At 38.1% G+C, this 144,179-nt stretch overlaps 1 long non-coding RNA gene and 1 pseudogene across 1 annotated transcript; both read right to left on the reverse strand.

Annotated features, from left to right (window-relative positions):
* Positions 1-57,564: 57,564 nt before the first annotated feature.
* LOC140531506 (uncharacterized) lies at positions 57,565-89,159 on the reverse strand. The gene is made up of 3 exons (XR_011976347.1): positions 88,895-89,159; positions 80,805-80,912; positions 57,565-60,220 (listed from the first exon to the last, which is right to left on the reverse strand). It is a non-coding gene; the product is annotated as an uncharacterized lncRNA (long non-coding RNA).
* Positions 89,160-99,273: 10,114 nt separating this feature from the next.
* Positions 99,274-99,748, reverse strand: LOC140531507 (small ribosomal subunit protein eS10-like; annotated as a pseudogene).
* Positions 99,749-144,179: the final 44,431 nt, after the last annotated feature.

The raw sequence follows: 144,179 nt of genomic DNA on the forward strand, positions 1-144,179 counted from the left end.
GACCCAGGATGAGGCAACTGGGGTTAAGTGACTTGCCCAAGGTCACACAGTTAGTGAGTGTCAAGTGTCTGAGGTGAGAATTGAACTCAGGTCCTTCTGACTCCTGCACTGGTGCTCTATCCACTGCACCACCTAATAATTGTTGATTAGATTGAATTGAATTGGATAGTGTGCTCCACCTTTGTCTCCCAGAATGCCTAGCACAATATATTGCACACAGTAGGCTCCTAGTCTTTGCTGAATTGTTCATTGTTCCTGATCTGTCTCATTGGGAATATTCGCAGCCCTCTCTATGGGGATGGTTCCACCTGATTTGTTGTTGTGTCCTACTCATGCAAATGAATAAAATTCACTTTGGCACCGGAGACCCATGTAGGCCTGAGGCATTCCTCAATCAGTAATGAATACCTTGGTCCTACAGAAATCGCAGCCATGAACACCTATTGCTGAACCCCAAACATGGAATAATTGGCCTTGTATAGACCCAGAAATGCTGGGTCTAACGCTTGCTCTAATTAAGAAGTATCTCTTAAATACTAATGGTGAGAGTGGTGACGGTAACAGTAATAATTGTAATAACTGGCATTTTTATCACATTTTACAGTAGACAAAGAGCTTTACATAAACTGCCTCATCTTAGCCTCGTAGCAGGCTGTGAGGTAGAAAGCACAGGCCCCAAGATGCCCATTTTACAGATGAAGAAACTGAAGTTCAACATGATGAAATAATATTGCTAGTCAGTTGAACAAAGCATGATTTTTCTACAGTCAGTTCCCTAGGAAGGATATGTTAAATGAAAAATCAGCAGGGTCACATGGCAATAAGATTTCATTAGACAACTAGCCTTAGTGAAGCATCTGGTGGTGTTGTGCCTAAGAAATAGCATTCAAACTGTGAAGCTTCGGAAAATATCATCATTGCATAAATTCACTAAGCAGAAGTTTCTGAAGGGAGGAGCAGGGATGCCCTGAGGTCCTTGGAGAAATAGATTAACAGTAGGAGGTAACTAGTAGCTCACACATCAGGTGGCTGTGCTAACAATCCATGGGGATACAAAGAAAGGTAAAGACTTAAAGAAAGGTAAAGTCAAGGACACTTAAATATGAATAATGCCTCTGATGCTTCCTAGCTGTATAATCCTGGGCAAATCATTTAATTTCTGTCTGCCATAGTTTTTTTGTTGTTGTTGTTGTTGTTGTTCGGTTATTTGCCAGTTGTGTCTGACTTCATGATCCGATTTGGGATTTTCTTGGCAAAGATACTGGAGTGGTTTGCCTTTTCTTTATGAGGAAACGGAGGCAAACAGACTTAAGTGACTTGCCCAGAGTTATGAATCTAGTAAGTGTCTGAGGCTGAATTTTAACTCAGGAAGATGAGTGTTCTTGACTCAAGGCTTGGCACTATATCCACTGTGTCACTGATGGGTATGGGATCTGAACCCCCCATCCCTTGAACTTTCCAAAGAATTTCAGGAATCCAACCCCTGAATCCAGATTCCTGGCATTTTCCTGAGGCATCAACTCATCCCAGTAAAATCCTATTAACTGTCCTTTCATTGTGGCTCCAACTCAGCCCAACTCTCAATTCTCTGTTACCTCTAACCCAATATAAACCTTCATTCTCTGTTACCTCCAGGCCATAACTGGCTACTTCCCATTCCTTAATCCCATCCAAATCTTCCCATGATCTTTTTCCCTATAAAAACATGAACCTTGTTCCTGTCAAATGTGTAGACTCACTAGGAATTTTGCCCATAGTGTTTTAATAAACTACTTGGACTGAAAGAAGGCTCAAGTGATCAAATTCTTTCTAGGCTGACCTTTGCCCTTGCATTTCAGAGTTTCTAAGACCCCTAGACTGCAATATCACCTAACTGTCCTTTTTTGTTAATTTAGCAGTAGAGATTTGGAGAGTGGTGTAAATGGAGTTTAGCATATCCTAAATCATGACTTGTTCATAAGCTGTAACATGTAAAACATCATCAGAGATTTTTATGATCAAGAAATTAGTTGGACTATTCATTTAGTGAGAATGTGAAACAATAGAAGATAACCCAAGTGTTACATTGGTACTGTTGAGAGACTAAAAGAACCAGAGGACATTGAATAGATCTTCTCTAGACAAGAATTTCATGGAATGAAATTCTCAGCTTCCTCATCTGTAAAATGAGCTGGAGAAGGAAATGGCAAGCCATTCCAGTATCCCTGCCAAGAAAACCCCAAAAGGAGTCACAAGAGTTGGATATGAGTGAAAATGATTCAACAACAACCACAGCACAAGGCAAGGCCATCCAGTGGCCTTCTCTGGCTTCTGACATTACCCAGAATGTTAAGAAAAGTTTTCAGGTCAAAGAGCCCTAAAAAGTCAAATCTAGCAGAAATGTGTTGTTGGTGGTTTTTGTTTTTTTTTTCAGGCTCATGCAATTCAACAACCATTAGATTTAAATATAGTCTGGGCTTAGCATCCAGGCAGGTCAGCTTATTGGTGGAAGAAAGCCAGTTCGGACCTTTTTTTTGCTCACTGAATACCTATAATTTATTGCATGTGTTAAATGTTCAATTTTTGGCATTTTCAACTCCACAATTATTGGAGGGGAAGAAAAGACCATTATCCATTGATTTTTGTCCATGAATATCATGACCTTTGGTTGTCAAGATCTTTTCTTGGTCTTTAGAGCTTTATCTTCCTTATTTCAAAGGTCAAGTGCTTCATTTAGTCCCCAAAACAGCAAGCCCAATGGGTTGCTAGTTACCTCTTCTTTCCATCAGTTCATTTCTCCAAGGATCTCAGGTTATCCCTACCTCTTCCCTCAGAAATTTCTGCTGAGTGAATTTATACTCCAATGATCTTTTCAGAAATTTTCCAACCTGAATGTTACTTATTAGGCATAATACACATATGCTGTCCTAGGTCAGGATTGTACATTTCTTCCAGTCCAGTGGCACTTATCCACAAAATTTCACTAAATGGGACCAAGGAGGAAGAAAATTGCATAGAAAGCCAAACTAGTATAATTTGTGTAAGGATTTAAAGTCTACCATGCACTATTCTCATGACAACCCTGAGAGCATTATTTCCTTATTTGATTGAGCCAGCATAGCATAATGGAGAGAGTTCTGTAGGATCAAATCCTATCTGTGACACTTACTAGTTATGTGACCGTGGGCAGGTCATATAACCTCTATGTACCTTAGTCAACTCTCCCACTTAACACAATGCCTGATACCTTCTTGTTTAGTTGTTTCAGTCATATGTACTCTTCATGACTCCTTAGTAGAAAGGAAGGAAAGAAGAAAGGAAGGAGGGAGGGAAAGAATAAAGGAAAGAAAGAAAGAAAGAAAGAAAGAAGGAGAGAAAGAGAAAGAAAGAGAGAAAGAAAGAAAACCAAAAGTGTGTAACTCACCTAGTTTTTAATATGCAAATGATGTCTCAATTATTGTATGAATTAGGTTGGTAATATAGAAATGGACTGCCATATTGCAAAATACAATAATTAGTTGGCTTCAGGACAATTTCTCCTGAATAGAGAGGTGTCTCTGCCTGACCAGTAAACAATAATGAAGTTCTAATGTTTGTTTTTACCTGGGATCAAACCAGCCAATCCTTTTTTTTTTTAATGCCAGTCAATGTGGTATCTTTGAGAAATCGGATCATATTTAAATAGAATGAAATATAATGGCCATATTTCATGTGACTTTTGTTCAATCTTGAAATCCTAGGATTTCTATTGTTTCTCCTTTCATTTCCACTTTCTCTGAATCCCACCTCCATGTTCTCTTTCAATTAACTGCCTCTCCCAAAGCAATCTCAAATTTATGTGTGCAATTTAATGCCACACATGTATTGGAGGATGAAACAGCATAGCATAGTACACAGAGAGCCAGGAAATCTCAATTCAAATCCTGCCTATTATTCACACTTGCTGTGAGACCCTGGGCAAGTCACATAAGGACTTCCAGTGCCTGGCACATAGTAGATGTTTAATAAATGTTTACTGACCCACTGACTGAACCTATTAGCGCCTTGGACAGAAACAGAGAAGCCTAGAAAAGAGGTAAGAAATAATTGCAGGGGAGCATTTATACAGGAAAATGTATGGCTATGAAATAAAACCTAATGAAAAATGAAATATGTATTTAGAGTGGCTTCCAAGTTATAACTCTTGAGTTGACATGGTTTTTATGTTTTAGTTCTCTAAACCTGATTCTATTCAGGCAGTGGGCATTTGGGGACCAGTTTTCATCAGGACGATTCTTCTAGTGTGTCCCATAGGCACCTCAAATTCAACATCTTACCCACTAAACCTATCTTTTTCAGCCTTCTTTGTTTCTGCCAAAGATGCTATATTCCTTCCAGTCATGCCATTGTGAAATCATCCTCCACTCTTTACTCTCCCTCAACACCCACATCCAATCAAGTCCTGTCAAATTTTACACACACACCAATGCATGCATGTTTACACATATGCATATGCATGTATGTCTACATGTATTTTTATATATTGCTGTTGTTTGTTCTTTCTTCTAGAAGGGGACATGACTTGCAAATGAATTGGATTTAACTGAGGGAGGTCTGTGCAAAGTCACCACCTTCACTTTCTCCTCCAGAGCCATTTGGGTCCAGCAGCAAGATATAGATCATGGTGATTGGAGATGGCCTTCATATTTATGTAAGCATGCACATAGTGACAAGGTTGAGGGGTGATGGGGGACCCCAAAATACCAACAGTCTGGGTCATGCTCGAATGAATTCGACTCAAGCCTTCTTCAAGCCAAAGAAAACAAAGTTTATTAAAGACTTGCCAAATTGGGTTGCCTCTTAAGGAACCTAAGCATTTGTGGCCAGATAGAATCTCAGCTAGACAGAGTCTGAGCTGGATTGAATCTGAGTGCCTTCATAGAGGCAAGATGGAACTTAAATACAGAAAAGGGTATAGGAGGGATGGGGGGGGGGGTGTCTGTTAGTTCAGGGTGATGGGAGGAGGGGTTTAGGAAGGGTCTTGAGGAGAATCAACAAACATCAGGCTAGGGGGCGCCTAGGTGGGAAGCAGATGGGGCAATCAAGAGATAACAGACAATGGTCAAAGATTTGAGTATGAAAGGCCAGATTCTGTGAGGAGATACAATGAGAGCTCAATTTGAGTATGAAAAGCCAGGTTAAGTGAGGAGATTCCAGGGGAGCTCAAGGAAGTTCCCAGAGTCTGAACCCCATCAATAGATGTATGTGTATATAGAGATACTGGCTTGACAGTGATTTAAATACACAAGTAATTAAAAAAAAAAAACTCCTAAGGTGAAACAGTGTAGTATTCTAAGAATAAATGAATAAATAAAGAAATTACCTCAAGTCCAGGAAGATCTGGATTCAAATCTCTTCTCTGACATATTCACTTTCCACCCAGTTATTATCCTGGACTTCATGATCTCCAGAAACTCATCATCCTGAAAGAGGAAATCAACTGTGAAATTCATCCCTCCTCAGTGCCCTTTGCTCCCAAGGACCTTCTTCCATCTTATTGGAAATGGTGGATATTGGAGAGCCTCTCTCAGATGCTCCACCATCAAAGGAAGGTGCACAGACTAGTCACCTCATCATTTCCCATCCTGGCCACATGGCTTCTTCATGTACCTCTCTACCCTTGTCAGTTTCTTTTTGCCTTCCCCCATTATATCAAGAGCTCTTTGAGGGCAGGGACTGGCTTATTTCTTTCTTTGTATCCCCAATGCTTAGCACACAATAGGCACTTAATAAATGTTTATTGGCTCTGGCTTTACTTCTGATTGTGTGACCCTGGATGAGTCACTTGTCCATTCAGGGATCTAGGCAACACTCTGAGATTATAAATTGCTAAAAGAAAAAAAAAAAGTGCTAACCTGCATAGGCTGAAGGCGTTTCATCACTTGGGAGTTCCCTATACCCACAAAAATATAGGTCCAGTCCTGATCCCTAAGGTGAAGTCAGGTTACAATTTGGGGGGGTTGGTATACCCACAAAAACAAAGCCACTAGTCTATTGATCTCAACAGATGGAAATAAAGATTTTCTCAAATTTCAAGAGGGTTTCTGTTTATTTAATCTTCCTTTATTCCATTTATATGAGCAGCCAGGTGGCACAATGGGTAGAACAGTGGGCTTAGAGTCAGGAAGGCATGAGTTCAAATCTAGCCTCAGACACTTACTAGCTGTGTGACCCTGGCAAGTCACTTAACCTTGTTTGCCTCAGTTCCCTCACTGGAAATGGGCTGGAGAAGGAAATGGCAAACCACTTGTGATAGCAGTCAAATTAGGATCTTTTGTTGTTTTTGTTTTACTAAAAATACCTCTGATTGAATAATGTGGATTAAAGGAGATCTTCCCCATCCATTGATGGGCCTGCCCATTGTGGGAAGCTTGATTAGGGGAATTGTTTTGTAAGAGTGTCCCAAGCACCTTTGGTTTTTTCTATTGAGGCACTGGGTCAGAGGGTTATGTCCTCTGGCTCTAAAAAGTGTATAAATACTCTGGTTTTACTTTGGGGCTTAGTTTTTGTAAGAAGGAGTGCCAGAGGACTCTGGGAAGCTGATAAAGGAGCCCCCCAGCTTTGAAAACTCAGATGTTGGTGCTTCCGTCTCTGGTAACTACAGTCAGACAGTTGGAGTCCAATTGTCTGTTGAATTCAGGCAGAGGAAGTCATGTCTATTGATCTTTGATTTCTCTGTATTTTCTTTGAAGTTTGGGATGCTGATTCCCTTGAGCTAGGTGAATGATATATGTGCTTGGCTAAAAGAATGATACATGTGCTTGATTAAAGTGATTGTTAGCTCCTTGAAAGTTGCTTTCCTTTTATGAATGCAGATCTAAGAAGCTGTGACAGCAGTCCCAGTGTATGTTGGGGTGCTTATTGTTATACCACTCCAGTATCTTTGCCAAGAAAACCCCAAATGAGGTCACAGCAAGTCAGATACAACTGAAAAACCACTGACAACATTCCATTTCTACATGGTAGCAAATAGAATAATGCTGCAGGGTCTGATGTTAAAGAGAGAAAAGAAATCTCAAAACATTAATGGAATGGATATTATCTAAAATTTATTTTTGAGTTCATTGTTTTAAGGATAAATAAATGTGAACTGGCCATCATTTATATAAGTTAAGGTTTTTAAAATCTGATAGGCCTTCAAGTTAATGAGGTCTGGCATATTTCCAAGATGAAGGGTTTTTATGTATAAATCCCTATGCAGACACACACTTGTATTTATAGGCCACTTATTTCTCACAGGGGTTCATAACTGGGATGCTTTTAGGAAGTGAATTTCTAAGCAGCCAAATTGATGTATCTTTTGATTTTACTTTCAATCAAAGATCACACATCAATAACCAAGATCTAAAGGCAATTAAGATTTAGGGTTGGACAAATTGTCCCTCTATTTCATAATGACTAGTGACAACACCTAATCATTTTGTTGGTTCTTCAAAGACAAGCCTTGTATGGTTAACACTATAATGTATCAAACAGTCTCAAAAACATTTTTTCATGATTCACTGAATTAACATTAAGCTTTGCATTTTTAAGAGCTCACAAGCCAGACATTCTCACCCCATAACTAGTAACCATGTCTACAGGAAAAGTAGGTTTTATTCATATTAATACCAATGGTTAACAACCTCTTTAAAAGTTGATTGACACCATGATGGCAGAGTTGGTAATAATTTTACATTCCTCATCCAAATCCTAATTGACTGTCTTGCCACTCTCTAATATATTCTATTACTTCTTCATCTTTATCACTCCCTCCTTTGGCTCAGAGGTACATTCTGTCTTCCACCTTTGGCCAGGCAGTCAACAAGCATTTATTAAATGTTTCCTATGAGCCAGTCACTGTGCTAAGTGCTAAAGAGGACAAAGTCTCAGCTTTCAAGAAGCTCACATTCTAACAAGGGAGAGAAAACATGTAAATAATGCAAGATATGTTGTTGTTATTTGTCCTTCACTTTTGAAGAGGACCAATGACATCACAGGGACGTGTCTTTATTTGTGCATGAAGTGGATTTGAGTAAGGCAGAGTGGCAAGAGTCATCAGCCTCACTCTCTCTTCCAGACTCATCAAAGTCCAGTGGCAAGACAAAAGTCAGGACAACTGGAGATGGCCTGGGTTGTAGTGGATGGCCTTGGCATCTTTGATGTTTGGCCAAGGTCTAAGCACTCCACAATGCTTACTTCACTTCATGGCTATTTGAACAAATTGTTCTCATCTGCCCATTTACCAGGACTCATATAGATAGATTAGATAGGAAGAAAGCAAGGAAGGAAGGAAGGAAAGAAGGTAGACCAATGGACAGATAGATAGGTAGATGGAAAGGCAGATGATAGAGACAGATATATGATAGATATAAATGGGGAAATAGAAGATAGATATAGATAGACAGATAGATAGAATTAGATAGGCAAATACAGATAGATGAAAGAGATCAATAATCAATACCTTGAGCACTTTCTTTTTTATTACCTTGTTAATCTTTTATCAGCTATAATCATTAGGATAAGAAATAACTGTGTAATTTATCATAAGAACATAGTTCTAGGAGAAAAACCTGCATGTGACCAAACTATGATGTAGTCCCAGGAAAATTCCTGTATTTCTTGACTTAAGAAGTATAACTATAATTATTATAAGTTGTGTAATAGTATAATTTTAATCATTATAATAGATTGTGACTATTAATCATTTGGACTATGTTAATCATCTTTATATATTTTAAAATATAATAGTTTACCCTGAGCTTCTTATGAGAAAGGATATTCTTTTTAAGGTTTAAGTCAAAGAGAACAACTTTGTGTAACACCAGCCTTCCCTTCCTTTTCTTCCCACTATACATTAATCCAGAAACCTATAAATAATTGTGAATTTTGTATCTTAGGGTCTCAGATTGTGCCAGGTCAACTGTAGACCCCTTGGTTTCTCTTAATAAAGATTTGCTTTGGTCAGAAAAGGCTTTCTGTTTCTTTTTATTTTTTTGGTTACAGATGCAAGACATATAAAAAGTAGTTGAAAGATAGTCTCAGAGGGAACACACTAGAGATCATGATGTTGAAGATTTGAATTGAGTCTTTTAGGAAGCCAGGGACACTAAGATTCAGAGGTCAGGGGGCAGCATATTCCAGGCATGGGAGAGACACTGCAAAGGCACAGATGAAAGATAGAAGTGTGGATTTCCAGAAGGAAGCAAGTAGAACAGAGGAGCTGTCTTGGCTCATGATTTCTGGCCACATGCTTACCATTTTGTGATGTATTTATCAAGTAATGACAATCAATCATAGGATTATAGAAACAGAGCTGGAAGGCCATCTATTCCAATTCCCTCATTCTACAGATGAAGAAACTGAGGGCCAAAATAGTGAAGTAATTTACCAAAGGACATACAGATAGTGAAGTAAGTGCCATAGGCAAGATTCAAACCTAGGTCTTCTATCTCCAGATTCAGCATTCAGATAGATAACAAAAGCCTGGTATAATAGAGAGCCAGACTTTGAATCAGGAAGACCAGGGTTCACATCTTACATCTGAAGCATTCTCACTGTGTGACCAGGGTCACACACTTTAACTTCCTGGGGTTTGATAATATTTAATATAAATTTTAGACTTTAATAAGGACCAAAGTTTGAAACAAGAAGAGCCTTTGTTAAACTCAGAGAATGCCTTTTGATGTCAAGTAAGCAAATGGGACTTCCTTACCAGACCCTTCTTCTGGCATCTTAGTGATAAGACCTAGGTTGTAACTTCAGCTTTGTCAACTCTGGTAAGAAACCACAACTTCAAAGGCCTGTTTAGGACAGGGTATCTGTCATCACAGTGGTGAGACTTTCTCCTTATCTTAAGTCACAGAGACATGCTACAGAAAGAAGATTCTCACACTTGGGATCATAAAACCCAGTTGCCACTACTTTGTTAATTGTCTTACCAAATTTACAATGTGTTTATCTAAGAGAGCTCCTTTCTCATGGTAAAGGGTACTTAAGACAGTCAACTTCTGTACTGAGGAAGCCAGTTCTGATCCTGGCTTCATAGTGTTATGCAACCGTGATCTTTATAGGGAATTTGTTTAATTAATTAAATCATAAAATGTGTGTATTTAGCCTGCTGCCTTTTCTCTAACCAAGTTTTCAGGTCAACAGATTTCAGGAAAACTCTATAGTGTTCTAAAGCAATTGCCAAATCTATGCTGGTTTGTCCACTGAGAATCCCCCTACAAGTTGTGGATCCAACACACACACACACACACACACACACACACACACACACACACACACACACATTCAATTAACCTCCATCTCAAAGGGGCTTAAGTTGCATTGTCTATGTGTTAATGAAGGATCAGTATAGAAAGAAGGATTACTACTATAGGCACTAGGGAGCAACCTGGTTCCGGAGTCTCAAACTTTTTTTTAAATAACTATTAAAGTTTAGTTAGTTTCCTTTGTAATCCTGATGTATTTTATTTTATTCACCTAAAGACATTATTTTGAGAAGGGATCCATAGGCTTCCGCAGACAAAGGAAGGGCATGACACAAAAAATGGTTAAAAACCCTTGGAGATTTAGCCTTGGAAACAAAGAAACTGAGTTAGTAGTACTTTCTCCAAGAGGTCACTCTTTGGTATTAATTAATGCTACCAACTTTAAGAGGCAGTAGCTTAATACATAAAATATTGGGCTTGGAGTCACAAAGACCTGAATTCAATTCTTGCTTCATCTAATTATTTCCTTTTTATCCATTATAGAATATAGAATATAATACAATTGAATAATTATATAAAATAGTAATTACACATTGTCATATATGTGTGTGTATATATATATATATATATATGATATATATGATATGTATTTAGCTTGTTTGTACATATTTGCTCCCATTAGACTATGAGCTCCTTAAGGGAATACACTATCTTTTGCTTCTTTTTGTATCCTTAGTTCTTAGCACAGTGCCTGGAACCCTGTAAGTGTTTAATAAATGTTGGTTGATTGATTAATGCTATGCAAATCACAGAACTTCTATGAGCTTTAGGCAATTCTCTCAAACTCATCTACTAAATTATAGGCAGGTTGTGATCTACATTGCTGAGTAGAGAAATCACTGAAGAAATCATACTGATGAAATCACAGATCCTTCTCATATTCAGTCTTAGTATAAATCAGCCTTAAACTGAATGCCCACCTTTGTATTTGATATAAATTGGAGGGATACAGCAAGTTTCTTTTAACCAACAAATGTTTCTGCCATTTGCCTGTCCCACTGTCTAGAATTACCACCATTATTCCCCTTTGGGTTAAAACACTGAAGGTCCCTGCTAAAATGTAACTGCACTATCTGGAAGAGGTAACACATCAAATCATTATAAGCCAGTGAGAACATACAGAAAATCAGTTTGGATAAGAAGCTAAGTTTGACTTCTCTTGAATAAGAGAAATTAGAAAAGTCTCAAGTATTGGGAGTGTCAGTAATGGTGACATATCAGATCATTATCAGCCAACAGGATTAAGAACAAGGCACTTTGAGTAAGAAGCTAAGGTTGACTAGCATAAGAGCTATCAAAAAATTTCCAAATGTTGGGGAGGCCAGGAATGGTTCCCAAGAGTGATGTCACTATGAGGTCCCTGAGTTAACCAGGTTAAAACCAAACACACATGAGGTTGAAGGGGAAGTTCTTAAAGGGAAAAACAATGAAGAAGGAATGAAGAGACAGTAAAAATGAGCTTTGTCTCTTTCAGAATTTTGCTGAGAGCTGACCCTATATGGTATCAGTAATCCACAAGGGAAATGAGATTTAACAAACATGAAGCAGCTCTGATAAACAATGAAGGGCTTAGAGTCTCCTGATGCATGTCTCCTAATGGCTGGCCAATTAATTTCCTGGAAATACACAAATTGGCTTCAGGCATCCTTCACCATTACCTCCCAATTCATTCTCTACACCCCATGAGACTCAGCTGGTTGATATTTTTAGACCTTCAAGTCAAATTCTTGTTTCCATGACTAATTGAGAACTTTTAAGTGGAATCAAAGGATCATCATAAATTTAAAACTGGGATGTTCAAAGCACCCAACCCCCTCATTTACTCAATCCAACAAATGGTTTAGAGCAAAGGAAAATTCCCAGTTTTCAGTAAACAATATAGCTCATCATAATCTGGATTCAGGATTTCACTGATATGAAACTTTGGGATTCCTGTCATTCTATAACTGATAGCATCGCCCAGTGGTAATGGTCTCTCTCCACCACCATAATCACACAACTACACCCATATGGGCTAGGTACCTGCCTGCCCATAGGTGCATGGGCAGGAACCCAAGCTCTCTTGCTTCACTATTTTTTTCTTCATCCAAGGGCCAGCAGCCAGCATCATGGCCAACCAGTCCTGTTTTTCACTGAAGTCTTTTCACCACTCTGAGGGCATCTGGCAAAGATAAGTATCAAGTTGATAAATGGACCAAAACAACAACAAATATCTATCAAGCATCTAATGTGTGTAAAATATTGTATTAGGTGCTCAGAGATACAAAGATTAAATAAGTCAGAGACATAGTCCCTGACCTCAAAGAGCTTTCAGTCTTGGGTGGGGTTGGGGAGAGGGCTTAGAAACAGCTATAATTCAGAATGAGAAGCAAAAGAAGCACATTTTTCTTTGATTGCTGGAGAAGGGTTTTGTTTTATTTTGTTTTTATTAGTGGGATAGCACTTATTATGTATGAGGCACTATACTAAGCACTTAAAAAATAATGCCTCATTTGGTTCTCACCACAACCCATTATAATCTTTGTTTTACAGTTGAGGAAACTAAGGTAGACAGAATTTAGGTGGTTAGCTGAGCATCACACAGCTAGCGTCTGAGGCTGGGTTTGAATTTAGGTCTTCCTGATTCTACTCCCAGCACTGTAGCCACTATGCTATGAAGTTGTCATATTCCTGTACCAATGAAAATTATAGCTCGAGTCTCTATTCTTTACTTGGGGAATATAGTTTTCTTTATATGTTTTAGAGGAATGTTTTGGTTTTTTCATTAGGAGGATATGAGAATAGGGATTATTTTTACATTATTTATGAGATGTTTATTAGCAAGATGGAAAGATCATTAAAGATAGGAAGTTTACTCATTCATTTTTCTATCTATCCATCACCATCTGTAACAGCATCAACAGATCCTCAAGTGGGATGAGGAGGCCTATCTAACCATCTTTGCAGGGCCAGAAGGCTAAATAAATGAAGCATAGTGCCCAAAGACCTACCCTTTGACCTGGTACTCTGCATATATCCTTGTTCTTGACCCGTTACTTCCACCTAGACCCTGACTGTCTTTCATACCTCCCAGGAAGTTGCTTGTCTTGAAGATGGGCTTCTGGCTACTGGTGGTATGCCCATTAGAAAACTATTTCTTACTCATCAGGACACGGGCAGCTTATTTCATCTTTCCTCCTCTTACTTTCAATAGTATCCAACCCCATCCTTCATATTCTAAGACTGACTCTACCAGGTAGGACATCTAGTAAGCTCTACTTTTGGCCCAGATCGGGTAGAATGAAAGAATATTTTCCCCTTGAGTCTAGCACAGTGCTTGAATATTATGAGCAGTCATAAATGTTTATTTAATTTAATCTAAATGACCCAGAAAAGATAATATTAAATTAGGAAGACCTGGTTTCTTGTGGTCCCTTTCCTCTATTTACCCACTCAAAACCTCTGTTCTCTCTTTTCATTTCCATTTCCCCAGAATATTGGTTTAGGACTCACTCTTCATCCACCTGCTAAGCTTGTTACCTTTATCAAAACACATGAGAAGCTTGTTCTAGTCTACTTGAGAACTGTATCCATGTTAAAAATGATCTCAGTAAATGATGAGGTGAGGTGGTCAAAGATAGGATAAAATTCAGTAGAGTAATGCTTGATCAAGGAATCCATTAAAGAGTTCTTTTTCTGATTCACAGCTTCACAGTCAATTAGAAGTGATCTGTAGACTAGGTTGGAAAACACCATTAGTGAACATAGCAAACAAAACAAAATCAATTTCACTTTTCGATTCTACCTAAAGAAATCTTATCATTTGTTTTTATGGAGGATAGAATGGGGGAAGTAAGAAATTAAAAGAACATACTCTGAAAGATGTCCCTTGTTTGATGAAATTATGAAGTTTAGGTGCCATTTATACCACAGAACCATTCATTCAGCTATCAACTAATTCTTTTTTTCCCCCATTTAATAGTATTTTATTTTTTCCCCAATCAGATATAAAGATTGCTTTCAATATTCACTTTTATAAGATTTTGAATTCCAAATTTTTTTCTCCCTCACTCTGTCCCCTCTCTCCTCTCCAAGACTACAAGAATTCTGATATAGGTTATACACGTACAATCATATTAAACATATTTTCACGTTAGTTGTGTTGTGAAAGAAGAATCAGAATAAAAGGGAAAAAGCATGAGAGAGAGAGAGAGAGAGAGAGAGAGAGAGAGAGAGAGAGATCTGCATTCAGACTCCATAGATTTTTCCTCTGGAAATGGATAGTACTTTTCATTGTGTGTCTTTTGGAATTGTCTTAAATCATTGGATTGCTCAGAAAAGCTGTCTATCAATTCTGATTGATAAATGTTGCTATTACTGTGTACAGTGTTTCCTTGGTTCTCCTCACTTCATTCAGCATCAGTTCCTACAACTCTTTCCAAGTTTTTCTGAAATCCACCTGCTTGCCATTTCTTATAGAACAATAGTATTCCATTATGTTCATTTACTACAACTTGTTCAGCCACTCCTCTAACTGATGGGCATTCCCTCAATTTCCAGTTCTTTGCCACCACAAAAATAGGTGCTATAAATGTTTTCGTGGATGCTTTTCCATTTTTTAAGATCTCTTTGGAATACAGATCTAATAGTGGTACTGCTGGATTAAAGGGCATGCATAGCTTTACAGCCCTTTGGGCATAGTTCCAAATTGTTCTCCAGAATAAATGGATCATTTCACAACTCCACCAACAATGCATTAGTGTTCCGATTTTCCCACATCTTCTCCAACATTTATTATTTTCCCTTTTTTGTCATATTGGTCAATCAGATAGATGTGAAGTGGTACCTCAGAGTTGTTTTAATTTGCTTTTCTCTAATCAATGTGATTTAGAGCATTTTTGTATGACTATAGATAGCTTTAATTTCTTCATCTGAAAACTGCCTATTCATGTCCTTTGATCATTTATCAATTAGGGAATGACTTCTATTATTATAAATTTGACTCAGCTCTCTATATATTTTAGAAATGAAACCTCTATCAGAGATACTGGCAGTAAAAAATGCTCCCCAGCTTTTTGCTTTCCTTCTAATCTTGGTTACATTGATTTTGTTTGTGCAAAAACTTTTTAATTTAATGTAATCAAAATTAACCATTTTGCATTTCGTAATGTTCTCTATCTCTTCTTTGGTCATAAATTCTTCCCTTCTCCATAGATCTGACAGGTAAATTATTCTTTGCTTTCCTGATTTGCTTAGGGTATCACTCTTTATAGCTAAATAATGTACCTACTTTGATCTTATCTTGGTAAAGCCTGTAAGATGTTGGTCTGTGCCCAATTTCTGACATACTATTTTCCCGTTTGCACAGCAATTTTTGTCAAATAGTGAGTTCTTATCCCAGAAGCTGGAGTCCTTGGGTTTATTGAACAGAAGATTACTATAGTCATTGACTACTGTTTCTCATGTACCTAATCTATTCCACCGATCCACCACTTTATTTCTTAGCTAGGACAAAATATTTTCAATAATTGCCGCTCTACGGTATAGTTTTAGTTCTGGTATTACTATGTCACCTTCCTTTGCATTTTTTTCATGACTTCCCTTGCTATTCTTGACCTTTTTTCTTCCAGATGAACTTTGTTATTATTCTAGTTCTATAAAATAATTTTTGGTAGTTTGATTGGCATGACACTGAATAAATAAATTAAACTGGGTAGAATTGTCATTTTTATTGTATTGGCTTGGCTTACCCCAAGCAACTCATATTTTTCCATGTATTTAGATCTGACTTTATTTGTATATTTCAACTAATTCTTACTAAAGCATTAGTAGACAGTACCTTAGGGTGGAAGTTTTTCCAAGATCATTTGCATTTTCAGAGGGAATTTTTGAAGACTGAAAACTTTTGAGACCCAACATTAGGGGAGAAAGAAATCTTAGAGGCCATTTAATCCTACCCATAATTTTACAAGTGAGGAAACTGAGACCCAGTGACTTGTTGAGGATCACACAGGTAATAAGCATCAGAGACAAGTTTGAACTGAGATCCTTTAGTTCCTGAGCTAGTGATCTTTCCACTATAGCAAACTGCCACCCATAAGGAATAAGACTTGTACTCCTTATCCTCTACCCCACAAAGAGATAACTTTTAATACAGCTTTTAAGTTGCAGGGCAAACTAAGATTCAAAGAGGTTAAAAGTTAAAAATGAGTCTCATCTCTGATGAATAATACAATGCATTCCCAAATGAACTCTAGTATCTTTTCTGTGGGTGGAGGAAAATGGCTGAGTGACATGCCTACCTGAAGGCAGGAACCTAACCTATATTGCTTCATTATCAATTGCTATATCCATTTTCTTTACCACCAGCCCTGCTACACTCTGCAACAGGTCCAACCAACCTTGTTCTTTATTCAGTTGGCACAGGGATCTTTTGACATCACTGAGTGCCCATGTGCGTGGATTCAGAGATAGCACTCATTCCCCACTCCTGCCTCAGCTTGTTTGCCTTAAATGAGTGGTAGAAATATGCAAACACAGGTGCTGTCCATATTGGCAACAAACAGGCTTCATGAGAATCAGGCTTTCATGGGATAGCACCAGGTGGTAACCACAGCAGGAAGATAAAATCAATGGCTACTGGCCCACTGCCCATCATTAACTGGTTTGACCATGTTCCCCTATTGTCAGTGCTATTTCTTATGGAGAACAAACCTAGCATTTGTTATATACTCTCCCACTTGTTCCTTCTTGTAGTCCACAAGGGAAAAATAACAGAATGAGAGAGAAGATACTTGGGTCTGGGCCTGGTTCTGCTACTCAGCATGTATGAAAGCCCTGTCCTTGCTGTACCTCAGTCGCTTCCTCTGTCAAGTATGAGTTGCTATGAGGATAAAATGAGGCTTAGATGAAATTGTTTTTGAATGATAAAACACAATATGCAAATGCATGAATGCTGTAGCAAGAGCTTTCAACTTTTTTATATCGTGGACATTCTAGCGCAGTCTGGTGAAAGCTACAGACTGCTTTTCAGTATATTAATTACCTATATTCATAAATGAAGCAAATGCTAAATTTTTAGATTAAAAATTTAATAATATAATGTATGTTATACAATAATAAATAAATAACAAATAATGCATTTTAGATAAAAATTAGTCATTTTTCCCATTCACGAGGACAGAACCCCCTGAAATCTATTCATGGACCCCACACTAAGAACTCATACTATAATGTACTAAGTTCATAAGCTCAGTCATCCTTGTCTCTTCCCTTTCCTTTATTACTTACCCTTTATCCTTTCAGTTGCTAATTCTTCTTGACATTATATACCTTTTCATCTACTCTTGGATCTTGTCCCCTTCTCTATTCACACAGTCAGGGGCAGCTAGGTGGTGCAGCAGATAGAGCACCAGTGCAGGAATCAGAAGGACCTGAGTTCAAATCTCCCCTCAGACACTTGACACTCACTAGCTATGTGACCTTGGGCAAGTCACTTAACCCCAATTGCCTCATCCTGGGTCATCTCCAGTCATCCTGATGAATACCTGGTCACTGAATTCGGATGGCTCTGGAAGAGAAGTGAGGCTGGCGACCTGCACAGCTCTCCCTCACTCACAACAAAGTCAAGTGCAAGTCATGTCATCATTTCTCTGATGGCTTAGTCTTCTTCAGCAACAAAGTATGAACACACATTCACACAGCCACCATCCTAACTTAAGACTATACCAGTCCTCACCTGCACTAATGCAACCACCTTCCAAGCTGTTTCCTTGCACCAAAGTTTTTTCCCTCTCCAATTCATCCTCCAAATAATCACACAGTTTTGACAATGACACTTCCTTCTCAAAAATGAGCTATGTCTTCCTAATGTCTCTAGGATAAAATATAAACTCTTTGGTCTCTCACTTAAAGTCTTCCAGTTTGGCTCCTACCTGCTTTTCCAGGCAGGTAATATTAATATTATCCTCAAACTGAAGTTCATTAGCTGTTGATGGAATTTGACATTTCATTTACTATATTCCTTTTTCCAGCCTATGCTTTCATGTCTTTCACTTCTATTTCTTAGAATCCCTAGCTTCCCTTAGCATTTAGCTTAAGGGCACCTCTCCCTTTACACCTGAAGCCTTTCCTGATCCTCAAAACTATTTATACTTTTTTTCTGAATTATCTGTGTACCTGCTGTATTTACCAAGTAAAATATAAGGTAAGAACTACTTTGCTTGTTTCTTTTTACTCCCCATGTTTAGCATGATGCCTGGCACGTAACAGCTGCTCAATAAATATGTGTGAAGTGATTGAATGAATAACACTTTGACAGAAGGGAAAAACTTCAAGTTGACCTTAAAAATTGCACGAATGATCCATTAATATCAGGATAATATGAAATGGGACAAGTGAAAAGTAGAGTCCAAAACTCTTATCTCTTAACACTATAAGGACCTAGGTTCTTGAAGAGTCACATATGAAAATATTCCTGACTCTGGAATCAAGAGCAGCCCAACTGGAAACCACCTACTTTAGAAAGGAGAAGGAAAGAGATGAATCCACCATTTTGAAAAAGTTCCCAGGAATTCCAAGAAGACTTCATATCATTTTATTTAATTTCTTTTAAAATATAAGAGGCATATGGGTAAAGTGGATAGAAAGCTGGCAACAGAACAAGGACAACCTAGGTTCAAAACTGATTTCTGAGACACATATTGGTTGTATGATCCTAGGTAAGTCACCTGACTTCTGAGTACAACTTCTGAGTGCAACTTTCAGAGTAAACTAAGCCTCAAAGAAGTTAAACTACTTGGATGTTTGGATTTCAGCAGTCAGAGAAAGGTTGAGGAGATGTTAACCTGCAGTGGTAAGGGGATATTTCTTCATTTGGAGTTCTCTATAATGTGAAATCACAGATTCAGTTCTCATCTTTAGTTTCCAAAATACTCTTAGGGGCAAACTATGAAGAACCATACAGTCCATTGTTCTTCCTCTGTGGGATAGATTTTAATTTACTAAGCCAAGATTTAAATTGATTTAAGCCATGTCTTTTAAATGATTCATAATGGCTGTCATTATCACTGATGTACCAGGGAGTAGGATGATAAGAATCTCTCTTGGCTTGATTTTGTTATAACATGGTACAGTATTGCCCCAAGCCTCATCATTCACATAATTCTTCCTAACTGCGGGTGTTCCAGAAAGCTATGTCTCTCCTCTCCTCTCCTCTCCTCTGCTCTCCTCTCCTCTCATCTCCTCCCTTCTCCTCTCTAATTCTCTCCTTTCTGTTCCACTCTTCTTCTGTTTTTACACACACACACACACACACACACACACACACACACACACACACACACACACACTCTTTATAACCTTATCTGATCCCACAAGTCTAATCATGATCTCCATGCAGATGACTCATAGATCCCCCAGTTCCTCTAATCTTTAGACCAGGGGTGGGGAACCAGCAGCCTTGAAACTTTCTAGGTTTGAGACCTTCTAGGTCCTCAGGTGGAGCCCTTTGAATTCAAACTTCACAGAACAAATCTCCTTAATAAAAGAGGAACTTAATCAAACTTAAAAGAACTTAATAAAAGTTTCATAAAACTTGCACTCAGTCAAAAGGTCACACCCAAAGGGCAGCACTTGAGGGTCTAGAAAGCCACATGTAGCCTCAAGGTTGCAGGATTCATACTGTTGTTTTAGACCTTCATCACCAACTACCTATTGGACATTTCCAACTGGATATCCCCTAAGGATATAAAATCAACATACTGAAAACAGAACTCATTATCTTTCCTCCCAACTACCCCTCTCCTAAACATCCCCATTTCCATCCTTCTAGTAACTCCAGTTTGTGACCTGTGGGTCATCACTCTCTTTCATACCACCTATTCAATCATTTGCTAAATCTTGCTGTTTCTATCTCCACACCTCTTGGCATTCATCCCCTTCTTTCCACTCACATAGTTAATATCCTAGTTCAGTCCCTCATTACCTCTAACATGGAATACTGTAATAGCCACCTAATTAGTCTCCCTGCCTTAAGCTCTCCCCTCCACTCAACTGCCAAAGAGATTTTCCTAAACGGCAAGTCTAATCTACTCACTCTTCTGCTCAGTAACAGCAGTGACTCAGAGGATAGGGACTGTTAACTTTTTCTCTTTGTAATCCTAATGCCTGGAATACAGTAAGAATTTAATAAATACTTGTTGATTGATATATTGAACTCTCCATTGCAAAGTTCCAGTAACATCAGCAATCATTAATTGATTATTTATTAAATGCCCACTCTGTACCAAGGACTGTGCTAGGCACTGGGAGATACACAAAGAAAAGTGAGGAATGACTTGTGCCCTCCAGAAACTTAAAGGCAGCGGGATTTATAAGATCCATACCCAACACAGCTACCAAAGTAATATCCCAGACCTGGGTTTGTTATTGCCCTCCTCAAAATATCCTAACATTTCCATTACCCCCAGGAGTTTCTCTTTTGGGCACATAAAGGTCTTTCAATAGGGCTCCAGTCTGCCTTTCCAGGCTTATTACAAATAATTCACTTTCAAGAAATATGTGTTCTGGAGTGGAACCAAGATGGCTGAGAGAAGGTAGGGCCTCAACTGAGCTTTCTCCCAAATCTCTCCAAAGATCTTCAAATAATGCCCTAAAACAAATTCTGGAGTGATAGAACCCATAAAGAACAAGGTGAAACAATTTTCCAGCACAAAACAACTTAGAGGGTCAGCAGGAAAGGATAAGAGTGGATATAGTCCAGTGCAGCCTATGCCAGCACAGACCAAGCTGCAGCAGACTTGGAGTGGTCCTGGGAGCCACTGAATCAACAGTGGAAGCAGTTGTTTTCAGAGTTCTCATCCCACAGATAGTAAAGGGGTTGAACAAGTGGTCAGAAGGAGATTATAAGGGTCTCTGTGCTGACACTAGGGGCAAGACTTTGTTGCTCTGTCCATACTTGGATCTACGTGATATTCCTGGAGAGCAGTCCCAAGACAAGGAGTGGTAGCACATTATAGCTTGTGGCTGCAATGAAGTAGGGACACTCAACACAGTTCCAGGGCAGAAAAGAGTACTTTTGGTCTCTCACAGATTAGAGAAAACAGCTGCACAAAACCCCTGAAGCTTGGGACAGTGTGCCCTCCACCCTGGAAGCAGAGTCCCACTTAAGCAAAGAGTTAAAAGTCAAAAAATAGGCTGAAAAAAATAGCAAACAACAGAAAAAATTCTGACTACAGGAAGTTGCTATGGTGACAAGGAAGATCAAAGCATACACTCAGAAGAAGACAGCAAAGTCAAAAGTCCTACACCCAAAGCTTCTAAGAAAAATATGAATTGGTCTCAAGCCATGGAAGATATCTCAAAAGGGATTTTGAAAATCAAGTAAGAGAAGTAGAAGAAAAATTGGAAAGAGAAATGAGAGTGATGCAAGGAAACCATGAAAAAAGAGTCAACAGCTTGATAAAAGAGGTATAAAAATCTAATGAGGAGAAGAATGCATTAAAAAGCAGAATTGGCCAAATGGAAAAGTATATATGAAAGTGACTGAGGAGAAGAACTCTTTAGAAATAAAATTGGTAAAATTTAAAAGGGAGTACAAAAGCTCACTGAAAAAAATAATTCCTTAAAAATTAGAATTGAGCAGGTAGAAGCTAACGACACTGACACATCAATAAACAATCAAACAAAACCAAAAAAATAGGAGAAAAAAAAAAGAATGTGAAATAACTCATTAGAAAAATAACTGACCTGGAAAATAGATCTAGAAGAGAGAATTTAAAATTATTAGACTTCCTGAAAGCCATGTTTGAAAGAACAGAGCCTATATATTATCCAGAATACTATCCTGATATTCTAGAACCAGAGGGTAAAGTAGAAATTGAAAGAATCCACCAATAACCTCCTGAAAGAGGTCCCAAAATGAAAACTCCCAGAAATATTATAGACAAATTCCAGAGCTCCCAGGTCAAGGAAAAAATACTATGCAGCCAGAAAGAAACAATTTAAGTTATCATGGAGCCGTAGTCAGGACAACACAAGATTTAGATGCTTCTACATTAGAGGATTGGAGTGGTTGGAATATGATATTCCAGAAGGCAAAGAAGCTAGGATTACAAGCAAGAACTGACTACCCAGCAAAACTGAGTATAATCCTTCAGGAAAAAAAAAATGGATATTCAATGAAATAAGGGACTTTCAAGCATTCCTAATGAAAAGACCAAATCTGAATAGAATATTTGTCTTTCAAATACAAGACACAAGAGAAGTATAAAAAGGTAAATAGGAAAGGAAAATCAAAAGGAGTTAATAAGGTTAAACTGTTCATATTCCTACATAAGAAGATGGTACTTGTCACTCCTAAGAACTTTCTCATTATTAGGGCAGTTAGTAGGAGAATACATAGACAGAGGCATAGGTGTGAATTGGATGTGATGGTGTGATATCTAAAAAATTAAAATTAAAACTTGAGAAAAAGAAATGCACTTGGAGAAAGGCAAAGGGAAAAGTAGAATGGGGGTAAATTATCTCACATAAAAGAGGCAAGAAAGAGCTTTTACAGTGGAGGGGAAGATGGGGGAGCAAAGGGGGAGTGAGTGAACCTTACTCTCATTGGAATTGGCTCAAAGAGGGAGAAACACACACCCTCAATTGGATATAGAAACCTATCTTACCCTACAGGAAAGTAGGAGGGGAAAGAGATAAAAAAAGAGAAAGTAGGGGTGAGTATGGAAGGTAGAATGGACTGAGAGAGTCAGTAGCCAGAAGCAAAACATTTTTGAGGAGGAACAGGGTGAAAGGAGAGAGAGAATAGAATAAATAGAGGGGTAATAGGATGGAGGGAAAAACAGTAAGAAATCTTAAGTGTGAAAAAAAATTGAAACAAATTTCTTAGATAAAGGCCTCATCTCTCAAATATGTAGAGAAATGAGTCAAATTAAAAGAAAAGTAAAAGCCATTTCCCAACTGAAAAATGATCAAAATATATCAACAGTCAGTTTTCGGATGAAGTAATCAAAGCTATCTCTAGTCATATGAAAAGTACTCTAAATCACTATTGATCAGAGAAACACAAATTATAACAGTTCTAACGTACTATCTCACATCTACTCAGCTGGCTATTGTACAGAAAAGTAAAATGACAAATTTTGAGAGGAATGTGGAAAAATTGAGACACTAATGCAATGTTGGTGGAATTGTGAGCTGATTCAATCACTACATAGAGCAATTTGGAGCCATCCCCACATACTTATCACAGCTCTTTTCTGATGCTAAAGAATTGAAGGGATGCCCATGAATTGAGGAGTGGATGAACAAATTGTGGCATATGATTTTCATGGAATACTATTATACTGTAAGAAATGATGATGCTTTTAGATGCTTTTAGAAAAACCTGGATTTACATGAACTGATGCAGAGTGAAGTGAATGGAGCCAGGAGAACATTGTACACACTAGCAACAATATTTTAAGAGGATCAAATGTGAATGCTTTAGCTATTCTCAGCAATACAATTATCCAAGACAACTCTGAAGGACTTATCATGAAAAAATGCTATCCATCCCCAGAGAAAGAACTGACGAAGTCTAAATACAGATCAAAACATAATTATTTTAAACTTTACTTTTCTTAGGGTTTTATTTTGGTCTATGTTTTCTTTTACAACATGAGTAATATGGAAACACGTTTTGTATGGCTACACATGTATAACCTATATAAAATTACTTGCCTTGTCAATGAGGGGCTGGGGAAGCAGGGAGAGAATTTGGAGTTCTATTTTATTTTATTTTTTAAATTTTATTTTTTTTTAGTTTTCAACATTCACTTTTATAAGATTTTGATTTCTAAAATTTCTCTCCTCTCTGCACTCCCCCTCTTCAAGATGGCATGCAATCTGATATAGGCCATACATGTACAGTCATATTTTCATGTTAGTCATGTTGTGAAAGAGAACTCAGAACAAAAGGGAAAAACCAAGAGAAAGAAAAAAACAAAAAAAAGCAAAAGCAAGAGAAAACAGTCTGCTTCAACCTGCATTCAGACTCTCTAATTCTTTCTCTGGTTGTGGATAGCATTTCCCATCATGAGTCTTTGGGATTGTCTTAGATCATTGGATAGCTCAGAAAAGCTAAGTCTAACAAAATCAGTCATTGCACAATGTTGCTGTTACTGTGTACAGTGTTCCCTTGATTCTGCTCACTTCACTCAGCATCAGTTCATGCAACTCTTTCCAGGTTTTTCTGAAGTTCGTCATTTCTTATGGAACAATACTATTCCACTAGATTCACACACCACAACTTGTTCAGTCATTCCCCAATTGATGGGCATCCCCTCAATTTCCAGTTTTAGGCCACTGCTAAAAGAGCTGCTATAAATATTTCCTTCTTTTAGTGATCTTTTTGGGGATACAGATGTAGTATATATATATATATATATATATATATATATATATATATATATATATATATATATATATATATATTATGGCTGGAACTCAATTTTTAAAATCCAAGTTGAAAATTGTTTTTACATTTAATTGGGGGAAATTAAATACTAATTTTCTTGAAAAGCATGTCTTCCAAATTTCTCTTCTTGGGCTATGGAATGATAGGTACACTAATGCACTGTTGGCAGAGCATATTCCCTGGCACATAATTAGTGCTCAACAAATGTTCAGTTAAAAAAAAGAACTCTGTGTTCTAGCCAAACTGGCCCCCTTGCCATTCCTCATACGCAACATTCTGCTCCTATTTCTGTTTTTTTTTTTGTTCACGCTGTCTCACATCCCTCCTTACCTCTGCCTCTTAGAAAATACTAGCTCCCATCACACTTCAAGTCAGATCCTTGGGTCTTTCCTTGTCCCCCAAAGTAAGTGCTCCCTCTCCTGAAATTACCTCCTATTGATGAATTGTATGTAGTATTTGCCTAAATGCATATGTGTTGTTTTTCTTTTTTTAAAAAATGTAAGTTCATTGAGATCAGGATACAAGTCTTTGTATTCTCAGTGCTTAATGCCATGCCTAGTACACAGCAGTCACTTAATACATGCTTATTGCTATATTATTGATTAAGAATAGAAATCATAATTTAAGTGCATAAGTTAAGTTCAGAGACTCATGCGTTCAGATGATAGGGAGATTCACCAATTCAATTCTGTCTGGGGAAATCAAGGAAAGGCCAAGAACAGAAGGTTGTGGTTAAGATCAGCCTTGAAGGATAATTAGGAGTTTCTTTTAGTGTTCCACTGTTCCACATCCAAACTATTCATGGTCTAGAAGAGGAGATAAGGCAGATTCTCTACCAAGTAGCATTTAGATGCAGAATATTCAAGTTGAGTCCAAAATTCATGAGCAGGCACACTTAGAGAGTGAGCAAGAAGCAAGCAAGCAATCTTTCCTTTCATGAAGCAGCACTTAGAAGGAAGTAGGTTCCATGAGGCATTGAGTTTCAGTTTAAAGGATCATAGACTTTGAACTGGAAGGGACCTCAGAGGTCATTGTGTCCAAGCTCCCAATTTTTACAGATGAGGAGATTGATGGCCAAAGACATTAAGAGAATTTAAGGCAAAATAACAATTGATGATGCCCTCAAGCCAAAAGCTCATCTAAGTAGGTCAAAGGGAAAGAAATGACTACCCATGAAGGGTCTGTCAGCTAATAAGTATCTGAGGTAGGATTTGAACCCAGGTCTTTCTGACTCAAAGTCTGGCACTTTACTACACCAAGGGTATCAAACTCAAATAGAAATAAACTATATAAAGGATATATACACGTATAATGGCAATGTAAGTTTAATGGGGGGGGAGGGAAGAGCTAAAGATCTTCCCCACCCATTAGTGGACCTCAATACCTTTTGCTAATTTCTATTGAGGCACTGGGTCAGAGGGGCCTGCCCTCCAGCTCTGAAAAGTATATAAATACTTTGATGTGAGGTTTTTCTTTGGGGCTTAGTTTTTGAAAGGTTTGTGTGCCAGAGGAGACTCTGAGAAGCCACTAAGGAGCCCCCTGGCTTTGAAAACCCAGATTTTGCTGCTTCTCTCTCTCTGGTAACTATATATGTATGGTCAGACAGTTGGAAGCTCTATCTATTGGTCTTAATTTCTCTGTTTGTATTTTCTCTGAAGTTCAGGGTGCTGAACTTTCCCCAAAATTAAGTGAATGATATAGGTGCTTGATTACAGTAGATTGTTGACCCCTCAAAAGTTGCTTTCCTTTTAGAAAAGCAGATCTAAGAAACTGTACAGTAGACCCTCCTGTGTATTCTGGGATCCTTGCTGTTACAGCATGCCTCATATTAAACAACTACACATTTATATATTTCTCTTTTTATTAATATATCAACACTTTAAAATCATAAAGGAACTATGGTTTAATCTGGTTCAGAAAGTAATTGGGAATGCTGTGGGACACCTGAAGCCCACAGACCACAAGTTGGCATTTGTACTCTAAGCAACTCTCTAAGATGATAGTTACAGAAAAGGTAGTAACATTCATTGGTGGAAGGAATTTCCTCACCTAGAAATTTCCTAAATGACTAAAATATAGTTCCTGTGCTTCTCCCCTATCATTGAGTATAAGAGAATAGACAAAAGTACAATTATCATATCCTCAGGCTCACCAAGCACTCTGAAGAGAGCAGATATCAGTTCCAAAGAGCAACTATTGAATCTTCTTCTGGTGACTCATCTTGAAATGAGGCTATTCCTGAGTTCTCAAAGACTGTGACAGAACATAGACTTTGACAGACTCCACCTACCTGGAAAGGTTTTGAGTATGGACCTATTGACAAAAGTGAATGTGAACTGCTTTGGCTACTGTCAAAGTGAATTGTATGACTACTGTTTGAGGCTTAACTTAGTGTAGAAACTTCTGATCCTCTTGAGATGCGACATTTTCCTCTCCCCATCCTATCTCTTCCAGCTGAAATCCTGCTCATTTTAGTCATCTAACCTGACTAAGCCTCAATTTAAGAGGCAGATAGGTGGCTCAATGGATAGAGCACTCAGCCTGGAGTCAAGATAGATCTGAATTCAAATGTGGACTCAAACACTTACTAGCTGTGTGAGCCTGGGTAAGTCACTTAAACTCTGTTTACCTCAATCCACTAGAATAAAAAAGGCAAACTACTCTAGTATCTTTGAAAGAAAACCCAATGGACTGTATGGTCCATAGGGTCACAAAGAGTCAGACATGACAACAACAACAAGCTCTCAATTTACTTATCTATAAATATAGAGATAAGACTTTCACTACTTGACTCACAGAGGAAGACTTACAGGAAGGAAGGAAGGAAAGAAGGAAGGAAGGAAGGAAGGAAGGAAGGAAGGAAGGAAGGAAGGAAGGAAGGAAGGAAGGAAGGGAGGAAGGAAGGGAGGAAGGAAGGAAGGAAGGAAGGAAAGACTAAATATCTGTTGTGTGTCAGGCACTGTGCTAATTGGTTTAATCATTATAATAACCATGAGATGTAGTTGCTATTATCCCCTTTTATAGTTGAAGAGACTGAGTCATTACAGAGATGCAGTGACTTTCCCAGGGTTGCACAGATAGTAAGTATCTGAGATTGAAGGAATTCAGGTATTCCTATTTCCAGGCCTAGAGCTCTACCTAACTGCCTCATAACCCGGTTGTTTGTAGAGTGATGAATTTTTCATCATGGGAGGTCCAATTACTTTTAAAGATCACCACCCAAATCCTAAAGAGGTTACAATCTGTGCCAGGGAAGGAAATATCTGCAAAGATGAAAGCCAAGATCTCTGGAATATCAAAGTCTAAGTTTTTGATTAAAAGTTGAATAATGTTCATGTGCATAACTATTAATTTGCACCTGGCTTATAGACTTTGCCCATTTGAGAAACATTAAGTCATCCAGATTCTGTGAAATATCCATACTTTCAGGCAATGTCCTCCTACACAAAGCAATTTGAGTACACCTGGGGATGGATCATGAGGGAACACCCCCATGAATTTTGTCAGGCTCAGTTGGGTGCATTTTATCAATTTGACCCTCAATGACTGACCGAGTTTGCAGAGAAACAACCAATGTATTATAATCGTAGAACTCCTAAGATTTCTGAAACAAGAAAGATCTCTCATTTGCCACATCCTGCCCCAGGATGCCAAGCATCCTTCTTTTCTTGACAAGTGATACGTTAGAGTCATACCTTCAAGAAGAAACCCCATGACACTGGAAAATGATGACTCTTGCCTTTGAAACCATATGTGTAAGGAGGCACTCATTCCTATAGCCTCAAGGGACTGTTTTACAGTAATTTGAAAATATGAAGGAGTTTTGACAGTTGCCTGCCAACTCCTCTCCATTCTCCTGGGTAGTCATTTCCTTCACTTTGAACTACTTAGATGAGCTTTTGGCTTGAGGGCATCATCAATTGTTACTTTGCCCTAATTTCATACTAACAATGAATTCAACTCTCAGCTTGCACACTGGTTTCCAAGTGTCATTAAATTGTTGTTGCAATGGACTTTCCTGAATACTTCTGCCAGTTATTGATACAATAGAAGTCATTTTAGGCATCAATAATTCAAATGCATCCAATGAAGAGATTCTAGGTTAAGTTAAAGATGAGAGGAAGTGAGAGGAGGTAAGAGGAGATGAGAGGAAGGGAGAGGAGGGGAGGGGAGAAAAAACCAAGATGAAACAAAATTAAACTATATAAGACATGCCCATTGGTAAAATTAGTATAGAATTTCATAACTTTATAAGAAGAGAAGACAATAGTCTCAATAGAACCCAATGAATACCATGCCTTATAGTTTGGATCTGAGTGTTGTATTAAATATAATTTACTTTCAGAACAATTTATCTGACATCAACAACTCTTCCTGCAGTTTAAGACTTTTCTTCTATGTTCTGACTGGATTAATAAAGAAAAGTACTAGGGATCCTTTGATACACACCTACTCTTTGGTCATTTGTATGTGATATTCAGGGTCCTCTGAGTTTTTTTTCCTTTTCCTGGAATGAAGTCAAGGCCTGCGGGTTCAAGGATCTCAAGGAAGAAAACCAGCTTTATTGAAAAGTCAATGGGTCTGAAATCAGAGGAACTGAAGTTGAATCTCATATCTTTCTCTATATCCCATTTCATAGATACTGTGTATTCATAAGGAATTTAGAGGTCATCCAGTTTCATCCCTCTCATTTGACAGATGAGAAAACTGGGGGTCAAAGATGTGAAGAGACTTGTAAAATGACAAGGCTGGAATGACATGACCCCTAAATGCCTTATACCTAGATTTTGGAGGTGTGATACAGGAAATAAAGGACTGAACTTAGAATTAGGAAGACCTGTATTCACATCCTGACTCATACATATACTAGCTGTGTGACTGTGGGTGAGTCATTTAACCTTTGTAAGCCTCCCTTTCCTTATTTGTAGAATGGAGATTATAGCAACATTCATCTTTTTTCCCTAGTTATTCAGGTATTTTTGTTTAATCATAGGGATAGCAACAAATCACTTAGGCTATTCATCAATTTCCTCACATTTTCACTATGTGACCAGTCCAACTTTTTTTTCCAATGACAGGTAATTCTCATGTTACTTACTCTTCAAAGATCATCTTTGGTAATAACAATCAGTCAATTTATGACCAACATGAGTCTTTCCAAGGCCTTTTGGGTTATTTATAATTTTCAAAGCTCTTTTTTTTTATAACTGCGTTCGCTTTGCAAGGAACAGATGTAGACTTTAAGGATGTTCTTGTTTTCAGTATCATTATAATAGTAACACTCTTTAAATTCTCTCATAACATTTAGATTTCCCAAGTGCTTTTCCTGACTGTCTCACCACCTTCGAAAAAAAAATATTTGTTATAACCTGCATTTCTTTCATGAAACAGCAATATCTGCCTTCCTTTATACAAATGAAGAAAAATGCTGCAATCTCTGTGACTTGTTCAGTCACCAAAGATAAGGAAAAAGTAGGTCCTCCCATCACAAACACACACACACATAAACACTCACATACACAAACACACACACACACACAAACACTCACATACACAAACACACACACACACACATACACACACTGCAAGTGCCATGACTGCTGAGCTTGAGTATACATGGGTATGAAAAAGCAGCCATTTCCCAGATGAAGCATTTTCTAAACCAAAGTCTAGAAATGATAGAGGTGAGAACTTCAGAGAGTTCAGAAGGAGCAACATCTCAGCAACTGATAGATGTTTACACATGTAGACATGTAAATTTTTTAGTCAAAATGTGGAATATTTGTGTAGGGAGATCAGCAAGTATTATTCTAGCTAGAATGCAGCATGTAAGACCAGTGCTTTTGTTGTTGACAGATAATGCATAATAAATGTAAATGCAAAACAGGGATAGAGGGCAAAGTCCTAACCTCCTCATCTAGGAGCTCTTTTGTTTGTTTTTCTTTTTTTTTCTTGCATATAGCTTTACATGAAAGTCATTTAAAATGGATCTTGGAAGCAAAGGAAGTCTTGCTTCTGGGGTGGTCTTAGGACTAATAGTAATGGATTTTTTTTTCTAATCCTAAATCAGATAGTTGTCAGAGAGCAAGGACTTTGAATCAGCACCAGGTAAAATAGGGTAAAAAAGAATTCATTTAATCCTAGGCTAATTAGGATTATAAGGTCACAGATTTAGAACTAGAAGGGATTTCATTCTCCTGGTTTGTGTTGGCTGCCTGATTGGGTGTGGTCCTCAACCATGCCCTAAAACAGATGTCCTCTCTCTGCTAGAGAGGCATTTTCTAGATACTGCAGATGACTCTGAATAGACTAGAGAGTGTACTGGCAGATAGGGGGCATAGTCAATAGAGCAAGAAATTCAGAGTCAGGAAAGTTCTGAATTTGAAAGTTGATTCCAACAACACTCGAGTGTTCCTGGGAAATTACTTGACATGTCTAAGATTCCATTTCACCACTTGTAAAGTGGGGATAATAAGAGCACAAACATCATTGTGATGATCAGATAAAATTCTCTCTCTCTCTCTCTCTCTCTCTCTCTCTCTCTCTCTCTCTCTTTCTTTCTCTCTCTCTCTGTATCTCTCCCCTGTCTCTCTGTCTCTGTTTCTGTCTCTTTCTTTCTCTGCCTCTAAAAAGAGAGTGAAGAGAAAAAGAAATCTGATCAATTATAATCAATAGAATTCCTCTACCCCTCCTCTCTTCACTAAGCCCAGACCCTGATCTCTGTTTCTTATAATTTTTTTCTCTTTTTAATCACCCACTATGATCAGTCCTTTGAAGGTGAAGCTTATTTTGCTAGTAACCATTTCCTTCACTACACTACTGTCATTTGAACAACCCACATCCCCTTTCCTTGTTCCTGTTTGTATCCTTGATGAGATTATTCATACATCTATACTACTCTATGTGTGTATCCATGTATCAGTGTGTTCAACTCTTTTTGATCATTCAGGTATGAGTATTTTTTATGAGACTTTTTTCCCTTTTGACATATCATATTCTAAGATTTTTCTCTGATTTATCTTAGTTGCAGAAGTCTTAAGTAATTTTTTCTGGCTTCTTGAAATATATTTACTTTGACCTGGAAATTCTATTTTGTCCGTGAAATTGCTGGGTGTTTTCTTGCTGTGGTTCCTTTCAGGAGGTGATCCATGAATTCTCTTTTCACTCTCTGGCCCTAAAAGATCTGAATAATTTTTTAAAAAATTTCTTGAAATATGATAACCAAGGTTTTTATTTGGCATATTTTTCAAGGTGTTTAATGGTTCTTAAATTACCCTTCCTTGTCCCTGTTCTAAGTCAGTTTTTTTTTAATAGTAGAGAATGTTATTTTATTTTTAAAAATAATTTGAATTTATTCTAATATCCCAGCATCTCATGGAGTTATTCATTTTTCATAGTTCTATTTTTAAAGTAGTCAATTACTTGGGTAATTTTTTCTACCTTCCATTCTATGCTTCATTTCTAATTTCATTTTTTATCTGTTCCCATAGTCTTTTGTGGCCAATCCATTTTTTTTCCACTGAAATTGTTCTAGTACTTGTGTGATTTTTTTTAGTTTTACCTTTTGGGATTTTCTTTGTTCTTCATCATTTTACACACATGTCAAATTCTTCATAACCCCATTTAGGGTTTTTCTGACAAAGATACTGGAGTGGTTTGCCATTTATGTCTCCATTCCTTCTCCAATTCTGTCATTTTACAGGTGAGGAATTGAGGCAAATAGGATTAAGTGACTGGCCCAAGGTCACATAGTAAGTGACTGAGGCTAACATGCCTAACACTCAATGTACTCCACCACCTAGCTACCACTAGGCTTCTCTTTACCTATAGTATTTTTTCATTGTGATTGCTTCTTCTGCTTACTCATATTTTTAGTCTCATTTCTTAAATTTGGATTTGTGATTAGGCCAGTCCCATTCAGCCCTTTTGAATGGGTTGGGTAGGTTTATTTGTTCCTATCTCCTCTATATTCTCAGTGCTATTTCCACTCCCACCCCAGATGGAGGTGGGGCATGAAATTAGGACCCATCAATTGCATCTAACCTTGATTTCTGTCTAGTTTTTCTGGTATGTTGACTATGAGTTGTGACTTCAAGCAGACTCTTTTTCTCTTTGCACAATCCCCAGTCAAGAGTTGGTTTCATCTCTTGAGGTGGGTCTAACTAGCTTAAGTGGTGTACTGGCCCCAGTTCCCTTCACACCCACTCTGGAGCTGGCAGCCAGATGCTATTTAGAACCTATCTTTTGCTGCAGTTTTGTGTGTTCAAAGGAGTGTCCTCGTTCTCCTTTAACACAGTTCTGCCTTTGCTTTTGTTCTGATACACCAAGGTGGGATTTAACTTGAGATCTCCCCAATTTCTAGAGCTTGTCTTGACTCACAACCTCTCCTCTAGGCTCTCTACTCAAGAGTATTGGTTGACTTGCTTTGCGCAAGTCATATTGCAAGCTTACTTCTATTTCTATTTTGTCAGGGTTTCTTTTCAATCAGTAATCTCTCTGGAATCATTTTTGGATATATACTAGAATTTATGTGGGAGACCTGGGTTTCTCTGAGACCTTTCACATTGCTCTCTTGACCAGAACTTCTATAGGTAGCTTTTCAATATGTACACAAACATATAAACACAGAGTAATTTTTGACAAAAGAGACACTCTAGCATGGGGAGCTTAGGAAAATCCAAGTGTAGTAGGTAGCATTTGTCTTAGACTTATTTTTTAAAAATTATTTTATTTTCAGTTCACAGAAAAAACAAGCATTTCCATAACACAGTGCAGTAGAAAAGGTTATTGCACACAAAATTACAAGTCTACCATGTACAACTTCCTATTCCCTCCAAATCTACAACAAAGTTTTCATGTAAATTTCTTCCCCCCGCCCACCTGTCTTGGAGATGACTGCCACAAGACAGAAATAAGTATACGTATGTAAAATTATTCTATATATACTTAATTTATCAGTTCTTTCTCTGCATGCAGATAGTGTCTCTCTTTGTACTATTTTATTTTTAATCTGTGTATTTCTAATAGTTCAAATGACTTAGTCACTCAAAATCATTCTTAAAACTATATTACTGTTACTATATTGAAAGTTATCTTGCTTCTGCTCACTTCATCATTTTGTGCAAGTCTTTCATGCCTTTCTAAGATCACTGAACGTACATTGAGCATCACAACCATACAGCACTTGTTCAGCCATTCCACAATTGATGGTAATCTCTGACATATCCAGTTCTTTACCACCACATAGAGAGACACTGTAAACATCCCATTCACATTCAAAGTTATGATTACTATTTGCAAATTTCCCTCCATCTTATTTTTACTATTTTCTTCCTCAGCCTCTCATTTTATCCTATCCCTGTTATCTTATCTCCCCCCCTCCAACCTCCCCTCTTTCTGTATAAAGAAGCTAGAGATTATAAAATTCAGAAGAGAAGAGGCACATTCTAACCATAGGGAAAAGCCTATGCAAAGGAACACTCAAAGAAACTAAACTGTCACATGTGAGGGACAACAAGTAATCCAATTTGACTGAAATGTAACATTCTTAAAGGGGAAAGGAGATGAAGTATAGCAAGCTGGGAAAAGTAGTCTGGAGTCTGATTATAAAGGACTTTGCTGACAGAGGAATTTAGATTTTATCCAAGAGGCAATACGGAGTCAGTGGAATTTATTGAGCAGGGGAGTGACATAGTCATACCACTATGTCAGGGATATCACTTTGGCAGCTCTGTGCAGGATGGAACAGAGAAAGGAGAGACTGGAGGCAGGTAGACCATTTAGGAAAGAATTAGAATAGTCCAGAGAAGTCTTGTGGATGACTTCATTAACGTAATGATTGTGTGAGTGGAGGGAATGGAATGTTTGAAAAATTTGTTTTGGGATACAATATGCACACAGACACATTTATACAAAGTATAGATAAAGTATCCTGCCAACTTGCCTCTTTCAGAAACCAATGAGGATCAGATGTTTGACAGCTAGTCACAGCTTAGGTACTTTTAACCAAAGGATCTTCCAGTTCTTACAGTCTTAGAGTAGTACAGAATTCTTCCTGGAATTTTGAGACTTTGACCTTAAAGATGGTAGAATAAGGAGAGAAGGCTCATAATGGCTCTAGCCTGAATCCTATGGTGAACTCATCCAATGCTTTGCCAAGCCATGGGCCAATTAGTCATACTCTCCTAATTAGGGAAAAGTAAAGTTAAGCACCCTAAACCTTAAACCCAATCCAGAAAAAGAGACAGTTCATACACTACTAGCACCAACTACAGGTGCTTCTGGAGGAGACACACCAGAGACGACTAGTAGGTATGATTCAGCCAGGAGGCAGGTGCTGAGACTACCATGGGAGTCTCCTGGTTACTATCATAAAACAGATATCTACTTTTCTCTTTTATCTACTTTTTATCCCACCAGAGCTAGTGGAGGGAAAGTTCTTCCCAACTATAGAATGAGTATATATCATTAGACTTCTTATCTCTTTAAGTAGTATTTGAGAGTTTTCCTATTATTAATTTGAAATTGCATTAATGCCAGACAGCTATGCAATCAGTTCCCATTCTATTTACTTAAATGCAAGCAGAGAGATTGCCAAAGATGGAATTCAGACCAAAAAGGAGATCAAAATTATTGGTCTTGTGAACTTGATAAGATTCTTCCTTCCTTCCTTCCTTCCTTCCTTTCATTCTCTTTTTCTTGCCAATACAAACTACCTAGGGGTTCAAACCACACATGTAATAGAGATGAGTTTATCCAAAGCATACAAAAAATAACCCACTAGAAGATACTCCTAGAAATTCAGGTCACAAATTCATCATAGAGATGGCCTTTCCCCAAGAAGGCAGTAATAATAATAATAATACAATAAAAGGAAAAGCATATCCCAGAAGTGAGTAAGCTTCTAGGGTAGTGCCCCCACTGCACTGCCCCACTCACCCATGCAAAGAAAGAGGGATCAAATAGCTCAGGGCATCATTCATAGTCAAGGCACCATTGCCAGATGTGCTGTCTGCTTTCTTTACTGGCACTACCTGGTGGTTGTAAAAGCAGGTGAGATGTGACTGGGGAAGCACTAATACATTCGGAGAGAGGGCAGAGGATGGATCAGGAAAGTTTTTATGTGGAATATGGGACCTGAATTGAGCTTTGAAGAGAGGAGTAAGTCTAAGAGGCAGAAGTCCAATGAGAAGTTTGTTATTGACTGAGCCTGTGGAGGAGGATGAAGCCTTTAGGGGAACCACCAGAATCATAAAAGCTGGCATGAGAATTAAGAAAAGTGAAGGGAATCCAGGTGACATTACTCTGTCATACAGAGCCCAGTATTAAGACTCTAAGGCACTTCCGCCCACACTGAATCTCCTGGCTGACAGGGCAGAACATGCAGGCAGTTACTCATGGAAAATGCAGCTTTAATTAAGATCATTTGTATGGTACTAATTTAAAAAAAAAAAATGAGATTGATTCTTGCCTGCCTCTTGCTTCTCTCAGTCTAATTAATCATCTGTGTGTAGGAGGTGCTAGATAACACAAATTATCTTATGGCCCTGGACCCATTGCCCCTTAGCAATTTTTCTTATTTTCTTTTATTTATTTTATTCTGAAGTTAAGAAATAAAACAATCATTTCTATAACATAGTAGAATTTTAAAAAAGATGAATTCCCATGAAATTGCAAATCCATTATGTATAATTTGCTATTTCTTTTAATATGTAATTACCAGATAACTTTCTTTTTCCCTCCCCCCTTCCTTAAGATGGCTACCATTACACATAAATATGTGTGTATATACATACATATACACATACATACATATACACACATAAGCATATATATGTAAAATTCTTCTATACATACTTCTATTTATCATTTCTTTCTCTGGATGCAGATAGCATCTTCCTTCATAGGTCCTTTATAGTTCATTTGGGTATCATTTATGATAGCAAAATGATTTAGTCATTCAAAATTGTTCTTAAAACAATATTGCTATTACTGTATGCAGTGTGCTCTTGGCTCTTCTCATTTTCCTCTTGGTATGCATTTGGAATAAAATCAATCTATTTGAAAATCATTCTGTTGGGCTCTGGATCAAAGAATAGACAAAGCTTCTTTGTCCTTTAGATCACATTCTGTCAAGGTGCATTCGACCACAAATGTCCAAGTCCATGAGGGGAACGTTTTCAATATTATGGCAACGCTTTATTTCTGTATAACACATTAGCTTAAGGAGCAGAGCACAGTGCCTTTAGGACAAAGTCTTCCTTCCTTGAGTAGCAGAGAAATCAATTTCCAATACTGATTGGAGACATTAAAAATGAAATTATCACCATTCCCATCTCCAGTGTACATCCAAATATATCTCCAACCTGTCTTCCATACTTGAAGCAGGTCCCTATTGGACAACTCTATGTATGGGGAGCAAAATTCTTAGGGAAAGAGAACCACCCCCAACACATTTTTACCTACTGTTCTGGGCACATGTGCACACATTTGTTCATCCACGTGAATGATGGGAGAACATATTTCCTAAAATGTAAAGCTTTCACCTGTATTGGCTAAGCTTCCAATGGTGATTAACTTTGTCCATTCCTGGTTAAGCTGATTTCCCTTTCTAAGGCAGAAATATAACACACATTAAAAATAACCCAAAGCTTCAAAGATGCCAGAAATTTTTTTACATTAATGCTTTCAGGATATAGAAAATGAAATCTCCCTAAATGTTAATTTAGTGTTAAATGGCAGTTGTGGTATTTATTACATACTTTAAAAGAAAGACAAGCTGTATCTGATGCATATTCACAGCTTCATGTACAATCCTTTTTTTAGCACCTGCTTTATATATGGAAATGCTCATCTTACTTAGCGTTGGTTAAATTCAAAATATAAGCCATTTTTCAAGGGACAAAAGGATAAACATCAAAAAATAAAAGAAAGATCAAGGGGAGGGATCTTTGCTAAATGGATATTATAATTTTATTTCCCTCAAAAGATTTGAAAACTAAGCACAGACTAATGTGAGGTTCTTAGGGACAGAAGTAATTTGTAATCAATTCCACCCAAGGAGGAAGGTGTGAGGTAGTTTAAAAAAAAATTGGTTAGATATTGTGGAATTAACAAAATAGAGATGACAACTGAGATCTGTGTCCCATACACTTCAAATTTAAATTAGACTTTTGAAAGTGGATATAATCTGACTTGCCACCTTCAGCCTTTGATTTCACCTTTCTTTTCCCTTCTATCACCTCCATTCAATCAACAAGTATTTTCTACATGCCTGTAACATGTCCAGTACTGGGCAAGCTGCTAGGAACGCAAAGACAAAGAATGAAGTCAAGAAATCATCCCTATCTCAAGGATCTTACAGTCTATTGTAGAGACAATATATATGATATGTAAGGATAGAATAAATAGAAAATAAAAGGTGGTTAAATTTTATGCATATATACATATGTACATGTATGTAATGTGAACTATTAGTTGGAGCAGAGCAGTAAATATTGAGAGGCTCAAGTGGTCAGGTCCAGATTTCTCACTGACCAGCTGTGTGACTATGGTAAGTCATATTACCTTCCCAAGCCTCATCTAGAAAATGAAGGAATTAACCTAAGAGGCAAGAAAATGAAAAAGAAGGAAAGAAAGATAGGAGGGAGGGAGAAAAGGAAGTGAATTCACTGTCTGGCTCATAGAATCGTGTCAGCTGCGTAAATGATGACACTGTCACATTTTATTATGTACATTATAGCTAAGTTAACAGTCCATTTCCCTAGCAACTGTTATTTATTGGAGATTCTTAATCCCATAAATAATTTCCTGGCTAACTGAATTTTAAAGTACATAAAATTAAAAACAGTGCACTCCTTTTTCTAATCACCCCTCTTTTATTGTAATGAATTTTGGTTTAAATCTTTTAATAAAACACATAAAAAGAGACAGTGTGGTATGATACAGTGAAAAAGCATTAATTAGCTCGATACTCAGAGGTCTGTGTTTCAGGACGAGGGCAAGTCACTTAACTTCTATGGAATTCAGTGCTTCATCTACAAGATGGAGACAGTGCCATTAGTAGGAATATTGATGATCGCAAGCATTTACATAAGTGCTTTAAAGTTTGAGAAACACTTCGCAACTGAGACAAACTCAGTGGGAGTGGGGGGTTGGAGTTGGGTGTAAGGAGTAGAGGGGCAGAGCAAAGGATAGTCTAACTGTGAGACAGTCAGACCCTGGGTGCAGTCATGCTTGGAGAAAGGGAAACCCATCCCCACCCACCTACCCAGAGAGTTCAGCTTCCTCAGGAGTCTGAGTAGAAAAGTAAGCCCGGACATAGGGCTGCAAAACCATGAGACCATTGGGATGACAGCCTCAGGTTGGATACATTTTGCAGTAGCATGGAACAGAAAACAATGAATGAGGCCAAGTGGGAGACCAGTGGTTACTTAAAGGAGAAAGAACACCATTGTTTTGGTGGTGGTGTTCAGTCATTTCAGTTGTGTCCAACTCTTTGTGACCCCATTTTAGCTTTTCTTGGCAAAGATACTAGATTGGTTTGCCATTTCCTTCTCCAACTCATTTTGTAGTTGAAGAAACTCAGACAAACTGAATTAAATGACTTGCCCTGGGTCATACAGCTAGCAAGTGTCTAAGGCTGGATTTGAACTTAGGTCTTCCTGACTGATATTGGTACTTTATGGCAAAATCTATTTGTCCCTTACTAGTTAACAGACATAATTAGGAATAGCATCTGCCCTTTGTTTTTTTTTCTTTTAATAAAAGACTGAAGCCTAAAGAAGAAAGTATAATATAATAATGTTATGTTATATTATATTATATAATACAACATGATATAACATAACATAATATAACACAACATAATTTAACAACATAATATAATATAGCATAATATAACAATATAATGTAACATAACATAACATAAATATAACATAACAATATAATATAGAAAGTGCTTCAAAGTTTGAGAAACACTTTACATATGTCATCTCATCTGATCCTCACGGCAGTCCTGTGAGGTAGGTTCTATTATTAGCCAGCTTTTCCAGATGCTGAGATTTATAGATTTACTAAGGCTGAGGGGTTGACTTACACGCTTCATGCTCCGGTCTGTTCCCTACCCTAACCAACTCTGTGTCTCCATGCATAGTCTCTCTATCCTTTTCTGTAGATTTCTGCCCTCCTCCTTCAGAACAAGGGAAGATTCTTTTTTTTTTTCCATAGTCAAGGAGAGTTTCACAATTCCAAAGACTCATGCAGATGTGTATTGAAGACTTCCTCTCTGCCTGCAGACTTGGCCTTCCATCCCTCACTACACTGAGATGATCTGAAAAGAACAACCAGGGAACAGGCTATGAAGACCTTGCTTTTCATGAGATTGCATCTACATGAGCATTACCATGAATAATTAATGATAATTAAGCTCAGTGAATGCTGAGCATTTCTGCACACACTTAAAAAGAAGCTAACCAAGTTAAGAACTTCCAGTCCCTCAGGAAAAGAAAAAAAAACCCCAGTACTTAACTTAATGACAGTAAATAGAGATCTAAGCATGGAGTCAGGAAGACCTGACTCCATGGGACTGACTCAGATACTTACTAGCTTTATGACCCTGGATAAGTCATTTAACCTTGTTTGCCTCAGTTTCTTCATCTGTAAAATGAACTGGAAAAGGAAGTGGCAAACTATTCCAGTATCTTTGCTAAGAAAACCCCAAATGGTGCCACAGATGTGACTGAAACTACTCAAAAACTAATTTAATGAACTTGTTCTTTGGGATTTGAGAGACAATGCTTCAACTAAAACTCTCAAACTTTGGGGCTCAATGAATAATAAAAATATTTTGGAAGCCCCATACATTTGTGAGTATAGGTAATCTTTAACCAATAAAAGCATCCTTTTAAAAGATGCAAGGAGAATTGCATTATTCCGTCCAATTGCTAGCCAGGTTGCCAGTTTGGAATGTCTGCTTAAACAACCCACACTTCACATCCAGGGAGGGAGAGAATAAAAATTGGATGAGACAAGGACCTAACGGGGAAGTAAAGGTGCTGTTACATGACTTTTCCAACCAGTTTTCCGTAACAGGTACAAAGGTGGAGACTACAAGATATATCAGGCATTATTGACAAATACCTTATCAAAGACCATTGTCCATCATCAACCTCAAAAACTGTCCCAATAACATGCAGCTTGGCAGCCTTGAAGAAATGTGCTAGTTTTATACAAATCTTCATAAAAATTAGCCCCATTGATGGCATTGCTAGTTTTAATAAAAATTTTTGTAATACCCAACTTAGGGCTAAAAAAAATATAAAAACATAGCGCAACCCTTTCATTGCAGAGGAGGGGACTCTAAGTATGGAATCTATTGTATAATGGAGACATAACATATATTATGTATAATGTTGCAGACTTGGTTGATAGAATGGTTACTTTCTCTGAACCTTTTTTTCCTTTCTTTTTCATTCTTCACTATTTCTCCCTGGGAAGTGGATGGAAAATGGTGCATTTGGAAATGGAAAAACATTTAATAGTGGTTAAGAGGGATGGACTTAGAATCAGGAAGACCCAAGCTCAAATCCTGCTTCCTGCACTAGCTGGGTGTTTCTGTACACATTGTTTAACCTCTCCCAGCCTCAGTTTACTAATCTGTAAAATGGAGATAGTAATAGCACCTTCCTCACAAGGCTTTTGTGAGGTTAATAGAAAATAAATTTAAAGCACTACACATAGTTCTTTTTCTCAAGAATCTAGAGTTTGATTCTTCCAATAACTTACCCTTCTCTTTCTAAAAAGCTAGATTCTATAACCCTCAAACTTGGTGCTTCTAGAGGTGGTAACTCCAAGGTTGCTCAAGAACTCACCCAAGATCTCTCTTAGCTTTGATGCTTTCTAATTCTCCCGGAAAGGGGACAAAAAGGCCCACTCTGCAATGAAGATTCCCTTTTAGAGGCCTAGCAGACTGGTGTGTCTCCAACCCACAACAGTCTGAGCCAATCAATTTATTTCCATTAGGTGAGACTCACACACATATATCTTCAATGACATATGAATGGAAAACCCGAGTTCAAATCCCAGCCTCAAACACTTACTAGATATGTGACTGTGGGAAAGTCACCTAACTTCTGTCTGCCTCAGTTTCCTTATCTGGAAAACAGGAATAATGATAGTACTTAACTTACCATGGTTATTGTGAGAGAAAAATAAGGTAATATTTGTAAAGTGCTTTGAAAATCTTAAAGCATTATATAGACACTAATGTCACCATATAAATACTAATGCTATGAGTATAAATGGTGAGATGCATAAATTCCATAGACAGAAGCAATCAAAATCCCAAACAAGGTTCATCTCTCATCAGAGAGAACAGAGAACCCTCCTCATCATGCCAGATTTCTTGAAAGACCAGAGACAATCCTTTTTTTTAGCAATACTGTAATTATTAATATTGAATGAAGTATAAAACAGACAAATATATACATACTCATCGTATGTATTTGCCATTATCATAGGAGATGTTGATCCCAGAAAAATAACGGCTAGTATTTATATAGGGCTTTGAGATTTGCAAAGTGTTTTCTATTTGTTGACTCATTTGGGCGTCACCACAACCCTGTGAGGGAGGTGCCGTTATGATCCCTATTTCGTCTTCATCATGAATTGTATTACTATCATCTTTCAGATTATAAGCTCCTTGAGGACAGGAACTGTCTTTCACCTCTTTTTGTATCCCCAGTGCCTAACATGGAGTAGGCATTTAATCAAAGTTTACTGATTGATTTTTCAGATAAAGAAACTGAAGTACAGAGAAGGTAAATAATTTCTTCAGGGTCACACACAGCTACCAAGTGTCTGAGGAAGGATTCAGACTCAGGTGTTCTTGATTCCACATCTCATACTCTATCTACTTTGCCATATCACTTCCTGTACAAGTCAAAGAAGGATTTCCCTGTTGTTAACATCTCTCTCTCTTTCTCTCTGTCTCTCTCTCTCTGTCTCTCTCTCTCTCTTTCTTTCTCTCTTTCTCTTTTTCTCTCTGTCTCTGTCTCTGTGTCTCTGTCTCTGTGTCTCTGTCTCTGTGTCTCTGTCTCTCTCTGTCTCTCTGTCTCTGTCTCTGTCTCTGTGTCTGTCTGTCTGTCTGTCTGTCTGTCTCTCTCTCTCTCTCTCTCTCTCTCCATCACTCTACTGAAACTCCTCTTTCAAAGGTGAATAGGAATAATGACTCAGAAAGTAAAGGTCTTCTCTTCCCCCAAACCACCCATGATACTCAGTTTCCACTGGAAAATCTAAAGGCACAAAAGAACAGGCTCCATGGTGCTGCCAATGCCCTTCCCATCCGGAGATTGACTCTCCCTCACCATTCCTTTGGAAGAGAATCCTTGGGTCTACCCTCCCTTTCCCAAAGCTAAGTAGGAGGGGTTGAAGGAGCCCTCTTTGGAGGAGCCCTCTCACACTGAAGGAACAAGGCATCCCCAAACACAATTCAGATAAAATGGAAGGCCACTATGCCTTTCTATCTATGCTACACCCTCCAGACCCCTAGATATTGACATCTGACCTTCTGAAAAAGTCTCAAAACTCCTGAACCTTCTTACCTGCCCTGCACCTGAACTCTCCCATATATTGTCCCCAATCACCATGTCAGTATTTTTATTTTTATTCATAAGGATTTAGGCCAACATTTGGCAGATAACAAATGCTTAATAAATGTTTTTCATCCATGTAAAAGTAGCTTTTTTAATGCAAAATATAATTGCCTTTTCTCTATCCTCCTCCTCAGTCTTTGCTTTTGGCACTGTTGACCATCCCCACCTGCTGGGTACACTCTTCCCCTCATTCCCCATATGGTTTCTGATACTGCTTTCCTATCTGTCTGGTTCTCCTATCTGACAGTTCCTCAGTCTCTTTCATCTAGCTCATCCTCCTCCCACCTCTTAAGCGTGATATTTCCCAGAGTTCTATCTTAGACATATCTTTTTGTCTTTCTTGACTCTTTTTTTGTGATCTTATCCATCCCTATGACTTAAATAATTACCTATATCCAGAGGATTCCCAAATCTACATGCATAACCCTAATTTCTATCCTTAACCCTGGTCATGCAGCTCCAGATGGACCAACATCCCTGGATGTCCCAGCAACATTCAAACTTAATATTTCTAAAATTGTATTCACCATCTCCTCACCTAAACCTGCCTCTTCATTCAACTTTACTATTTTCTTTTAGGAGCATTCTCACCCTCTCACCCATCCAGTCTCAAGACTTCTGATTTCTCATTTACTCCCACAAATATCCAATCAGTCTCAAGTTAATTCTCCTACCATGACATCTTCTACATCTAACCTCTTCCCACCAGTTGCGTGACCACCATGCTAATCTAGACCTTCATCACCTTCCTGTTGGACTACTGTAATTGTCTCCTAACCAGCCCTCTATGCTATAGCTGCTTCTCTCTCTCCGAATCACCTTTCACATAGCTGCCACAATTCTCCTAGTGTAGGTCTGACCCTGTCACTTTACCACTCAAACACCTGGAGGGTCACCTTAATATATATCTGAGAAAAGATGAGCTTGTTAGCTTGCCGTTTACAACCTGACCCCAACCTTCCTTTCCAGCCTTGTCTCCCAGAATTCCCCATCCTTTGTCCTTTGGTCCAGCTAAAGATATGCTATGCTTTTTTTGTTGATTTTTTTGGGTTTCGTGACTTTTCCCTTCTGTTCTGTTCTTTCTTTAACAACAAGACTAATGTGGAAATATGTTTAATGTGATTACACCTGTATAACCTGTGTCAGATTGCTTCCCATCCTGGGGAGAGGAATGGGAAGTAGAGAGAGGGAGAAAAAATCGAAACAAAATCTTATAAAAAAAAAAATGAAGGTTGAAAACTATCTTTACATGTAATTGGAAAAATAAGATAATATTTACCAAAAAAATGGAATTCTAACTGTTCTGGGAACTCAACATGCCATGTAAGGCCTCTGTACATTCATGTAGGCTACCCACAATGCACTGCCTTGACATCTCTGCCTTTTGGAAGCCTTTTCTTCCTCATCAACAGGTAACATTTCTTCAGTGAAACCTACAGCTATAAGTATTCCTTCTCTCCTCAAATTTTCCTGAAGCTCCTTGTCCAAAATTGTCCTTTGTCTATATCAGAGGTATCAGAGTACTGTTTGAACCAGATTAAGATGCAATTGCAAAATATTTACCAAAATACATAGAAATATAATAAAACATAGATAATATTAATTTATAGTTTTCTAAGTCAATATGTGGTCTGCGGGAATATTTATGTATAGTTTACTCCCTTACCCACCTCCACTTCCTTTCCATTTAAATTTCATACCACTGACTTGTCCTTCCCTAACTAATAGAATGTAGCCACCCTGTGGGCAGGGTCTGCTTCACCTTTCTCTTTCAATGGCCCAGTATCCACCAAAGTGCCTGACACATAGTAAGCACATAATAATTATTTATCATAGATTGAATTGAGAAAAAGGAAGAAATTCAGAACTAAAGAATGTAGGACACATTCTTCTGTGAACATATTAAAGCCCTGACCACCCTTCCTCCCCCCCATCCCCTAAGGAGAATATGATCTCCTCAAGGTCATGGACTGGTTTTGTTTTCTTTTGTTATCTTTGTACCCTAGTAGTCTGTACATGATAGGTTCTTTAAAATGTTTATTGGATTTTATTAAATTGTTTTTTAAAAAAGTTTATTCAGAACTAAGTCATGTTTAGGACTTAAGTTCCTCCGTGGCAAAGACAGTTATTATATATGTCCTTGTTCATACTAGCATGTGATGAGCCCTTAATAAATGATAACTAAATACTTTTTAAAGCTTTAAAAGTAGAGTTATAATAAAAAGCTCTGCTTACTGGAAAACTGGAAAATGACAAACACTCTCCCCTGGGTTGTAAAGATAATGAAAATTTGTAAGCACAGATGTTCATAGGGGTTTACCAGAGGTTTACCATTGTCAAGAGTGTGCTGCTTAATGAATTGAGCATTGGCCCCACTCCCCTGCTTCCCTGAGCAGTAGATTTTTGGAGGAAGGACTAATTATCTAGAAATAAGAATTACCTTGTCCTATAAATGTGAGCCTGTCAGTGGTAGGGAGTGGAAAATTTTAATTCCTATATTCCCCTGACAATAAGATTTCAGGAAAAATCTTTGATATCTCTAAGTTAATCCATCTATTAAGAGTGACGTATTTATACAAAAAAAAGGGCTTCTCTCCAAAATGGTGATTATTTCATAGATCTTAGAAAGTTAGAGGGACTTCATGAAATTACGAGACCAAGCACTGTGCTTTTTGGCAGATCTGTGAAGGCAACTAGGAAATACAGGGGATATAGGATAGAACAGACACAATTAGGAAGACCTGAGTTCAAATGCTGCCTCAAGACACTCATTGCCTATGTAGCTGTAGATGAGCCACTTGATCTCTGTCAATTTCCTGTAAGATGTTGCGAGCCTGGATTCCCTGCACCAATGAAATCATAAATCTGGACAAAAATCAATAATGACAATATCTCTGGAACCTATATAACTGGGTTGCTATGACAATCAAATGAAACTATGTATACTTCTTGTAGAGTGGGGAGACCAACTTCCTTCCTGTTTCCAATCAATGCAATATATCAGTTTTTTTTTTAATTTTTTGAGAAGCTATGTGTTATAGAACTGAACTAGGAATCAGATGACAGGGTATATAGTTCTGGCTCTCCCACATACCAACCTTGAGTCCTTGAACAACATATCCAGTATCACAGGATCTTAGATCTAGAATTGGGGTGGGAAATCTGAGACCTCAAGGTCACATGTGGCCTTCTAGGTCCTTGGCTACAGCCTCTTGACTGAGGCCAAGTTTTACAGAGCAAATCCTTTTATTAAGGGAATTATTCTAGTTCAACCCTCTCATGTTAAAGATAAAGAAACATAGGTGGAGGGAGGTTATGATTTACCTAAAATCACCAGGAGGTAAATATAAGAGATAAAGTCTCTAGAACCAACATTCTTTCCACTGAATAGCTTTGCTTTCTGTCTTTCTGGGCATCAGATTTCTTCCTTATTATAAAATGGGGGTAACCAATCCTGTCTACCTTGCAGAGTTATTGTCAGAACTAAATGGGATAATCTACATGGAAGTCATTTGGAAGCATTCTTTTGCAGTATTGTCTTTCCCTTCTAGTATTTTCATTCATCTAAATGATGAGTGAAATCAGCATAGATCTTTGCTGTTCCATTTTCTCAAGGAGAAGGAGGTACCTGAAGAATATATCCCTAACTTTTCCAACCCTTAAAGAGACTCACCTCACAATGCCTTCATTTGCCCCAACTCATGAGGCAGAGACAAGAGTAGTATGAGGAAGATATTATGAGTTAGACCTAAAATTAACTGGAGCTGTCCAAGAATAGAATGAACTGGAAAATGTTAATGAGTTCACTCTCTCCAGAGGTCTTCAAGTAGAGGCTGAATGACTTGTCTGGAATGTTGAGGAGGGAATTTCTATCTAGGTATGAGTTTGACTAGATGGCTCTTGGTGTCCCATTCACCCTAAAATTCTATGACTATTTTGTAGAAGAAAACCAAAGTGATGTGTGTTAAGGTTGACTTTCCTACCTCCACTCCCAGTATGACAAATGATTGAAAGATGAATTATTTTCTGTTGGTGGTCTTGTTCAATTATTTCAGTTGTTTTCAACTTTTCATGACTCCATTTGGGGTTTTCTTGATAAAAATACTAGAGCAGTTTGCCATTTCCTTCTCCAGATCATTTTACAGGTAAGGAAACTGGGATAAACAGGGTTAAGTGACTTGCCCAGGGTCACACAGCTAGTAACTGACTGAGGTCAGAACATGAGTCTTCCTGACTCTACACCTGGCACTCTATCCACTATGCCACCTAGCTGCCAATGTATTATTAGTTATCCATTTGGAGTTCAGGTACTTTCTTCCTACCAAATAAATCTTTTCTAAAAACTGAAAATTATACAGCATCAAACACAATATGACTAGAAGAAATCCTCAGTAGAGATTTGGGACAACTCATGTGCAAGAAAAATTCTCATTTTTACAATATACCTGATACGTGGTCAGACTATCAATAACATTAGGTCTAACTCACAAAATCTCTCTCACGCTGCTCCTTGCCTCTTCAACTTTGGCTTGAAGCTCTCCAATAGGGGGAACCCACTACCTCTAAACACCTTTCACCAAAATCTCTGAGGTGAGATTTTCAGGAGAATGACCTTCTTGTTTGATTTCTTCCAACTTTCCCTTAGTTAATTCCTGATTTTTTTCCTTCCTTCCATCTTTCCTTCCAACTTTTTCTTTCCTTTCTGCCTTCCCTTCCTTCTGTCTTCCCTTCCTTCTTTCCCTACCTCCTGGTAGCATAAGGAGAGGTAGGTAATATGCAAAACCATTTATTCTTTAACTTCTGAATTGGGTCTCTTGCATTTTTGTAATTAAAAATTTTTTATTATGCATTTAACAATTGCTGACAAACATTAACATTTTGATATGGAAAGAGAAAGAAAAAGAAGGAAGGAAGGAAGGAAGGAAGGAAGGAAGGAAGGAAGGAAGGAAGGAAGGAAGGAAGGAAGAAAAGAGAAAGAAAGAAAAGAGAAAGAAAGAAAGAAAGAAAAGAGAAAGAAAGAAAGGAGAAAGGAAAGAAGGAAGGAAGAAAAAAGAGAAAAGAGAAAGAAAGGAAAGAAAGAAGGAAGGAAGAAAAAAGAAAGAAAAGGAAGGAAAGAAGGAAGGAAGAAAGGAAGGAAGAAGTTTATTTATACATTCCCAAAGTCCACCCATAGGGCCAGTAAAGTATCCTTTATTTGATTGGTGGGAAAGCATAATTTCTATCCTTTTTTGTCTGGGCTGATGCTGCCTCATTTGATATGGTTTTTACATTTGCCTACTGGGAGATCTGTGTTGCTTTTTATGTTCATGAAAGGAGGATGCTTTGGGTTCTGACACAGGCATTTAGCTCTAACAGTCAACTGCTCTTCCCTCAGCCATCTGCAAAATCGTTGAAACTAGCAATTTTCAAAGTCGGAATTAGACATTCGAAAAATAATGTGCACATAGGCAAACCCCTTAAAGGTGTAGATGAGAAGAAGGAGGAAGGTTTAGAGATGGTTGAAAGAGCCATGGAATGGCATCATCCATGCCCTGGAGTGATGTGCTTAAGGAATCTTGAGTGCCCAAGTGGCCCTTCTCATTACCCTACTTCCCTCCTAGTTTTTCCATCTGGCATTTGTTGTAATGAAAAGCACTTGGGAATTATACAACCCTTACAGCCTCTCCAATTAACACTGCTGGGTGTCAGAATAACTTACCCTTGCTTGACATCTTCTTCCTCCTCCTCCTCTTTGCCTCTCAGAATCCTTATCTTCCTAGAAGATTCAACTCTGGAACAACCTCCCAGAATTTTTCTCTATTGCCCTTAGTTATGTGTTTTTTTCTTCCTTAAGCAACTTTGCATTTAGTTTTCTGTGCTCCTTTCATGTCCCCTAGGATGCAAGCTTTATAGTCAAGGAATATTTTAAGTTTTTTTTAAAATCCCGATCATCTGATGGACTGATTTGCAAATAGTAGGTAGTTAATAATGACTTGTAGAACTAAATTTATTAATGTGATATCCCTTTGCTCTTCTTTGAAGACAAATCAGTCACTTGGAAGCTTTCTCTTTTTTGGGGTTCTATATTGCCCACACTCTGGGATTGATTCCTTCCATAGTAGAAAGGAAAGACCTTACCTTAGAATTGGGGCAGCTAGGTGGCACAGTTGATTGTTGGTGGTGGTGGTCCTTCATTCTCAAAGAGGACCATGGTATCAAGAAATCACTCAGCAGTGGATAGAGTGCCAGGCCTGAAGTCAGGAAGACTCAACTTCATGAGTTCAAATCTGGTCACAGACACATACTAGCTATGTGACCCTGGGCAAGTCACTTAACCCTGTTTCCCTCAGTTTCTTCATCTGTAAAATGAGCTGGAGAAGGGAATGGCAAACCACTCCAGTATCCCTGCCAAGAAAATCCTAAAAGAAGGTTATGAAGAGTTGGATATGACTGAGCAACCACACCAATACCTTAGAATTAAGGTCTTATTGGCTTCTGGCATCTTAAATCCCTCCTGATCACTTCACTCTACCCTCTTCTATTCCTATTGATCTGCCAAGTGAATGGTTCTGAGTGCCATTAGGCTCCTTTCGTGTGGCAAAGTACCTGGTGATGATTCTGTTTCAGCTGAGATTTACAAGGTAGGGGGACCATTGCTCATACAAAAGCTGACTGAAATATTCCAGGTTATATGGCAAGAGGAGGTTATCCCCCAGGAGTTCAAGGATGCCTCCATTGTCCATTTCTATAAAGGTAAAGGGAATAAATCATCCTGTGACAGTCACAGGGAGATTTCTCTCTTAATCTTTGCTGGCAAAATTCTTGCTAGAGTTCTACTTAATAAACTGCTCCTTCACATAGAAGATAGTCATCTACTTGGGAGCCTGTGTGGCTTCAGAAAGGGTTGAGGAACAATCGATATGGTGTTCACTGCCTGACAACTCCAGGAGAAATGTCAGGAGCAGAACAGAGGTCTGTACACATTTGTAGATTTGACCAAGGCCTTTGACAGTATTAGTCTTGAGGGATTATGGAAAATTATGTCAAAATTTGGTTGCCCAGAGAAGTTCATCAGTATTGTATGTCAATTTCATGACGGCATGTTTGCCCAGGTTCTGGATAGTGGACAATGCTCTTGTGCCTTCCCAGTCACCAATGGAGTGAAACAGGGCTGTGTGCTTGCTCCCATGCTTTTTAGCATGATGTTTTCAGTCCTGTTGTCAAATGCTTTCAATGAGGATGAACATGGCATCAAGGTCAACTACTGCACTGATAATAAGTTCTTCAATTTGAAAAGGCTACAACCTAAGTCGAACATGGAGGGAGTGGTGGTGCCTGATTTTCTGTCTACAGATGACTGTGCACTCAATGCAGCCTCTGAAACTGAGATGCAACAAAGTATGGATCAATTCTCTGCTGGATGTGCTAATTTTGGCCTAATGATCAACACCAAGAAAACAGAGGTGCTCCATCAGCCACCACCACACCATCCATACGTGGAACCATTGGTTACAACAAATGGAGAAGTTTTGAATGCTGTGGATAAGTTCACTTACCTTGGTAGTGTACTTTCCAGGGATGTAAACATTGACAATGAGGTTGACACATGCATTTTCAGAGCTAGCTCAGTGTTTGGAAGGCTCCAAAGAAAAGTTTGGGAGAGAGACTGACTACCAAACCTAAGTTCTACAGAGCCACTGCGCTGACCTCATTGCTGTATGCCTGCAAAACAAGGACACTCTACCAGCACCATGAAAGGAAACTGAATCCATTCCATTTGAACAGTCTTAGAAAGATTCTGAAGATCATCTAGCAGGATAAGGTATCAGACACTGAGGTCCTTGCTCAAACTAAACTGTCAAGCATTCAAACTATGCTTCAGAGAGTGCAATTCTGATGGGCTGGTCACATTGTTCGAATGAAAACTGCATGCTTTCCAAAAAGACTATGTCATGGAGAACTCACATGGGACAGGGGATCACATGGTAGTAAGAAGAAGTGATATAAGGACACTCTCAAGGTCTCTCTCAAGAACTCTGGATTTGATTGTGGGACATGGGAGCCACTGGCACAGGAACACTCAGTATGACATGCCTACATCAGAAAAGGTGCTGTGCTCTATGAGCAAAGCAGAATTAAAACAGAAAAAAGGAAATGGAAGATGTGCAAATTTGGAGTAACCACCTCAAATGTTCACGTGGACTATCTGTGCCCAGTCGCATGGTAGAGCATTCTGAGCTCATATTGGACTGACCAACCACAGTTGTACACATTGAAACTTCACTTTATCATAGTGATGTCATTTTAGTCCTCTCAGAAAATGAAGGACAACAACCAACCAACCAGCCAAGTGAATCTAGTTCAGTCAGTCACCTTAATGCAGTGTTTGTAACTTTTGTTCTACTGGTTAGCAAATTGCTGTTCAGACCTTTGAACATCTGCCTTGCCTTGTCATGCTATTCGGTGCCCACCTGACTTATAGAATCACTTGAGCAGTATGCCCTCACTCTAGGAAAGATGTTGGCATTTGCTTTCTTACCAGAGCTCTTACTTCTATTTTCCTATTCACCTATTTTTTAAATTAACTAATTATGTATCTCTGTCTCCTGCTACCCCCAGTCCCAATGAGTAAATTTAAAACAGAGAAAAACTTCCCAACCCCCAAAAACAAAGTCCTGAATACACAGCTGCATATTCTTACAAAAAATATAAATTTTATTTGTGTTCAAAACAATATATGTCTCTTTTGGCAGTTTATCACCTCTCTACAGGAGGAAGTAAGTAGTATGTTCCATCACCAGTTCTTTTGGGGTCCATGGTTTATCATTGTATTGTTCAGAATTTTAAGTATTTCAGTTTTTTTCTCTATAATATTGTTATCATTTAATTATTTGCTCTCCTGGTTCTGCTCACTTCACTCTGCATCAGTTCATACAAGTCTTCTCAGTTTCCTCTAAAATTGTCCATTCATCTTCATATATACATATATATATATGTGTGTGTGTAGCACAATGAGATTCCTTCAAATTAATATTCCACAATTTTTTATCTATTACCCAATAGGAAGACACCTCCTTAGTTTCCAATTTGGAATACCATCAAAAAGCTGCTATGAATATTTTGTATATGTTGGTCCTTCTTCTTTCTTTGATTTATTTAGGATATAAGCCTAGTAAGAATATAGTTGGAACAAAGAGGAAGCAAATTGTAAAAATTTTCTGTGCATAGTTGCCAACTGCTTTCTAGAATAGCTGTGACAATTCAAAACTCCATCAACAATACATTAGTGCATCTGTTTTTTCCTACAATTTCCCATATGACTTTTTACATGCTGCCTTCCCTGATTCCCATAAAATTCATGTATAATAGGATTTCTGATCACTGCCCAACTTGTTACTCATTTTTTTGCCCTGGCCACAATTTGTATATGAATCTAGATTTACCTATTTATGCATTCAATGGATATTTATTTAGAATATAACATGTCCAGCGTAGTACATGGAAAAGTGGATGGAGACCACACACCCCTGACACATACTGATTGTGAGACCTGGGCAAGTCATGTAACATCTTGCAGCTCTGTAAGACTGTAATTGGCAGAGAAGGCAGCCACCTGAAGGGTAGAGGGCTTTCCTCTTCAGGAAGTTCCCCACATCAATGAAATCACAAGTCCAGTCTCTTTGCTTTTTCAAGAGTTCTGATGAAAAAGGCAATGCTCTGGCCAAAGGATAGATAGATTAGATAGATGGATGGATTGCCAGACAGACAGACAGACAGACAACAGACATATAGATAGATAGATGGAGAGAGAGAGAGAGAGAGAGAGAGAGAGAGAGAGAGAGAGAGAGAGAGAGGAGAGAGAGAGAAATTATATTCATGGATAGATGGATACGTACATACCTACATAGATAAGACACAAATGTATGAGGGAGGGAAGGAGAAAGAGAAAGGGAGGGAAGGAGAAAGAGAGAGAGAGGGAGAGAGAGAGAGAGAGAGAGAGAGAGAGAGAGAGGAGAACTTATTATTTACAATGCATCAGGCCCTGTGCTACTGTGCTAAGCACTGTACAAGTAAAAAAAAAACAAAAACAAAAGTCTCTGCCAACCAGGAGAATACATTCTAATGGGGTTGGGGGGGGGGGAGTTTGAGGATAGGGAAGGGAGGAAAGAAGAGAAGAAGGTCAGCTGGGCTGGGTTTGGAATAAGCAAGCTATCCTAGGTACTTCCTCAGGTGGAGGTTTCCAGAAGGAATTCAGCAATTTGAAGAGATTATGGCAGCTTGAGTCATTTGCTCACAGAATCTCCCAGATCTTATAGAATTACTTGAAAAGAGCAGCATGCCCTCACTAGGAAAGGTGTTAGCACTTGGTTTCTTACCAGAGTTCTTACAAAAACACAGCTGGTTCATTCCAAATGAAAATGTAAAATAAAGACCGCCATCTGTCCTTGAGTTGCTGCTTTTTAATCCGTACTTGTGACTTCATCAGTAGTATAGAGAATTGCCCTACAAGGAAACTTCCTCTACCAAAGTAGAACATCAACTCATCTTCAAATTGTAGGGACAGGAAATGAATCTATGATTTCATTGGAATAGGATCCCAGATGTAGAAACTCCCTCTACCAACTGAAGTCAATACAGTCCCTACAACATAAAGTCTTAGAGGGTTTCCTAGAGCACTAAATGCTTGTGATACTTGCCTAGTACCACACAGCTACTAAGCTTAAGACCAGGTCTTTTTGACTCCGAGGCCAACTCCCTTTTCATTCTGCAGCAAGGTGGCACAATATTTAGTAAATTAGGCTTGGAATCAGGAAGACCCAAGTTTAATCAGGACTCAGGCATTTACTTTTATTTGAACAAGTCATTTATTCTTTACCTGCCTCAGTTTCCTCATCTATAATATGAGGATAGTAATATACCCTAACTTCCGAGATTGTTGTGAGAATTAAATGAGATATTTGTAAAGAGCTTTGCAAATTGTATGAATGCTAGCTATAATAACAATTATTATTGCTGTTGTGATGTCAAACTTCTCCTTCAACAAATTTTGTCTTAGAAGATTACTTGGATAACTATCCATTTCAGGATTTGCAAAATAGATATATGGGACTTTCCACCACCAGGACATTCTTAGCATCCTTGGCACTGGAATCAATGTAAAATGCATGCAGCCAACTGATTTATAGGAGTCACTCCCTCTCCTGCTCAAATGGTAAAATCTGGAAGGGTAGACTACCCAATTTATTTACAAGGAGAAAGAGATTCCATAAGATTAGATGGCATTATGAAAACTACCCCTTTTCCAGGACAGAGTTCCTCTCCCCATTTTTTGCAGAAACTTTCCAGGGTTCAGCTCCTTGGCACCTTTTCTGATTCATTTGAAAGATGGCTTCTCCATAAATAGTATCCTTGAGTCCAGGAAAAGAATTATGCTAAACTCATAAAAGGGGAAGTTGGGAGGCAACCAACCAAGACCTTCACCCTACAGCTGGGTAATAGCTGAACAGTTTTTACAACATTGCAATATGCATGAGGCAGGCTGACCATCTCATGAATGGGAATGAGAGGTGACAAAAAGAACCATGAATTATTATTGATCAAACAAGCACGGGCCACTTGGCTGGCTACCATTTATTCACCTATTTCTCTCTGCCCAATGTATTTTATGGTTGCTCATGCCTTATTTCCTAACTACTGATGCACCTAAATTGACTCATAGAAGTAAATTTTGTTCACCAAAAAAGGATGAAAGGATCATCTGGTCCCTAATGAATTTTAAGCATTCACAAGTTCTGTTAAAACATCAAGAAAATTCCCAATAGGTAAGTTATCAAAGGATATGAATGTTCTTCAAAATATGATTTTCAGACCATAAATCACTTTATGAAAACATGCTCCAAATCATTAATATGAGGAGAAATCTAAATTAGAGCAGCTCTGAAGTGTTTTCTTATTCCATGAAAATTGATGAATATCAAAGAGTCAATGTTAGAGGGTTTGGGAAAAGACAGATACATTGATGTACTTTTGGTGAAACTTTGAAGTGGTCCAACTGTTCCAGATATCAATTTGGAATTATGTAAGAAAAGTGACTCACTGTCTATGCTCTTTGGCCTGGTATTCCCATCACTGGGTAGTCAAAGACAGAAACAAAGGCCTAATGTATTACATCAAAATAGTTTACATGTGTGCGTCACATACACACAGACACACACATGTATATGTACATATTATACCAAAATAGTCATAGCAGCACCCTTTATCATAAAGAAGTAGGAAAAAGTAAATATCTATCAATTGTGGAATAGTTGAAAAAAACTATGTCATATGACCGTAATGGAATATTATGGTTCAATGTAAGTATGAAGAATTCAGAGAAATATAGGAAGATATTTATGAACCGACACGTCAGTAAGTAGAATTAGAACAATGTATACAATGACCACAAAAACATGAATGAAAAGTTCCATTAAAAGAAGTTAAGTTCTAAGTAATGAAAAAATCGATGAAGTTTCTGGAGGAAAGATAACAAAATACACTTTCTCATAGCAGAGAGTTAGAGGACTATAAAGACAGGATATTGTACACATTGGCAGACATAGTCTCTGTGTCAGATGTTTTTTGCTTAATTATTTCTTTCACATAAGGTTACTTCTGGAACAGGATGGGAAGTGAATATGTATAACATAAAAACAAATAAAAACATATATATATAGATAGAGATATAAAATCAAAGACCAGTAGCTCATATAAGTTCTGGGGCATCCCAATTTCCATTCTCACAGATGAATCAGATTTTCAGAGTTAGACTGGCTACATATCCTCCTCATGGCTCTAGGGGGTAACCCTAAGGGCTCAGAGGCAATATTCTAAGGCCATTGGCTTAAGTTGCAAAGTATGCATCCCTGAAAGACTATGAGTTGAAAATCAATTTAGTCACTCACTCTTAGGTGTTTTTTAAAGGATACTCACTAAGGTAGTTTAATAAGAACAGTGATACAAAACATGCTCCCCGGAAACCATCTATGACACATCCTCCCACAAAGATCTATAAAGTCCATGGGAAAGTAGACTCAAGTTTAGAAAGTACATGGAGCAAAGTGGCCATTAAGCTTCTACTTGTTGAAGTCCTTTTCTCCCATCCATGGGATACTTATCAAGTTCCCCTTAGGCATGGTATAATCTCTTTGCTAGGATCCTTGTAGAATCTGGAGTCTCATTTGTCCTTAGCTCCCAAGAATGATGCCAACATTGACGTCAGCTGATCTAGGGATGATGTTTAAGACACTGATGGGACAATGGTAAGTCCATTAGACCCACGACCCCAGGAAGCTGGAAGGTCCTCTTCTGGTCATAGGGGAAGAAGAGAGGGATCCTCTCCAAGGTCAAAATGTTTCCTGCTCCTCCCTCAGTTCCTTTTCAAGAGATTCAGCTAGTACTCCTCAACTACTCTAATTTCTAGAGTAGCTTCTTTCTTATCAATTCACTTCATAATTGTTAAAGAAGCCTAGAGACATGACCAAGTTTCACAGCTTATTACAACAAGACTTTTTTTGGTTGGACTTTTCATTTCATTCAATCCCTCTCAAAGACTTTTCACAATTAATCTAAGGTCTTCTGATTGATTGATTGATTGATTGAGACATTCTCACCTACATAAGGAGGTTGTTATTACTGTTGTTGTTTCAGTCATTTTTGACTCTTTGAGACCCCATTTAGAGTTTTCTTAGTAAATATACTAGAGTGGTTTGCCATTTCCTCTTCCAGTTTATTTTACAGTCAAGGAACATGAGGCAAACAGGGACAAGTGACTTGTCCAGGGTCACATAGCTAGTAAATGTCTGAAGCTAAATTTGAACTCACAAAGATGAGTCTTTTTTTAATAATTTATTTATTTTTCAGTCCTCAACATTCACTTCCACAAGAATTTGAATTCTAAATTTTCTCCTTATCTCTCCCCATCCCCCCCCGCCTCAGGACAGCATGTATCATATCCACCCCTTCCTCCATTCTGTTCTCCCTTCTATTACTCACCCTTCTTCCATTCCCCTTCCCCTCTCTTTTCCTGTAGGGCAAAATAGATTTCTATACTTCATTGCCTGTATAGCTTAACTTCCAGTTGCATGCTTAAACAACTTTTAACATTCATTACTAAAGCTTTGAGTTTCATATTCTCTCCCTCCCTCCCCACCCACCCTCACTGAGAAAACAGCAATTCAATATAGGTTATACATGTGTATATGCAAAGCACTTCCATAGCAGTTATGTTGTAAAAGACTAATCACATTTCCCTCTGTCCTATCCTGTCCTCAATTTATTCCATTCTCTCCTTGACCTGTCCTCCCACAATAGTTTGCTTCTGATTATCCCTTTCCCCAATTTACTGTCCCTTCACTTGTCTTCCCTCTCTTATCCCCTTCTTCCTTGCCTTCTTGCAGGATAAAATAGATTTCCATATCCAACTGAGTGTGTTATTCCTCTTTAAGCCAAATGCCATGAGAGGAATGTTCACTTATTTCCTTTCATCTCCCCCTTCTTTCCCTCCATGGTAAAGCTCTTTCTTACCTCTTGTATGTGAGATGATTTGCTACATTCTACCTCTCCCTTTCTCTTACTCCTAGTACATTCCATTCAACAGTAAATTTTATTATTTTAGGTATTATCCCTTCATGTTCAGCTCACTATGTGCCCTCTGTCTATGTGTATACATATATATACATATTGTTCATATACATATACACACACATAAACCCATGTACACACACATAAATGTATATACCTACACACATATAATATACATACATACATACCCATACACACTTACATACATATTCCCTCTAACTAACCTAATACTGAAAAAAGTCTCATGAGTTACAGATAACATCTTTCCATGTAGGAATGTAAACACTTCAACTTTAATGAGTTCCTTAAGGCTTCTCTTTCCCTTTTACCTTTTCATGATTCTCTTGATTCTTGTATTTGAAAGTCAAATTTTCTATTCAGTTCTGGTCTTTTCAACAAGAATGTTTGGAAGTTCTCTATTTCATTGAAATTTCATTTTTTCCCCCTGAAGTATTATACTCAGTTTTGCTGGGTAAGTTTTTCTTGGTTTTAATCCTATCTCTTTTGACCTCTGGAATATCATATTTCAAGTCCTTCAATCCCTTAGTGTAGAAGCTGCTACATTCTGTGCTATCCTGATTGTATTTCCACAGTACTTGAATTGTTTCTTTCTGGATGCTTGTAATATTTTCCTTGACCTGGAAACACTAGAATCTGGCTACAATGTTCCTAGAAGTTTTCCTTTTGGGAATCTCTTTCAGGATGTGATCAGTGAATTCTTTCTATTTCTATTTTACCCTCTAGAATATCATAGCAGTTTTCTTTGATAATTTCTTGGAAGATGATGTCTAGGCTCTTTTTTAAACCATGGTTTCAGGTAGACCAATAATTTTAAAATTATCTTTCCTGGATCTATATTTCCAGGTCAGTTGTTTTTCCAATAAGATATTTCACATTGTCTTCTATTTTTTCATTCTTTTGGTTTTGTTTTATAATTTCTTAATTTCTCATAAAGTCATTAGCTTCCATCTGCTCCATTCTAATTTTTTAAGAACTATTTTCTTCAGTGAGCTTTTGAATCTTCTTTTCCATTTGACCAATTATCTTTATAAAGCATTCTTCTCTTCATTGGCTTTTTGGACCTCTTTTGCCATTTGGGTTAGTCCATTTTTAAATGTGTTATTTTCTTCAGCATTTCTTTCAGTCTCCTTTAGCAAGCTGTTGACTTGCTTTTCATGATTTTCTTACATTGCTTTCCTTTCTCTTCCCAATTTTTCTTCCACTTCTCTTACTGATTTTCAAAATTCTTTTTGAGCTCTTCCATGGCCTGAGGTCATCACATACATTTTTTGGAGTTTTGGATTTAGAAACCTTGACCTTGATATCTTCCTCTGATGGCATACTTTGTTCTTCCTCATTCAAAAGGATGGAAGAAAATACCTTTTTATCAAGAAAGTTACCTTTTTTTAGTCTTTTTTTTCCTTTTTGGGGGCATTTTCCCAGGCAGTTACTTGACTTTTGAGTCCTTTGTCAAGTGGAGGGTATACTACCCTAAGCTTCAGAGGTTTTGTGCAGCTGTTCTCTGGGATATCTCTAGGGACTTGTAAGTTCTCAGTTCCTCCAAGGTGGCACAATCAAGGGAGAGGAGTTTACTCCTCTCCTGACCTGCACTCTGGTCTGTGAGTAACCACAAACACTCTTTTCTGCCCTGGAACTGAGTAGGGTAGGCTAGGATTTCCTTTCCACAGTCACCATCAGCTCCACCACACCAACGCCAGGATTCCTCCTCACCCCAGAAATGCCACTTAGGATTCAGACCCAGATCAGCTGCTTGATTCTCTTAAGGTCTTTAGACAGAGGGCTCCAAAAGTGGACTCTGTGGTGCTGCCACAGTGGCTGCCACCACCTTGAGCTGGGGCTGGAGCCAGACCATGCTCCCCTCTCATCCAGGTGAAAGAGTGTTCTTACTGACCTTTGAAGCTGTCTGGTGTTTGTGGGTTGAGAAATCTGGGAATTCACAGCTTCTACCCATGATTCCATGCCCTGAGGCCTGCTCCAGTCCTGTCCGAGGTGCGTGGCCCAGTCTGGGCTGTGCTCCACTCCAAGCCCAATGTGATAGACCTTTGGCGTTCCAGGCTGTCTTGGGCTGGAAATCTGTTTCACTCTGTCATTTTGTGGCTTCTGCTGCTCTAGAATTTGTTTAGAGTCATGCTTCCTCCATACAGGTCTCAATCAAATTAGTGTTGGTCTCTACCTTGATAAGAAGAATATACATAAAATTCTTCAAGCTCCTTTTTTGTGTCAGCAAACAACTGGAAACAAAGTAAATGAACATCAGCTGGCGGTTAAATAAATTGGGGCAGCTAGATGACACCATAGTGCATAGAATGCTAGAGTTGGGGTCAGGAAGACTCATCTTCCTGAGTTCAAATCTGGCCTCAGACATTTGCTAGCTATGTGACCCTGGGCAAGTCACTTACCCCTGCTTGCCTTCATTTTCTCATCTGTAAAATGAGCTGGAGAAGGAAATGGTAAACTGCTCCAGTATCTTTGCCAAGAAAACCCTAATAGGATCATGAAGAGTCAGACATGAAGAGAACTGAACAACAAAAAAATAAATCAATATCAATGCACTATAATAAATTGTAAATATGGTGAAAGCAAAGGAAACAGGGAAAAGACTTAGACAACTCCCCAGTTGGGATCCCTTACATTTCCAATCTCCCAAGAGCAGACAATCAGTGACAGGTACAGCATTCCTGTGCTGTCCTGGAGTTTGTGACATCTCTCCACTTTCCAGCCTCTGGTGACTGCTGCTCCCCCCTAGATTTTTTTTTGCCTTGACTTTCTTCTCCCTTAGAACCACTTCTCCTCAGTCTCTCAAAACTTGCCAGATCCCTTTTAACTTCCTTTACTAGAAGACTCTGCTCTACAGCTATTTTGCCTTCTGGGAGATAAAATCCTAAGCCTTTGTTTTTTCAGATGAACAAGTACATTTCACATCAGGGCTTATAGAATTTGAGACAGTCCAGAGTCCATCCATCCTACCTATAGAATGAAGTGGTTTGGCTCAATGATTTCTTAGCTATATTCTAGATTTAACATTTATGATCCTATGATTTCTCTCTCAGGCTAGGTGTTCTTGAAATGTCCTTCTCCCTTCCCATATGATTGAAAGCTAAATCCAAACCCTTACCTCATTTTCTCCTTCCAATTTTCAATGTTACATGCTAGTCCACAAATCTCAAGTGAATTCATCTAATTGGAGTCAAATCCCTTCATCACAGATGTAAGGTGAATGGACTTTGGACTATTTCATATTCCAAAAGCCACAAAGTAAAAGGTATTTGTTGGTCAGAAAAAAGAACACTTTGGGATTACAGCTCCCAAAAGGCTGTATATAAACTCACTGTAGGGAGCAGTCTTCCATCACAGAAAGTTAAAAGGTAATTGGGGAATCTTGAGAGACTGAAGAAAAGTGGTTGTAGGTCATCATGGGGATGAGCTGCAGAGTCACTAGAGAGTGGAGACATAAAGAAATGTCAGAATTAATGTAATTCTGACAAGGCAGAATTAACATATAAGACAGAGGATCTAAACTGCAGCTTTCCTATTGGATGAAGTGGAAAGACGGATGGCCTTAAAGGCTAGAAAAAAGCAGGGTTCAAATACTGTCTCCAACACTAAATACCTATTTGACCATTGGTCAATCAATCACAGAACCTCAGTTTCTTCATCTATAAAGTGGAGATAATAATACCTCAGAGAATTCTTATTAGAATATGTGTATACGTACGTATATAACACTTTGCAAACCTTCAGGTGGTAGATAAACCTATTATCATTATTTCAGAATATTCGAATAATCATCCTGACCAATCAGATGCTAATTAAACTCCAAAACTTTAAAAATTAAAAAGGCAATACTTCAGAGCCAAATGCTAAATCTTGGAGGCATTTGACCTGTCACCATTTAGTTAGTTTCAGAGATCTCCCAAGGTTAAATAAAGCATAAAGAGGATAATGAGATGAAATGACTTGACCTCCAGGTGTATGCTGTCTCCTTGCCTCCACAGCATAAAGATAGGGCAGATTATTTTTATCATTTTCCAAAGCAGCAACATTTATTTCCTCTGCTTCAGTGAGCTGTGCAGATGCAAGGTCTAGATGGAATATTTAGTGGTTTCTATGGTAACCATTAGTCATACGAAGTTACAGCAAGAGTGTGCTGGCTCTTTTTTCTCTTTCCCTCACAGCTGTAAAAAGAAAGCAATCCTGAGATCAAAGTTGGGTGAGGTCTCTGAAGGCTTTAATTCAGGATGGAGTGACCTCTTGGGTAATTTAACTTGATCTGTGGGTTTAATTCACATCTAAAAGATATTTAGCAAAGAAGATTTCAAAGAATTATAGAATTTAGGGGCTATGAGGGACCTTGGAGGACATCTAATCCATTTCCATCATTTTACAGTTAAGGAAATGAAAGTCCAGTGAAGTTAGTGGTTGGTCTAAGGAAACACTATTAGTGTTTGAACTCTGGTCTTCTACCTCCCAATCTAAGGCTCTTCCCACTACACAATGATTACTATCTCCATAAATAAAATTTAAAACACATTCTTAAAGTGCTGGGGTAGCCCATAGGAAGCAGGACACCCTATTATATCCCCACCTGGTACAGCATTCTTACAAAATGAGTTCCCTCGTCAAGTAAAATTCATTCTCAGGGAAAGAATGTTGAAAAGATAACAACACAAGTAAAAGATATGTCATGTTTCTCTCATCTTGTCTTCAGTTCTTTCCAGTGGTAACAGGGATTTAATAAAGGGTAAATTGAATACACTAATTTCTAAGATTTTTCTCCCTCTTTGGGACTTTAGCAACTCAGCGATGCATGTACAGAAGTCTAAAACAGTAACAACATGGGAAGGGAGAAAAGCATCTGAGGTTCAGATCATGGCTCCCAACAATTACTAAATTGTGACTGCAGGCGAATAATTTTGCATTTCTGAAATTCATTTTCCATATCTGTAAAATGTGGGTAGTTATATGTAATACTATCTAAGTCACAGAATGACAAGGGATTAGGATTCACAAGTCTATAAAGAATAAAGACATATAAGTGGTGGCATCCATAATACAGAGTGAAAATTGACTATGTAGCCCACAAGTGAACACTAACATAAAAGCCTTGTAGGGAGAGCAGCAATCTGTGCAGCTGCAGAAATATAGGGAAAAGTTCTCTAGCTCCAACCTGACCCCTCCAAGCTTGCTAAGTGAAGCTATAGCCCTAGTGCTAGGGGCATGATGGAAGTCACCTCACACAAACACCAGGGGAATCTGGGGAAGAAGATATTAAGGAGGGAAATGGAGTAGGGGAGAGACAGAGACAGAGAGAGTGAGAGACAGAGACAGACAGAAACAGAGAGACAGATTTAACCTGAGGGATTATTGTTGTGCTAACTGGGTGTTGCTGTGAGTCTGACCTCCAGAAAGACCTTAAACAGTCTTGGTGTTAAGGGCTGACTCATAAAAGAGCTGTAATCAATTCACTGTTGGGAAGAAGCCATTTAGCTGCCATTCAAGGGGAGAACCAGCAGATTGCAAAGTAGGAGAGAAAGCAACCAAGAAGATAATATCTGCAACTTAAAAAGTCATTGGGAAAAATTAGCAAAGAAGCTCCAAACAGCAGAACAGCAGATGACCTCAATAGCTCTACAGGGTTAGTGAGCTGTGACTTTGGAGGCAAAGAAGTGATCCATCCACCTGTGACTATCCTAGGATTGAGTTATTTGTTCTACAAGTATTTCCTCTTCCACTTGTGGCTTGGAAATCTGGTGATAGCCTGGCTCAATGTGTATGAAAACTAAAGGTCCCTTGTTATTTATCATGATATTTTATTCTAGGGGGTCAGCAAACTATAGTCTAAGAGATAAATTGGCCCAGTTCTTGATTTAGAATGGCCCATAAGAATATTACTCTTAATTTTAAAATGCAATAAAAGTTTATTTAAAAATAAATCAGGTTTGGTCCATGGACTGCAGTTTGCTAATTCATGTTCAATTCTAGTAAAACAATTTTGTTTTGAGTTACTGTATCCTCTGGCTAATTTAAAAAAAAAGATGTATCTTTCAAATACATATTGACCCCAAATATATCTTGAGCTGGAGTATCTGTCAGAAGCCCCAGTTCAGTGTGTGTGTATGGCGAGGGGGAATGAGATGGGTATTTTACAACAATAAAGTAGTTCCCTTTATCCAAGAAGTTAGAGTTGGTTGATTATTGTCCTTCGTCTTTGAAGAGGACCAAAATGACATCACCATTGTAAAGTGAAATTTCAGCACATCAGACTGTGGCTGATCAGCCCAATACGAGTTCAGAATGCTCTACCACAGGTTGGGTACAGATAGTCCGTTTGAATATTTGGGATGAATATCCCAAATTTGCACATTCTGCATTTACTTTGTGCTGTCTCAACTCTGCTTTGCTCAAAGAACACAGCACCTTTTCTTATGTGGGCATGCCATGCTGAGTGGTCCTGTGCCAATATCTCCCATGTTGCACAGTCAAATCCAAAGTCTTGAGAGAGACCTTGAGAATGTCCTTGTATCATTTCTTCTGGCCACCAAGTGATTGCCTGCCCCATGCAAGTTCTCTATAAAATAGTCTTTTTGGCAAGAGTATATTTTGCGTTCAAGCAATGTGGCCAGTCCATCTGAGTTACACTCTCTGAAGCATAGTTTGAATACTTCATAGTTCAGCCTGACCAAGTACTTCAGTGTCTGCTACCTTATCCTGCCAGGTGATCCTCAGAATCTTCCTAAGACAGATGGAAGTGATTCAGTTTCCTGGTATGGTGCTGGTAGACTGTCGATGTTTCACAAGCATATAACAATGAGGTCAGCACAACGACTCTGTAGACCTTCAGTCTGGAAGTCAGTCTAATACCTCTTCTCTCCCAAACCTTTCTTCAGAGCTTCCCACATACTAAGCTAGTTCTGGCAATGCATGCATCAACCTCATTGTCAATGTGTACATCCCTGTAAAGTACATTACCGAGGTAAGTGAACTTATCCACAGCATCCAAAACTTCTCCACTTGTTGTAACTGATGGTTCCATGTATGGATGCACCTGTGTTTTTTTGGTGTTAATTATTAGGATAAAATTAGTACAGGCAGCAGAGAATTGCTCCATACTTTGTTACATCTCAGCTTCAGAGACTGCATTGAGTGTACAATCATTTGCAAACAGAAAATCATGCACCAACACTCCCTCAACTTTGGTCTTGGCTTGTAACCTTTCCAAATTGAGGAACTTACCATCAGTATGGTAGTTGACCTTGATGCTGTGTTCATCCTCATTGAAAGCATTTGTCAACATGGCTGAAAACATCATGCTAAAAAGCATGGGAGCAAGCACACAGCCCTGTGTCACTCCATTGATGAATGGGAAGGCACAAGAGCTTGTCTATTATCCAGAACCCAGGCAAACATGCCATCATGAAATTGACATACAATATTGATGAACTTCTCCAGGCAACCAAATTTTGATATAATTTTCCATAAGCCCTCAAAACTAACAGTGTCAAAGGCCTTGGTCAGATCCACAAACATTGTACACAGACCTCTGTTCTGCTCCTGGCATTTCTCCTGGAGTTGTTGGGCAGCGAACACTGTATCGATTGTTCCTTGGCCCTTTCTGAAGCCACACTGGCCCTCAGGTATATGAACCATCTTCCAGGTGAAGGAGCAGCCTATTAAGGAGGACTCTAACAAGAATTTTGCAAACAATGACTAAAAGAGAGACCTCTCCTATGATTGTCACAGGACAATCTATTCCCTTTACCCTTATAGAGATGGACAATGGAGGCATTCTTGAACTCCTAGGAGTTAACCAACTCTTGGCATATAACCTGGAAAATTTCAGTCAGCTTTTGTATGAACAATGGTCCCCCTACCTTGTAAATCTCAGCTGGAATAGAATTAGCACCAGGTGCTTTGCCACATGAGAGGAGCCTAATGGCCCTCAAAACCTCTTCTTCAGTTGGAAGTTCAGCTAAGGAGGGATTGACTTCAATCTGAGATAAACAGTCAATGGCCTCAGCATTGATTGATGATGGTCTGTTGAGAACACTATGGAAGTGTTCAGCCCTTCTCTCTAGGATCATGTTCTTATCACTAATCAATGCGGCTCCATCAGCACTGAGTAGTTGTGATGCACCATAAGTTTTTGGTCCATCTGAGATGGATGCCTGCAAGATGGGACAGAAATTATTTCAGACCCAAATGCCATTGAACACTATGAGTGCCCTGGGGGGGGGTGGAATAACCCCCTTATACCTTCATTGTAAAGAAGGTAGAAAACTGAAATCTGAGAGTCTAAGAGTATACAAGGGAGATATAGGGTAGTCAGAGCCAATAGCATGCTATTGTCACACACAAAAAAGAACATAAATGATTGTAACCAATGGTGTTTTTGTTTGTTTATTTTGTGGGAAGTTTTGTTTGTTTTTTGAGGCAATTGGGATTAAGTGATTTGTCCAGCGTCGAGGTCAGATTTGAACTGAGATCCTCCTAACTCCAGGGCCAGTGCTCTATCCACTGCAGCCAATAGTGTTTAGAGGGAGGAGATTGCTGCTGGTCCTTTCTACTGCCTCTAAACCCAAGTGGCTTCAACAACCACAGTGTCTGTCCCCCAGAACTCTATCCTGGGCCCTTTTTCTCTTTTTCCTCTATATTATTTCACTTGATAATCTCTCTGTTTCTTTGGATTCAGTTATCATTTCTGTGCTGATGATTCTCAAATCTGCTTATCTCTTCTTAACCTCTCCTTCCTTCCAAATGTCCCATTTATTTCCAGCCCCCTAGACTTGAATCTTAGGTGTCATTCTCAACTTATCATTCTCTCTCATCCACTATATACAATCTGTTGCCAAGGTCTATCAATTTCATCTTCATACCATCCTTTCCACACTCCTCCGTCATTACCACCAGCCTAATGTAGGCTCTCATCACTTCATACCTCACTATTGTGATAGCCAGCGCATTGGTCTGCCTGCCACAAGTCTCTTCCCACTTCAATCCATCCCCTACTTAACTGCCAACCTAAAACATAGGTCTGATCATGTTACCCCATTCAATAAACTCTAATGATTCCCTGTCACCTGAAGGATCAAATGCTAAAGGCTCTGTTTGGCATTCCAAAGTCTTCATACCCTAATCCCTCTACTTTTATGGATTTCTTATACCTTATACCCTTTCCCAAACTCTGCAATCCAGTGATGCAAAGTTTCTTGCTGTTCCTCTGATATATCATTACATCTCTTGACTCTGGGCATTTTCACTGACTGTCCCCATGCCTTCTCATCTCTGCCTTCTACCTCTCTGACTTCCTTCAATTCCCAGCTAAAATCTCACCTTCTATAGGAAGCCTTTCCCAATCCCTCTCAATTCTAGTGCCTTTTTCCAGTGATTATTTCCATTTTATCCTGCAAATATCGTTTGTATGTAGTTATTTCCATGCTTGAAAGGATGAGGAGAGAGGGCCTCTGCTGTGGTTGCTGTTACCCTTCTGACACTGCCCCAGTTGGAGTGAGATACTGGGGAAAAAACCTGTAGGTGAATAATGTGAAACCCACCAAAGCCATAGCAGAAAGACAGCTTCCAAGAAGAACAATGGTACCTCTCCTTCTCTTTTCTCCCCCTCCTGGGACAGCATACCCCCATTCTAAGGCTTATCTCTATTTCTTTAAAACGTCTTTAGCATTTCTGCCTACCTAGTCTCTAAAATCTAGTATTAAAGGAGCTCTGGTGTGAGGGCTTGCCAAGTCCTTTTCAGGACTGCTCATCTACCTTTGGTGTCTACCTGTCACCCAACTCTTACCTGTGGCTTTAAGAAGCAGCAGCCACACCCCAGTAAAACATTCTCAACAGATGGGCTAAACAGCTCCAGGGTAACCAACAAACCTTATACCCCAAGCACATGAAGACTTCCCTAGACACAATGGATAGATGAGAGCAATTTGTTCCAATAGCCCTAAAGGTGGCAGAAGCAGGTGCTGTGGAGAACTTAGAGCCTGATCAGACAGAGGAGATGCTAAGGTCATCCACTGCATCTTGGGCCATCATCAGCCATCCTGACTTTTATCTTGACACTGAAAAAGAGAGTGAGGCTGATGAATTTGTGCAACTCTGCCTCACTTAAATCCAATGCAAATCAAGACATCACCCTGTGACATCATTGGCCCCCTTTAAAAATGAGGAATGTACAATTAAAATAAAACTGGCTAACCCAACACATCATCAGTCTGTATGGACTTAATTTTTTTTGAAGACATGTGAGAGGGATACTACAATGTGGTATACAGAGAGAAAGAGAGAGATGGATATTCTCTTTCTAATTTATTGGAATTTTTTATTAGCAGAAGCCTATAAACCAGTGATGTCAAGCTCAAATAGAAAACAGGTCCATAAGATCAAATCTAAGGATCCCTGCAAGTCACATATTGACTTAGAAAATTGTGTATTAACACTGTCTGTGTCCTATTTTATTTTAACTTACTTTGTTAAATATTTCCCAATTACATTTCAGTCTGGTTGGAAAGGGGCACTCAGGAGTGCTGTAGGTAGCAAGTGACCTGTACCTTTGTTTGACATCTCTAAATTGAACCTAAGAGATTTTTATTGAAACATACATACATACATATATATGTATATATACATATATATATACATATATATATATGTGTATATATATATATACATATATATATATATATATATATATATATATATATATATATATATATATATATATATATATATATATATATATATATAGTCCCTCAAAAGAAGGAAAATTTTAAATGAATTTGGGTCTAAAAAGAAACCTGGACACAGAATGAGCCATCGCGTGGGAGTAGGAGGAGGGTTTGGTAAATAAATATCTGGGGTTGCTTCCTTCAGAGTTAATGGCCTTGGAGCAACTCTGCTGCCTACTGTTCTTTATTAAAGCTACTTAAATAGATCCATCCTCCTTTCCCTATTGCCCTATCTCTGTATCTCCTGGAGTGTCTGAAGGGGAAAGCTATGTGAGGGGGAAGAGAGACAGAGAGGCAGAGAGAAAGAAAGACAGACAGACAGAGAGAGGCAGAGAGAGACAGAGAGAGAGAGGGACAGAGAGAGAGACCAAGAGAGTAGAAAAAGAGAGAGACAGAGACAGAGAGAGAGACAGAGACAGAGAGAGGGAAAGAGAGAGACAGAGACAGAGAGATGGAGAGACAGAGAGAGAGACAGAGAGAGAGATGGAGAGAGAGAGAGAGGCAAGGAAGGGGAGAGTGGAGAGAAGATCATACCATTCCAGACTCTTTTCAGGAACATGTCCATAGAATGAATAAACTTTTCCAGGCAGAAATATCGGAGAAGGCTGGCTTCTCAACATGGCTGCCCACCTCTATAAGCCTGCATTACAAAATCTATTTTCTCTCTCTATGGGTCTCTCTCTGAAGTGATTCTTGAACCATGTGTGTTCAAAAGAGGTCTTGAATTAGGAAAGAAAATGCCTGTTATTTCCCAAGCTCTCCCTGCAGGCCTGCAGCAGTGTCTTCATTCTCTCCCCTCCTGAGGAAAATCTTACACAAATGCTAACCTGGGTGGCAACCGTCACAACAGTAATCACCATTCCTATTTCTAGAGCTCTTTAAAGCTTTTCAAAGCTCTTTCCTCAGTGCAATGACATGAGGTAGAGAATCTAAGTGTTATTATCTTCGTTTTACAGATGAGGCAGCTAAGTGGTATACTGGATAGGAAGCTGAACTTGGAATCGGGATGGTCTGAGTTCAAATCTTAGCTCAGATGCTTACCAAGTTGTGAGTCCCTGAGTGCCTCTCAGCCTCTGTTTCCTTGTCTATGAAAAGGGGTAATAATAGTATCTATTCTCACCAACCCCCATCAGCTTCTTTTTATGTTGTTTTCCCCCATTAGATTATGGGTTCTGTGTCCCTGTGCTAAGGCACAGGTCCTGGCACATAGTAGCACATAGTAAGCACTTAATAAATGTCTATTGATTAACTGTCATAAAGGCTATTATAAGGATTAAATGAGATAACATGTGCAAATCACTTTGTTAACCTCAATAATCTGTGTAAATGTTAGCTATTATTACTATTATTAGGAAAATGAGTCTCTGAAAGGTTGAATTACATACCCATGAACACAAAACTAAAAGCTGTCTGAGGCAAGATTTGAACCCAGATCTCCTGAGTGCTAGTCTAGCACTCAGGAAGTAGTTGACCATACTAGTATTTCTACAGGGCATTTTAGTTAGTTCGATGAAGTAGGAAGGCTGCTAATGGGTGGAATTGTGGAGGCAGAAACCAGAGGTTATTTAGAAATTGTAGAGTGAAGACTGTTATTTAGTGTGGAGAAACCATTTGGTCAGAGCTGATGAGAAAAGAGACAGACTGTGAAGCCTAGGGCAGCTACAGAACTTGGGTTGGTCTTAGCCCCTTTGGTCAACATGATGGTATGTGTGGAGGGTGTCTGTGTTAGTTTTGGTCATGTTGTTCATGTGCCCCCACACCTAGTGTGTGCCAGTTTGGGGAGGATCAAATGATGTCTGCTACTGCCTGACTAAATGGTATCAGCTGAGCTTCCAACTGGTTTCCAGCCCTGGAGCAGGGTTCTGTTGGCATCAATGACTACACTAGGCTTTCATGAGTCAGACATTGGAATGATTACATCAGCAGGACCATAGAAGCATTATCCTTTCCCCCTTCATTATATCAACTCTCGGTATCTTGAATGGTTCTGTAGCAGTAGTACAAACAGTTGTAACGGGGTGGGGTAACTGGGTCTTTACCTGAGGGAACTAAAATCTAGAAAGTATTGATAATACTTCTCACTATTTCTTCTTCTTGTTGTTCAGTCATTTCAGTCCTGTCTGACTCTTCCTGACCCCATTTGGGGTCAAAGATAGTAGAGAGGTTTGCAAATGCCTTCTCCAGTTTATTTTACAGATGAGGAACTGAGGCAAACAGGGTTAAGTGACTTGCCCAGGGTCACACAGCTAATGTGTCTGAGGCTGGATTTGAACTCAGGTCTTTCTGACTCCAGGCCCAGGGCTCTATCCACTGGGCCACCTAGCTGCCTTCAGATAATATAAATATAGAGTTATAAAATACACAACTCACATGGCTCCCCCATTGCAGTTCAAACCAGATTAAAATGTAATTGGAAAATATTTTAAAAAATAAATAAAAATACAATAAAACAGATAATATTGCACTTTAAAACTAAATCAATCTAAGTCCTGCAGGGATTCTTACACACGCTTTTTACCCTGGGAGTGAGAAATAGATAGAAATCAGATCCTTAGCCCTATGGAACTGGGAATTGTCTGGCTTCTCAAGCTCCTTAAGGTCAGCCCTAGAAATCATACTGGTCTTGGATTTGCATGCGGAGTCCCAATTTATCTAACCTAGTATTGTCAATTAAAGGTTGGAACAAGAAAATAGATCCTTTAAATAGGTAGAAGAGAAAAGGAAGAGTCCTCTTAGGGTTAGTCAAGAGACCTCAGTCCTTCAGTTTATAGCCACTAGACTCAAGTATTACTTTTTAGGGGCTTTGATGGCATGAACCAAAGGTACAGGAATTACTATACCCACTTCAGTATGAGACTTGGCTAATGGACTACCTTCAGATCAGGAACAAAAAGGGTTGGGACTTTTCTCATGATTCTACCACTGTCACAGTAGCTACAGTCCAGAACCATCTAGTTGGCAGAGATGGCTACAGGTACCAAAAATTGTCAGGAATGGGAAAATGTTGATGGCCCTGGTGATGACCTGAGGAAGGAAGGTATATATGAGTCAAGAAGAAATCTTGAACAGAATCTCTAAATTTCATTCTCCACTTTGGAAGAAGAATCTTCAATGAGAAAAGAAAACAAAGGGGACAATATGAGATTGACTCAGAGTAAGTCAAGTCAACAAGCATTTATTAGATACTTACTATGTGCTCCTAAATCCCACCCCCCTTGCACTGTATTAAGTGCTGGGGACACAAATAGGAACAGAAAGAATCCCTGCACTCAAGGTGATTTTAAGATAATGCATACCAGAGAGCTGAAAAGAATTTATTGCTTTATTGATGCATTAGACTTAAAAAACTGATGGAGAAAATGTCAACCGTGCAAATTAGACTTAAAAGTGCATCCTGGCTACATTTTCTTTTTTCTTCAGAGAGCTGGTTATTACACCTTTTGTAACACACCCCTGTATGAAAGCCATGTGGAAGGCTGGCTTCTCATATTGATATGAGTTCAGTAGTAATATGACCCATAACTGGACCATCTCAAACACTGGTGAATATACCTCCTGTCTCCTCTACCGCAGTCTCAATGTGAAAGAAATACAAAGACAATTTCTATGGGAGCCACTGCCCTGGATTTCTCAGCTTTCTCTCTTTCTCTCTCCACCAAGGACTCATCTCACTCTCATCCACTGAGTCTTGCCAAATACTTTATTCCCTAATATACTCTCTCATCACCAAGGCCAGCCTCTACAGCTACTAATCCACCTATAAGTATAATAGCAGGAATTTACTTTCTTGTCACTACTAGCATCCCTATGGAAATGTCATGTAATCAACCACTTTCCTCACCATCTGCTCCAGTAGTGATGAGAGCTGCAGAAGAATTTTCTGTTCAGGTTATAGACTCCCTCACCTGTCTATTCTCAGCCATAGTCTTCCAGTATTCCAACATAAGGGCTGGGCTTTCTTCTTATTCTTCCAGAATGAAGCAAGGGATAACCTGAACCATGCAGTACTTGAAAGAGTTCATCTTGGAATAGAGAGTTGGCTATTTTGTGATATTCTGCTGGATTGGTGGATTTTCCATTCCATTCCATTCACATTTATTAAACCCCAAGGACTGTTTTAGGCACTGCAGCAGATGGGGGGAGACTATGGCATAAATGAAAACATTGCCTTGAGGGGCTTAAATTCTATTGATGGTGGGGGAGACACAACACATAAATAAGTAAAGACAGTTAGTTTCCTTCTTAGCAAGTCTCTGCTCATTACAATTTTCTTTAGGAAAGGAGGAAGGAAGAAAGAAAAGAAGCAAGGAAGGAAAGAAAGAAAGAAAGAAGCAAGGAAGGAAAGAAGGAAGATAAAAGGAAGGAAGAGAGGGAGGAAGTCATGAAGGAAAGAACTAAGGAAGGAATCATGAAAACATTTATTAAGTACCTACTATGTGCCAGTCATGGTACTACATGCTTTACAAAGATGATCTCATTTGATCCTCAAAACAACCCTGGGAAATAGGTACTGTTATTAAGACCATTTTACAGTTGAAACTGAGGCAGACACAGGTTAACTCTGACAGATATCATCTTTCTTCTGAAAGAGTTTAGATAACTGTTTATTATTATTATTTAATGTTTTGAGGAAGGGCTCAGACCAGTCATTCTTCCTTCTCTGGATTTCACTTCTCTGACTCAGCTTTCATTTCCTTCTGTTCCTGTGGCCCCTTTCTCCCATTGGTGAGGTCTTCCTAGAACCTCCATTTTGAGGAAGGTCCCAAGCCAGGCATTTGACTCCTTGCTGCCCTGCCTCATCCAGATACCTTCCCCAGAAGGCATACCCCTAATATGGGAAGCATGTATTGATATGAGAAGCTAGTAATTAGAAAGATGAAATTTTAGATCCAATTGAGGACTACATACCCAAATTATATATGCTAAGCACTTTCCACCAGGAGAAGGGTTGGAAGGGTTATGACAGATTAGTAAGACTTTGAGGAAGGTAGATACTTAAACAGTTAGAGCTAGGGATAGTGGGGTAGTCTGCTTCAGGTTTAGGAGATTACATGATGAAAGTGTGTGTTCCTCCATTGTCAAAGAAGACCATGTCATCAGAGAAATGATGACATGACTTGCACTTTATTTTGTTTTGAGTGAGGGAGGGCTGTGCAGGTCACCAGCCTCACTTCTCCTCCAGAGCCATCTGAATCCAGTGACCAGATATTCATCAGGATGACTGGAGATGACCCAGGATGAAGTAATTGGGGTTAAGTGACTTGCCCAAGGTCACACAGCTAGTGAGTTTGTCAAGTGTCTGAAGTGAGATTTGAACTCATGTCCTCCTGACTCCTTCACTGGTGCTCTATCCACTGCACTACCTAGCTGCCCCTAACATGATGAAATACACAAAGACAGAAAAAGAAAGGATAAAAAGGATTTGAGAGCAGTGTAGTGTGGCTATGGAGGTGTGAAAAGAGGTGCAAAAGATAAGTCTAAAAAAGTAGGCTGGTCCCAGATTCTAGAGGGTTCAAAATAACCAGTTATGGAGTTTATGCTTTATTCATCAGGAAGTGAGGAGCTTATAATGATTTTTGAGTAAAGGAATAATGTGATCCCAATAGGGCAGCTAGATGACACAGTAGACAGAATGCTAGGCTGAGACTTAGGAAAACTCATGTTCCTGAGTTCAAATCTGGTCTCAGACACCCACTAGCTATGTGACCCTGGGCAAGTCACATAACCTTGTTTGCCTCCGTTTCCTAATCTATAAAATGAGCTACAGAAGGAAATGGCAAACCACTCCCATGTCTGTCAACAAAACCTCAAATGGGGTCACAAAGAGTTGGACACAATTGAAAAATAACTGAACAGCAAATAGTACAGTAGGAAAATTATGTACCTGAAATTATGAAGAATGGATCAAAAAGTGAGCATCCTCAGTTCTAGACATGGTACCTCATATACAGCAGGTGCTTAATAAATGTTTGTTGTGATCCATTGAATAGACTGGAGCTAAGAGGGTCACTTAGGAAGTTATCGCATTAGTGTAAATGACATGTTGAGCTGAACTAGGATGGTTATAGTAACAGCAGAAGGTTGGAGACAGGTTTAGAAATACTGCAGATGTAGACTCCAAAAGCCTTGTGGTTAATTGGATATGCTGGAGGGGAAGGGAAAGAGAAGGGAAAGGAGCAATATGAGGAACTTAGGGTGCTTTTACAAAAAGACATACTTTTCAATGATGTTAAAAGCACAAGACCTTTGTTTGGCACATTTTATCAAATGTTGAGAGGCCCAAGACTTAAGGGACAGGTCCAAAAGATAACTGAGACTATAGAAGTGGTGAAATGAAAGGGGGACAAGAGCAACAAGGGAAGGATAAAGCTAGAGTGGTCTCCACACTCAAGGTGTAATGGTCTCTGGTCATGGCAGGAGGAGGAAGGGAGTTCAGTGACGGTCCGGCAGGCAAGTTGGTCCTTGGACTTACTGAGCCCCCACTGGTCTATTCTTGTAATCATTGCAATCAATAGCTTAGATTTATCTCCTCCATCAGTCTGGTATAGACCATCATTGCTGCCATCACCACACACACACACACACACACACACACACACACACACACACACATACACACTGAGGCTAACATATCCAAAATTAGGGGGTGGGAAGACCTCACATCTTAGGAGCTCTATGAGAACCTATACTCTAGGATAATTTCAGGCTTCTCACTTACCGTGGCAGAAAAGAAACTGGAGAAAACAATGGTTTTTTTAGAAAGGAGAGGGGTCTCTTAGACTCATAGATTTAGAACTGAGAGGTCCATCAGAGTCCATCAAATCCAACACTCTCATTTTATAGGTAAAGAAATTGAGGAATGGTTAAGTAACTTGCCCAATGTCACAAAGATAGTATCTAAGGTGGGGCCTCCCTCTTCTGCCTCTAAAGCCAGTATTCTTTGACTTTTCCATGCAGAAATCTGGTTGGTTTCCATTTGATGTTCCAGGAAGGGAGATGTTTGGAAATAGTGAAAGGATATTCTCCAGTCTTCCCCCATGGTCTTCTATTCAACTTGAATCATATTGTGATTATCATGAACCATATTGTGATAATTATTCTTTATACATGATTTTAGGGGAAAGAGATGGACTAATTATGTGATGAATGCAAAACATAACAGACTGCCTGAGTGCATCATTGTTATTGGCATGATGTCAAGACAAGACAAGGGACATTCCCAACAAATCAGAGGGAAAAAACTCATCCATTCTCCCTCAAGAAATGTATGGGAAGACAGGAACGAGATTTGCTCCAGATGGGCAGGCAGGGCTTGGGTTCAATCAACATCAGCGGCAAGAGCACCCATGTGACTGAGATCAAAAATCACTGGAGTATTAGAATAATTGTGCTTTAATAATAACAATAGCAGACATTTGCATAACATATTGCTTACATATTCTCATTTGAAGCTCTGTGAGGCATATACTACAAGTTTTATCTCAGTTTTACACAAGGAAACTGAGGTTCATGTTAAGTAGTTTGCTCATAGTCATACAGCTGATCAATGCTAGTCCTGGGATTTGGACCCAGGTCTTCCTGGCTCCAACTTCCATGCCCTTGACCATGCTGCTTTTCCTAATTCCCTTATAATCTAGAAATATAAAATCCAAACCTGTCGCAGGCTGCACATAACGAATTTGATTAACTCAATCTCTCATCTTAATGGCAAGAGGCAAGAGACAACAAACAGATTAGGCACAATGTTTTCATGCTATAAAAGCCCACACATTTTACATCTCAAAGTTACAAATCCTCTCCTCCATGTCTGGCTTACCTCTGGGTATACTCTCAGAACTCAATAAATAATAACAGCTCCCATCTTCAGGGCTTCCTTTCCATCTGTCTTCCACATGCTTCTGTTCCTCAAAGACATAGCCTGGATATATTGCTGAATTAATAATACCAAAACCCAGATGATTGCTCCCTTCTCTGAATTTGCCCACTAAAAGTAATAACTGAAGTCTGTGTCGCACTTTGATATTTACAAAGCACTTTTACCTTTGTTCTCTCATTTAAGACTCCCATCAACCCTGTGAAGTAGTTACTACATTAAAGTTTTGTTCTCTTTCTCCTCAGCATTTCACACACTAGTGAAGTCTGTATTCTCTGTCACATAACTAATTATTTCTTTATTCACTAATTATATCAATTCTATACTGTCTTGATCTTAAGTCATTTCATTTGATTTTGACTTTGTCTCCAAAAAAGGCTTTCAATTATTCCTTGGAAGCTGGAGCAGGAATTATACTTCTTTTGTACCAACCCCCAACTCTTTGGTGTCCTTGTCACTTCCTAGTACAGCACTGGGTACATACTGAATACATAATAATTGCTAATGAATTAATGATTATCAAGGAAAGAAAACTATTCCCTGTCCCTGTATAGGAAGTCCTGTAAGGACTTCTCTTGGGGGAAGGGGGGCATCTCCAGTTGTCCTGATTTATATCTGGCTACTGGCCCCAGGTGACTCCAGAGGAGAAAGTGAGACTGGTGACTTTGCATAGTCCTTCCTCACTTAAATCCAATTCACTTACAAGTTATGGATCACCTTCTTGATGTCATGGTCCTCTTGGAAAATGAAGGACAAACAACAACAAGGACTTCTCATAAAGTTATACAAAAACAGCATAGACTCCTTCATAAAATAGTGAGTCCCTTGTCCCTGGAGATCTTCAATAAAAACTTGTTAAGAATGTCATTGAAGCAGGAGAAGCAGGGCCAAAGTGCTGGAGTGAGAGCTTGTACTCACCTAAGCTCTAAGACATAGTCTTGAGATACCTCTAGAAAGAGAATCTGAGCAAATTTTAGAGTGGCAGAATACACTAGAAGACAGAGTGTGGCAGATTTCCAGCCCAGGACAACCTTTAAGGTCGATGGGAAGGATCTGTTGCACTGGGATGGAGGAATGCAGAACACACAGCAAACAGGTTGTACCAGCAAGGACCCCACCATAGCAAAGTTGAGCAGAAGCCCTGGGCTGTCTGAAGCAGCAGCAGCACTGCAGATTCTCAAACATATCAGCCCAGGATGGGAGTCCAGTGGAACTTAGCAAGAGAGAAGCACAGCACCCCAGGTAACAACAGCAGCACTTCTGAGACTATCAGCCTGCAGATTAAATGTCTGTAAGTCACCTACTTGAAAGTCCCAGGAGCCAAGATGATGAAGTGATCTATAAATGCTCTACTCCTCCCTTTGTTGACCTTGAAAAACCCAGAGACTATTCCCCCAGGAAAAAACCTGGAACAGTGGGATCAGTCGAAGGAGTAAAGAGTCTCTTAGCTAGAGAGGCTAGGAAAATTGCAAAGGGGGAGTCCCATTTTCTGTGGCTGAAGGGTACCAGTGCAAGACCAAAGCTGTCCCAAATAGCCACACCTAAGCAAACCAGGAGGAGATCCTGAGCCCCAGGGGAGTGGAGCCCATAAGCACCAACACCAGGTCCCCAGGCATGCCTTAGCACAGCCAGGGGAACTGAGAAGACACTATCACAGATGGAGTTCACCAACCTCTGAGCCTGCCTGTGCTCTAGCTCAGGAGAGGAGACCTCCTGCAGCCAGACCACTCCTCCCCCACACCTTGTGCAGCAAGTTCCAGGGTAAATCTGGGGAAACTCAGAAAGATTTCACTTGGCCTCTGCTTTGGCATACCAGCCAGTTCAGCAGTAGGTAGGCTGCAGCATTCTAGATGAAAGAACCAGAGGCCACAATACACAAAGTCCCAAGTTCTAAGCACAAGAAATGTGGGACTGAGCAGCCTGTGCCTAAGAAGCAGAGAACCACTCTAAAAACCAAGAAAAGGATGATCATCATGAGCAAGAAGCAAATCAGAAAAGAAAAGACCATAAAAGCTTACTAAGGGGACAAGGATCAAAACACGAATACTGAAGAGATTGGCATTGAGACTGTACTCCCATCTGAAGTCTCAGAAGGGGATATGAACTGGTATCAAGCCCAAAGAGCAATCTTGGGAGAGGTCAAAGACTTTAAAAGCCAAATTAGAGAGGTCAGAGAAAAATTGGCTAATGATTTGAAAAATCTGAAAAAAAAAATTCACAGAAGATTTTTAAAAGAAAATTTGACAAAGGGATAAAGAGATATAAAACCTAACTGGAACAAATGGACAAATGGAGAAGGAGACACAAAAGTTAACTGAAGAAAATAATCTATTAAAAATTAGAATTGAGCAAATAGAAGCTAATGACTCTGAGACATCAAGAATCAAACAGAGTCAAAAGAATGAAAAAATAACAGCAAAATTGTCATTGAAAGAATCCACTGATTATCTCCTGAAAGAGATCCCAAACTGAAAACACCAAGGAATATTGTTGCCAAAATTATCAAGTAAAGGAGAAAATACTGCAAGTAGCCAGAAAGAAACAATTCAAATATAGAGGAACTACAGTCAGGATCACACAGGACCTTGCAGCTTTCACATTAAAGGAGTAGAAGGACTGGAATATGACATTTTGTAATGCAAAGGAGATTGGACTACAACCAAAGATCAATTACTCAGCAATACTGAGCATAGTATTTCAGGAAAGGAGATGGGCATTCAATGAAATAAGGGATTTTCAGACCTTCCTGATGAAAAGGCCAGAGCTCAATAGAAAATTTGATCTTCAAATAAAAATCTCAAGAGAGGCATAAAAAGGTAAACAGGAAAAAAATTTTTATTCAATATGAGTAAACTGCTTACATCCCTATAAGGGAAGATGATACCTGTTAATCTTGAGAATTGTATATTTATTATGATATTTAAAAGAGATATACATAGATAGAGGGAGTGGGTATAAATTAAGTAATGTGATGATAAAAATGTACTTTAAGGGATTGTAATGGGAGATGTGAAAAGGAAGAGGCATAAAAAGGTAAATTACATGACAAGAAGAGGTACAAAAATATATTACAGTAAAGGGAAAGAAGGGAGGGAGACAGGCACTGTTTGAGATTTACTCTCATCTGATTTGGGTCAAGGAGGGAACAACAAACTCAGTTAAGTATAGAAACCTAACTGTCCCAAAAGGCAGTAGGAAGTAAAAGGGGAAAGAAAATGGAGGGAAGGCTATAAGGGAGGGAAGAAGTAGTGAGCAAAAATGAGAAATAAAGGGAGGGGGCTGATAGAAGGGAGGGAAGACTGAGGGAGGTGGTTGTCAAATATTAAAACTATCGTGGAGGGGAAGGGAGAAGGGAGAACTAAAAGCATAAATAAGGGGAAATAGGACGCAGGGAAAGACACAGTAATCATAACTGTGAATGTGAATGAGATGAAGCAGAGGTGGATAGGAGAATGGATCAAAAACCACCATCCAACAACATGTTGTGTGCAAGAAACACATTTGAAACAGGGTGATACACACAGGATAAAGGTTGGGGCAGAATATATTATGCTTCAGTTGATGTAGCAAAAGCAGGTTCAGCAATCCTAATCTCAGACAAAGCAAAAGCAGAAATAGGTCTAATCAAAAGATATAAGGAAAGAAACTATATCCTGCTAAAAGGCACCATAGGAAATGAAGCACTATCATTACTAAACATATGCATCAAGTGGTATAGAATCCAAATTATTAGAGGAGAAGTTAAGGGAGTTATAGGAAGAAATAGACAGCAAAACTATACTAATAGGGGACCTCAGTGTCCCACTCTCTGAATTTAATAAATCTAACCTCAAAATAAAAAAGAAAGAAGTGAAGGAAGTAAATAGAACTTTGGATAAGGTATGATATGATAGATATCTGAAGAAAATTGAATGGGGATAGAAAAGAATATACCTTTTTCTCAGTGGTACGTGGCACATATACAAAACTGACCATTTACTAGGGCTTAAGAACCTCACAATCCAGAGCAGAGAGGTAGGGATAGTCAATGTATCCTTCTTAGATCGTAATGCAATAAAAATTATATGTAATAAGAGGCCATGGAAAGATAGACCAAAAATTAATTGGAAACTAAATAGTCTAATCCTAAAGAAAGAATGGGCTAAAAAACAAATCATAGAAACAATCAATAATTTCATTCAAGAGAATGACAATAATGAAACAACTTACCAAAACTTATGGGATACTGTAAAAACAGTTCTTCGGAGATGTTTTATGTCATTGAAGGCATACATGAATAAAATAGAGAAAGAGGAGATCAATGAATTGGACATGCAGCTGAAAAAGATAGAAAAAGAACAAATGGAAAATCTGCAAGTAAATACCAAATTAGAAATGCTGAAAACCAAAGGAGAGATTAATAAAATTGAAGTTAAGAAAACTATTGACCTAATAAATAAAACCAAGAGTTGGTTTTATTAAAAAAAAAAAAAACAATAAAATTGACAAACCTTTGGTCAATTTAATTTTAAAAAAGAAAGAAGAAAAGCAAATTACCAATATCAAAAATGAAAAGGGTGAACTCGCCTCCAATGAGGTGGAAATCAAAACAATAATTAGAAATATTTTATCCAGCTCAGTGCCTATAAATTTGACAATCTAAGTGAGATAGATGAATATCTTAAAAAATATAAATTGTCCAGATTAACAGAAGAGGAAGTTGAATACTTAAATGACAAGGAGATTAAACAAGACATCAATGAATTCCCTAGGAAAAAATCTCCAGGGCCAGATGGATTCACAAGTGAATTCTATCAAACATTTAAAGGACAATTAATTCCAATACTATATAGACTATTTGGGGAAACTGGTGAAGAAAGAGTCCTACCAAATTCTTTTCATGATACATATATGCTTCTGTTAACTAAACAAAAAGAATCAAAACAGAGAAAGAAAATTAGAGACCAATTTTTCTAATGAATATAGATACAAATATTTTAAAGAAGATATTAGCAAAAAGAATACAGCAATTTGTCATGAAAATAATAAAGTATGATCAGGTAGGTTTTATACCAGGAATGCAGGGCTGGTTCAATATTAGGAAAACTTTCAGCATTATTTTTGATACCAACAACAAAACTAACAGATATGACTATCTCAATAGATGCAGAAAAAGCTTTTGACAAAATACAACACTGGAGACCATAGGAATAAATGGAACTTTCCACAAAATAATAACCAGTATCTACCTAAAACGATCAGCATGCATTATGTGTAATGGGGATAAGCTGGGTGCATTTCCAATAAGATCAGGGGTGAAACAAGGATGTTCATTATACCATGACTGTTAAACATGTTGCTAGAAATGTTAGCTGTAGCAATAAGAAAGAAAAAGAAATTGAAGGAATTAAAATAGGTAAAGAAGAAACTAAGTTATCACTCTTTGAAAATGATATGATGATATATTTAGAGAATCAAGTGAAAAACTACTTGAAATAATAAATAACTTTGGCAAAGTCACAAGTTAGAACATAAACCCACATAAATCTTCTACATTTCTATATATTAATATATACTAACAAAGCCCGAAAGCAAGAGATAGAAAGAGAAACCCCATTTAAAGCTAGGGTAGATACTATAAAATATCTGCCAGAGACTATATGAATACAATTACAAATCACTTTTCACACAAATAAAGACAGAACTAAGTAAGTGGAAAAACATCAGTTGCTCATGGGTAGGCTGAGATAATAGAATAAAAATGACAATTCTACCTAAGTTAATTTATTTATTCAGTGCCATACCAATCAAACTACCAGAAAAATATTTTTTAGAGCTAGAAAAAATAATATCAAAATTCATCTGGAAGAACAAAAGGTCCAGAATGTCAAGGGAACTAATGAAAAGAAATGGTAGGGAAGGCAGCCTAGCCCTACCAGATCTCAAATTCTATTACAAAGCAGCAATCATCAAAAACTTGGTACAGGCTAGGAAATAGAAGGGTAGATCAGTGGAATAGGTTAGGTATTCAAGACAGAGTAGTCAATGAATATAGCAATCTACTGCTTGATAAACCCAAGGACCTCAGTTTCTGGGATAAGAACTCACTGTTTGACAAAAGCTACTGGGAAAACTGGATAACAAAGGGGTGTAAAATTGGGCATAGACCAATACCTGACACCATTCACAAGAATAAAGTCCAAATGGGTACATGATCTAGGTATAAAAGCTGATACTATAAACAAATAAGGGGAGCCAGGAATAGTGTATTTGTCAGATTTATGGAGAATTGAGAAATATATGACCACACAAGAGACAGAGAACATTATTGAAAAGCTTTTGCACAATCAAATGCAACCAAGATTAGGAAGGAAACAGAAACCTGGGAAAGAATTTTTGCAATTAGTGTCAGTGATAAAGGTCTCATTATCAAAATACATAGAGAACTGAGTCAAATGTACAAGAAGACAAGTCATTACCCAATTGATAAATGGTCAAAGGATATGAACAAGGAGTTTTCAGAGGAAGAAATTAAAGCTATCTATTTCTTAATGAGAAATCACTATTGATTAAAGAGATACAAATCAAAAGAACTCTGAGGCATCACATCACACCTATCAGATTGGCTAACATGACAAAACAGGAAGATGACAAATGTTCGATAAGATGTGGGAGAGGTAGAACACTAATTCATTGTTGGTGGAACTGTGAGCTGATCCAACCATTCTGGAGAACAATTTGGAACTATGCCCAAAGGGCTACAAAAATTTGCATATCCTTTGACCCAGCAATATCGCTTCTAGGACTGTATCCCAAAGGAATCATAAACATGGGAAAATATCCCACATGTACAAAAATATTTATAGTAGTTCTCTTTGTGGTGGCCAAGAACTGGAAATCGAGGGGATGCCCATCAATTGGGGAATGGCTGAACAAGTTGTGGTATATGAATGTAATGGAATACTATTGTGCTATAAGAAATAACAAGCAGGAAGACTTCAGAGAGGCCTGGAAGGATTTCTATGAACTGATGCTAAGTGAAAGGAGCAGAACCAGGAGATCACTGGACACAGTAACAACCACACTGTGTGAGGATTTTTTCTCGTAGACTTAGCCCATCGCTACAATGCAAGGACCTAAAACTTTCCCAAAGACCTCTTGAGACAAAATGCCATCCACATCCAGAGAAAGAATTATGGAATTGGAACACAGAATGAAGCAGAATATTTCTCTTATGCTAGGTTTTGTTTGGGTTTTTCTCATGATTTCTCCCATTCATTTGAATTCTTCCATGCAACATGACTAATGTGAAAATGTGTTTAATAAGAATGTATGTGTAAAACCCATATAAGATTGCATGCTGTCTCAGGGAGGGCAGGAGAGAAAATCTAAGACTTATGGAAGTGATTGTACAAAACTGAAAACAAATAAATTTTTAAAAATGGAATGTCATTGATGCAATCCATTCTGTGGGTAAGAGTTGGACCGTATAACTTCTGACATCCCTATCAACTCTGGAATTCTTCTATTCTTCTCTATAACACTCTCTAATTCTCATTATGAATGTTTCTTTCTCACTCTTCATGCAGTCACAAGGGATGGTGGTGGGAAATAAGGACAGGAGAGAAGAGAAGCTATGCTCAAGCTAGGAATAAGATGTTGGTGACATAGCTCCCCACCTGAGCTGTCTGCCCATTCTGCTTACTAGGATCCTTGAAGAGTAAACTGAGGCCACATAAGGATAATAACTAGCATTCATAAAGTGCTTACTGTGTGTCAGGCACTATAGTAAGCACTTTACAAATATTATCTCATTTGATCCGTATAACAATCATGGGAGGTGTGTGCTATTATTATTTTTGTTTTATAGATGAGGAAACTGAGGCAGACAGAAGTTATGTTGCCCAGGGTCACACAGGTAATAAGTGTCTGATGCTGGATTTTAACTTCTGATTCCATGCCTGGCATTTTATCCACTGAACTGCCTAGGTATAAATGGTTAAGTGTGGAAATTGATCTTGTCACTCAGTTCTGGAGTTAGCTTGGTTCCCTTTCTATTCAGTTATGGGTCTAGTTCAAATTCTGTCTTGAGAGAAAACTTTATTCGATTGTGGAAATTGTGAGAAAACTTTTTTTTTACATTGTTTGAACCTAGTCTCGTGGTCAGGGAAGCTGGACCACCTCTACCTGCTGCTTAAAAATCCTTAACCAAGGTCCTAGGTTATGTTGACCAGAAACCGGGTCAGAGCCGAAGACTGATGCAAGGACTTTTCTCACAATTGTACATCTCAAGGAACCCATATATCTTATTTGAAAACTGGTCCTGTACTGATCAATAACTTTTGTTCCCAAGTTCCTTTGATTATGTACAGACACTTGGGGGGAGAGGGGCACCTCTTTTTCTGATTTCAGGGAATTGCACCTGTTCATTCTCTCCCTCTCAACTTGGAAAGTCCCTAATCTTTACTCCAATTACAAATCAGATTATCTAATTTTGTATCCGGGTTAATTGTTTGTAATGCATGAAAGTCTATCCCTCTCATATTCAGGGTCCAGTGACAAAACCAAGGATAAAGCCTGGTCCTAATCTGTTGGGCAATCAGCATGTACTACTTAATGAATCAATATTCTCAAGTTCAACTTTTGTTTCTTCAATCATTTCATCTCTCTCCTGCCACATGTCCCAGATGAAGGCAGAGGTTCCAATTAGGGACCAAACCACAAACTCAATGAATTATAGTTCATATCAAATCCTGGAATCCAGTTTCCATGCCACAAGTGAGCAGAAGCCCTGGCTTCAGAGTTCTTGTGTCTTTCTGATGATTATTTCTATGGGAAACTGTTTTCTCCATTAGAATCTGAGTTCCTTGAGGTAAGGAGTGGTGTTTCGGCCTTTCTTTGTATCCTTAACACTTAACACAGTGCCTAGAACATAGTGAGCACAGAATAAATGCTACTCAGCTCACTGATTAGAACTCTTTTGTTGACCCAAGAGAAGACTCAGAAGTATAAATTTCTAGAAGTCCTGGGTTTTTGCTTCCAAGAAAAAACAAACCCATTATTCAGTGATCGCAGCACATTCAAAAGGAGTCAGGGTGAGGCAGGGGGTGGGGGATTAAAACTAATTTTAATTGAGTAGCTCTGCAGATCTATGTACCTTTAGACAATGAGCGGATCTCTCTTGTGGAAAGAGAGGTAAAATGATATTAAGTCATTAACTTTGGTAACTATAGAGATCATGGTATTGAGTCAACATTTATACCAGAGAGTCATGTACAGATTTCCTGGGGGAACATCTTATCTAATTAAATATACACATATATAAACATACACACATATGTATGCATATACATATGTAATGTATACTATTGATAGTATATTATATATATATATATAAATACTATCTGCAATAGTAGATAAGTCTCAATATTTGAGAGATAAAAGATAGACTTCAAATGACAAATTTTCCAAGAATATGAACAGGCAGTTTTTTTAAGGTGAAAACCCAAGTTAACTACAGCAATATTTTTTTAAATGTTCTAAATCTCTAATAGAGAAATGCAAATTAAAATAACTTTGAGGTTCTACCTCAAACCCATCAGATTGGCAAAACTGATAAGAAAGGAAAATGACAAATGTTGGAGTGGCTGTGGGAAAAAAGGCACATTAATACATAGCTTATAAAACTGTGAACTGGCCATTGTGGAAGCAATTAGGAACTGTGACCCAAAAGTTATTAAGCCAGGCATATTCTCTGATTCATGGATACCATTACTGGGTGTAGGAATATGAGGGGGCTAGCTTGTACTGTCACATAAGAGATAATCATTAGATTTTTCAGTGTGAGCATTTATTTTTTGGAAATGAGCGAATGTCACAAGTCAGGACTTGGTTTATTGTTTTGTTAATTGCATAAACTTAAGAAAGTCATGGGAAAATGTTAATAATACTTTATTAAATATAATATCAATTATATATAATAACTTTAAAATGTGCTATACTTTTTGGAGAGTCAATTGTTAGCCATTTACCAGTACACCACCTCCTGTATATATAATAAGAGATCAAAGTTTTCTTTTTTAAGACTCATATCCTTTTTTGTTTCTTTGTTTGGAGTGCTGCTCATATGCACAAAAACATTTATAGTAGTTATTGTGTGATGGCAAAGAATTAGAAACTAAAATAATGTTCATCAACTGGGCAATGGTTGAATAAATTGTGGAATATTGATGTGATAGAATACAATTGCTCTGTAAAAAGATGAGAAAGTTTTCAGATAAGACTTGGTTGATGCAGAGCAAAGTGAGTAGAACTAGGAGAACAATTTATACAATAACAATAGTATTTTGAAGACAATGACTTGGTAAGATTTGACAACTGCTCAGTACAATAACCAGTCACAGTCCCAGAGGATCCATGATGAAGCATGTTATCTACCTCCCAATAGAGAGGTGGACTCAAGGTGCAAAGTGAGACACATATTTTTAGATATACCTAATATGGATGTTTGCTTTGCTTAACAATGTATATTTGCTTTGAAGGTTTTCTTTTTCTTCTTCGATGAGGGATGGGAGAAGAAGTCTGGGGAAGGAGACAAGATTGATTTTTATTAATTAAAAATTAAATTATAAAAAAATAACATTTGAGAGGAACTTTTAAGTTTGAGGGGATGAATGGACAATTTAGTCTGTTGGGTGATTAATTATAAAAGAATTACCTGTGTTATAATTTGCTTCCTTACTCGAGCAGAAGCTAAGAATTCTTTCACCTCGTGAAAAAGTGGTTGGGTGGGAATGGATGGAGGAGAACCCAGAAGACAGTCTGGTTATTGGCATAGTCATAATGGAATAAGCACCACATGTTGACCAGAACTTAAGGGCAATCTCTGGGGTTGGGAAAAGGATCAGGGTTATGTTATTTGACCCAAACCAGCAAAGTTTCAAGAAGCATAATGTGTGAGGATGAAGGTCTCAGGATTGCTGTGGAGAGGAAACTTGCTCCCCTGGTTATCTGTGCCCTGGGGAAGAATAACATTCATCCTGTCCTAATTTCAGCTCTGTGTTATATGACCTGACAAGCTAACCTACAGGATCACCTTTCTCCTAAACTACAGCAGAATTGAAACATCCTCTGGAAAGGGCACCTCTATTGACATTGGATGAGCAGCTGCCTGGGCCCCTGGTTGCCCTACTCTCACAGAAATAAAGGATGTTTTTCATTGATTTGTTTTTCAAAGGCAAATCTGAAGACAAAAACCATGCAAAGAAGGAAGAAAGCACTCTGCATTTTTAGTCGGAGAGCCTGAGATTAAATCCTGTCTCTGCTACTTAGGTATGAAAATAACTCAAGTTCTGAGGATAAGTGGACCTCTTAAACTCCCCCAGGCATCCTTGCTTCTGCTAAATGGCTTCTCCCTGACTTGAGAACTCACTTGAAAAGAACTTCAACAACTTCATTTCTTAATTACCATAAGACTCAAGAGAAATGCTCAGTTTCTATTTTTCTGTTTCATCCCCAACAGACCAAAGCTGCAAGAAAGGGACCTTGAAGCCTTCATAAGTGTTAGAGGAGTGAATATTCTATGCTGACTTCTTTAGGATTTGTGACAAAAGATTTTCAGGCTTAACTTGATACTTTGGTGGCATTGATTTCATTGGTTTGGTTTCACTGGTATGGTTAAGTAAACTTTCTCTGCCAATGAAGATTAGCCCCTGTTCTGCAACTTTGAGTCTTAGTGACTCCCTTGGGCATGGGGAGATTAAGTAAATTGTCCAAGATCAAATAACCAGTATGTATCAAAGGTAGGACTAGAACCCTTGATTCCAGACTGCCTCTCAGGAAAGCATTGGATTTAATATCTTGAAAAATACTTGGAAATGGAGTAATATTAGCTGTTATTATGTAGTTCACCAAAGTCTATAAGAAAACTTTACATACATTACTTTGATCAAATAAGATAATATTTATGAAAGTACACAGTGCCTGGCACATATTATGGGCTATATAAATGCCTATTCCTGTTCTCCATTTCACATCCTCACAACAGGTATATTAGGAAGTTACCACTGGTATTATCTCTATTTTACAGCTGAGGAAACTGGGGGACATTGAGGTTAAGTGACCTGCCTGTGATCACACAGTGAGAAAGTCCCAGAAAAGAATTTGGAACCCATCTCCCTTCACTCTAATTCTGTAGTTCTTTCCATTACAGTATACTGTCTCTCTAACAAAGGGTAATAGAACCACATGGAAGACATCAACACTTGAGCTGCTCCATCTCCAAATGATTGGCAGAGGCTTTGAAAAATAAGAAAACCTACCTTTTAGAACAATCAGCATCACCTTTGTCTCCGAGAAAATAACTAGAAGTTCAATCTTCAGAATATTATCTTTAGAAGTTCAGTCCCAGGAAATGACTTCAAGGTGAGACTCTTGCAGTGACTCACTGTGGGAATCTAGCCAATTCCCTAACCCCTACATTAACTGCATCAGTTTCTTTGTCACTTGAGAGAAAAACCAGAGGAGCCTGACTGACCACTTGAAGCATGGGAGTTCAGATTCTGAGCAAAAGTATGTGACCTTACATTATTGCTGAATGAATAGGTTGGAATTCCCCTTGACAAGTCCTCTGGGGAATTCTATCAGAGCAGCAAACAACAAAAAAGAGAGAATCCTGAAGAGAAGTATTTTATTTTAATAATCTACAAATGACTAACATGTGCATTTTTTGTAAGATTTCATTATAAAGGTACATATTTTGACAATATCTTGAAATATCTATAGGCAACTTATCAGAACAAATCCTCAAACTGTAGTGACTCATACCTGAAGGTCTCTGAACAAGTAGCATCAATCCTTGTTTTGCTTCTAATTATCTTGAAAGTGGGTAAGGGTGATGAACAGGGAAAGGGAAACTTTTTTTCTGGTTTTGAACTACTGGACTGAACCTATGATAAGGCCATGTTTTGAAATAGGAAATGAACCAAGAACATCATCAGGGATGGAGAACCTGCAGCCTCAAGGCCATATGTGGCCTTCTAGGTCCTCAAGCAGGGCCCTTTGACTGAATCCAAACTTCACAGAACTTCACTTCAAATCCCCTTGATAAAGAATCTACACTGTAGATTAATGGGGTTCTTGGAAAACAAGTTGATACAATAGGCTCTTGAACCTGGAAGGTTTATCAGTCTTAAATGGGAAGAAGAAAAGGATGGCGATTGTTGAATGTCATTGATTTGAATTAGCCTACAGAACTTCTGTAGCTTTTTAACACACCCCTCTCTGTCCTCCTAACAGAAAGGACTTCAAAGGTAAGGTTTGCAGGTTTAAGCCTTAAACACTTCAGAGAGTTATAGTCAAGGCCAGAATTCACAGGTAAGAGTCAATAGTGATGGGGTTTGTCAAATCCAGTCGAACCATTGGGAGAGGTCTAAGAAAGATCTTTAAAAATCCCTCATAGAAATAGTGATTATGATATAACAATGTCCAGACAGTTCATTTATTTGTAGCTTACATTTTTAACACATTTGATGTCTGAGGAGTGAATCCTTAGAGCTATGAATTCCTAGTATGGAAACTCACTCCATTGACACAAACTAGCACTTCCTTAACTACTTAAGGTTTTAAGGCATTTCCTGATGCACAGAAAAGTGACTCAACCTCACATGTGATCACCCACAAGGTAGGTTTCAGAAGCAAGACTTGAACCTGGATCTTCTTGATTCCAAGGCTATCTTGAGATCCTTTACACCATGCAGCCTCCTTCTTATCTACATATGGCCATCAATGAAAAAGACATCTCCCCACTACTGTCTGATCCAAAAAAAAAAAAATCAGACTTTCCATTAATTCCCCCAAAATGTATTTTTTTAAAAGCTAAAAACTGAGACCAGTGACCTCCAGTGATATTAGAAAGACAGTGAAACTTTAGGCATGTCATATTGTGTTCATCCTTCGTTTTCAAAGAGGACCATGACATCAGAGAAATGATGACATGACTTGCACTTGACTTTGTTTTGAGTGAGGGAGGCATATCATAGGCATCTTGTTAAGGAAGAAAGCACTCTGAATTATTAGTCAGAGAGCCTGAAATTAAGTCCTGCCTCTGCTATTTACCACCTTTGTTTGGAAGGAAACAAGTATTTATATGCCAGGTACTGATCACCTTACAAAGATCATTTCATTCAATCCTTATAACAACCTTGAGAAGTGCTATTACCATCCCCATTTTACAATAGAGGAAACTGAAGTAGATTGAAGTTAAATGACTTGCCCAAGGTCACATGGGCAATAAGTGGCAGAGCCTGGATTCAAGCCCAGACTCAACAACTCCAAGTCCTGTGCCCTTGCAACTTGTGCCACATTGCTTCCTAAAAAACATTTGCCTACTTGCTTGAGATAACTCAAAATAATCTCAGCACAAGAGAGGGTTTAGCTGGTTATAGATGATGGCCAGCATAAGCATTGACCTAAAGTTATAACAGAACAACCATTCTAAAGGGAATCTGAAAATAGCTTTGTCTCACGGGTTCCAAATGATTGATGAATAGCCCAAAAATGGCATTCCTTTGACTTTCTGACATATAATCACAGTGTTATAATTATAGAGCTCTGTGGGTTTCCTGAGCTCACTGCTAACTCACAGAATTTGATGTGCCTGGGCCAGAGGAAATGTGATGGCCTGACATTTCTGATTTTCAGTATTCCTCCTCTTTTCTCTTGATATTTCAAATCAGCCTCAGCCTCCCTCTGCTCAGTTTTGATTATCTAATTTAAGCTTAATTGCAGAACTCCTTCATGAATAAGCAACTATTTCTAAGCTGGGTCTTCATTTCTTAGGAAATTAGTTTTCACCAGGGTATCTGTAATTGAGTTCCTGAGAAGAGAACATGAGGAAAGGCAGCTCAAAATTCCACAAGGAGCACTTAGGTCACACATGGAAATAATTAGTTGGTTGCTGGGGTTATCAGCTACCAGAACAAGTCACTGAGGATAGTTTGAAAATTACTCTGCATAATAAAAAGTCTACACACCATGACTTAAGTGCAGAGCTATGTGGATGCCAGAGTTGTAAAGTAGGAAAGTCATAGAGATTGTTATCACCTCTAAGCATTTGAGATAATTCTGTAACTCTGTTAGAGTAGCATATTTCCAAACTAATCCAGAAGCACAACACAGAGACTTGTACATAATAACAATAGCTTGCATTTACAGAGCATTGTTGTTTTCCATAAAGCAAATTTCTTCATGACATTCCCATAAGGCAACACAAGTTGCATCATCCCCATTTTGTCGATTAGAACATTGAGGTTAAATCACATAACTAGTGAATATCAGAGCTGGGCTCAAGTCAGAGCTTCCTCATCATTAAAATGAGGGGTTTGGATTAGATAATTTTAAAGGTTTTTTCCTCTACCAATGCCTAGTAGAGTATCTGGCATACAGTAGGTGCTTATTATATGTGTTTTAATTTATTTCGGTTGACTACTACCCTCTTTTTGGTATTTGAGGTTGTTCAATTTTCATAGCATGTGACTATGTACTACCTAACATAGTGCCTGGCACATAGTAGGTGCTTATTAAATGTTTGTTAACTCATTTCAGTTGTAAATGCAAGACTACTTACTAACCTCTTTATAGGTTGCACAATTTTCATAACACGTAGCCATGCAGTACCTAGCATAGGGCCTTGCATGTAGTCAGGGCTTGTTAAAAGTTTGTTGACTTATTTCCATTGTAAATGCAAGACTATTACCCTCCTTACAGGCTGTGCAATTTTCATAACATGTAGCAATATTTTATAACATGTATTTGTAACTATATAACATGTAATTTCATGATAATTCAGGAGACTTGATTAGACACAATGTGTGTTAACCCCTGCAATAAAAAGATAGATAAATAAAGAAACTTGAACTACTTGATTCAGAGATTGTTTAATTTGAGAGGACAGAAAATGGGGGTGGGGACACCTAATTTATTGCCTTTACAATGGGGAAGCTAATAGAAATCCTTCAAAATTGTACTGCACAGTTACATTTTAGGGGCTTACCCAGTAACCTCATGGACTTTGGGTGCATAGGAAGGGGATGCTATTTAATATCCTGGTGCTTAACCTTTGGTGGTGAAAGTATTTTTTTGCCTTGAAATTTATTAGTTATTTTCTTTTATATAATTTTAAGTTAGTTGTTTTATTTTTACTTTTTCCTATTTGTTTGGGGTAGAAGGAGTGGGATGAGAGAAATCAGACCCTTGAAGCATCAAGGCAGTCGTAAGTCCAGAGAAACTCTGAAGATATATATATATGTCAGGGGTGATTATAACCTCAGATCCTCCCAGTTATGGGATGTTTCAAACCTTAGAAAAAGATTGTGAATTTGGGGAGTAGTAAAAATTGTGTGCTGTGCATGCTACAGTGAATATGTTGGGAAAATGTGAGGCACTAAACAAGGTACTGAGCAAAGAGAGATACTGGTGAACTGAATGACTTGCCTAAACTGAGGAGCCTTGCTAAGATTCAAGAAAGTTATGCAGAATTGGGGATATGGTTCGATGTATTTGAAGGCTCATGGCTGAATTTGCAGGCACTGCAAAATTTTAATGGGGAGGGGAGGCAGAAGGAAGGAGGTAATTGTAGTAGGCTGATGAGGAAAGTACTTTGATCAATGTCATGAAATTTCATTAAGACTTGTTTGGGACCTTGATCATAGGCCCTATGTCCAGATCCTATACAGAAGATGAATGTGCCTATCGGACACATTCTCATCCATGTAGAACAATTGGAGATGAATTTGTTGTCTCAGACTGTTGTTAGAAGGGTCATTTCTTTGTGTTAACCATAAAAAAATGTCTTCATTGAATAATCATTGTCCATATTTTTGGTCAGTCCTCCGCCTCCACCCCCACCTTTCAGGGGCAGCTACGTGGCACAGTGGATAGAGCACCAGTGAAGGAGTCAGGAAGACCTGAGTTCAAATCTCACCTCAGACACTTGACACTCAACAGCTGTGTGACCTTGGCCAAGTCACTTAACCCCAATTGCCTCATCCTGGGTCATCTCCAGTCATCCTGATGAATATTTGGTCACTGGATTCAGATGGTTCTGGAGGAGAAGTGAGGCTGGTGACCTGCATAGCCCTCCCTCACTCAAAACAAAATAAAGTGCAAGTCATGTCATCATTTCTCTGATGGCATGGTCCTCCTTGGCAATGAAGGACAAACACAGTGGAGGTTGCATGTGTTCTCTCTGTGATCTCCTGACCTGCAAAGTTCTGCTGTCCCTCCTTCCCCAGCCTCTGTACCCTGCCTAAGACAAATAGTGGCATAATCTCTCAGTCCAAGTAAGGGCAGTTCCGAATTGGCAAACCATGTGACCAAATAGTGAGAATTCCCTAACTCTTATTAGGTTTTTTACTAGAGGGACAATGGGAGCACAAGTCATGGAATTACCTCCTCCATAATACCCAAGTTCAAAACTTCAAAGGGAGTTCCTCATTAGTACCATCTTCTTAGGGAAAAGAACTGGTGTTATAGTAGATAGAGTACTAACCTTGAAGCCAGGATGGCCTGCATTCAAATCCTCCCTCAGACACTTTCTAGCTGTGTAATCACATACAAGTCATGTAATGTTTCAGCCTCAGTTTCCTCATCTGTTGAATGGGAGTAATAATATCACCCACCACAGAGTTGTGAGGATCAAATGAAATAATATTCAAACACTTTACAAATATGAAAATGCTATATAAATAAAAGCTGTTAACATCTACATGACTTCTGATTCCTGAAAGTCCTAACCATAAACCATAATATAGGACAGAAGATGCCCAAGTTCATCTGCCCTCTGTGGAGTGTAAAGACTCAGGGTAGTATCAAAAGACCTGAGTCCTTAAGTGAGTTCCTGGGTGGCCAAGAGGCTCATTGAATGTCATGACTTACCTACTTAGTCATGCCTAGTAAGTATCCCTTCTGGAGAAGTCCACGCCTTCCAGTGATACCATGGAAAAATGATGCTCGCTAGAGATGGAGTAGCTTATGGATACTGTCAGTTTTTTTTTACACATTTTTCCCACGATGGGATAAATGCTGCTTTATACTCAGCGTCCTTTATTACCTTGAGTACTTATAGCTTTCGCTATCTTCTGTGATGTCTAGATATAAGTTATATATTCCCATATATATTAAGAAAAAGAAAAGAGTTAAGTATAGGCTGCTGCTTGTAGTGAATGGGCTGATTATGGAGAGAAGACTGACATTCAGCTTCTACTTTGCTTAAGTTTTCTCCCCCAAAGAAGATCATCTTTGGACTAGGAAGGACAGAATGTAAATGGCTAATAAAGAGTTAAAGCATAGGATGAGGAGGGTTTATTACGAGAACCTCTGGTTGTCTTTGATGAATTCAAATGACCAGTCCCAGAAGAACTATATCTACAATATTCAAAGAACTTAAGAAATAGTTGCTGAAAAATTGATAATCTTTGAAAGATCATACATTGAAAGCTGGAGATGTAATGAGGGACTGAAAGGGGGAAATTGTCCCAGTTTTTGAAAGAGGAAAGAGGATGGAGTCTACAATCTATAAATCAATGAGCCTGACTTTGATTCCTGGAAAAAATTTAAAATGTATACTTAAAAGGATTGCTAGTGAACATCTAGGGAGAAAAAATGTTATGATTTTTAAGCCAGCACAACTTCATCAAGAATTGATCTTTGGGGATGGTGGTGGGAGAGAGGACAATTAAGGGTAAATTGCAGAAGGGAAGATTTATGCTTGATGTAAGGAAAACTTTCCTGTTAATCAGAACTGTCCAAAAATCAGTGGACTGCCTTCAGAGGTAGTGGGTTTCCTCTTCCCAGAGTTCTTTGAATGAAGACTGGATATGGATGACTATCTGCACCAGGTTTCATATAGAGGAGGTTATTGTTTAGGCATAAGTTGGGTCAGATTTGTCTCTGATATTCCTTCCAATTCTGAGAATTTGTGATTACAGAAATCTATCATCCCACATCTTTCATATGATTAAATTGCTGGAATATTTTGGGGAAGTTAGTCGCTAAAACTGAGTCACCATAAGGTAGGAAGACGAAAAGGAAGAATTAGAATATGGGAAGTGAATGGTGCCATATGGCTTTGAAACCTTTTGTTTGTGTATCTAATGAGGATGCTGAGATGGAAATCACAGATGTAATTAATACCTTCCATTTTCCTCCAGGAATACATAGAGTGAATCCACTTCAGAAAAACAGCTGCCATAATCCCAAGGTCTTGTGTGTGGAGAGGGTGGGATACTTCCCCCGGCCAAACAGAATGATCTTTGGACTGAGCATTCCATTGATATTTTTTCCAGAATCCATCACATGGTGTTAGGACAGAAGGGACAGAGAAAAGTAGAACCAAGGAGCATGTTGCTAAGGAAATGCTCTTGCAGTTGTGCCTAGATTCCCTACATTTAGAGCATTATCATGGAGGAAAAAACTATCCTTGGCTTTGAGCAGGAAACAGTCATGGTGAGGAATTTTCTGAGCCAACAGGTATAAACTCAGGGAAGAAAGATCTTGTTCTTCCAAGACTTAAAAGGGCATCTTGTTATGCTTTCCTGAACTACAAGAATTATGTGTTTTAGTCAGTTATAAAGTCAATCAATAAGCATTTATTAAATATTTTCTTAATAGTAGACATGAAGAAAATAAAGAAAGCAACCACCCCTTCCAAAAAAAACACAGTTTCTATCCTCAAGGAAAGTAATTCTAATGTGAAAATAACATGTAAATAATTTGGTACATGGAAGGTATATAAAGAGTTAATAAAGGCAAACTGAAAGGGGAAGACATTACACTGGAAAGGCAAGGCGGAAAGGATGTGTGTAAGCACCTACTAGGTACCAGGTACCATGCAAGGTGCTTTTATGTTTTTTTTTTTTTACAAATATTTTCTCACTGGGTCATTGGATCAAATAATGGACACTGGATTCAGAATCAGAGAACTTGGGTTCAAATGTCAGCTATTCTAATTACTACATGTGTGATGTTGAGCAGGTCACTTAATGTTTCTGGGTAGTCAGCATGTGAGTGGGCTTGAAATGGACTCCACCATGACCCTGCCACAAGCCCACCAGATTGGACTATGGGGGCCAAGAAGAGTCAGAGTTGGGGAGGTGGCTTTTGGCCATTATTCAAATCCCTTCATTTATAATTATGTCTAAAGTATGATTCTTCTATTTATAAAGAAGACTGAGAACAAATCACATTCTGGTAATCAAGGTGTAGTTTTCATTATGATGCTTGAAGTATCTGGAAAACCATTCAAATGGCTTGCTTTCATTTACAAATGCCAAACAAATACTTATTCCTTAGCACTAGCTCTCTTTATGTCTTTCTTTCCATCTCCCTTCCTGCCTTTTGTCCCTCTCTCTTCTCTTCTCTTCTCTTCTCTTCTCTTCTCTTCTCTTCTCTTCTCTCTCTCTTTCTCTCTCTGTCTCTCCCTTCCTACCTACCTCTTTCTCTCCCTTTCCTTTCTTCTCTATCTTCCTCTCTCTCTGTCTCTGTCTCTCTCTCTCTTCCTCTCTTCTCTCCTTCCCTCGCTTCCCTTTCCCTCCTCTGCCTCAGTGTGTTCAGATTTATATCTCTGTCTTTCTCTTTCATATCTGTGCCCTGTTAAATACATAAATTTTACTTTCTGCTATCAAAACATCCTTTGTTTTGCCATTCCAGGCCAAGTCCTTGACTTTTCCTGTTTCTAGCCTGGCATCTATGATCAATTGTTTGACTTCAATTTAGCAGATGGTAGCTTGTAATCTACAGCCCCGGTTTTACCTCCAAGGACACCCTATCTAGTTAATTTAGCAAACATCACCATTGTTTTCTGTCCTTATTTGGTTTTTTAAAAAAAGAAGAAAAAACATCCTTCTTCACTGTCTTTTCCAATCCAAACTAAAACGAGGCAAATATTTACTTAGGGCCAAAGGGGAGGGCATGTTTTAGAAAAATTAGTTCTTTGGTTTGTTTTAATTCAATTGCACCAATTCATGTCACTGGACCAAAGTTGGGATGAATCTTCCAGAGATATGCATTATTTCCCTCAGCACACAAATTAAATGAATAATTCAGTCTTGTACAATTTGTTTGATTTTCTGCATCAGTGCTTAACTGCTGACTTTAAGAACCTGCTGTTCATGTCATCCATTTGGCCAGATACCTAAATAAACACTGTACAGCATACAAAGGTGTATTTGGAAGCTGGTGAAGGGTTCTGGTCCTGTCAACTACTAATGGTAAGTTGCTTCATGTGGGAAAGATACCTAACACTCTAGAATTCCTATTATTCACACAATTTTCAAAGGATGCTTCTTAAATGATTGAGGGGGAAGGTTGTGTGCAATGGAAGAAACATACATTTGGAGCAAGGGGATCTGGGTTTGAATCCAAACTTCAGTATTTAATATCTGTGGGACACTGGGCAAATCACAACCCCTTGGGGTCTTCAGTTTCTTTTTCTGTATAATGAGTCCAAACTCAATGATCTTTGAGGTCTCTTCCAGCTCTAAACCTACAATCCTAAAAGAAGAAATATGCTTTTACAGACCTGGCTTTTTTACATAAGAATAGGAATTAGAACTATAAATTTATTGGTACAGGGAACTCCCAGATAAGGAAATTCTATCTACTGATACAAGTCAGTTTCTTAGAGTCACAGAGAGCTGCCTAGAGCATTAAGAGATACAATATCTTGTTCAAGGTCATCACGTGTAAAGCCAGGTTTGCCACAAGATGCTAACCCAATTCTTTTCAGTTCCTGAGACTGGTCCTCTCTCTACTATGCCACACTGCTTCCCTATTTGGGGACAGTTAAGTGATGTAGTAAACAGAGCACTGGTCCTGTAGTCGTGAAGTCAAATTCAGCCTCAGATACTTACTAGCTGTGTGACTTTGTGCAAGTCACTTAAATTTGGTTTGCCTGTTTCCTCAACTGTAAGACAGATGTAGTAACAGTACCTGCTTTACAGGATTGTTGTGAGGATCGGATGAGATAACATTTGTAAAAAGCACTTAGCAGAGTGCCTGGAACATGATAGGTACCATATAAATGGTATAATATATGTACATATATGTGTATGTGTGTATACATATGTGTGTATATATGTATACATATATACACACATATGTATACACATATATATGACAGAGTGTAACACCAATTACAAATACATAAGGCGTTATTATAAAGCTATTTGGGGACAACCTGTATAATAATTACATTTTGACATGACTATTCAGGTAATTAACCTAGTCATATTCAGTTCCATGAAATTGTGACAATTCAGGTCCCCTGAATACCAGATTTAATTGTCTTGAAGTGACCACTTCTTTTCTGCCTAAATAACTTCACTTCTGCCTGTTCCTCCCCCACCCTTTGCCCCTCAGTTGAGTTTTGGGCCACCTGAGCAACCATTTGCAGTTCCCTGTTTAAGGGAGTTGGTCTTTCTGGACTCTGATCCCAGAAAAGCAGTCAGAAAATCAGAAAAGGTGCTAAACTAATTAAAAATGCAAGCAAACTATTTATGATGTTTTGATTAGCTAAGTGAATTAGAAAGGAAGTGAGGTAATTCATTGAACAAATGATACACTATATCTCTAGGTAAATTTTTTGTTTGTTTGTTTACTTTTTCCCAAATTTTATTCCGTATGAAACATATCTCTACAGTTTTTATTGAGGAGGTTGACCATGTGCATGACCAAGTTCACCTCTAAATTGGAATTCTGTTGCTGACCCAGCCCGAACCTCACCAGGTGGAACCCCACTTTGTCTGTATGTGTCTCTGTGAGCTTCAACCAGAGTAGGTCAGGTAGCTCACCTTCCATACCTTTGGGCCTTGGCTTTCCTATTTCAGGACGATTTCTCTGGAGGAGGGCAAGCACAATCTCAGGGGGCAGGTAAAGGTAATTCTGGATTGAATGCCCTCATTGGTGAGGTACTAGTAGAAATGCCTCCATGCAAACTGCTCTTTAACATAGCCATGAGACTCTAGAGACTGCATGGCCTTCATGACATGGAGACTATGAACATTGTTGTCTGCCAGCTCAGGGTGCTTTGGCATGTGGATATCCTTCTTGGCTACCATTACTCCCTCCTTTAAAAGGTGTTCATAGCTGGCAATTCGGTTCTTCTTGGGCATCAACATCTTGGTGGTGGCAACAGGTGCTGCTCTAGACAGAGCTTGGGATAGAAAAGCTAGGTAAATCTTTAAAAGGTAGTTCACTGAGTCCAGGAGAAAGACCCAAAGATGAACCCAGCTCCTAGAAGGAGGAGAAGTCTTATGGAAATAAAGAGTGATCCAGAAGAGTGGAAGTATGGCCAAAGGATGATGACTCAACACCAATTTACCTTTTCAGTTTTATTAAACATTATTTTCCCTCTCATTCATTGCAACCCAAAGTGGCCTTCTCTCTGTTCTTCAAGCAGAAGACTCTATCTGTCTGTTGTTTTGCCTATAATTCCCACCCTTCTTGCCTTTCCCTCCAAATCTCTCTCTGCTTTTAAGATTCAGTTCAAGTATCATCCTCTGCTTAAAGCTTTTCCTGATCTCACCAAAAGATGAGCCTCCTTCCCAAACTACCTTGTATTGAATTACTGTGTATATATATTATATTTCAGTCATGCAGTGGATAGAGGACCAGGCTTGGCGTCAGGAAGACCAGAGTTCAAATCCAGCCTCAAATACTGACTAACTGTTGTCATTTCACCTCTTTTTGTCTCAGTTTCCTCAACTGTAAAAATGGGGATAATAATCGTACCTATCTGGGAGGGTTGTTGTGAGGATCAAATGAGATGATAATTGTACAGTGCTTACTGCAGTGCTAGGCACATAGTGGGCATGCTACTGTATTATTATTCACTTTATGCTTATGTTGTAAATATTTTTTAAAAATCTACTTATCTCTCCAATTAGAATAATATCTTAAAAATGAGGTTTATTTCATTTTTATGCTTATATTATCAGTACCTGGCACAATGATTAACAAATATTTCTTGGTTGATTGAAAATCAACCTCCTCAAAGAAATGAGTTAAACTGCTTGAGTTAATCGGGATAGAAACTGTATTGCTAAAACAACATTCCCCTCCCCACTGTAGACCCCAAGGCAGTAATCCTGTGCTTCTCCCCGGACCCCTTGAATTCTTTCATAAGAGCCTGAAGTCTTTTCTTCTATACATGGGAAAATGTTTACCTTTGTTTTAAATGTTTAACTTTTTTTTTCTAAATTTAAACTTATTTATTTAACTTTTAACATTCATTTTCACAAAATTTTGGGTTCCAAATTTTCTCCCCATTTGCCCCCTCCCCCCACCCCAAAACACCAAGCATTCTAATTGCTCCTATCACCAATCTGCCCTCTCTTCTATCATCCCTCCCTTCCCATGTCCCCATCTTCTCTTTTGTCCTGTAGGGCCAGATAACTATCTATACCCCATTATCTGTATTTCTTATTTCCTAGTGGCAAGAACAGTACTCAACAGTTGTTCCTCAAATTTTGAGTTCCAACTTCTCTTCATCCCTCGCTCCCCACCCATTCGCTTTGGGAAGGCAAGCAATTCAATATAGGCCATATCTGTGTAGTTTTACAAATGACTTCCCATAATAGTCATGTTGTGTAAGACTAACTATATTTCCCTCCATCCTGTCCTGCCCCCCATTGCTTCTATTCTCTCTTTTGATCCTGTACCTCCCCAAGAGTATTGACTTCAAATTGCTCCCTCCTTCCACTGTCCTCCCTTCCATCATCCCCCCCACCATGCTTATCCCCTTCTCCCCCACTTTCCTGTATTGTAAGATAGGTTTTCATACCAAAATGAGCATGCATTTTATTTCTTCCTTTAGTGGAATGTGATGAGAGTAAGCTTCATGTTTTTTCTCTCACCTCCCCTCTTTTTCCCTCCACTGAAAAGTCTTTTGCTTGCCTCTTTTATGAGAGATAATTTGCCCCATTCCATTTCTCCCTTTCTCCTCCCAATATATTTCTCTCTCATCGCTTGATTTAATTTTTTTAAGATATGATCCCATCCTATTCAATTCACTCTGTGCTCTGTGTGTGTGTGTCTGTGTGTGTAATCCCACCCAATACCCAGATACTGAAAAGTTTCAAGAGTTACAAATATTGTCTTTCCATGTAGGAATGTAAACAGTTCAACTTTAGTAAGTCCCTTATGACTTCTCTTTGCTGTTTACCTTTTCATGCTTCTCTTCATTCTTGTGTTTGAAAGTCACATTTTCTTTTCAGCTCTGGTCTTTTCATCAAGAATGCTTGAAAGTCCTCTATTTCATTGAAAGACCATTTTTCCCCTGAAGTATTATCCTCAGTTTTGCTGAGTAGGTGATTCTTGGTTTTAGTCCTAATTCCTTTGACTTCTGGAATATCATATTCCAGGCCCTTTGATCCCTTAATGTAGAAGCTGCTAGATCTTGTGTTATCCTGATTGTATTCCCACAATACTGGAATTGTTTCTTTCTAGCTGCTTGCAATGTTTTCTCTTTGACCTGGGAACTCTGGAATTTGGCCACAATGTTCCTAGGAGTTTTTCTTTTTGGATCTCTTTCAGGAGGTGAGCAGTGGATTCTTTCAATATTTGTTTTGGCCCGTGGTTCTAGAATATCAGGGCAGTTTTCCTTGATAATTTCATGAAAGATGATGTCTAGGCTCTTTTTTTTATCATGGCTTTCAGGTAGTCCCATAATTTTTAAATTGTCTCTCCTGGATCTATTTTCCAGGTCAGTTGTTTTTCCAATGAGATATTTCACATTCTCTTCCATTTTTTTCATTCTTTTGGTTTTGTTTTGTGATTTCTTGGTTTCTCATAAAGTCATTAGCCTCCATCTGTTCCATTCTAATTTTTAAAGAGCTATTTTCTTCAGTGAGCTTTTGAGCCTCCTTTTCCATTTGGCTAATTCTGCTTTTTAAAGCCTTCTTCTCCTCATTAGCTTTTAGAACCTCTTTTGCCAATTGAGTTAGCCTATTTTTCAAGGTGTTATTTTCTTCAGCATTTTTCTGGTTCTCCTTTAGCAAGGTGTTGACCCGCTTTTCATGCTTTTCTTGCATCTCTCTCATTTCTCTTCCCAGTTTTTCCTCCACCTGTCTTGCTTGATTTTCAAAATCCTTTTTGATCTCTTCCATGGCCTGAATCCAGTGAATATTTATTTTGGATGTTTGGGATACAGAAGCCTTGACTTTTATGTCTTTCCCTGATGGTAAGCATTGTTCTTCGTCATCTGAAAGGATGGGAGAAGATATCTGTTCACCAAGAAAGTAACCTTCTATGGTCTTATTTTTTTTCCCTTTTTTGGGCATTTTCCCAACCAGTTACTTGACTTTTGAGTCCTTTGTCAAGAGTAGGGTATACTCTGGGAATCTGTGAGATCTCAGTTCCTCCAAGGTGTCATGGTCTGGACGCAGAGAGGGATTTTTGTGCCCAGAATCTTAGCAGTTGCCTCTCCACAGCTTCCAGGCCTCCAGTTCCACCAAGTCAGTCCTGGGGGCTGATTTTCAGATAAGCTGGATGGACAGGGCTGCCATTCAGTGTGAGACAAAGACCAGCTCAGCCAGGGCCTCCACACAGGGCTGAGGTAAGGCTCAGCTCTTCAGTGCCCCCAGGGTTTTTACACTCCAACAATGGAGTGGTCTGTATGGCTGCTGTGCAGCCTCTGTGGCCACTGCCTGCTGCTGGAGCTATGGGAAGGACCTTCTCCCTTCCTGGCCAGCTGAAAAAACCCATCACTGACCTTTGACAACTGTGGGTTGAGGGATCTGAGGACCCACTGCTGCGACTGGAGATTCTGCCCCCAAAGTGTCCTTCTCCCAGAGTCTTGTCATGCAGCCAAGGCTGGACTGGGCTCTGCTCCACATCCGGTGCAACAGACATTTCCTGTGGGCCTTTCAGGTCACCCTGGGCTGGAAATCTCCTCCACTCTGTTGTCCTCCACTTCTGCTGCTCCAGAATTTGTTGAGAGTCCCTCTCTACAGGTATTTTGTGGGCTGTGTGGGGAAACCCTGCATAAATGTGTCTTTCTAGTCCACCATCTTGGCTCCACCCCTAAATGTTTAATTTTTTTAAAAGTGTTAACCATCAGTATTTGTTATCAGATTATGCTTATTGAGAATATAGTTAGGAGAAAGAAAGTAAAATCAAATATCCCCAGAGAACACATGAAGATAGACACTAAATGTTGGGTTTTTTTCCCCAGAAATCTTGTCTCTGCCTAGGGGTATGGAGCTAACAAAAAGATAACAGATTTACCCGTACTTTGATACTAACTCCCAGAGTGTAGAAGGAGCATTTATACCAGAAAACCCCATCTAGGCAATGAGTCAGTCATACAGTGAAGAGTGAATAGGAACAACTGAACAGCCCTAACCATTGTACAGTCTATTACACTTGGTACCCACTCAGCAAAATGGATATTTCTTCGGTTTTCTGTCAACTATGCTATATGGCCCACTGAGCATCTCTTCCTCCTATAACCTCACAACAGTGCATTATGTTTGCTACCCTTTACTTTCTGCATAGCCCTTCATTTATTATTCAAGCACAGGTTTGCTTTCAGGTGCCAGTAAGCTCTTCTTGGCCCTAATTCCTGGGTAGCTCTAATTTAAGTCTGATAGATGTGTAATTAGATTGGTATTTTTTATAATGTCTTATATCTAGTACAAATCCCTGCACAAAGTATGTACAATTGAATATCTGCTTCAGAGAATTATAATGAGACACATGGCCACTTTTCTCAGTTCTATTTATTTATTCTGATTTATTTATTCTGATTCTGTAGCACAGTACATAGAACATTGGGCTTGAATTCAGACTCAGGAAGGCCTGAGTTTAAATCCTGCCTTGGTAATTTACTAGCTGCATGGCCTTGGGTAAGTCACTTAACCTCTATTATTTTAAGTTTCTTCATCTGTAAAATGGGAATAATAACAGTACAACTCACAAAGTTTTTGTGAGACTCAAATGAAATAACATATAGCTTTTTACAAACTTTCAAGCACTATAGAAATGTTGGCTATTATTAAAAAAATGTCAAAAATCATTAAAACACAAACTTGTTGGGTTGACAAGACTCAATCTAATTACATATAGATACATATATACAGTTTACAAGTCCTAAATATATATATATATGCATCACAATCGACTTCTAAAGTCTAGTAATAGTTCAAAAATACTAAATTTGCCTATGGGAAATGTTTTTTGAGCCTGGCAAAGTTATAAATTATCTATATATTATCTCTGTTTCCAAAGGTTAATTATTAACATTTTATTTGATAGATTTTTTTTTAAAATAATGCATACTGTTTCAAATGAATTAATCAAATAAATCAAATGTTTTTGAATAAGTTTACAGAGACCACCACAATTATGAAATTATTCTGATTAATGAATATTAACCACTTGATCCATTGAGTCAAACTATGTATTTCCTATATGTAATACAGGGACATTTTACATGTCTATATAGTAAAGAAGAGTAGTTTTGCTACCACTAAATCAAATTATTAGTAATTAAGCACCCAGTGCCTGTCAGATGCTAATGTTTGGCCCTAGGGATTTCAACAGCTGGGTAAACTTCAAGAGTCAAAAGTTACAGATGCATACATTTAAGGCACTCAAATTATAAACAAATACTTCTGAAAGCTACAAGTTATTAGATGGCAAACTGCCTAATTTTTTTATGATGAGACACATTATTGTGGCATGAACTCCTTAGTGGTACTACTGTTTTCCCCGTTCCCAATCCACCTGAAAATACTTCACATATTTCTTTGAGATTAATAGTTCCTATTTTTCCCTAGGGCTGCAACACCTGTAATATTGAACCATTCCTACTTCATTTTTAAGTAGTTATCAATTCCCTGAAAAAAACATCACAATGATACAAGGGATGTTCACATCTTCCTTCCCAGTTAATACCATGTCAACAAAAGTCTTTAAAAAGTACATACAGTATATTCACTAACCATAAAGAATTTCAATCAATACAGTATGACAGTAATTATGATAATAATTATAATACAAAAGTTAGCATTTATGTAACACTTTAAGCTTGCAAAGCACTCTATATATTCATTTCATTTGCTCCTCACAAGAACCCTGAGATTGTTAGGTAAGTCCAATGTTATTACCATTTTACAGACCAAAATACAAAGCTATATTCAAGTACTCAAGTTATGATCTCATTGGTGTGGCTACTCTCTCCAGTGAGATAGTCTGCGATCCACTCCTGCTGTTCCAACCTGAAACTTTTGTGCCAGACCTCCCACAAACTCTCCATTCACTGTGCTTGTGGTCTCCCTCCATTTCTCTTGATATTTCTCTTGAGATGATATCAGGGGGACATATGGGTAGTCCAAGTAATGCAAATTATGTTAATGAGACTTAAGAGATTTTCCCCACTCATAAATGGACCTGCCCATTAAGGGAAGCTTGATTAGGGGAGATTTGTTTTGTAGCAAGGCCCACACCTTTTGTCAATTTCTAATGAGGCACTGGTTCTCAAGGGTTTTGATGCCCTCTGGCTCTGAAAAATGTATGTGTACTCTGAGGTGAGGCTATATTTTGGGCTTACTCATTGGCATATCTGTTTGGCCAGATAAGACTTTGAGTAGCTGCTAAGGAGCCCCCCAGCTTTGAAAACTCAGATGTTGGTACCTCTCTCTTTGGTAACTGTGTATGTATGATCAGACAATTGGATCTATCTGTTGATCTATAATGTATGTATTGCTTATGATCAAAAAGTTGGAAGCCCTGTCTATTGATCTTTATTTCTCTGTCTGTATTTTCTCTGAAGTTCAGGGTGCTGACTTTTTCCCCCAAACTAAGTAAATTATATGCATATATATGCATATATATATATACACACACACACATACTTGATTAAAGTAGATTGTTGACCCTTCAAAAGTTGCTTTCCTTTTAGAAAAGCAGATCTAAGAATCTGTACTGTAAGCTCTCCTGTGTATGCCGGGGTCCTTGCTGATACAGTTCATCAATTAATCCTCTCTCTAACTTCTTCATTAGCCCATTTTCTTTCTTTGTTCTTCCTTCCATTCTTTCTTTCTCTTTCTTTTTCTTCCTCCCGCCTTCTCTCCCTTCCTTCCTTCTTTTCTTTCTTTCTATACTTTGACAACCTCTTTTACTCTGATCTCTCTTTCATTAATTCTTTGTTTGTAGTATATTATGGAATGCTCACACTCTCACCATGCCCATTTCTCCATTTCACCATGGTTAATACTCATGTTCATTTCAATCAATAAACATCTATTAAGTGCCTACACTGTACTAGGCACTGTGCCAAGCTCATTTCTCTAGAGACTGCCTACCATATGCACCATAGTGGACCATACCTTAGTAAAACAAATATGAATCATAGGGGAAAATATTCTATTCTGTTATTTTTCTATGTCCAAGTTTGAAGTTATTAAAAGAAAACAATAAGTATATTCTTTCATTAAAGTCTCCTTTGGCTGCCACATAATGACATGGCGATGACTCAAAGGCTATAGATGGTTTTAGAAGACTTGTCATAATGCCTGTCAAATAACAGGTGCTTAATAATTATTAACTGATTGACTTTGAGTAAAGACCTAGTAGTAAACAGTATATACACTATCTAGGTACCAGTCTAGCAACATTTGGAATGAATTGTCAATGGGTTGTTTCCAGTATAATTAATTTTCTTAAACCACTACAAGCCTTAGAAGCTATTTCTTCTCTAATCAATGCAATAACTATCTATGATTCCGAACAATGAGGAAGTATGTTACTTCTCTCCTGACAGAGGAGTGATAGACTCAAGGTACAAAACAAGACACACATTTCTGGACAAGGCTAGTGTAGGAATTTGTTTTGTTTGGCTATACATATTAGTTACAAGGGCTTTATTTTTCTTTTTTTAATGGAAGAAGGGAAAATAAACACTTGTTAATTGAACAAAATTAAAATTAAAAAATTTAGAGGTCATCTTCTATAGAGGGGTCAGGATCTATGTCAGTGCAAGGAACAAGTACTTAGAGATCTTTGAAGTACTACAATAATCAAGATGCACTTAAATCTTTGTTCAGGGTGTTTTGTTATCTTTAAGCTGCTTTCAGTTGTGTCAGACTCTTCATGATCCCATTTGGGGTTTTCTTGGCAAAGATACTAGAGTGATTTGCTATTTCCTTTTCCAACTCATTTTATATATCAAGAAACTGAGGCAAATAGGAGTAAATGATTTGCCCAGGGTCACATAGCTAGTAAGTTCCTGAGACCAGATTTTAACTCAGGTCTTCCTCACTCCAGAATCAGTGCTCTATCTATGAAAACACCTAGCTGCCCCTGGTAATATCTAAACTGGTTCAAGAAACACTACCATCCAAAGGAAGGTTTTAATGTGTTTCAATGTTTGTACTCCACACTTAAACATCTTACAGAAAATCTACCACACAGGATAATAGGCCTTTTTTTTCTCTACTAATCAGCTGAAATGAAAGGGTTTATATACCACATTTGTTTTCTGTGCTATTGGGCTATCAGCATAAGTGCTAATACTTAATACTCAAAGATGAACTAGTTAGTTGTTGGACCAGCTAGGCAAAATATGTGTCTTAATATTCTTTAATTGAACAAGCAAATATGATATTATTTACATCTTGTTTCCATCTGTTATCACCATTTGTAAATATTTGCAGCATTTAGACACAGTACCAGATGAGCAGTATGAGATAAAGAACCAACCATGGAGCTAGGAGGAGTGGAACTCATATTTTGCCTCTACCACACACTGTTGGTACAACCATGGGCAAGTGACTAAGCCTTTCAGTGTCCTGGGCAACTTTATAAGACTATAAAAGTTACAGATGAGTCTGTAACCAATCTGTCTTTGAAGGAAATTTCTACACATGGAAATTCCTACTCTGACATAATCGCAAGTCTGGACAAAAACCATTTGGATACAATGAAAAACATCTTTGCATCTCAAATATAGTGTTTTCTCTCTTAAGGCAATTTACTACCTTTCTTTAATTTCATTGGCAAGAAAAGTAATCATAAATGATAATAGGAAAGGGGAAAAGGAGGAGGATGACAAATTGTATTTGTACTTTTTTCTCAAAGGACCATGACATCAAGATGATAACATGACTTGCAGTTGACTTTGATTTGAATGGGGAAGGCTGTGCAAGGTCAACAACCTCACTTTCTTCTTCTGATTCATCTGGGTGCAGTGGCCTAAAATGCATCAGGATGACTGGAGATGGTTCAGGATGCAATGGGAGAATCTGGCCCTTTCAGGTTAAGGTCTTATCACATTCTCACTTTGAGTGAGATACACCCATTCAATGAATAGGCTTCTTTAAGTAGTTACCCAAAGGATGGCCCCTTTAATCATAAAAAAAAAAATCAAACTGGGAGGGGAAGACCCTCAAGGTTCCTGGGTAAAAGAGAAACAATTATTATTTAGTAATTAAAAATTGCAAAAGACCTGAATACCTAAAGGTAACTATTTAATCATTCAATTCTCCAATTAACATTTATTAATCATCTACTATAGGGCAAATACTGTGTTGAGTGCTGGGGATACAAGAAAAAAAGAAAATGAAAGACAGACTCTGCCCTCAATGAGCTTGTAATCTAATGAGGGAAACAACACACAAAAGGAAGATGGAAAGGAGGCAATCAGCATGAGCCAAGATGTTCCGCGGCATCCAAACAAACACAATTGCTGATGGAAAGGGGAAAACACCCTGAAAGGAGACAAATTTTCTGGACATCTTCAAATCCTGACGCCTGAACTCTGGTCTTCCTCATCCCACCAGAAATTCAATTCCCACCTTTGATATCCTGGACTCTATTAGGTGAGCTTGTATCTTGTCTTGCCTGAAATCAGGCCACTACACCACTTCTTGATCATCTCCAAATTACATAGCCATCTCTTCTGCACTGCTTTCCAAGGCTCTAAATATCCTCTTCCCCCATTAGAAGGTAAGCTCTTTGAAGGCAGAGAATCTTAGTTGCTTGTATTTATACATATACTAGTGTCTCACACATAGTCAGTATGTAAAAAATGCATTTTTATTCATTCATTAAATATGAGATGTGTATGACAAACCACTCCTTCTCTGTCTCCTTCATTGGTTTCTTGTCCTCTTTCAAACTTGAAAAAGATTCAAAAGTTCTGTCCTCAGTCCTCTTTTCTCTTCTGTCTACATTCCCTCCCCTAGATATCTCATGCACCCCTTCTAATTCAACTATGAAACAACTGTTTTAAGTATATGTATGTACAGCATATATGCATACATATACACAAATGTGTATCTAAGTATAGTATATTCATACATGTACATGTATGTTATAACATACTATTATAAATACATGTGTATAACATATACATATATAGATTTCCATGCATGTATAGGATAAATGCGTGCATATATATATATATATATATACATTTACATTGTGTATATACACACAGTTCATATACATATACATATGTATAATAGTATTTCTATATGTGAAACACACCTATATATACATATATATGTATGTGTGTGACACTTAAATGTCTATTTCAAATCCTGATTTTATCTCCACTTCCACTTATATTCCTACCTAGATAAAGAAACCAAACTTAATCTTTTTCTCTTCATATCTGGTCCTTCTCCTGAATTCATAGTGATAATAACCATCCAACCCATTTTCAATCTTGAAGCATTGATATTACCTTCAACTCTTTTCCTTCCCTCCATGATCACATACAATGAGGCATGAACCATTACCCATTGCAGTTCTGCAATATAATCACCATAGTTCCCACTTTTCTTTTTCCACTGCTGCCCATGCAAGTACAGATCATCAGTACCACCTAGCCTCCTAACAGGTCTTACTGTTGTTACTCTTTCTCCGTTTCAATTCATCCTTCATACCACTGCCAGGGTGATCATCCTTCAAAAGCATTCATTTTAATAACTATTCACGTTGAATGGACAACTACTATGTGCCAGGAACTGTCCTAGGTGCTGGAATTTTTTTTATAAATGAAGTCTTTTTCCTCAAGCAGTTCATGTATGTATACATGTAGTCATGGTGTTTATTTAAACAAAATATTCTCATAAAGTTCTAAATGTATAGCCTGATATCCAAAACTTTCCACCATTCAGTGACACTGTGTTTCCAGCCTTATCTTATGCAACTCCATTCCATGCATTCTATGTTTCAGTACATATGTTTCAGTACAGGAAAACAGGATTTGGAGTCAAGGGATTTGTACTGTACTCTGTACTCTACTACTTAGTACTTTGGCAAATCATTTAAATTCTCTGAGCCTCAATTTCTTCACGTATAACAGTGAAAGGGTGATGCTCTGTGGTCTCTGTGGAGCTGAAATCCAGCTCTAAAAATCTTGTAGACTACTCTGTCCTCTCTGTATGCTCCACAATTTCCAGCCTTTAAGTCTTTTCTCTATTTCCTATGTCTGCAATATCTCCCACACACACTCCTCCTCTATGATGGGACATCAGTAGGAGTTTGTATAAGTATCTTTAAAATAAGCTCTGTGCACTACATGTCTTTGTCAGTCTTAAAGCCTTATATAAAATTACCTATACCATATACAGTGGGCATTTAATTAATGCTGAATATAGTATATTGCTAATAATTTCAACATAGGTTAGGGATAGTTTCATTTTTGAACTTATATTCCCAGCACCGTGCCTGACACATAGCAAGAATTTAGTAAATGTTTGTTGATTGAATGATTGATTAGTGACAACTACTGGAATTTCTAAGGTCTATGGAACATCAGAAGTATTTGGTGTTATATTTTGGCCAACAAAAATTCCATTTCCCTACTGATATGAAGCAGTAGCCTTTGTTATGTGGTTTGGGTGTTTTACTCTTGCTATTTTTACTATTTTAACTAAACTTTTTAAAAATTTAAAATAGAAATTTAATTGCTTTTAATGATGAAACATCATATTAATGCAAAAATGACCAGACCAACACCAACCAAGAGTCTCTTTATGAACAGATTCCTCCTCTCTTCACAGAGTGAGCAGTCATTTTTAGCCTAGTCAGAAGACATTCATGCAAATCAACCCACACATTAAGACACTATCTCTTTCTCACCACATCTGAAGCTGAGGTTATCAAATCATCTAGAAAACACAGAAGAGCTCCAAAATATTCAAAGCAAGGCCTAGAAAGAGTGAAAATCCAGTGTCTAAACCTGATAGGGAAAGGAAAACAGGAAGATATTTCACATCAACATGCCCTTACAAGTAACATCTGGACAACTGGACAATCAAACCAGAGGATATTATTTTTCCCCCTCAAGCATTTTATCTTTTTGGCCACACTAAATCTCTACCCTGCTGGTATTGGAAGGCTAGTATTTTATCTCTCAAGGGGAGAAATGTGATCTAGTTGGTGTGCCAATTCACTGTGTAGATTTTTAAAATTCCAGTTGTGCCAATGTTTTCAATGCTGGAATTTGGTGATGTGAGCTGTTATCAAGCAGGAAGTGAGATAAAACGTTGAGCCAAGTTCACATTAGGGCACTGATTAGCTTGAATCTCTATTTCCAGAAACTGGGAGGGGGGGGGAGTACAAAGGAAAGAATGATGGATGATAGGCAACCATATTCTTCCTGTTTCATACAATCGTAGAATTTTAGGTCTGGTAGAACTAGAAATCAATAATTTCAGTGAGTTTCCACTGAACTGATTCTAATTCAGCCCTTTTATTTTACTGATAAAGAAACGGAACCCCCATACAGGGAAGGAAAAAAGCATTTATATATTATTACTATTATATATTATAGTCTTTATAATATATAATTATATAGCATATTATAATATTGATATAATATAATAAAACAACAATATTTTTGTATTTATTTATACATTATCATTTATATTTATACATTATATATTTAATTATTATTGTATATTTTACATTATATTTATTCATACATTATATATTAGGTATTATTATTACTATATGATATTATATGTTATTATGTGTTATTACTATTATATAATACCCATGCACTGTGATAAGTGTTTTACAAATATTACCTTATTACTTCAAATGAGATAACCTACCTCACCCGTGTCATCATCTCTATTTTAGTTGAATAAACTGAGGCAAACAAAGGTTGAGTGACTTATCCAGGGTCACATAGTGTCCGGGGTCAGATTGGAAGTCATGTCTTCCCTACTCCAAGCCCAGGCTCTATGTACTTCATCACTTCAAAAGGTAACCCAAGTGGCCCAAAGTCTCAGAGTAAGCACCATAGCTGGGGTTAGAATCTAAAGGATTTTGTATTTTTCTCTTTTCATTCCTACATGGCTAATGGACAGCATGAAAGATACCAGAGCTCTTTGCAAAATAAGCATGACAATTTCAGAGGATTGGATTTCTTCAAACTTTACCCACCACCACAGTTATCTTCTGGAACACATCTATATCTTAGAGCTATGTTAACAGCAGAACCTATTGTCATTGATTTCTGTTGCAAAAATAAAATACTAAAAGGAAAGAAATTAAGTCTGGGAAACCTATAAGCCAGGTGCTTATCATTTGATGGAGTGCTGAAGTAGCTACAAGGCTAGCGGGTAAGGCTACTCTGAAAGTCATTTATGATATTTGCCCAGGATTCTCTTAGGGTTAAATTAATCTCCACAAATCACTCTCCATTCAACTTCTTAGAGTTGAAGATGTAAATACACATGGCATGAAGTGAAAGATGTCAGTGTAATATATGTTTATTTGGTCAAAAGCCAAATGGATCAGGAAGTTTTCATCATTTTCTCTTATACAGAACATGGTGTTCCTGGATTGTATCTGAAACTCACTGTAGAAAAAACAGGTAGGAGACTAAGTTATCTACATCGAAGGAGAACATCTCCACAAGCAGAAAAAAGGTTTTCTTGAACTCAGGTTTAGTTTGATAAATCTTTACCTCTCAATAGAGAGACAAGAAGCTATAGGTATGACATTTTGTGTATACTATCAGAAATAGTTGCTTTGTTGGTCAGTTTTGATTAATTATTTTTCTTGGTTTGAGGAGAGGGTCCATTTTAGGAGGTGGGATGTATTTTAGAAAATGACATTTAAAAAGAGGCAATGAGATTGCTTACTATCTTAGCAAGGGAGGAGAAGAGGGAGGTATAGAATCTGGAATTCAAAACTTAAAAAAGGTTAAAATTGTTTTAACATGTAACTGGAAAAAATAAAATATTTTTAAAGGAGACAACATTTTTTTAAATGACAAAAAAAGAAAAAAAATTAATTTAAAAAATTTAATATGATAAGATTATAGATCTAGCTAGAGAGCTGAAAGGGACCTCAAAAGATATCTAATTCCACACCCCCTTTTTTTTTTTTTTTACCATTAGCTACCCTTCCTCTCCATCATGATTTCTGATTTAATGATATGTCTGAATTAAGATGTTAACTTCTAAATTTCAAGACCCCTGAGCAGACCCATGGGCACTTGACAAAGTGTAAGGACAAATGTGGTAGCTAAGAGTTACGCTTCCCCATGCTAGGTTATTCTGCAGAATCTTGGGCAAACAGACCAGAATGGAAGACTCGAAAAGTCAACAAGTAAACCCAAGATGGCCTAAGCAGTAGCTATAGTAATGCAACTGAGACAGTTTACTATAAGTTGATCCTCCTCTACCCCGATATTACACACATATAGACCAATAAAACTTACAAAAATCTTAGACATGTCCTGGCAATAGACAAGTCCTGGCACTATTTATCTATTCTGACTGCTTGTTCTCTATTTCATCAAGGCAGGATATATTGAGACAAACACTCTTGTCTGGAATTGCTTCAGCACTTGCAAGACCATATGAATTGGGAAACTTCTTTCTGTCCACTGTCCAACTGTATGAGTTCATGTGTCTCCCATACAATCAATGCATGAGGGTCTGAGTCCTGGAAGCTCTGTCTTAGCACTATGATTCTGGGATAAACAAAGATCCTTTGGAAGGAGCCTTACTGGTCTCTTACTATATTTAGACAGTATGAAGAAAATGGAAACTGTTCTGACGCAGTCAGATTAAGAGGGGTCTCCAGGGATGAAAGCTGGTTTCTGACCAACACAAATCAGGTCTTGTCCAAGAGTAGCTCTAATCTTTCCCTCCCCCCTCTCCTCTGCATATAATATTTTAGAGATTCAGCATCATACATCAGAAAGAATGCAGGATATGGAATCAAAGGACCTGGTTTCAAATTGTATACTTGACCTTAGACAAGTCAAGCTTTCTGGACTTCATTTCCTCATCTATAAAATGAGGGAGAGGAGTGAAGGACATTTTAAGATCCTTTCTACCTTTAAATATATGCTCCTATAACAAGAAAGAAGAATGAATATATAGTAGAATCTCAATGGTTGTCTCTCATTTCTCATCTGTGTGGCATAGATTCAGTTTGTCCAGTTCAAGTCACTCCTTGTCTCATTGCCCCCAATTCAATTTCTCAGTCCTCACCTATAAATTGGGGATGTTATTGAACTAGAACAGCTTGAAGGTGCCTTCTACCTTTGAAATAATTATAATGTTCTACATTGTCAGATTTTTGTCAGTTCATTAATCCATATTGCTAATTTTTGAAATCTTCCTCTTTTTGTTAGATTCTTTATTAAACATGATAGCTCTCTGGGAAGGGAAGGAGAAAATTACAAGGGGAAATACAAATGATGTAAAAATAAAAAATATCCATAAAAATTGATTTTAAAACTTCTGGAATGCTCAATCAGAGCAAACAGCTGAGGTCTTATACTTTGGTCGTGCCCCAAACTATCTCAACTGCTTTAGCATTTGTTGTCTTTCAAAAAAAAATGAGGCAGATCAATCAATGATACTGAAAGCTAGAGGTTTTTATTATAGAATATCAGCTTCTGCAAGGAAATGAATAAAGCCTAACTTGAAATATCCAAGAAAAAAGAGTGAGAAAAGAGAGATTTAAGGTAAAAGAAAAGAATCTGGTCTAATTAGAGAGAGAAGGACACCACCAGGCCTCATTCACTGGAGAGGCATTGCTGATATCAGAAACCAGACCTGGCATTCCATCCATTAGAGCAGGATGTCTTTAGTAGTATGGATACTACTAAAAGGGATCCTTATAGATCTTCTGGGAACACATGTATATACTCAGCTGACAACTAAGTCTCATATACATCCTCCTATATAGAGCACTAATATTTCTAATACCTATTAACAATCTTTCCTCCTGGAGTTCTCTAAGACAGGTATTATCATCAATGGGGAGGCAAAAGAGACTGGTCACATTTCTCCTAGCAAAAGAGTTCCCTTCTCCCCAGAGTCCCATAATGGCCATATTTGGAATCAACACTACATAAGTTCTCCACCATAAGACGCCTTTTGAAATTCCTCAGATCCCAGCTGAAATACCCACTGATAGCGAGAAGCCTATCCCATAACCTTGAGATCAACTAAATATTTACACACTTGTACTGTATGATGAAGTTTATTATTCCATGCTTTGAGGGTTTGTGGGGAGGAGGGGATTTTTTGGAGCAATATTTATTTTATGTTCCTTATGACAAACTCAAACTGAGAAGAGAAAGAAATCACATTTGAAAAGCTGGCAACAACAAACTGCTTACCCACCCTCGTTAAATGGTTTGCCCTGCTCAGATGAATGACTAGGCTTTCAGTTTGATTTCCATTCACTTAAATAACTAAGTAATTTTTCCACAAGGAGAAGGGAAGGAGAATGAGGTCATTATTCTCAGAAAGGGATCACTGTCTGAAATTCATATGACCAGGAAACAAGAGACAAAAATAATAAGAGACTTCAGAAATATGAACTAACATAAAAAGAATTGTGATTTAAAAGATTGCAAAATACATATCCATGACTTGAGCCTGCAGATGTTTATATGTTAATACCATACAGAGTCCCTTTATAAAGTTGTTGATATAGATCTGAAAAGAACCTTATAAGTCATTGAGTCCAATGCAATTCATTCCACAGATGATGAAACTGAGACCCAAGGAAGTTCTGACTTTCTAAAGGTCACATACGTATGTAGTTGAAAAGCTGGGATTCAGGACTCCAAGTTCAATGTTCTTTTCACCTTTATGCATTGCCTTCAGTTCCTGACACATAAAAAGTATTAGAGAATGAATGTTTCTGCATGCCCCCCCCAAAGTAGTATTAGTATTAAATGTGAAAATATTATTACTTTCTAGTATTAAAATGTGAAAGGCAGCATGGAGAGATGAATTGTCTTTGCCTTAAAGTCAGGAAAACCAAGGTTCAAGTTCTGTCTTTGATACATACGCATGGTTACAATGTGATTGTGGAATCAAATATAAAATTAAATATGGATCAAACCTAAAAACTTCTGTTTGACATTTGAAGACCTTCCCAATCTGGCCCCTTCCTACTTTTCCATTCTTTTTATACTTCAATCCCCATCACATACACTGTTATCTAGAGAGGCTGGCTTCCCTGCTATTCCTGACTCACAACACTCCATCTCTGGGCTCATTGATTTTTCCTTTTTAAAAAAAAATTCTGTACTTAAGATATAAAACAAGTATTTCCATAACAAAACAGAATAGACAAAAAAAAAATATTGCACCTGAAACTGCAGATCTTTTATGTACAACTTACTGATCACTTCTAAACATACAAAAAAGAGTATCATGTAACTTTTTTCCCTATTCCCCCAGATATGGCTACCATTAGACACAAAGCTATATATAAACAAATATACATATATACACGTGTGTTTGTATGTATGCACGCATGTATATACATACACATACACAGCCATATATATGTACATACATAAGCACCCACATACATATATACATAACTTTTATTTGCTTCAGTTTCTTCATCTGCAAAATGGAGATAATAATAACTACCTCCCAAGGTTGTTGTGTGGATCAAATGAAATAATAATTGTAGAGTGTTTAGCACAGTTCTTGGCATATAGTAAGTGCTATACAAATGTGAGCTATTGTTATTACCTGAAATGCAACTCTTCCAATACCTTAGCAGACATGAATCATGAATTACTGTGCTCATAAATATTAATCACCTAGTGATCAACTCCATTCATGAAGGTGATCAGTCTGCTCTCTGAGTCAACCATTTCTTCATCAGGAAAGGAAGGAAGGAGGAAGCATTTATATAGTGCCTACTATGTGCCAGGCACTGGGCTAAGTACTTTATAAAGATTTTCTCATTTGGTCCCCGCAACAACCCTGAAAGGTAGGTGTCATTATTCTACTCATTTCACAAATGAAGAAATTGAGCTAAACAGAGGTTACATGATTTGCCTGGGGTCACGTAGCTTGTAAGTATCTGAGGCTGGATTTGAACTCAGGGCCTCCTGACTTCAGTACTCTTTCCACTCAGCCACCAGGTAGAGGGATATTATGAAGATGAGAATGTTGGGTTAGATAAATTTTAAGATCTTTTCTGACTCTAAATCTTATGATCTTATAAATACTAACTGGAAATAGGTTTGAAGAATTAAAAAAACGTATTTCAATTGCATCATTCCTTTTTCCTTTAGTGTAATAGCAAGGACCCCAGCATACAATGGAGGGTCTGTTGTACAGATTCTTTTGTACAGATATGCTTTTCTAAAGGGAAAGTAATTTTTGAGGGGTCAACAATCACTTTAGTCAAGTATGTATATCATTCTCTTATTTCAGGGGGGAAAGGCAGCACCCTGAGCTTCAGAGAAAATACAAACAGAGAAACAAAGATCAACCAATAGACAGGGCTTCCAACTGTCTGATCATAAGCAATACATACATTACAGATCAATAGACAGATCATATTGTCTGACCATCATATACATATATAGTTACCAGAGAAAGAAGCACCAACATCTGAGTTTTCAAAGCCAGGGAGCTCCTTAGCAGCTGCCCGGAGTCTCATCTGGTCAAACAAACACTTCCAATAAGTACGTCCCAAAGTAAAACCTCACCTCAGAGTATATATACATGCTTTTCAGAGCCAGAGGGCATCACAAGCCTTGAAAACCAGTACCTCATTAGAAATTAACAAAAAAATTAACCATTAATAGGTGAGGAAGTTTTTAACTCTCATTAACTTAATTACCATTACATTTAGTCATACATTACTTTCTGAGTTCTCTATTCCCATAGTTGCTTCTTCTCTACCCATACATATCACCAACTCTGGTCAAGTTACCATCATAGAGCTCTGAGCCTGAAATCTTTATTTATCCTTTCCAGCTAAGGAAACTGGGGTCAAAAGAAGTTATGAGTTGCCCAAGGTCACATACTTAGCAGAGTTGACATTAGACCCTAGATTTCCTGATTCCTGCCTAATTTGCTGCACGTGGGAACAAAACATGAATTTTAAAGTAATACATCCATTTCTCTTGACAGAAACTTAGTAGCAGCTAATATGAACTGGGGGAAACTCCATTAAACTCTGATGTCTTCATTCAACCAGACCAAAAAGACTGTAGACTTTGATTCCATGAAAAATAGACATGTCATTCAGGACATGTCATCAGCCACCATAAACTTCAAAACAAGACTAGTCACCATGCAAGCACCAGTTGATATCATCTGTCTTTCAGTTCCTCATAATATTTTGGCTGCCTCCTCCACTCCATTTCATAATACTGATTGTTACACAAAGTCACAATCCCATAGCATTGTCCTGATACTGGTTTATTATTTCACAGAATTTCTGATTTGGATTAGGCTACAGAGGCTCTCTAGTCCAATTGACATAGGCCTAATCACAAATCTCATCTACAATGTTCCCAGTAGACTTATTCAGTCTTTGACTGAAGGTATCTAATACAAGGGAAACTGACCTCCCAAGATATCCCATTCAATTTTGGGATAGTAATGATTATTAGGACCTTATTCCTCAATTCAAGCTTAACTGTCTCTCATTCTTTCAATATTTATCAGAAGCAGGACAACTAAATAAACATTCATTTGTTAACTTTATTAAACACCTATTAAGTACAATGTTCTGTGCTAGGTCCTGGGCATAACAAGACAAAAATCAAATATTCCTTGCTCCCAAGGAGCTTATATTTTATTTAAACTAAAATATAAAAACTGGGACCACCTTTTGAAGCATATCCGGTTAATCCATGGTAAAGCCCAGAATGAATATTTTTCCTTTGCCTTTTAGGCCACAGCTTTTCCCATCCCATCCCAATGGGGATCCCTCCCACCAAGGAGGTGATTTTGTTACCTTTACATAATCTTATGTATTTTTTTTTTAACTCTCTGTCCTTCATATTTAAGGAAGTGCAGAGTTAGCTGAAGTGTGTTGAAAAATACTAAAGGTAAGTTAAAGGAATACGTGGACCTTTTATCAGCATTCAGGACCATGGAGAGGGCCTGTCAATCGACTCAATACCTTGCCTACTACTATTACATAACCCCTCCACCAAAATCTTCTCTCATCTAGAAAAGGAATATAATTCATTCAGTCTCTGGATCAATCCCTACCTATATGACCTTCCACATTTTTTCTTTTCTTTTCCTTCCTTTTGACTCATGTATCTATCTTCACTGCAGTCATAATTTAAACAGCTAATTGTAAATGTGTAGTAAAAGCAGAGTTAGTAATCAGATATCATATAAACTGTGTGTTCTCCTTGGTCCAGCCTCCCAGTTCCTATCCCTGCCAGGCAGAAAACCTCTGGCATTCATTTCTCTCCATCTGTAGCCTTCCCCTTGTAATACTGGTCTAAAGGAAGTCAATGTCTGACTATAAACATCACAGTTCTCAACTCAATATGCTCCCATAGCTCCCTATTGCCTCTGGGATCAAAGACAAATCCATCTTTTTTTGGCGTTTGAAGTACTGAACAGCCTGGCTCCACCCTATATTTCCGGATTCATTGCACATTGCTTCCCTTTTACACATTCTATGACCCAGTCAAATCAATCTTTTTAATGTTCCTCATATACAACATTCCATCTCTCTCATCTCCCCATTCCTGGAATGCTCTCCCTCTTTACCTTTCTCTCTTAGAGTTTGTGCTTTCTTCATAACTTAGCTCAAATGCCACCTCCACTTCCAGGTTTTCCCTTCCAGTTCATAATGTCTTCCCTGACCCCCTCAGAAAAAATACCTTGCATTTACTTTATAAATTTCACAATTGCAATCACCTCTAATAAAATGTGAGGACAAGGACAATTCTGTTTTTGTCTCAAATCTCCAGTGTCTAACACAGGACCCGGCTTATGGTAACACTTATTGATGACTGAGACATAAGGAGATAAAGCCTAGATCAATTTTAAGGACAATACAAAAGGAATGGGAAGCTACAGTCTGGGGTGAGCAAATGTTGGCTGTTTCTGAGTACTTCAATCACAAATAGGTCATATTAGCTTAAATATACAGTGTTAGTAGAATTCCTTTGGAATCAGGGTCCAGAGTCATGGATATGTCAGAATCATGGATATGTCAGAATCAATCATTCTAGCAGTGTCTTCTCTACATGCATGACCCATCTCTCCTAGATGAAGGGATCTGAGCTAATGGTCCTTAGCAGTTCCAAAAGACTAGAGGCAGGAAAATGTCCTAATTTTCAAAAAGTTGGAAATGTGAATTCTGGAAACTACTGACTACCAGGAATTCTTTCAAAACCCAGAAAAATTGTGGAATATATTATATATACACAAAGCAACTAGTTTGAGAACCCCTTGAAAAAAATCTCATTCACCCTAGACTAGCAGAAGCATAACTTGACTCAGTTACATAAAGCTGAGAGATATAGGAACATACACATATGTATGTATATAAATATACATGTGTAATGTGTACATGTATTTCATGCATGCAATATATATATATGTGTGTGTGTGTGTGTGTGTGTGAGTGTGTGTATTCCAAGCATACACAGACACACATTGTGTGTGTCTGTATACTTGGAAAAGACAAATGTATTATTCCAAACACCCTGTGCCATTTGGATTCAGGGAACAAGTTTATATTTTTGCCTTCGGTGCAACCTAGTTATAGTGCTGGAAGTCAGCATGAACTCAGTAAGAATGTCATGTCAAACCATATGCATCTCTTTTCTTTAATAAGGCCACTGAAGTGATAATAATTAATGTAGCACTTTAGGGTTTAAAGAGAGCTTTATGAATATTATTTCATTTTGTCCTTACAACAATCCTGGAAGTTTGGTGCTGTTGATATCCCCATTTTACAGGTGAGAAAACTGGGGAAGAGGTTAAGTGACTTACCCAGGGTCATCCTACAATTAAGTTTCAAAAATCAACCTCAAAAGTAAGTCATTGGAAAGGATGGAATTGATAGCATATGGTATGGGAGTTTTGGTTGACCAAAAATTCAAAGTTAACCAATAATGTAGTATGGAAGCTAAGCAAATTTGCACAGTCTTAGCTGCATCAAAAGAATAGCCCAGGGTCACACAGCTAATAAGCATCAGAGGCTAGGTATGGACTCAGGTTTTTCTGACTCCAGAACTAGTGGTCTATCCACTGCACCAGCTAGCTGGCCCTAATCTCAACGAAAATCTCTCAGGGAGCCTACAGATTGCATATAGATTCATAAAGGTAAGAATTTGATTTTATCTAAATTTAATATCTTCTTCAGCACTTAGGATGGTGCTTTGCAGAGAGTAGAGACTTAAATGTTTTGTTCATTTGATTTAGTTTATATTTGTATAACTTATAAATTATATTATTATAATATCATAAAAACACACATTATATATAAATTATATAATTTAAATTTGTATAACATATAAAAATATATTTATAACCTAAATATAGGTTAGAAATTAGATTGACTAATAATCCTAAATTATTTCTCAAGAATAACTTCCGGTTCCCCAAAGACCCTAGATTCTTTTCTGCTTATCTCCCTCCTTCCTCATTTAACCCAATGGATAGAACCAGGAGGCCAATTCAAGTCTGAAAATATTCCTGACATTAGAACTTCCCAAATTAGAATGAGCTTTCTATGGAGATGGTAGTTTCCTCCTTCAAGAAGAGGCAGGATGATTGCTTGTGAAGTATGTTATAATGAGGATTTCTTTCATGTTGAACTAGAGAGCCAATGAGATCCTTTACAACTCTCAAATTCCGTGATTCTGTAATTCATATTAAGCTTATAATCCAGTGACTAGGCCATTGCCAGTTATCTTGACCTTTATCTTGCCAGTAGACTGCAATGTCTCTGGGAGAAAGAGTGAGGCTGATGACTTTGCACAGATCTGCCTCATTTAAATCCAATTCACTCTCAAGTCAAAACATCACCTGTGACATCATCGATCCTTTTTGAGAACAAAGGACAAAGAACAGGGCAACAATCCACTGAAAAGATCAGATCATTTTCCAGATGAACTGTTGCCTAACTGCGCTTCCACCATTTATTTTCTTATAGTCATGAAGTTGATTTCTTGAACTTAAGTGTGAGACGTTACATTTTAAAATATTACATTTCACCTTATTCTCTTCAGCTCACTATTCTAACCTCCACTTTGACCTGTCTTTAATATCAAAGTTATGATTTAGTGTTATGCCTTCAGTATTTATAAAAGTTAGATAAAATTTACTATCAATTAAAATAGGGTTCATGAATCTTTTTCATGGTTCCCCAGTATTTTCATATTAGGATCCATGCAATTCTTCCTTGAGTTTAATTTCAGGGGAAAAAAAGTTGATTTCTGCTGCTGAGTTTGTCTGGTTTCTTTTGTCAGACAATGAAAACTATGCACACCAGTGTGTTTCCCTTTGAGCTTTAGCTGCCAGGAAACTCACAGCCAAATTCATTGCCCAACTGTGGTAATTAGCTCATCCCAGGTGCCCAGTAACATCTGTTCCCTCGGCTCTTTTTAGATGTTCTCTTTTCTGCTTTAATTCTTCATTGTCCAAATCTCTATGAGGTCTCGTTTTGTAAGCCACTTCAAATATTTTGGAAGTGGGGAGGGTTTTATAATCTAAGTCAATAAAAGGCTCCCCTGGTTTGGGAAAAGGATGAGAACATAGGTAAACTACATGAAGAATAATGGTTAGCCCTTAAATGGGGGTACAGAACTCAAATCAATAGTGATATAAACAAGTCTGCAAGCATTTATTAAGCCTTACTATTGTCCTGGGCACTGTTTTAGGCACTGACAATTCAAAGAAAAGCAACAAACACAGTCCCTGCCTTCAAGGAGCTTATATTCTAATGGAGAAAACAAGATTTTAAAACTTTGCACGTATAAAATATAGGCAGTATAAATGGGAGAATGGAGAAGAGAAAGACCTCTGTTAACTACAACTTCCAGACTAATCAATTAGCATGTCTTTCTTGACAGCATATTAATCTGTTTCATTTCCCAAAGTCTCACTTCCTAGGAGAAACTGGAAGCTAACTGGTCCTAGATGGTGACAGGGTAATCTTACTGCTGAATCAGGGATTTATACCCTCTTGACAATAAAGATTGTCACTGTGGATACAAAATGGGCCAATGGGTAGCCCTGAGCTCTCCTCAGCAAGCTCTTCTTCTGGAAGGCTGAACCCTAACTTAACATCTAGATATCCTTGCTCAGTTATTTATTAACTTCTACAGCACTGAGGAAGCCAATTAACCCTTCTTCTCATGTATAAAATAGATACGATGGCATGTATCCACAGGGCTGTTGTATCAAATTATTTAGCATATGTAAAGCAGGAGAGGACATAAAAGAGCTATCCTATACCTTACATCTACTATGACTGAAGAACTTTCTAGAAAAGACCCCATTAATTACTTATAGGTAGACCCTTGACACAAGCCATATATAAGATTTGTTAAAGAAATTTTTCCAGGAACTCCAGGTTATAGGTATAATGATCCAAAGATATAAGAAAAACCTGAATTGCTTCTTTTAGGCTTCCCAAAGACCCAGAGTCATTTGGTGGAAGAAAGTTCCCCTAGAACATGGGTAACACAGTGTGGTAGGAATGTTCTACTATGAGCGTTAGAAAGTTTCTATAGTAGCCAGTCAGCATCATGAGAGGATAGAATCATAGATCTAGAAATGAAAGGTCCAATATCTGGTCCAATAACCTCATTTGACAGACAGGAGAACTGAGTCCCAAGGAGGTTTCCCAAGATCTTTAAAGTAGTAAGCATCAGAACTGGAATTTGATACCAATTCCTCTGTTTCCCAACCCAGTGTTCTCTCCACAATACTTCAACCTCTGTTATAAATGTGGTGTTAGTATATTAGGAGGAGTGTAGCTCAGAACCATCCCTGAATCTCCCAGGATACAGATTGGCTCACCTTTGGCACTTCTCTGAATCCCTTTAGGACCACCAATTGGTGACTTTAAATCTCAATGTCATAAAATGTCAACTCTTTCCCCTCATGTCAGCTTTGCTTTGGAGCCAAAAGCATAAACATCCTTCACTGATGCCGTATTGTTGCTGCAAACCCTGTCCCCTTAGAAAAGTGATGATGAGTAGGAAATGGAAACAACCCACATAACATTCCTTTTGTGTTCAATGGCTTCTGTGACATTTGAAAGGGGCAGCACCTCCACAAAAACCAGTTGTGGGCTTCAGTCCTGACTGAAATCAGAAAGAACTTTGCACAGAATATTAAAAACTCAACCGTCTGCGACAGGAGTTGAACAAAACCCTTATATAAAAACTGGCGAGGATTTACTTCCTACAAATATTCTTTGTTCCTGGCTGACTTGTTAGCTCATTTAAAAAAAAAAACTCGCCTCTGTATAAGCAGCTGTTTCATTCAAGATGCTTAATTTTTTTCATGGGACTCAAGAAAAACATTGAACACACAGCACCAAATCCAGGACCCTTGCTCTCAAGTCCTGGCCTGCAGTGTGAGTCTCCCTGTTTCTTTGGTTTGCCTTTCTTCTTTCTGTTTTTGATGACTTTCATTTTTGATAAAGGGTTATAGAAAATTGGGCTCTTCATGGAATCCTTCCACCATTTGTTTCCCAGCAAGATGGTAGGTCTAGGAGGCAGAACAATGTACCTCCAAAGGTAGCCAGGGCAGCTAGGTGGCACAGTGGATAGAGCGGTTGACTTGAAATCAAGAAGACTCATCTTCATGAGTTCAAATCCAGCAACTCTGAGCAAGGTACTTAGCTCTCTTTGCTTCAGTTTCTCATCTGTCCTGCCTCTGAACACATACTGGTTTCTGCATCCCAAAGCAATTCCCTTAAGCTCTGCTACAATTAGATTATAAACTGCAAAACAGTTTGCCTTGCCTGTTCTATCTCTATGTATTTATATCTATGTCCATATATATGTGTGTGTATGCATATATATTGTATATACATACATGAACACATGGTTATGACCTGATATAGATCTATCTATATCTACCTATAGAAATATATATGTGTGTGTAATATATGTGTGTATACATACATACACATAAATATATACGTGTGTGTGTGTTATGTAGTCACAGCCACAGTTATTCCAACCACTCTAAAAGAATTTCTTCTTTGCATATATAGAAAACGCCAAGTGGATAAAGAATGGCCATCATCCAGACAATGACAAGCAATGAAGCGGACAAACTATAAAGTTCATCTGCCAATGCATATATCAATCCATCAGTTCATCTTTACCAGATGCCCATTATATTCTAAGCACTGTCCTGGGTTCAGGGATTTAAGTACAAAGAATGAAACAATCCATGCTTGCAATGAGTTAAGGAGAGAAAGCAAATAAATAAGTGTATAGTGCATAAATATATGGTGAACAAATATAAACATATCTTGTTCAGTTATTTTTCAGTCATGCCCAACTCTTGGTCACCCCTTTTAGGGGTTTCTTGGCAAAAATACTGGAGTGTTTTGCCATTTCTTTAGTCAGCCTATTTTACAGATGAGCAAACTGAGGCAAACAGGGTTAAGTGATTTGCCCATGGTCACACAGCTTGTAAGTATCTGAGGCTGGATTTGAACTCAGGTTTTCCTGACTCCGGGCCAGCACTTTACCACCACAACATTCATTTCACCTGCCCCCATACAAACACATACAAAGTAGTTAAATACATGGTAATTTGGGAGAGAGGTCACTAGTAGTTAGGGAGATTAGGGAAAACAGACCCCTGTTGAGTTTGAGGCATCTCACGGAAGATCTAGATAAGACAAAATGGTGGGTACTATGGTCTTAAGAAGAAAAATGATTCATGCACTCTTTTGTGTATGAATCTTCTTCTATTTCTAGTTAAATTCTTAGTTGTGGGCAACCACTTCTTTGATGCTCAGTCCTTTGATGGTAATCCTCAAGTGGTGCCTGACTATGGTGTGGAACTTGAAAGGAAACTTTTGCTTGCTCAGATTCCTTAAATCAGTACATTTTCAAAGTGCCATTTTTTGCACAGCCCAGCCTGAGGACTGCATTCAGTCTGTTTGCTCTATGTGGAGGCTTCTAGGCTCTTCAGTTGGTTTTATCCTGGTGTCTTGCCCAGATCAGACGGCACATTCCAAACTCTGATACCCTCCAACTGTTGCTGAGGTCAACCTCACTGACCAGGAAATAATGGACAGATAGCAAACGTGTGGGAAGGGTTTCCAAGAAGTTGTCCAAACCATCTTAGGAAATAAATGGCAAGTATGCCTTGCTCAAATACAGTATGATGCCAAAAAATAAAAAGAGAAAAAGATTACAACAAACAGAATAAATGGTGCAATATAAGAATTCTCAAAATGTAATGCGTAAAAACAGAGGATTTTCTGTATTGGCTGAATGATGTCAATCATTACTGAGCATTATGTGGGCACCAGAAACCAACACTTTCTTTCAGATCACTTCCAGGCTCTTGGATCAGAAAATACAGGAGTTGGCACCCTTCCCTCAAAACCCAAAGTTTGCTGTAACCAAAGATGGGAGCTCAGTAGTTAACTGTCTCCCCAGGAAGCCAGATGGCAAGGGGGAAAAATGCTTAGATGGCCAGAAAGACAGAACAATTTTGCTCTGTGCTCCAAAGCAAACACAAAATGTAGCTGATTAAGGTCTGAAGTTAAACACATTTCTCCCCATTGCAAATGCATCACAGCAGGGATAGCCATCCCTGCTATGCTATGCTAGCTAGGACTGTGATCAGCTTAACGTTTCCCCCCATTTAGGAAGATGATAGATATGAACTAAACATCTTTGAAGGCAGGTTGTAGGGAGATTTTTGTAGTAGTAGTAGTAGTAAAAAAACCAACATAGATGGATAACTCAAGTGCTTACTATGTGCTAAGAGCAAGCAGACAAGATAGCCATTGCCTCAGGAAGTTTAAATTCAAATGGAGGCAGAAAGTTCATAAAGGGGAACTGAAAAGAGAGGGACTGTGGAGGAAAAGAGACCAGGTAATGATCTAGAAGTAGGAGTCTGCCCAGAAAGATTCCAAGCATTAGTGAGGTAAATTATGGTTTGGGTCTTTCTTAAAAGGGTGGCAGCAGTAAAGGAATGACCATCAGGAGAAAAGTGACTCAAGCTGGAGGTTTCTCCAAGGCAGTGCTGTACCAATTAAGAAGAAGAAAACAGGGATAGAAACAGAAACTGTGATTGCACTGGTATAGGGAACTCCCAGGTGAGGAAGTGCCTTCTACCAATGCAGGTTACCACTTCTTTGTTTTTTAGACTTGGCTAGAGCATTGAGAGGTTGAGTGACTTACCCATGATCATACAGTCTGTATTGTGGTAGGATTGAATCCAAGGCCAGCTCTCTGTATTCACTATGCTATAGGTAGGGAATATTAACAATCATAATAACAATATCTACTATTTATCCAGCACTTCAAGGTTTGCAAAATGCTTTACCAATATTATCTCATTAGATTTTCATGACAATCCTGTGATGTAGTTATTATAGGTATTATTTCCATTTTAGAGATGAGGAAACTGAGACACAGAAATTAAATGACTTGTCATAGAACTCTGAAGTATCTGGAAGAAACTGACTTATCTGTCATGTTTCTCTAGCAAAATATCAGTAACTGTCTTTCCTGTACATCTCTAGAGCATAGAATCATAGACAGTTCAGGCTAAAGGGTAATGTAGAGGGTCCAGCCCTTTCATTTTAACAGGAGCTAGAGAAGGGAAATGCCTTGCCCAATATCATGCAGCTAGCAACCACCAGTCAGAACTAAAACCTAAGTCTTCAGATTCCAAGTTTAGTTGTTTTTCAATCTTGTCTAAATCTTTGCAACCTCATTTGGGGTTTTCTGGGCAAAGATATTGGGGGTTTAATGTTTCCTTCTCCAGCTCATTTTATAGATGAAGAAACTGAGGCAAACAGGATTAAGAGACTTACCCCAGGTGACATAGCTAGTATGTGAAGCTGGATTTGAACACAGGTCTTCCTGACTCCAAGCCCAGTATACTATCCACTACCCCCCTGCACTGCCTCAGACTCCAAGACCAATAAGCATGCCATGATAAAAAAAATTGGTACTCATTATGAGGTACCAAAGTATCTTCTAAACCATTCTTAAAAACTTGAAATGTTATGTGGGGTTTTTTTATTACTTTAGTGTTAAATGCATTTGGTTATGTTATATCATTTGAAAATCAGTGATTTGCATATGCTACATTATTAACTAGAATTCTTTCAAATTCTTTATTAACTAGAATATTCAATTATTATGCCAGTCCTCCAAGTTTACCAGCCTTTGTAATTAGCTATTTTTTTTATTTTATTTAAGATCATAAGATCATAGTTTTAGGAGTGAATTAGACCTTGGAGGTCACCCAATCTTACACTTTCATTTTACAGATGAGGAAACTGAGATTCAGCTAATATCAGTGATTTGCTCAGGGTCAGAGTTACCATGAAACAGAACTGGGATTCACATCTATGTCTGCTGGCTCCAAATTCAGTATTCTTTAGTTCACATTCAGTTCTTCATGAGCAAGGAAGGGAGGGATGATCTAGATAAATTAAATCCTCTGTTAATCCCCCAAACCTCCACCTTAGCTCTTGATTGAATTTGACCAATTAACTTAAAAGGAAGCAACAATTGGTCTTGACATTGTGATTTTCACTTTTAAGGAAAAAAGTATATTTGAAAGTTGACACACTAACCATCTTCAGTAATGATTTTCAGAACTGGTAGAAGAAAAAACAGCTTTCTACGCAGTACCAAGACATGCCCATAATTACAAAGCTCTATGACAGCTAGAAGCATGAAAACAAGCGGTCAAGTTCACCAATAGCAGTGGCTTTCCGATCTTGGAAAGCAACCAAAGGAGATAAGCTTTTTCTACGAATAGTCAGGTCCCCATTGAGATTGCTGCCCTGCTGACCTGGTACCCTGCCATCTGCAAAGCAGAACATGGCAAGAAGAGAGAGAGAGAGTAGTATCTCCTTTAGGCTTATACTTATCATGTTCTTCTAGAGTTAAATGTAAATATACCACTGTTCTTCTGGATGCCCAGTGCTAAAATAACTTAGTAACAAACATATAGATGAAAATTATTTTTATAGATTACGCACACACACACCTTATTTCCGATTACAAACATATTCCATAAATAAAGGTATACACCGATAAAGGTGTACAGCAATATAATATGTAATGTATGTTGTGCATTTATATATTATATATAGTTATAGTATAATATATTATTGCCTATTACATAATTCTTGAGAGTAATTATACATAATTATAATATATATTTTTGCATATGTGATATAATACACAATATATTATATCATATAGAAATACAGGGTATCCCAAAAGTCCTGGCACAGTTTTAATCTAGCAAAGTTCTGATAGCTTAAAACTACTCCAAGACTTTCAAAATGTTAATTGTTTAAACTGTATCAAGACTTTTAGGACAATTAAATCGCATACAAATTTATCATGTTATGATATGCAATATATTTCTATTAACAAATACTTTAATATCAATATATACTTGTAGTTCCTTCAACCCTGAGTTTCTGTGTTTCTATGGATATTATTTAGTAGTTATTTACAATTATATACATATACAATATATACGTACACACATATTTCATAAATCTATATTACATTACATAATGTAATATAATATAATAATATAATATAATTAATATAATATAATATAATAAAGTACATTCCACCTCCTGGACTCATGCCTTTATAAATACTGACTGCCATACTTGTAACACACTCCTTCCTCACATCTACCTCAGGATTGTGAGTTTCCATCAAAACTCAGCTAATACATCATGTCCACATGAATCCTTTCTTGTTTCCCCCAACTGCTAGTTATTTCTCCACCATCACCCCCCAAAAATGCCTTGTTTGGACCTGTTTTTATAGCTGGCACATGTTCCTGAGAGCTGTGATTGGTTCATTTTTGTCTTTGTAACCTCACTATTAAGCAAAGAGTGTGACACATAGGAGGCAGTGAAGAAATGTTTTTTTGTTGATGAGTTATAGGTTGATCAAGCACACAATTTTCAGTTCAGGGTACCACAAAATCCTGTGACTTATAATTTATACTATTTTATCACCAAAGTTGCTAAATTTGTCCTCCCCTCCCCTCTCTTCTCTCTCCCTCCTCTCTCCATCCCCCCCTCTCCTCTTCTCTCCTCTCCTTTCCTCTCCACTGGGGCAAACAAAAGAATCAGTAAGACAGGCTCCTAAATCTTATACATATAGATATATCTATATATATAATTTTCATGCATGCTCCTTCACATTGTCTCTTCATTGATGTGGTTGTCTGTTTCCCTACCTACTCCATCCTCAAAACACACACACACACACACACACACACACACACACACACACACACACACACACCAGATTTCCTAACAAGCTTGAGGAATTTTTCCTGTTGTAAATACAAAAGGACACTTAATTTAGTGGAAAGAATGCTGATAGAATGTTATATGACTATGTGAGGGCAGAGTTGGTGAGAAAGGTTGGAGGGGAAAAACATTTATCCTTCCTCTAGAGTCATGAATGGTTCCAGATGTCCTTCAAGACCAACTCGAGGGCATAGAGATACTATGGAAGGTGCAAACACATGGAGAAAACCTTATCATGCCCTAGATTTCCAGTCTACTCCTCCCTAGAGATTTCGGAGACTTTCCCCTGGGTAAAATCAAGGCCTCCCTCCTTCTTGGTATACACTGAAATATATCTCTCCCTGCAGGAGAGTTCATTGATTCTATGTATTTTCTGGTTTACAGGATATACAAAGTCTTAGGGCAGTTTTAAGCTTTGCATTTTAATATAAATCTCCTCAAATTTCTTTTTGCATTTAGCTGGAAATTTAGTTGACTCACTCCACCATTTGTGATGGTCTTTTGTGCAGCTAACTAAGGGCTAGCAATCAGGAAAGTTATTTTTGTTCTGAAGCTATCATACCCCATTTCAGTAGTTTTCAATCAAGTCTGATTCTTCATGACCTCTTTTGGAATTTTCTTGGTAAAACTCTTGGAGTGGTTGTCCAGCCCTTCATGAACTCATTTGGGGTTTTATTGGCAAAGTGGTTTGCCATTTCCTTCTCCAGCTTATTTTATAGATGAAGAAACTAAGGCAAACAGGATTAAGTGACTTATCCAGGATCACACAACTAATAAGTGCCAGGGGCCAGATTTGAACTCAGTTAGAAGAATCTTCCTGATTCCAGGTCCAGCACTCTATCCAATGTGCTGCCCATATCATATCTCTAGACCAGCAATATTTGAGGGATGTAAATAAATATAATTGAACCCAATAACCTTCTTGGAATTAGATTAGGGACGGAGCAGGTACACAACCACTGCCCTTCTCCTGTTCCTCTCAAGTTAGGAATTGCAGTCTTCCTTGGAGATAAATGAGCAAGATTCCACAGGTACTTTTCAAGAGCTACATTTAGACAATTCATGTGGGCATAGACATCTTACATACAAAACACACACACAAACACATGTATAAATCAAGTTACCCATTTATGTCTTCATCTAAGAATCTAATCCTAGTGGGTAGCTAGGTCTTTTATCAAACAGAAAGGTCTAGCACCATCTTGCTTTTCCATTCTCATTCATAGCTGGCCTCTTGCCGTCTCCTGTGAGTGCTCACAATTCTAATCCATAGCAGCTGGGGAAACCTCCTCTACTGCAACACTACTGTGGATGGCCTCAATTATGCTGTCCTGAGTAGCCACCTGTGCCTCTCTATGGCTCTGGCCTCATTCCTAATCCTAATCAAGTGTCTATCAGCTCAGCTCTTCCTATTCCAACAACTTGTTAGCAAGCGTTTACAGCTGCTTTCAGCCAGAAGGTGCAAGGTTTTAATCAAATACCTGGTGAAGAGAGGCACCTTTTCTTATTGTCAGTATTATGGTGGTATCCATCTCTTTAGACCAACCCAAGGTCCTAAAGTAAGAGGAGGTCTGCCTCAGTGAGATGTTTAATTTCTCAGTGAAATCACTCCTCAGACCAGACTTCCCTGTTTCTGCAGATTTTCAGTCTTAGTGTAAGAGGTCTCATTGAAATCCAACCTCTTTCCTTCTCTGCATTCACATAGTCACTACCTCAATTCAGGCTTTCATTGTCTAGATTAGTATAAATAGCATAGTCTCCTTGCTCCTAGATCATCTGATGTCCAAATCATTTTTTTCACAAAATAGCCAAAATAATTTTTAAGTAATATGCCATTTCATTGTTCAAAAGCTTTTGGAGGTTCTCCACTGCTTAAAAATAAAGTATAATGTCCCAGGTCTGGCATTTAAAAAACTTGTAAAACTTACTACCTCCTATATTTTCATATTTAGTTCATGCTATTCCCTTTCCAAAACTCTGTGATTAGATGAACCTGCACAAGGTTTTACATATTTTACCTTGATGCATTTATACGTCACCTAGACTGTAACCCCTCCTCAACAGGTTTCCTTCTCAGAATCTTAATGTTCCCTCAAGGTCCAGAGTAGGTGTCATGTCTTCCTGAAGCTTTCCTTGATTGTCAGTGCTGTCTCCCTGTTCAAATATATGTATATTTATCTATGTATAAGTTGTATTTTAATAACAGGATATAAGGTCTTTGAGGGCAGAGAATTTTTTCTTTATCATTTTGTTTTTGGAAGAGAAAAATGAGTAAGAAGAAAGAAGAGGAGATAGAAAAATGTCTCCTTTTTTATGTACATCAGCATACCAGATAGGAAGCTATGATCAGGTGATGAAAATTATACACCAAAAATGCACTATCTGTTATTAACAAAGACAACAAATCTCTGGATGAAAAATGCTAACCTCAGAATATTCTTGAGAATTGACTAACTAAACTCTACTCAAACCAGAGCATCATGACAGAGAGAATTGTTACCCACAAGCACCCAGAGTCCCAGATATAGCATTGAACCATTAAAAATTTAAGGCTACTTTTAATGGAAGTCACCACCCTGAATACTCCACCTTCAAATTACATGATATGAAGAAACTTTCAAAATATGGAGACAATAGAAAAATGAAAGCCATAGAAGAAGAGGATGAGGGTACGTCATCCCTATCATCCTGTCTGTTTTTGGGGTTGTCCCAAAGATGCTCTTGAAGGATATAACAAACCTCTCACCCCCAACTACTTCCCATCTCTCACTTGTACTTTCAAGTTAAGTCCTCAGAAAGTAGTTGACAATTTCTCCCCTATAGGTTCTGGGAGGAACCCTGAGGGCTTATGGGACTATCCAGAAATGTCACCAACGAATTACCCTTCTGCAAGTTCCCCATTATGGTCAGTCAAACTAAAAGGGGATATTTACTACATAGGGATACTTGTTATGGAAATATACCCCCCCCCCCCATCAGAAATGACCTCTCTCTTTGTACATCCAATGTCCTGAAGAAGAATGGGTTAAAAATTAGAAAATTCAAGTAGCCAAAGGATAAACTCATAGCTTCTGATTGTTAGAAGCCCTTTTATCTCTTTGTATAATCCACACAAGGTTCCCCTCCAGGTGTAACTCTTTTCTTGGCTCTGAGGACCAGTAGCATCCTGTTTGTAGTATCTTGAAGGTGCTCTTCCTTGGTACATATAGTTCATCTTCAGGAGTCTCAGCTATCAAATCAGAATATACCATCAGCCACTGCTGTTATGTGAGACATTGATACATGGCTCCAATGGGCACAAGTACATAGATTCATAGGAATTCCAATTCTTTTGACCTTTCAAAATTCACTAGGTCATACCTGGTGGATGTATGTGTGTGTGAGGGGAGAGAGGGAATATATTATTCCCTCTAGGCTCACTATTCCAACCTTGTAGCCCTCTGGTGCAGCAATGGTCTACTTCCTCAAGGTATTTCAGTCTCCCAAAGCAGTTGCACCTTCAGAATCAGCTTGCATTATTGTACAATACACAGCTTTAGAGATGTGTCTGATTCTTTCAACCAAATCAAAAGCATTTCCTGCAAGAAGTCAACTATTTGCTATGTTCACATACGGTTTACACCTTGGATTGATTGCCTACAGATGTCCAGGACTTGTTTTCACTAGGTTCATATATTTGATTCAGTTGAAAAATCTTTCTACACCTTTTCTGTGTTTAGAGTAGAGCGAGCCCCACCCTTTCAGGAGTCTATGAAAGATAAGATCACAATCTCAATCCCCTTATTCAGTTACAAAAAGGAAACACTTCCTCTGCTTGCCAAATAGTCTGCAAAACATTATACATAGAGGAAAAGCAGGATAATCATTTGTCCTTGGACCTTTCTAGTTGAACCCTTCCCTCCCTCACTTCCCAAAAAGCAATGAAAGAGACAGACAGAGAACAAGAGTAATAATAGCAAAGAGATATTTATACAGCACTTTAAATTTGGCAAAGTGCAGTATGTAGATTTTTATCATCTGATCTAGGTATTCATTATGTGTTAGTTGAATTGAATTGAATCCAAAACACTAACCTTGAATTGATTTATTGATCTAATGTCTATGAAGAAGAAATATCCCAAGTGGCCCAGATGCATCTTTAAAAGAATGCCTTCAGGAAATAGAAGTGTATGTAAGAGGATGCCTGCTGGTACCTCTTATTATAAAGTCTTTATGCAATAATCTTTCCTGTTTTTCCATTAAGGATGAGCAAGATGCCTTTCATCATAGTCCAGTTATTATTCAAAAACATCCTCATGGAATCAGAATTCATATACTTCTTACCAGCATGAAAGCCTGGATGGACAGAAGTGAAAAAAAAACATTTCTTCTTCTTAACACTGACCACAAATGAGTCCATTGCAAAAGGTAAGGAAAGGAACAAACATTCATTAAGTGCCTACTGTGCACCAGGAACTGGATATATCTCTATAAATATTATCTCATGGTCCAATCAAACTATAAGCATTTATTAAACACCTACTTGGTGCTAGGAACCATGCAGTGCACTAAATATTCAATGACCACAAAGAAATCATCTCTACTTTTTAGGAATTTACATTCATTTGGGGGAAAAAAAAGGCATCAAGAAAGGTTTCATGTAGGAGATAAGACTAGAAGCTTTGAAGGATGCTATGGCTTCTAAAAGGTGGAGATGAGGAGGGAGAGTATTCCAGGCATGAAGACAAGTCAACACAAAGGCATGATAAAGAAAGATGGAAATGCTGTGCATGAGGAACAAAGAGGAAAGCCATTTTGATTGCAATGTAGAGTGTAAGGTGGAAAGTGATTGAACAAGAAGAGTACATCAGCATCTACCTCTTTTTTGGACAGCTAGATGACTCAGGGGATAGAGCACTGGGTCTGGAGTCAGGAAGACCTGAGTTCTGGAGATATGGGGGGCAGGTGACTCTAGTCTCCCCCAAATAGTGAGAATGGGATACATGCCAGGGTATAATAGATCTAGCTCTTACCTGCTCAAAAAAAAAAGCCAGTTGTTAAATTTTCAATGTCAGCATTTACACATTGGAAACTCTCAAATATTATAAATCAAGACTTGATTTATTGTTTTGCTAATTCTTAGACTTTAAAAAGTGAAAAATGTTGATAACAAAAGTAAAATTTAAATGTGTCCTACGTACATTTTTGTAGAGCTAGCTATTAAACTTTTATCAGCACATCCCTGTATCAATCACTTCAGAATAACTATTTGAGGGGGCAGAGCCAAGATGAAGGAGTAGAAGGACATGGATCTGCTGTAGTTCTCTCGACATAGCCCTTAAAATACCTGTAAAAAATAACTCTAAACATATTCTAGAGCAGTGGAAGCCACAAAATGACAGACTGAAAGAGATTTCCAGCCCAAGACAGGCTGGAAGGACGACAGGAAAGGTCTATCACACTAGGCTCAGGACGGAGTGCAGCCCGGCCTTGTTCACATGGCCCAGCACAAAAAAGACTGGAGCAGGCTTCAGCATGCAAAATCACAGGTAGCAGTGGGGTTGCCAGATTACTCAACCCACAAATGCCAAACACAGTTTCAAAGGTCAGTGAGAAAGCTCTTTCACCTGAGTGAGAAGGGAACGTGGTCTGGCCCCAACCCCAGCACAGCAGTGGTCACTTAGGCAGCAGCCTTCATTTTAGGGACCCTCACCCTAAAGACCCTGGGGGAATCAAGTTCCTGATCTGGGTCTCAGCCCTGAGCAGTGGCCCTGGGGTGAGGAGGAGCACTGACCTGTTGGAGCTAGTGGAGGCTCTGGAGAGGGAATTCTGTTTGCAGATCCTGTGCAGAAAAACTTGTGGTTGCTCACAGACCAGAGTGCAGGCCAGGAGAGTAAACTCCTCTCCCTTGATTGCACCACCTTGGAGGAAGTGAGAACTTATACATTCCTAGAGTATACCCTCGACTTGACAAAGGACTTAAAAGTCAAGTAACTGGCTGGGAAAATGCCCAAAAATGGGAAAAAAAATAAGACTATAGACAGTTACTTTCTTGGTGAACAAGCATTTTCTTCCATCCTTTCAGATGAAGAAGAGCAAGGCATACCATCAGAGGAAGACATAAATGTCAAGGCTTCTGCATCCAAAACCTCCAAAAAATTATGAATTGGTCTCAGGCCATGGAAGAGCTCCAAAAAGGATTTTGAAAATCAAGTAAGAGAGGTGGAGGAAAAATTGGGAAGAGAAATGAGAGCATTGAAAGAAAATCATAAAAAGCAAGTCAACAGCTTGCTAAAGGAGACCTAAAAAAATGCTGAAGAAAATAACACCTTTAAAAATACACTAACACAAATGGCAAAAGAGGTCCAAAATGCCAATGAGGAGTAAGTCAAATGAAACAGGAGATTCAAAAGCTGACTGAAGAAAATAGTTCTTTAAAAATTAGAATGGAGCAGTTGGAAGCTAATGACTTTATGAAAAACCAAGAAATTACAAAACAAAACCAAAAGAATGGAAAAATAGAAGACAATGTGAAATATCTCATTGGAAAAACTACTGACCTGGAAAATAGATCCAGGAGAGAAAATTTAAAAATTATGGGACTACCTGAAAGTCTTGATCAAAAAAAAAGCCTCGACATCATCTTTCATGAAATTATCAAGGAAAACTGCCCTGATATTCTAGAACCAGAGGGTAAAATAAACGTTGAAAGGCTCCACTGATTACATCCTGAAAGAAATCTAAAAAGAAAAACTCCTAGGAATATTATAACCAAATTTCAAAGTTCCCAGGTCAAGGAGAAAATATTGCAAACAGCTAGAAAGAAACAATTTGAGTACTGTGAAGTACAATCAGGATAACCCAAGATCTAGCAGCTTCTACATTAAGGGATCAAGGGGATTAGAATATGATATTCCAAAAGTCAAAGGAACTAGGACTAAAACCACGAATCACTTACCCAGCAAAACTGAGTACAATACTTCAGGGGAAAAAAAATGGTCATTCAATGAAATAGAGGACTTTCAAGCATTCTTGATGAAAAGACCAGAGCTGAAAAGAAAATTTGACTTTCTAACACAAGAAACAAGAGAAGCATGAAAAGGTAAACAGGAAAAAAGAAATCATAAAGGGCTTACTAAAATTGAACTGTTTACATTCCTATATGGAAAGATAATATTTGTAACCCTTGAAACTTTTCTCAGTGTTTGGGTAGTTGGAGGGATTATATACATACATATTTATAGACAGAAGGCACAGGGTGAGTCCAATAGGAAAGAATGATATCTAAAAAAAATAAAATTGAGGGATGAGAGAGGAATGTATTGGGAGGAGAAAGGGAGAAATGGAATGGGGCAAATTATCTCTCATAAAAGAGGCAAGAAAAATCCTTTTCAATGGAGGGGTAAAGGGGGGAAGTGAGAGGGAAAAAAGTGGAGCTTACTCTCATCACATTTGGCTTAAGGAGGGAATGATATCTATACTCAATGTAGTGTGAAAATCTATCTTACACTACAGGGAAGTAGGGGAGAAGGGGAGAAGTGAGATGTAGAGGGGTGATAGAAGGGAAGACAAATGAGAGGAGGCAGTAATTAGAAGTAAACAGTTTTGGGGAGGGACAAGGTCTAAAGGGAGAACAGAATAAATGAGGGGCAGGATAGGATGGAGGGAAATACAGTCTTTCACAACATGACCATTATGGAAGTCCTTTGCATAACTACACATGTATGGCCTGTACTGAATTGCTTGCCTTCTCACTGGGGATAGATGGGGATAGAGAAAGGAAGAAAAGTTGGAACTCGAAGTTTTAGGAATGAATGTTGAGAATTGTTTTAACATGCAACTGGGAAATAAGAAATACAGGTAATGGGGTATAGAAATCTATCCTGCCCTACAAGAAAAGAGAGAAGATGAGGATAAGGAAGGGAGGGATATGATAGAAGGGAGGGAAGATTGGGGGAAGGGGTAATCAGAATGCACAGTGTCTTGAGGTGGGGGAGGGGAGAGATGGGGAGAAAATTTACAACTCAAAGTCTTGTGGAAATGAATGTTGAAAACTAAAAATAAATTAAAAATTAAAAAAAACAAAATAACTGTTTAGCACAGTGCTAGTACATAGCAAGCATTTAATAAATCTGTGCTGATGAATTGACTGACTGCTAGAAGGTCCTTGGAGCCTAGAAAACCCTGGGAAATATGGTTCCAATGTGAATATAGAGCTAGTGTCCTCAACTTTCCCTTATATAACCTTATCTGTGATTCAAATCATTTTTTTATTTGAGAAATATTTTTGCAGTTTGTTCTTTGATAATAACAAATAAGAGACCTCAATAGTAGCAAAAGATAAACTCCATTGTAGTTAATGGAGAACATATGTAAAAGTTTGGTTAAAATGACAGATAGCTGGACTGAAATAAAGAAATTCTACCTACCTCTGTAACTTGTTTGGCCATGGATTCCCTATGAATTTAAATATATTATAGCTTACTTTTCTAGCTACAAAATGAAAATAATGTCTTCTCTCATTCAACAAGGACCAATGATTTCATTGGCATAGATTCACACTTCCAATGCAAGTCAGAATCTTGTCTGCAACTTACAGTTCTAGAGAATTTGTTAGGACTCTTAAAGGTTAAATGAATTTCCCAAGGTCCCATAGCTTGCCTATTCTCAGAAGGAGGATTCAAACATTGTCTTGATTCCAAGACCTAACTGCTACCGCTACATCAGACAGTCTCTGAGAAACCAAGTAAAGTTATTTCTAGGAAACCCTCTTGTCCTCAGAAAAAAATAGCACCATAAAAATTAAAAGTATTTTTGTTATGGAAATTGAATGTTCATTAAAAAAGACTGGATGCCTCCTCAGTGAATCATTAGGATCTTCCTATTACATTTCCATATATCCATATAAAATATTCACTTAAATCCTATTGAAGTAAAAACTTATTCCCCTGACTCTCAGCCTAGGTAATTTCTCATCAGGAGATTTTATAATGATTTATAAAATTTGCGTTTCTAATAGAGAATTGAATGTTAAATTGAAGGTCATTAACATACATCTCTAAAAAGTCTTTCTTACAATATTTTTCCTATTTGCATAAGAATAAAGTTACTTTTATTGGTTAGCACTCCTACAACACATTTCCATATACAATGTGCCTGATATTCTTGCATAAGAAGAAAAGCTATACAAAAAAAAAAAAATCTCTTTAAATTTAATTCTTCTAGCTGCTTTCTTCCTGAAAACAGATATTGTGCTATCTCCTGCCTTTGGAACTCTGGACCATGGCTAACACAGAAGCCCTTAGATTGTGGCAATTCAACTAATATTTTGGAGGAGCCAAATATGTCTGGAAGAACAGCCGTGGCAAAACAGAGATGTCCTGGGGAACTGATGGTGACTTGACATGTCCCTAAGGTTGACAGATGCCCCTAGATGTCCTGTGACTAGTCATAGCTGCTGAAAGACCTGGAGTTAGATGCAGGAAGCAGGATGCATTTTATGTGCATGACATCATGGAAAGATTAATAGATTCAGAGTTAAAGCACCTGGGTTCTAATTGTACAGCTGGTGATTATTACCTATATGTCATTTAGTGAGTCACTTAAATTCACAAAGCCTCAGTTTCATCATCTGCAAAAATGAGAAATAGATAAGCTATGACTTCCCTAGTAGCTTTAAATCTATGTTCTTCAAATCATCAACTCTATGGGGGCCATCCCCAATCATCCTGATCTATATCTTGCAACTGGACCCAGATGGCTTCAAAGGAGAAAGTGAAGCTGGTGACTTTGCACAGTGCTCCCTCACTTAAATCCAGTTCACTGGCAAGTCAAGGTATCATCTTCTTGATGTCATGGTCCTCTTTGAAAACAAAGGACAAACAACAACTCTATACCCTCAGTCTCAACAATGTAAACATATGGCAATAGATGAATGATCAAAGGATATGAACAGAAAGCTCTCAAAAGAAGAAATCTAACCCAAGAAATCAAAAACAATATGAAAAAAGGTTACAAATCATTAATAATTTGAGAAATGCAAATGAAACAAGTGCCAATCAACAAGTATTTATTAAGTACTTATTATGTGTTGTGTCAAGCACATCACCATGAGATTCAACTTCATACCTATCAGATTGACAAAAATCACAATTATTGGAGAAATTATTAGACATGAGGTTTATTGATGCATTGTTGGTGGGGCTGTGAATTGGTTCAACCATTCTGGAAATCTATTTGGAACTATAGCTGGCTCCCAATTAGGGAGAATAATGAATCCCTAAATGGTCAATTATTTGAATTTTCATTGCATATTTCCATTGGGTTGGAACTAATTATGGTATTTTACATATAATTAAATCATCAGATAATGCTAATTCAAATAATGCAAATGTTATACAGAAGTCATTGTTCACATTAATTGGGACGTAGTTATATTTCACAAAAGTTGCTAAACTTACCCTTTGAGCCAGTAACATTATTAGTAGGCTCATGCCTCAAATAGATCAAAGAAAGTGGGAAAGGAATCATATGTACTAAAATGTTTTTAGTGGTTCTTTTTGTTAAAGAAAAGAATTGGGGGCAGAGAGGCATTCCATTGAGGAATGACTTTAAAATATGATTTATGATCTAATGAAATATTATTATACCATAAGAAATTATTAAAAAGATAGTTTCAGAGAAACTTGGGAAGATTCAGATGAACTGATATAAGCGAATTGAGCACAACAAAGGCAGAAATTTATATAGTAACAACTACATCATAAAAATGAGTGTAATGATGGATGATATCTGACTCAAGGTTGCTGTTGGATAACCTACTCAGGGAAGTAAACACAAAAGAGACAGAAGTGGTCATGTGGTCAAAGCCAACATTGGTCAGGTGGAGTCAGAACAACTGATCTTCACCTTACCAGGCTTTGGGGAGGCAGCCAAAGTAATCTTGCCTCTCTTGAAGGTGCAAAGGAAAAAGATCAATATATGGGTGGAGTCCCACAGTTCTAGCTCAGCAAACACCAAGTAATTGGTTCTCCCAGTTTCAGCAGCCAAACAGAGAATCTTTGACATCACACAATACTAACCCCGGAGTCATCATGGCCAGAAGTAGGCCAATCCCAGACTTCCACATGGACTGAAACCAGTCCGAGAATATCTGTACATGCTTCAAGGACTGGACCCCTTGAGACCAATCTACACTTATCATGCTATTGAAGTTTGGGATGCTCACGACCCCAAAATAGTGACATGCCAAGTCCTGCTCAAACAAATTCAACTCAAGCCTTCTTATAGTCAAAGTAAAACAAAGTTTATTAAAGATTTGCCATATTGGGTTGACTCTTAAGAACCTTAATCATTTGTCATGCTTGTATTAACAAGCAGGATAGATAGAATCTGAGCCAGATTGAATCTGAGCACCTTCATGGAGACAAGAAGGATCTTGATACAGAAAGACTAGGTGGTCACCTTTCTGAGGTGGTCTAGTAGTCTGGGGGTTCCAGGGATGGCCTTGATGGGAGTGGTCAGTAGCCTGGAGACATGATTTTGATAGGATCAAGGGTGAAAAATAGGGGAAGGAAATGCTGAGGTAAAAGAGATTTGCGCATAGTGATAATGAAAAGCTTTTATGACCTCAAGAGAATGCCAGAGCAAGTGGGGAAATCCAAGGAGTTTTCAAGGTGAGATTTTCCAGGATGCTTTAGACGAATGGGACCAAAACTGTTTTGAGGTAAGGGACAAAGGTCTCAGCTTGGGCCCTGACCTGGTCAATGCTACACAGAAGACTCCTGAACTTTAGTACTAATTATAGTACAGAGTATATCTTGAAGGAAAAGAATGTTTCTACTCAATTCACCAAACATTAATTAAGTGCTTATTATAACAAAACATTGGAGATATAAAGATTAAATAAGATATATTCTATGCCCTAAAGGAGCTTACAATCTAATGATCTTAATTGTATATTTAGCATTTAGTAACACATATATGTGAACTATATATGTATATGCACACATGTATACAGTATATAAATGTGTGTCCTGTGTATGTATGCACATACATGCGGTATAAAGACATGTGTGTGTATATATACACATAGGGCACAGCTAGATATAGAGATAGATAGAGATAGTAGATATATAGTTATAAACTGGCAAATGTACAGAGGGCTTCTGATGCTACTGTGCACATGAAAGAAGCTGGAGAACCTGCTTTCAGTAGAGTCAAACCTGTTTCTGGAAGAGTCATGATGACATATAAAGGAAGTACTTTGGAGAGACTTTAATGCATGTATAAACATTCTGTAACTGGTTCCAATCATGCCAACCATGTGGAACCAGTTACAGAATGAGGATGAGGAATCTGATGATTACTAGGGATTCAGGAGGAAGTGGAGAAATTTACCCTTGTCTCCCACTCCTCCTCCCCCATAAAAGACATCTACAACTGATCTACCATGAGGAAATGTCATAGTATGGACAGAAAAAAGAGGGAGCTGCTCCAAGAATCACACAAATGATTTTGCCCTCATGCCACAAGGAGTCCTGAGTGATAGAAATGGAGTCTTAACAGGTGACATTAGGAAACCATCCAAGTTTTCTCTTCCCCCTTTTCCATTTCCTTCCTTTTCTTTTGCTCCTTTCCCACAGGTGGTCCAGAATTGGAGGAGGAGAGTGATTGATTCTAGTAAGCAGCAGGTTCTGCAGTGTGGAGATGGAAAGTAGGAAGTGGGGGGGAAGGCATAGATAGTCCCAGGAGCAGGAGCTAGGGCAAAGAAACTCCCATACCTCTTCTCCACTCTTCCACCACTTTCATTTGTAA

Source organism: Notamacropus eugenii, chromosome 3, assembly GCF_028372415.1.
Source record: "Notamacropus eugenii isolate mMacEug1 chromosome 3, mMacEug1.pri_v2, whole genome shotgun sequence".
NCBI lineage: Eukaryota > Metazoa > Chordata > Mammalia > Diprotodontia > Macropodidae > Notamacropus > Notamacropus eugenii.